Raw genomic sequence first — 121,896 nt, 5'->3', positions numbered from 1 at the left:
TGGATTATGTTGATGACCCTACAAGGCAGGGCCACCTAACATGCTGGTTTTACCTTGTCCACCCCAGTGACTTTCATATCTGACTCATTTTAACTAATCAGCCCAAGGCATCCATTGGTCTTCATGTAAAGCTCCTCTTCTGCGGAGGCTGAAATTTAGACATATTATTCTAAAAGCACAATCTGTCCCAGAAATATTTTTGCTTATTACCTTCCATGCAGGTGGAGCATGGGAAAGGCAATACTGCCTACTGGATCACTGGGATTCAAATCCTGGCTCTACCATTTACTATATGCTGTTGGGCAAATCATTTAACTTTCCCCATTTACAATAAATGTAGAGTATGGTTGTGTTGGTTAGGTTTTCATTGCTGTGACCAAAATACAAGAACAACTTAGAGGAAGAGAATGCTCTTTTGGATCATCGTTTCAGAGGTTCAGTCCACGATAGGTCTACTCCACTGTTCTGGGCATGAGGCGAGGTGGGACATCGTGATGGAGGGGCATGGCAGAGGAAACACTGCTGTGCCCATGGCAGATAGGAAGTAGAGAGAGGAGAGGGGAAGGGGCTCTAGGGATGATAAACCATTCCAGGATGTCCATTCAAACTAAGATAGATTGATTAGGTGGCAGCTCTCACAATCTAATCATTTCTTCCCTGAATGTTCCTGTACTAACCCAGAAGTTTTTGTGGCACACCTCCTATCCAAACCATAACAATGCTAGAATTTGACTCTACAAATTTAGAAAGTTAAGTGAGAAATTGTATGTGGAATTTGCTTATTTGGAACTAGCAAGTTACACGATACAAATTAAATAAACGTTAGCTACTATAGGAGGGTGCCTCATGACAAGCCTTCTGTGCTACAGTGTTCTGTTTGAGAGATTTTTTATTATTGTGAGGATTTCTCACTTTAATGACTCATTTGATTATGTAGAGTTAAGACAAACAGGTCCCTGCTACTCCAAGGACAGATGTCTCCATCCCCCAGATCAATATAGATCATTTCTCTAAATAGCTCTAGCTATAGGAAATGTTGCAGAAGGGTAGATCAATTTATATATGAATTCCAGAGACTTTGAGAAGGGAAGAGACCAAGAGGTCAAGCCCTTGACTTAAATGGAATAAGCCAATCCCCCCAAAACCAAAGCCACCAAATGTTCTATCTGATATGTGGATGTTGTGCCAACATAATAAGGATCAGGGAGGAAAGAACAGAAATTCATTGGATTCGACAAAGGGGAATGAAGCAAAGAGAGGAGGGATGGGAATAGGTCAGACAGTAGAATGAATGGGACCTAACTCTCCTATATTCATATTTGAATACGCGACCAGTGCAACTCCATATCATGTACAACCACTGAATGGGAAGTTACACCTTTATGTATGGATAATATATTAAGGTACACTCTACTGTCATATATATCTAAATGAACAAATTAAATAAATAAATAAATAAATAAATAAAGATCTAAAGTTAAAGAGACCTTTCAGGGGGTAGTAGGTTGGATCTACAAAAGGCAGGGGATGAGGTTGCTTCTTCAATTACCTTGTAGTTGGACAGAGAGAGAGAGAGAGAGAGAGAGAGAGAGAGAGAGAGAGACAGACAGACACAGGAAGAACACTAGTGGCTTTGACCCCAGAACCATGTCAGCTGAATATTTTGGGAGAAATGAAAGTAGACAGAGCTTCTAGGTCCTTCTGTTGGCTCATATTTAGGGTGACCATTGGCCCTGGTTTGCTAAAAAACAGTCCTGGATAGTCCTGCTGTCTTGGCCTCCTGTTGGATTTAGCATTTTTCCTGGACAAAAAAGTATTGTGCTCTAGATGACAACTTACATGGTTGACCCCAATGGACCTTGTCCTTGCCAGACCCTGGGAAAGAAGCTGTGTGAACCCTTCTCAATTTGATATGCCACAGAGGCACAGAGGGCTCAAATGCTGCCCTAAACTTGGGAAAATATCAAGAACCCAGGCTTTAACACTGTGTTCTGGGGGGGCCATGCCCCTCCAAGACCAAGAGTTCTCCGTCTTGGGGAAGTGCATATGTACTTTGGCATGGAGGTCACTGGCCTGAGTAGGACACCAGTGGAGGGAGATCACACCTTCTAAGGAACCCTTTAGCTGTGAGCAGTAATCGGTAGAAAATCCCTGGACTTCCCTCTTCACATTTGTGACACCAGTTCTCTAACCTGGAGACCAGGAGACCGTGAGGCCCTTCTCCAAACAAATCCTTTTAGTTGATTGTAAGATTCTCCTGTTTCAAAGAACATACAAGAAACAGGAGCAATGGATCTCTCTTCCCGCTTTTGGAAACAAGGGTATTCCTTGACATTAGGGATTGATAATGAGTTTTTGCCATGATAAAGTGAACTTCAGTTCATGTGGAGGACCAAGGCTTTTACTTTGGGCGATAACTGGGGGACTGTGACTCATACCCACTATACTGCAAATGCAGGTACCCATTTACATTATGATGGTGATTACAATATAATTACATTATTCATAGTATTGCATGAATACTTGATTCACTTCTAGTTTCTCGATTCTCCACTTTCTATCTCCAAGTTCCACTTCTTTCCCTAGAATAATACATCACATATCCCATAGTTCACCCTTGGACTTCCTCTTTAGTCATATCCTGAATGACCCAGTTCTGGTTTCTTGCTTTCTTATCCATCCATTCCTGCAGCCTCCTACATCCTCCACTCACCTCTCCACTGTCTCTGCATCCACTCCTGGGCTTTTAGGTTGTGATGGGACCTCCCACTTTGTGCAGAGGACTTGATCTCCAGTCAGCTTCCCAATTCTACCCAGTCATCCTTCTGATCAGTTCTCTCTCTCAGTCTCCATAGCTCTTAATCCAGCCTTTTAAAATTAAAACATCCACACATCAATGAGCATCGTTCTTCATCTTGTTTCAAGTCTGAGATGGAAACCACCATCTGAGAACTCCCTTATTGTCCTACCTCCACACCTATACTACACACCTGCATTTCCACCCATTCTCCTCTTTCTCTCCGACCATAACTATTTCCTTCCCAAAGGTAAACTAACCTGGACCTCATTCTCTACTACCTTCTCTCCCCCAACCTCCCCCTCTTTGCACTAATTCTCATTAGCTTTTAAATCAGTTCATATTTCTTTCCTCTGGAAAATCAGTCTATTAAGTGCTTGACACTGTGCTATGGCCTTTTGTGTCCTCCTGCCACATTGCCACACTCCTTGAATGACATTGTCTCCACTTCCTTACCTCCTTTTCATGCTTATCTGTGCTTACCTGGCCTTACCACTGCATCCAAGTTGCTCTCTCCTTGTTTACCAACCACTTCCTTAAAATTAAATCAAAAGAACCCTCCTCACTCCTTGTCATAGCCCTTGTTAGAGGAACAGAGTGCACAGAAATAAAAGCTCCTAATTGAAATGTTCTCCTTGCTGGTGGTAGGAATGCTACCCTCTCCTGGTTTTCCTCTTGGATTTCTAGCCACTCCCTTTCTTCCTCTTTTGCCAATACCTTAAGTGTTGAGATTGCTCTTACTCCACATCTTGTATAGTTAGCTCTTCCCAGGATTTCATTGAACATCTGTACGCTGACCACTTCCATGAATACATCTCCATGGAAAGACTCTGGACGTCAGACCTCTCCAGTGAACTCCTTTGACTTCAGTGTTCCATGGACCATGGACACTCCAAAGTCAGAGTCATCATTGTTATTTATTAAATAACTATTCTTCATCCCGAGTCTTTGGCCTCTATGAGTGGCGTTAATGTATACCAAATATTCAACTCTCCTTACCCCAGACCCCAAACCTCCTTCCCCTTTACCATCTACATCCAATGATTATGTCCCATCATTTTTATCCTATCAATATGTTCCCAGACTACTGTGATGGCTTACACTTGTCTGGGTGACTGCAACTGGCTCTTAAGTCACGACTTTCACTCTTGCCCCTCCCCTGTCCTTCAATTCAGTACATGAGGTCACTCATCATTTCCCTGTAAGTTCTCAAGTCATTCAAAGAAGGAGGGCACCTAGGATGCATCAGATTAATTCTTAAAAATGTACTGGACTGCCCTTCCCTCATCCTTCCTACCCACATCATACTCCTATCCACATCATACCCAGAGTCATGTTATTAGAGTGTGAGAATAATTATGACACTTCCTTACTTAAAACTCATTCAGAATGCCCCACTGTTTTAAAGATAAGTTCATGCATTTCAGCATGACTCATGAGGCCCTTCATGATCTTGGCTCCTGGTAAAGGCATGAACGGTGTCCCTTCAAAACTGAAGGCCAGGCCTCAGTACCTCAGATTGTGACCTTATTTGGAGATATAGTCTTTACAGAGGTGATCAGTTTCAAATGAAGTTATTAGGGTAAGTATCCAACATGGTGGCCCAGTCTCCATGGTGGCCCATGGAACACTGAAGTCAAATCCAACATGACTGTTGTCCTTAAAAACAGGGAAATTGGGGGCAAGAGACAGACACACACGAAGGGAAGAAGATGTGAAGATACAGGGAGCATGCTATGTGAACATGCAGACAGTCATCTACCAACCAAAGAGAGGGGCCTGGAGTATAGCCTTCCCTCCCTGCCCTCGTTAGGGATCAACCTTATTGATAACACGTTGATTTCAAACTCTCAACATCTAGAACCATGAGATAATAATTTCCTGTTGCTTAAGCCCCTGGTTTGTTTGACTTTCTCATGTAGCCCTAGAAAGCATAGCTCCCAGCATTTTTCTCTCTTTCTTCCTACAGGTCCACCCCAGCACTCCTGCTCCTCTCTCTAGTCCAACTATCTTGACTATGCTAAATCCTTTTCTCTCCAGGCATGTGCACAGGCTGGCCCTTCTGCGCGGAATGTTCTTTTCCTTGGCTGTTTGGTGCCTCAACTCCTCTGTCATCAATATCTTGGTTTAGTGGTCTTCTGCAGGGAGGTCTTTGATTTGATTGCCTTCCCTCCCTGCCAAGACCAGATGTCTTTCTGGCAGCACATAACACCCACTTTTCAGACTGTGTATTATTTCCTGTTTACTTGTCTCTGTCCAGTAGGTGACACATTTTTGAAAACAGGAATTAAGTAGTAGAAATGCATTTTTGCTTGTTCAGTATCCAGCCTCCCTCATGGTAATAGCACTTCAATTTCCCTTATAGAAACCTCACCTTCCCTACTGTTTGTCTATGAGATTCAAATGATCCTCCATAGCTCACTGCAGGGAATCCACAGCCAGTGAATGATTTTGCAGTTCCTTCTCATGGCCACAGAGCTGGGGTCAGGGACAGTTGTGACCTGCCCAGACCACTGAGAGCCAGTGTGAGGTATCTGCTAAAACACAGGAATGAGAAACTCACCCATGTTGAAATTCCTGAACTTGGGAATGCTGGCCACCTCTTTGCTTGTACATGGGATGAGTCCACCAGAAAGCAAGACCAATGCAAGAGAAGGCAGAACCGTGGTATAATGAAAAATCAATCCTCATCTAAACTTGTATCTGAGACCCCCCCTAGACCAGAGCTTATTAGTTATCATAGTTCTTCCTACCTCCTTATATATTCACCAATAAGAAAATGATGGACATAAATAAATTTAGGAAAGAAAAGCAGGTCTCCTAGGGAGGTGTCACTCAGGGAGGCTATATGTATCTTATAGGTTATCTTATGCCCAATTTGTTTTATGTTGTGTTTAGTTTGCTCAGTTGCTAAACGGATAAAGATCTTGGGTTGGCTAAGGTGTATGGGAATTTTAATGGGCATATTCACATAGCTTGACAATCTGTTTTGCAAAAGTAGTAGTATGACCTGAAGGCCATATTGCTTTTACACTCTCTGAAGCTTTTCTTTTAAGGGATGGAGGCTCACCATGGATACCTAATTTCTCCCTGCCCATAGCAAGTGCCGCTTCTGTCCAGAAAAGCTTGTCATGATGACTGAAGAAAGAGGTAGAATAAAATAAAAAAAAAAATGTTTTCTCCATCTTCCCTTATTTACAAAGGGTTTCTGTATCTGGCCATCAAGACAAATCCTAAAATTCTGACAGTTGTTTTAAGTTATGGGAGATACAGACCTCCAAGTGATAGACTACTGCCCTTGGACCATGGAGAAAAAGAAAAGAAACTTTGCATGGAAGATAGGTTTTAACCTAAAAGGCTTTCTTTCCCTTCTGGAAAAATGAAGACCCTTTTTTATCATAGCTAAAAGGTTTCTAGTTTGAGGATCGGGAGATTCACATTGTCTTTGCTTCTGTGAAATGCAATCATGCAATAAGTGCAGGCATGGTGTGCAGTGCTTAATATCCGGGCTTTGGAGGAGGGCAAATCAAAAATCTGACTGTTGTCTCCCGCCATGTTTTAAATTATGTAACCTTACACAATTTGCTTAGCCTCTCTGAGCCTCAGTTTTTTTTTCATATGCAAAATGAGAATAATAATGGTACCACTTCATCAGGCTGTTGTGAAGATAAAAGGAAACGATGCTTGTAAAGGGCATAGCACAGTTCCAGGGTCAAGAAAAAAAAAAAAAGAAAGGTTGACATCTCTTTAAAATAAACATTTTATTTAAAAATATATGCTTTTATTTTTTTTTTCTTTTTAAAAAAAGAACACATGCCAACTTTGGTACTTTAGCCATTGCTTCTTTGCTCTTCCCAGTAATCCACATTTCTTTCTGAATACACCACCGCACAGGGGTTTGCAGACAACACATGCTTGCTCCTTTGTTCTTTACAAAGTGCCTCCTTGTATTTCATTGAGGGAGAATTTTAAGACCCAGCAATCGATTGCTGTAGTTCCTCACCACAAGACCACTGGAACTGAGCTCTGGGGAGCAGTGTGGGTCTTGTTCCTTTGGAAAACATTTAAATAGCTTCTAGGATCCCCGTATCTATACCCACTTTCCATAAATACCTGGGAACAGTTCAGTTGTCTATAGAAAACACCATCTTCCCAGTATCCATGAAGGGAGCATGTGGTTAAAATAAACACAAGAGAATTCTAGGGGTTTGTTTGCCTTAATCCACAGGGATTATCACTGAATCCTATAACTGGAAGGGAATTTACTCACATATTGTTGGATCCAAAGAATCTTAGCACAATATCCCTGGCTGATAACAACAAAAGTTTTTACAAACCCCTCCCTGGCTTGAAATTGCCACCCCCGCCCCCCAGACAGTCTCAGCCTAGCCAGGGCCATTGAATCACAACCAACCAACTCAGCGCTATTGGACTATCTTGTCCCAGCACCTGGACTCTGTTAATAACATCTAATAAAGCATCAGCAATATCAGCATCTGAGCCACCCCGCTGGTTTATAATTCGATTTATGGGGAAAACTAAGACCCTAGATTCTTTCTACTCCAAGTTGTCTCACATCTGCTGGCAAGCCATGCAAAATGAAAACCCTTTTCATCCTAGCTGAAAGGTTTCTAGTTTGAGGATTGGGAGATTCCCAGTGTCCTTGCTTATAGCAAAGGCAACTCCTTACTCATTCAACGTTTGAACAAACTGTGCTGAATCAATCCAGTATTGGATACCTTATGCTTCGCATTCAGTAGGCATTAAATCATTATCCAATGGATGAGTAAATTTGATGTGGGAGTTTTCAGCCAGACTGCTCTAGAAGATTGAAGTTATAATAAATAATTCTTTAAAAGAACTATCTTGAATGCTTGGCTAGGTGTTATTCTTTTTTTTTTTTTTTTTCTCAGATTGGAAATCACTGTTTTTGAATGGTGTAAGACTCTCACTTTACAGACCTTTGACAATTCAGGTGAAGGCTGTCTTGCTTTCCACCAGTACAGGTGCAATCACTGGGTTGTTAAAAATGGCTTCTCATTTATGAGTTTGCGATGCAGTTTTCATAATGCAATATCTTAGCTGAACTAAGAGGTTCATGGATCAGTAAGTTGGGCTCTTTTTTCTTCCCTCCTTCCTTTTTTTTTTTACTTCTCCCTTTATTTTTTCCTTCTTTCCTCCTTCCTTTCTCCTTCCTTCTTCCTCCCTGTTCATTCTCTCCTTTCTCCTCTTCCTTTCCCCCTCTGTCTCTTTCCCTCTCAGTTTCATTTTAAGAGGCAGCGTCATTCCTAAATGCGAATAGGCTTACTGAGAGAGCTTGCACAAATACATTTTTTGATTCCATTAGGTAAGTATGAATCAAGTGGATTGTGACCAGATTGGGAATGGCTACAAAGGTCTGCATCTCTGCATCACCATGGTAGGTCCAGGATTCTTAAATACACATGGTCATCTTCAGCTTTAAAAGCATTAAGACACAAGAATATGGTCACTTCTCTGTATTTCTTTTTTTAGTCATGCCCAATTTGCCACCACAAAAGAGGACACACCCAAGAATTTAAAATAAAAATCCCCAATAAGAGACAGATGAATTAACATGAATTATCTGATTGAATGCAGCCTTCTTCATCGCTTCCCACACAAGCATCTCCAGTTTTCTCCCCCCAATTCCCTGACACAGGGTGAATATGGCATGTGCAGACTGTGGGAGGCGGTTAGGTTAGACCAGTTATCTAGGGGTCTGCTCTTTTAACTGTGATAGTTTGTGGTAGCAAATAGGAGCCATTTTATCTTTTGTCTACCGTGAATCTTGTATTTCAGTCTTGAGGAATATGCGAAAACACAACCCAAGGTAAAGGCACAGTCTAGCCAGGTACAGAGGTCTCCTAATCAGATCTCATCCCTCAGCTAGAAATTCCCAAAGAAAAAGAATCATTAACACTCAGACCAGGTCTTCAAGTCGGGATACCATGTGAGTTTGTTTTCCAAAAGGAAAGAAAGGGGGAAAATAACATACAAAAGTGGACTGAGCAGCAAGCTTCATCAAGACTCAAATAAAACATCATCATCTGAGGAATAAACCAATGTGTGGAATGTGTCAATAAGGTCTCTTTCTCATAGCTTCTTCTTCATTGGGATTTTTTCCCTCTAGATTTTTTGTTGTTGTTGTTCTGATAACTGACATACAAGCAAACTAATAAAATTTACCATGCAGATCTTCTCAAGCACAATGCAGATCAAGGAATGTAAGATGATTTTCATGTTCTTTTTATGGACTCTTCTACAAAAGACTGTTACCATCCGCAGCTGCTAATGGCAAAGCCGTTGTCTTTTCACATCCATATTCGTTGGCAAGAGGAGCTTGTTCATGGTCAGCAAGTGGCTGTGAGTCACTGGGCTGGAGCCCTTAGTCATACACAGAGCGGCAACGTGTAGTCTGGTTAATTAACAGGAACACGTAGTGAGAAAGGCCAGGTATCATTCACAGCAGATTGAGGGTTAAAGGCTTCTGGTATGGAACTCTGTAACACCACTTTCAAGATACATGCACACACACACACACACACACACACACACACGTGTATGCATATATATGTATGTGCATGTGCACACACATATAACAGTCTCAGCCTACAAATGTATAGAGCAAGATGTGTGTGTTGTGTGTGTGTGTGTGTGTATCCTCCACCCCAAACAAGATCTGGCAGCTTTCAGAGTAGCAGTCACCCAAAACACTCTGTGTTCACACAGTTTTTACAAGTTAACAATGGAATGACTTCTAAATCTTTGGTTTAGAAGAAACCAAAATGAGAACTTTTTAACATCACAACATTGATTATGTTCTCTATAAGTGCACAGTGAACAACATTTTTTTTTTTTTTTACAAAAGAAGAAAACAGTGACTTAGTGACTTAAATTAAAAAAAAAAATAAAACAGCAATAGCTACTTTCTACAGCATGCAACATTATAAAATGGTGAACTGGAGCCACTGTGAGCCTTAGAGAGACTGTCCTACAAATTGAGTTTTTTTATTTTTCTTTCTTTCCTTTTTTTTTTTTTTTTTTTTCCCAACTGCCTTCCAAAGCACAAGAGGTAATGAGGAATGCTCATTATCGACCATGGTCTTTTGTTCCTTCCATTGCTTTCAATGTGCAATTGTGCTTTCTTTCAGAAACCCAGACCTGAAACACTCTCTCCTGTAAATATCATCCATACTTATCTTTACAATATAATGATTTCCAATTTTCCCAGAGCAACCCAAATCGAAGATTGCTTGCAAATCACATGAGAGTAAGAGTGAGCTTTGTGACCGATGGGCCAAGTCACCAGTTTCTTCCTAAGGAAATTCTTGGCACTTCCTTTGGCAGCAAACTGTGCAAGAGAATGGGTTCTGCAGGAGAACCTGGACTTTTAACCTTCTAAAACATGGCTTTATTAGGAGTGTGGAGCTTGTGAGAGCGGAGACATCCTCTCCTCCCAATATTGGGCCAAAAAAAAAAAAAAAGAGAGAGAGATCTTCAAAAAGAGGAGTAAGAAAGGGTTGATATCTTGAAAGATAAATGGAGTGGGAGAAAGATAAACTGAGGTGGACCCCCTTTCCCATCATAAGAACCAGGACAAGAGCAACATAACAACAACAACAACCGCAAGTTGGACCTCTATGAGAACAGTCCTGTAATAGCAATCCATGGTATGCATTCCTAGGAGGTGTGAAGAATGCTGTTTTCTGTCTAAATTATCCCTGATAATAGCTTCCTGGGTCTAGAGATACCTTTCTGCCTGCCTATCTCTAGCTTTTGGAACTAAAGGGGTTTATGTAGGAGAATCTGAGAAATCTTCTTCCACGGTCTTCTTGCTTTAAAGTTCTCACCTATTACACAATGCTTATCAGCACCCAGATGGTGGGAATGACTGGGTTACTGGCAGAAAAAAAGAAAAAGGAAAAAACCAAAACAGGTCTAAATGGAATTCTCTGGACTCAGTGCAAGTTAGTTGTTATCAGTGACCACACAGTCCAGGATTGGAACCACTCCAGTGGGGACAGTTTTAGGGTGGAAGGACATTATGTTGATTTTGCTTTCCTGGGAATGGATTGGTTCTGTTCCTCTATTGCCCCAAGGACTCCCTAACTGAAGTTGGACCTTGTTGCTCTTTTGAAAGACAGACAATGGAGATGTAGGAAGCAGCCTCCACCATCCATATATCTTCCAAAATCTTTTGGGGCTGGCTTCCTCGTGCTCTCCAAAGACTTAATACTTTTTAAAAAATAGTAATTCTAATAAATTCATGACAAAAGCTCACAGTATGAGCTTCTGCTCCAATAATGCCTGAGAAAAACTATGGGCTAGAAAAAATATTGGTATTCAAAAAGGCAGTGAAAAAAAATTTTGTTTTGCATCTGTACTCTGAAAATGCACATTTCTGAATGCATTGCTGAAATTATTAAACAGTTACTGAATGTTAGTAAATATAACATATATGTTTTTAAAAAAATGACTCCTGCTTATTCTTATTGTCACCAAAGCTTCCATTGCTTCTTTTGGATTTTTTTTTTCTTCTTCTTCTTCTAGATAAGGGAAGTACTTAAGGGTTGTGTGATAGATATCCCCCATGGAATTCCTACTGGTCTTTCTGAGCGTTGGCATTCTACCACTGCTGTAAGTGAAGGTCCATGGGAGAATTCAAATTGAGATCTGTGACATCCAGGAAATCAATGTTGAAGATGCTGGGGCCGCTGGCGGCAAGGGAGCTAAAGCCTGGTGTGGAGCTGGGTGGAGTGAGGTCCAGCCACTCCATGGTTTCCCACGGAGATTCTGTGAAGCTTAACTGCAGCCCACTGCTGTCCACAGAAGAGGGTGAAAACTGTGTCTGCATCGGGGAGAGGGGGCCTGGCAAGATCTCATGTGCATTGAAGAGGTCTTCTGCAGCCTTTCCGGAGAAGCCATCCATGATCCCATCGAAAGCAGGCTCCTCGTTCCCGATTTTGAGAAGGGCGACGTCGCTCATCTTTCCTAAGGGGCTGTGGGGATTTAATAAGACTTCCAGGTGCTCCTCGCTGTCAGCAGCATAGTGATCAAAGGAGAGCTGTCCTCCTGAAGAGGCTGGTTCACAGGAGGCCGAGGGCTTGGGGAGGACCATAGCAGGACTTCGGGAAGGCCCCGGTATCTTTGGGACTTTTTGAAGACACGAGTGATCCTCTCTGGCATCAGCTGGCATTTCTGTTGGCGAAACACAATGCAAATTGTTATTCAGCACGGCATACAATGTGATAGGTGATGCCTACTTCTCTGATCCTCGTTCCCCTCCTTTTACCATTCTCCAACAGTTTTGAGGGGTCCACCCCTCTCCACAGGCCCAGCCTCTTGACCACCCCTCTTCATCTGCTTTGATGCCTCTAAACCCTGATCCCAAGCCTTTGGGCCACTTCTGTGTCTCTAGTTCGCTGTCACTGCAGGATCTGTTCATCCTAGTCTCTCAGTTCCTTGTCTTCCCCTCAGTGATGCCTGGGTCCCCCAACTGTTACACACACCTTGGGTCTTGCTCCCGCTTCCAAACAATGCATCCCTCTGAAAGTTCTATTTGAAGCAAAATTTCCCACTCTCTGTCCCTCCTGCCTCAACTCTTCCCCTCACTTATTGAGTACCCCGGGACAAAAATTGTGTTGAGTGACTCCAATCTGCTGACCACCATTTAATCACTGTCCATCAGCTCTACATGCATCACACCCTCCATATTATCTGATCTATCATGATAGTTACTTTGGTCCAATACCCTCAACCTCCTCTCTTCTGACTTTTTAACCATACTAACCTAGCATACTAACGTTAAGACTGGATTAGCCTTACCACTGGCTTTCCCTGAATCGCCTGGATGTTTGAATAGAAAAAAAAAAAAAATGACACAACGAAGCCGATTAGTTTTATTTTGAATTCACAGTCTTAAGCCCACCATTAGCATTTACATGGCCTAACACTCTGCCCATGTCTCTCTAGTAAACCCAACTCATTCATGATTAACTGGAGACTGTTCATTCCTTGCCTGTCCCATACGACTCCTTCTGCACCCACATTCTTGGGTGACCTTTCCACCTACTTCATTTAAAAAAGGGGCATCTGGGGGCTGGAGGTGTAGCTCGATGGTAAAGTGTTTGCCTAGCATGGTGACATCCTAGGTTCCATCCCCAGCACCACAAAAAAAAGTGTACTGATCACAAAGGGGAGGGGGGCTTCTGATATGAACTCTCTCTCATCTTTCCATCGTAAGACTTACATGCATATACACACCAGCACACACACATCTCTCTCATCTTCTTTCTTGTTCCAATAGGAAATATCTGTTCACTTGCTATCCATCCCATAGAGGAAGAGACTTTGTCTAGTGTAGAACTGACCCTTAGCGTGGTGCCTAGCCACTCCTTCTCTGCATACTCTCGGAGCTTTCATGCAATTGCTTCAGGGTTCAGCTCTGAACTTCTCTTTACACCTACACATAATCTCTTTTGGTCTTCCTATTCATTTTTGTGTTTTTAAATGCGAGGTGCGTGCTTCATAATGTTTTTAAATCAACAAATGAACGAGTTGAAAGGAGGCAAAAAGAACAGGATGATCCATTTTTTTATTGTTAACCTGAATAACATTTAAGCATGAATGGGCCATCCAGGGGAAGATTACTAATTGAATTTCACTTTCAGTAGGTAGCACACAACTTTCATTATCTGCTTGGTTCTTTTTCTCTTGTCATTAAGAAGACAGGGACATTGAGATCAGAACAGTAGAAAGAAATTATACAGCAAGAGAAAACATTTAGGGAAAACAAAGATGGGGTTGAAAAGTGAAAACTTAAAACGATGACTGCAAAGTGTTCCTTGGATGAAGGCAGAGAGGAATCATCCGCTAAACTTCTTTTATCTGCTCCAAAAGGGCACCCAAAGCTCAGAGGAAATGACTCTCTACCTGCAGCCCACCTGGTGCACCTGATGCAGTGTGCATTTGACCTTGGTCCTGGGCATTCTTTCTCTAGAGTTTAACATAGGTGCAGAGGACCTTGATGGACAGGACACAAGGCAGTCTTACCTCCACTCTCAATGAGGACATCCAGGAGTTCATCCATCTGTTGACTCCGAGTCATTTGCTGTTGCAAATTAACCAAAGGAGAACGGGGCAATTAGAAGGCGTTTACTTATGCAGAAAGGGGTGGCACTATAGCTTTTCAAACTAGATTTGGCAAAATATTTTTTTTAAATAGTAATAAAATACAAATAACATATTATTTATAACCTAGAACATTTTAAGCGTACCATTCAATGACATTAAGTACATTCACATTTTTGGCCGAGCGGGGAGCAACCATCACCATCATTCATCTCTGAGAACTCTTTATCTTACAAATCTAAAACTCTGTACTCATTAAGGAATAACTTCCCAGCTTGCCTCTCCCCTAGTCCCTAGCAACCAACCATTCTACCTTCTTACTCCATGGATTTGACTATTCTAGGTTCCTTATAGAAGTAAAATCATATTGTATTTCTTCTTTGTGACTGGCTTATTTCACTAAGCATACAGTCCTCAAGCCTCATCTATGTTGGGGCATGTGTTAGAATTTCCTTTCATTTAAAAATTTTTATTCCTGGTATATGGCATTGAACTTAGGGATATTTAACCACTGAGCCACATACTTGGCCTTTTTTTTTTAATTTTAAGACAGGGTCTCTCTAAGTTGCTCAGGGCCTTGCTAAGTTGCTGAGGCTGGCTTTGAACTTGTGATCCTCCTGCCTTCGTCTCCTGAGTCACTGAGATTACAGGTGTGTGCCATGGCACCTGGCTCTTTTAGTTTTTGAAAACTGAATAATATTCCATTATTTAGATCTACTACATTTTGTTTATTCATTCACCTGTAGATGAACACTTGGATTGTTTCCACCTTCTGGCTATAGTATATAATACTGTTAAGATCATGGGTAGAGTGGTGAAAGGTTTTTGAACTGTTCGATTAACTCTCAGTGTAAATTTTAGGCAGGTGATCTACAGGATGAAATAAGCCATTACAATAAGAAAAGGAGAAAACAGGCAGAATGACTTCCAACACAGAATATGCATTTTAGAATAAGTTTGGTTGTTTTAGCCATTTCCATCCTAGGAGCAGGGTCATCTTAAATACAGAAAAAAAATACCTTTTCTCACTCTGAAGTGAGAATCTCTCTTATTTGACCCGCGTGGAACCTGGCCCACATTTCCTCAGTTCGTCTTTGCAAAAGCTTGAGCAACTGGTAGAACCTTGTAGAGTTCACCTTCTCCCCTCTGCTCATCTGAGTTGTTAAGTGCAGTCCTAAAAGTCCACCCTGCCTGACCTTTTGCTTTTCTATCGAAATCGTGAAGGATCAGCTCATGTTTCAAAATTCAGGGGAATGAAGTGGAGATATAGCCAAGGGCAGCAAAGCATCCCTCTCTCCCCTGGGAGTTCAAAGCCAATATACATGGGCATCAATAATCAATACAGATGGGAACACTGCTCCAAGACTGAGTCATTTTCTAGTCGGGACGGCACCACATGCTACAAGTTCTGGCAGGTAATGTAAACGAGCCAAAAATAGAAGAAAGAGAGGAAGAATACAGAGCACAGCTGTGGCTCAGAGAAACCCCGGGTACTTTGCTTTAGGTCATTGTTGTTTGGCAATGAAGTGGATCCCATGTTGGCAGATCCCCTAGTTTTTCAGAACTGTGAGAAAGCCTTCCTGATCTTTAGCACATCTCTCCCAGAGGAAACTTACGGACAACTGGCCTTGCTCTGGGATACCAGTCAGTGGGCCGCAACCGAGGCCAGGTTCTTTTCTGGACTGAGCATCTCCACGCTCAGACCCTCAGTATCCTTAGGGGATTGGCTCAGGACCTTTACTGGATACCCCAATCCCCAGACACCCAAGTCCCTTGTATAAAATCATGTAGTATTTGTATAGAACCTACATATATCCTCCTGTAAACTTAAAATCATCTTTAAGTTACTTATATTATCTGAGCCATGTAAATACCATGTAAATAGTTGTTTAGGGAGTTGTGTACAAGTCTGTACATGTCTCTACAGATGCGGGCATCACAGGCCTAAGGTTACACACAGGCATCACGTCTAAGGAAAGAGATGCAGGATCTATGAAGTGGCTAGCGCAAGGTGTACATCACTTGATTTACTTGGAGTCTATATAGTGCTTGGCATGTGGCCAATTCGAGATTGTTTTTGTTGTTGTTGAACTTTCAGAAATTTTTTTTTTCCCAAAGCAGTTTAATCCACAGCTGACTGAATCCATGACATAGAGGGCTGACTATATGTTTTTCTTTTCTTTTTTTAAATTTTTTTTTGTTTGTTTGTTTTGTTTAGTACCAGGGATTGAACCCAGGGGCACTGAACCACTGATTCACATCCCCCAGTCATTTTTTTATATTTTATTTTGAGACAGGGTCTCCCTAAGTTGCTGAGAGCCTTGCAAAATTGCTGCCACTGGCTTTGAAATGGTGAGCCTCCTGCCTCAGCCTCCCCAGCCACTGGGATTTCAGGCATACATCACCGCACCAGGCCTGTTCTTCTTTTTCTTACTTTTGAAACGTTCCTAACACCAGTGAAAGTAGAGAACACAAGGGACCTCCCTACATTCATCATTCAGCTTTAACAACCATCAATATTTTGCCCGGACTGTTGGATTTTAAAGCTCGGAAGAATCTTAGAAAGTGTTGCCTTGACAACTGTTCTCACGTCTTGAGAACCTATCATGTGCCCAAACAATATGGTAAGTGTCAGATTATGTAGAATCCTTACAAAATAAATATGGGCCCTCTTTATAGAAGTTGAGTATGTGCCCATCCTTCGTGGCAGTAGCAGGTGGCAGAGTTGGCGCTGAGGCCAGGAATCCTGGATGCCAGCCCAGCCTCTTCTTTCTGCCTCTCTCAGCGTCTAAGGCTGCTCCTTGACTTATGATGGGACGACATCCAGATAAGCCCACTGTCAACCGACAATACCATGAGTCAAAAATGCATTTAATACACGTAACCTGCCAGGCCTATTGGCTTAGCAACACAGCACGCTGGACCATGAGTTGCTTTCCATCATAACTGTGGGGCTTCCTAGGAACTGAGGCTCGCTGCTGCTGCCCAGCCTCGAGAGAGGATTGTATCACATCATCAGCCTGAGACAGGATCCAAACTCAAAGTACAGTTTTGAGTGCAGTGGACAGTGTATTGCTTCATATACCATCATCAAGTCAAAACATCCTAAGTTGAACCATCCTGAATTGGAACCATCTGTACATGCATATAATACCATCTACTCTTAGTGTGCACTTTGTTCATCCTGTTGGGGAGGCCCTCAGCACATTCCACGTCAGAATTTACAGACCGCATCAACTTTAACAATACACGACAAAGGGCCATTGAGTCCATCTGACCTTCCATAAGAGACAAACCATGTGATTACCTGCTTGACCGCATCTTCATAGGAAGGAGGCTGTGTTATCTCGGAAACCGCTGGACTGGACTTAGGAAAAGTTGGGGCTGCGATCGAAAACTTGGGCCCCGCCTTATCAGAAGGGTGTAAACCAGCCATCTGTGTGTCGCAAAATACAGAGAAAGGCATTCAATGCGTGGATGAGAAGTGGCACTGTTTCTATTCTAGAATCTACAAACTACTTAAAAATAAAAATAGGGCTGGGGATGTGGCTCAGTGGTAAAAGCACTTGCCTAGCATGTGTGAGGCCCTGAGTTCAATCCCCAGCATGCCCCCCACCCCCCAAAAAAATTTAAAAAAATAAATCTAAGACAACAACAACCACAACAGTAACTAGCCAGAGATTACATAATAATAACTAATTCTAATTTATCAACAACAGTATATATTCCTGGGAATTTATTGCTGATGGCATTATAAAGTGGAAACCCTAAATCTTTATCTCCCCCTCGAAAGTGCACCCTTTCTCTTAGGAGAAAACAAGAAAAAAAAAAAAAAAAAAAAAGAAAAGAAAAGGAAATCAGAGTCTAATCCAATACAAAGGAATTCACCAACCCAGGAATTTCCAGAGTAATTCATTCCCCAGGTCATTTCATTCCAAGTGTGTATTTGCTCCATTAAGACATTGCTGGAGTCTCTGAACCAGGTTTGTTTATTATAAGTATGTTCTCCTGAGGGGTACCTGGCCCGTGTCAGGGTCCCCCTCCCTTCTCTGATCTGTGGCATGTGGCTCCTTTGTGTCATGACTAGCTTATTTTTGTTTCCCTCTTGCTGCCTGATTGCACCTTGGAACACCCCATATCCTGGACCCTTCACACCCCTGGTTTCTTCTGCCAGATGATGCTCATCATTTCTGCCTTTTGCCACAGAGATATGGCACTGTGATCTCACCTCTCTGGTTCTTTCCATGAATCCCTGTACCTTGTCTTTCCTCCAGCATTCTCTCCCCATACCCCTCAATCTTCAGCTTCACAGAAACTGGTTTGTTGCCCAAACTGCTTTGCAAACACACCATGCCATTTTCGTCACTGTGATTTCTGGAATGACTCCCAGCAATGATCCCCTAGGAGATACTCATATTTGTACATCCATTTCAAGGCATTTCAGGTGGACCCGTTTCTCTCTGAAATGAAATTTTCTTCTGCCTTGGAACCTCTCATCACTTGTGTTGGAGGACAGGGGAGGGAGGCACAGAAGAGAGAAGAGGTGATGCACATTTCAGGTCTGAACCTTTCCCAGGTACTTACCTTTGGCTGTACACCTGGGCTTTGGGGGCAAGGGTTGCTCCCAGCACCATGACTGTTATCTGCTGGGGCTCCAGAGAAAGGCGGGTGGAGGCTGGAAGGCTGGGGAGAGAAGCTTGGAGGATGGCCATCGTGTGCCCCTGAGTTCTGCAGAAAGGAAGACGTACCGGCTCAACGTCAGAGGTGTGCTCTCCTATTGCTTTTGCTGACACTTCTGCTCCCTGCCCGGTGCTCCTTGGAGTCTTATCTTTACAGGAATTCCTAAATCCCATTAGCAGACCAACGTGCCTAGAATCTACCTTTGCACTTTTCACATATTGCTCATGAATTTCCAGTGCCTCTCACAAATTCCAGCGTAGGATCTCCACCTCTAATGTGGATATGTGTTCAATTTGCAATTTGCTTCTGGTGCTATTTACTTCTCTGAAAGCTTAAATTCTTATATAGAACAGGAACAACACATCGGTATAGTGGACCTCACTATTTTATTCCTTTATGTCCTTTTCTTCCTTCCCTCGCTATTTTAATGCTACATTTCCGGTCAAGTCTGACCCATTCATAAAAACTTCCTAGACCTTTCTAACCTTTTATGACCAATCTTCACCGTCCCTCCCCCCACCAACTTTCTGCAACATTTAATGTTATAGTCACAGTCATCAATATTGTTAACCTTTTATCAGGAAATTGTTAATATCTTCAAAGAGTCTTTGTAAACCATAAATCACTGTACAAATATTAGTTCTTCTTCATAGCATCAACATCATCCAAATTGAAAACTAGAGCTATGTCTAGTTTTATGGCCCAGAGCTATGTCTCCAGAGCTATTTTTGTTTAACCATTGTTGCCTAGGACATTATGCATTCCATAAATATTTATTAGCAGTGATGATAATCCATTTTAGACCCAATGGCCCCCAGAGCACTCCTCAGGAATGAGTATCACTCATTTGAATGTGTTGTTTTGGTGAACTTGTACCGATGTATTGCCATTATCTTTAGCCACACCTCATATTACCAAGGTAGCAATATTGCAATATTTAGTGTGAAAAGGACATGAACTTTAGAACCAACTAATCCTGGTTCATGTGATGCTGGGAAATAGGTCTAATCTCCCTGAGCTTCCTTTTCCTCAATGATGACTAAAGAATTACTTACATGCATGCCTCTTAATACTTAGCACTTGGCACGTATCACATTAGTGGTTTCTTCCTTTCCTAATTCCAGAACATTTTCATAATATAATTTGCTTTCTCAAACTCATACAAACTTTCTCAATCATTCTTCATTTTCCTGGACAAAAATGAAAGTCTTTGCTGATCATGTCGGTCTAGTCTTTGAATTACTCCTTGAAGTCTACAACTCTTCTATCTCCTAATTTCTGAACATTCCACACATATTCCCATCTCAGGACCCATGTTCTTTTTATTCCTCTTTTACCTTCAGTGACTTCACCCAAAATATTCACGATGTTTTCCTCCTTTAACTCTTTCACGGTTTTCCTCAGATGTCTCTGGCCCTTTGATTCAAGGTTACAAAGTTTCAAACTTCTCACACAAACACAATACTCTCTCTGTTCTTGCTCTATCAATCAGATGTATCATCTTCTGATATATTATATAATTTACTTTTTTTTAAAAAAAAAATGGCTTATTGTCTGTCTTCCCATGAGTCTAGAGATTATTTGGCCAGTTCAGCATTAACCTCCAGTGGCTAGATTAGAGGATGGCACATCTTAGGTGCTGGGTAAATAGTTCTACTATATAGACTATTACATGGAAAGAAGAATAGGGTCTGGTAACTTCCTCTTCAACTTGCTTGATGAAATGATCTGGGTTATCATAAGAGTGATTCCAAGCAGTCCTGAGAGCAGTGGTCAGCAAACTACAGCTATAAATTAAATTGTGCTTACTGCCTGGTTTTGCAAATAAAATTTTATTGGAGCCGTATGCATTCATTTACAAGATATCTATGGCTGCTTATGTGATGAAAGGGCAAAACTGATTAGTTGTGACATGCAAAGCCCCAAATATTTACCATCTAGTACATTCTTTTAATTAATTAATTAGGTACAAGGGGTTGATTTCAGAAGCACTTTACCACTAAGTTGTATGCCCAGTCTTTTCTAATGTTTTATTTTGAGACAGGTTTTGCTAAATTGTGGAGACCCACCTCCAACTTGTGATCCTCCTGCCTCGAGTCTCCCAATTCGCCGGCATTGCAGGTTTGAGCCAGGGATGCCTCACTCCACCTGGCAGGTTATATAACAAGTGTGCCAGCCCTGTCTTAGAGGGTAAGTGGACCTGGTCTACTGTGGGGGCTTGTGGATTGCTTCTTTAGTAGTTGGAAATTTGCCTTCCAACTTCCTGAAAGAGGGATACACTGGGTGTGCGGCAAGGTGTTCTTACCTGTGTGGTGCACACCTGGCTGATGGGTGAGGAGACCCTGTGCCCTTCTCCCTGCGCCCCGGAAGATGCGGGTAGGAAGTAATGGTTGTTGGGCGATGGGGGCAGACTGATGTGCTGCGGGCTTTTCAGAGCTCCCAGGGGCGAATGCTGCGGAGAGCACTGGGGACTGAGAAACGTGGAAGAAAGTACATTGGTTTGACCTGAGGACTCCACACAGTGAGCGTTTCCAAGGGGCAGGAGTGGAGCCGCTTCGCAAGCGGGGGGTTGACTCTCGGAGCTGTTTTGTCCTTTCACAGACACTTGTTGGGATGCAAAAGGACAGCTGGTGACCGCATCTTCCTGCTTGATGGGGGCAGCTAAGAAAGGCAGGGGCTTCTTCTCGGAACAGTTATTGCTTTTCTGCTTCTGAAGCTGCATCCTCAGCTCTTCCACCTGCCTTTGCTCTTGCTGCAGTTTCCAGGTCAGTTCATTGATCACCTTCTGCTTCTCCACCAGCATCTTGTCCTTCTCGGAGTCCAGCCCGTCCAGCTCGGAAGGACCCGAGCCCCCGTTCAGGCTGCTCATGAGACTTTCCTCCGTGCAGACGTGCACTGGGGACGGGTGCAGACCAAAGGACGGAGAGGCGTCGGTGAAGGTGTCCGGCAGGGACCCGGCCACCGACAGGTCAGACGAGGCGGGGGAGATTGGGGGGCTGGAGCTGGTGCTGCCGAAGCGGTAGAAGCCATTGGATAAGGCACTGGTGGAAGGGGACGACTGGTAATTGGGCAGCGCGTTGGGTGTCACGGGAAAAGTGACAGTCGTGATGTCGCTGAAGTTGGGTACAGAGTTGCCGGAACAGTCCTGGAAGGGTCGAAGCCGGTCCATAAGAGCCGTTTTGGTGCCCGACACTGGCAAACCCCGTATCCGAAGCTGTTGTCTTAATTCAGAGACCTAAAGAAACCAGGACGCTGTTAGTGTGCTGTCTAATGACAATATTTTTAAAATGTCTCTTTATTATTAAATTAGTTTTAAAATGTCATACATGAAATTTTATAACGTCCACTCTTCTTTTTTCCCCCCTGCTTCTTCTCAATATCCTCTCCCACCCTTGATATAAATTGGTTTTGCACAATTTGAATGATTCCTTTTGACTCTTATCATATATACAGGTGCTCCTCAGTTTATGATGGGGGTGATGTCCTAATAATTCCATGGTAAACTGAAAACATCGGAAGTCAAAATGCATCCAAGGCACCTAACCTACAGAACATCTCAGCTTAGGGACAGAGGGTCAGTTCATTCCGTTATTTCAGGGGAGACTCAGAGGTATGGTTGCTATTGTCACCCAGCATCTTCAGAAAGGATCAGACAGCATATTGCTAGCCAGGGAGAAGAGTTCCCAATTTGAAGTGCAATGCATACTGAACATGTGCTCTTTACTCAACATTATAAAGTAAAAGAATCATAAGTTGAGCTATTTTAAGTTGGGGACCATCTGAACCAAGTGTTCATGGCCTGAGAGTCATAGAGATGTGGATCTTAAATGAATGGTAAAAGTCACCTCATCTGCTGACCTTCTACCTCCATTTTGGTCCCTGTTCCCATTTTATAGATGAGCAAAGCTGTAGCTGCCTAGTGTAGACAGAGCCCTCACATGATGATCCCTAAGCACAGTTGAATTTACAGGACTTCTGGATTTCTGGGTCAGGCCTCTTCTCACCATATCTTCTTCCTCAAACTTAAGCATGCACTTGAACAACTGAGGGTGTGTGATAACACATACTCCACCTTGGAGTTCTGGTTCAATAAATCTGGGTGATGACTAAGATTTTGCATTTTTAACAAATTTCCAAGGGATGTTGATACTTCAGGTCCCCGGACCAGACTTTGAGAGTCTCAGTTCTACATTAACATTTTTGTCTTAATTTTAATGATGAATGTTTGACAGTTGTATGTTGAGGGAGGGTGGGAGGGATGGAGAAAGAGAGAGAGAGAGAGAGAGAGAGAGAGAGAGAGAGAGAGAGAGGATGAATATCAGTCCAAATCCTTACCCTTACCCTAGCTCTGCAGTCCTCTGTGCCTCATTCATGACATGGAAATGGTAATACTTGCCTTATATATTTCTGTGAGGGGCAAATGGCTTGAATTTTGTAAAGCTCTTGGAATAGTTCCTAGTAAAGACTTATGCAATGTAAGGACTTAATATTTTTTCCATATATGTGTGTGTGTGTGTGTGTGTGTGTGTGTGTACTAGGGATTTAACCAGGGGCCCTCAACCACAGAGCCACATTGCAAGCCCCACCTTTTTGTATTTTACTTAGAGATAGGGTCTCACTGAGTTGCTTAGGGCCTCAATAAGTTGCTGAGGCTGGCTTTGAAGTTGAGATCCTCCTGTCTCAGCCTCCCAAGCCCCTAGGAATACAGGCATGCATCACCATGCCCAGCCTTTTCCATATTTTTTTATTAGTGCATAATGGTACATAATGGTGGTGGCTTACTATCATTGTAATATTCATTCATAAGTAACTTGTTGATCCCTGCATTTTTTATAATGTTCATAAACTGGAATCGATAAAATGTACACAAATATGGGAACTGGTTGAATAAATGACGGTGCATGCAAATGATGGAGTACTACAAAGCCATTAAGATTTGGTGCTATACCTGGGCACATCTGTAATCCCAAGAGCTCAAAAGGCTGAGGCAGGAGGAACACAAGTAGAAGTCCAGCTTCAGCAACTTAGGGGTCCCTAAGCAACTTAGTGAGACCTTGCCTCAAAATAAAAAATAAAAAGTGTTAGGGATATAGCTCAGTGGTAAAGCACCTCTGGGTTCAATCTCTGGTGCCTCCTGCAATAAAAAGGTTGATGCTATAAGGTGTTTGTTGCCCTTGGATGATGAATATTTACTTATGGTATATTATTAAGTGAAAGAAAGTTTGAATTAATTCTATTTTTAAATATATATAAGTATAAATACATATAAAATATATAAATAATGTGCATATATATTTAAACCTTTTTGCATGTGAAAATATCTAGATAAATATATACTAAAATGTCAACAATGGGCTTCCTTATCTGCATTTTCTAAATACTCCACACAAGCATATTGCTTTTGTGATTAAAAAAGAAAATGCATTAAGTAGGTAAGTTTCAATAATTTTTCAAAAAAGAATATATAGAGAAATATTCTTTTGAGATTTTGTAGGGAAAGATCTTTTGGGCATAAATTTAGAGGAAGAAATCATAAGAATATTGACAACCAAAATTTAAAACTTCTATAAGTCATAAGAATCATAAACAAAATGAATATGGATCCAAATAGCAATCCTGGAAAAAAATGATTGCAGCACAAATAATAAAGTGCTTTAAAAAACTCCAATGTATTAACTGTGCTTACCAATAAGAAATAAAAAAAGGATGATACCCAGTACAAAAATCAACAAGATAAATGATCCAGTTCTTCATAAACACAAATAAAATTTAGATAATGACCAATAATGTATGTGTATCATCATTAGTAACGCAAAAAATGAAAGTAAAATAAATATGTACCTATGTTGGTATTCATCAAATTGACAAAGAAATGAGTAATAACCCTTTGTGTTAGTGAGGTAGTAGCGAAAATAAAAATGTTTAAAAAAAAGATCTTTATTATTTTTCTATTTAAAACATGGTCCTGGGGCTGGGGTTGTGGCTCAGCTGTAGAGCGCTCGCCTAGCACAAGCGAGGCCCTGGGTTTGATCCTCAGCACCACATAAAAATAAGTAAAGGTATTGTGTCCAACTACAGCTAAAAAATAAATATTAAAAATAAAATAAAATAAAACATGGTCCTGATCATCAGTGCAAGTAATATGTGGGATCTAGATAGAAATACAGAATCTCTAGCTCCTCCCCAGACTTACTGAATCAGAATTTGCATTTTATCAAGTGCCTGGGTGATTCATGTATACATTAATGTTTGAGTAGTGCCGCTTTAACATGCTGCTTCTGGGAATAAACTGGAACAAATGTTCAGGACAGAAATTTGGTAATATGCCTCAAGAACTTTTAAAAATATTAATATATTTTTCATTCCAGAATTTCAGTTCTCTATAGTTAGCCTGGAGAAATAAAGCAATTAATAGATATATGTACATAGGCCCCTGAAATCATTTTTCGAATAACAAAAATTTTGGCAGTTAGTTAAATGTCCTATAGTGGAATGTTAACAAGGTGGTGAAATGATATGTAGCTATTAAAAATAAAACTTTTATTGACTACTAAAAGTTATGAAAAATGTTCATGATGTGTTAAAAAAAGAAAGCATGTCAGAAATTTATGTACACATAATTATTTAAAAATAGTTATTGTAAAACAAAATATGTTCACAGGCATCATAAATTTAGAGGGAAATATAATCTGTTGTGCTTTCTGAGAGTCTTGTCTAATAAAATAGTATTTACTTTTCTATATACTATCATATTTCACTGTGAATGTATGTTGTTTTATAATCAGTTAAAAGTTACCCAAAAAAAGATGGAATCTACTTACACTAGCAATGAATATTCTATTTCCCCATGTCTTGCTGGTAATGTCTTATCTACTTTTTTCCCCTTTGGATTTGCTGGTTTAAAAAAAATGCAAGATGGTAACACATTATTGTTTTAATTTTGAATTACTTAAAATTAATGAGTTCTACGTTTATTTTTAGGATCTGTTCTGGCACTGAATAATTTAAGCAACATTATTAAATAATGCAGCTCGTATTCTAAAATAAAATGAACACTTGCTGAGTTCAATTTACTTTAAGTTTAAGATTATTATGCTCTGTGGGCTTGTTTGGGACGAAGACCTGCACCCACCTCTTTGCTACATTCCCTGGAGTTTTAATCATTGATCACTTTTTAAACCATTTATTATGGAAAAATTCAAACATACACAGAAGTTGATAGACAAGTATAATGAACTTCATGTACTTCCCAACCAACACCAGCAATTATCAACCAACTTCTTCCCAGTCTTATTTCTCTAATACCCTAATCTATTTCTTTCCCTACCTTCCCTAGATGATTTTTGAAGCAAATCATTTAATTCCATGTGTAAATATTTTGGTAACTATCTTGAAAAGATAAGCAGTCTTTTAAAACAACAAAAACAAAACAAAACAAAAAAACAACCTAGCAGTAATAGCATTATCATACCTTGAATATTGAACAATTGTTTCCTAATGTCCATCAACCATTTCCCCAGTTTTCCGACTTCCCAGTTCCACCCCCTGGGCTCTTGTTCTCACTCTCGGTTCCTCTCACTCTCCAGTTTTTAAGAAAGGGAATGCAAAACCCCATTTACTATGATATAACCATGAATAACTCTTATATGAGAAATCAAACTCATTTCAGTACTCTTACCATTTTATGTAGCCAGACTTGAATATTTTTTGAAAATATTGCCTTCGTTGTTTTATTTTCTAGTTACGTTGTGGGGAGGGAGGTCCCCTTCATAAATCCCTCTTATTTCTTCCTAACTCCAAATGTGCATTATCAGCTCTTTTTTTTTTTTTTTTTTGTACTGGGATTGAACCCAAGGGCACTTAACCACTAAGCTACATCCCCAGTTCTTTTCATTTTTAAAATTTTGAGACTAGTCTCAAATAGGTTGCCTCACTAAATTGTGGAGGCTGGCTTTGAACCTGTGAGCCTCCTGCCTCTGCCTCCCGAGCCACTGGGATTGTGGGCATGCCTTACAATGCTTGGCTAAGCAGCTCCTTTATCCTTGCCTTTCCTCCCTTTCCAGTGTCCTTCCTTCCTTCCCACTCTTTCCCTTTTATTTTCCCTCAATCTCATTCAATTTTCTAGTTTCAACTCTCCCATGTCGCATATGACCCTGAGCTGTCTGTGCCTATCCCTGACAACACAGCTGGATACCCTTCTATTGACAGAAACTGGCCAGATCTCCCGTCTCAGTTGGCCTGCTCTTAACTGCCACTCAGCATTCCCAAACTGAATGAACTTGCTTCTGTCCCTTCGAGTCAGTTTCTCCTTTTAATCTCCCTGTTTCGGCCATTGATGTAACTGGGGTTGCTCTCCCAGGACTTGGGGAACACCTCTCCCATGCACACGAGAGGTCAAGTCCAGTCAAGGCCTCTGACCCACCCACCCCCACCTCTCCTCTTCTACTCTCATCTCTCATGATAATGGCGAAGTCCTTGAAATCAGTCACCAATGTTCAAGCCCCAGTTTTGTACTTTATGAGCGGGTCAACTTGCCTTTCATTTAACCTTTTAAGATTTTTGATTTTCATTTTTTTTTTTTTTTTTTAGATTGGGATGATGAAACTGATCCTGCAGGTTACAGATCTATATAAAATGGTTGATTTATGGTTTGTAGTAAAAAAAAAACTGGAAGCCACCATGCTATCATGACTGTCTCCTTCACTACTCCTTATGATTGTAATTGTTGCCAGTCAATGATTCTGAGCATGCGTACACAGAAGGATTCTCTTTCAGAGACTTTGCTCTGACTGATGGCATCATTGTATCAGGATTATTTCCTCTGGGACTAAGCCCTGTTTAGTCCTACCTGATCCAGGTTCTCATCCAGATAGCCTAGTTGAAAATAATGATTTTCATCGTGGTAAAATAAACGTCATATAGTTCCCCCTGCACCATTTTTGAGTGTACAGTCCAGTGGCATTGAGTACATTCCACGCTGTTGGACAAGCATCACCACCACCTGTCTCCAGAGCCTTTTATCATCTCAACTTGACACTCTGTACCCATTATATCACCCCTTTCCAGGTCTCTTCCTGGGCCCATCTCCTCATAACTTTTATTCTCCCTTCTGTCTCTGTGCATTTGCCATTCCAGCTACCTCCTAGAAGTAGACTCATAGATTCGTTTGTGTCTGGCTTATTTCATTTAACAGGTTTTTTCAACGTAAGATTGCCTCCTTTAGTCGCTATGAATTTATGATTTGGAGAGTGGAAGGTAGGTGAGCCACCACTCCAGAGAGCATTATCATAAGCCCAGCCTCTTCTGCGAGGTGTATGGATGCCAAATTGAAACAAACTCAATGAAACGGAAGCATTTAAAGTCCAAGTGGAAGAAACAGAGGAGACTTTGATATGGGGTCTCAGGATACTTCTTATGCACTGGTGTTTTGACACTTCAATTCAATTCAATTGAATTTCCTTCAATTGAAATGATTCCAATCTTACCTTCTCCTTCCACAAGAATATGATGCCTGAGAACTGAGGATAGAAATGAGGGTGATATAAGGACCGAAAAAAGAGGAAGGGCCAAGATATTGGTACAATGAAATCTATGGGGACCTTTAGAAATGTAGGGGTTTTCTTTGGAGAAAAATTATAAAATGGTTTGCAGAGAGTAATAGGTAGGCAAGATGAAAACCAGGTAAAGAGGAGTAGTCACTGAAAATGGGATGAGGAGTTGAATTGCATTTACACATGGGAGAAGTTCCATTCATCTTTTTTGGTCCTGCTGTGAATACTGGACAGATGGATGAATATGCCAACCCTGAGGACTGCTTTGAAATGCACCGGGTTCAACTTGAAGTTCACTGACCCTTTAATGAACCCAGATCCATGTAGCCTGTGATGGGGAGTAAATTTCTCATGCATGTGTTATTTAATAAGGTGTGGCTTCAGAGCAGATGTCCCCAGATTTGAGAATTTCATAGAACAGGACACTGTTTTTAATTATATTACTGACATTAGGTTACGAACATTCCATCTTACTCAATAAGGACCAAGGTTCTTATTTCATGGTATCCTCATTTAATAAAAGAGCACAGGTACAACCCTACCCACAACCCTCAACTTCTGTCCACTACTATCATTGTTTTCCAATTTCAAAACATTGTGAGAGAATATATACTTTGGATGAATATTGCTCAGATATGTAGTAGGCACCCAAATAATTACTTGGTTCTTATTTTTCTCATTTCATCAGAGATTTTTTTTTTTTAAAAAGTTCGTCATGGAATTGGCCACAGTTTAGAGCATTCTGAATGCTTCATGTAAGTCGCACAATGACACTGGGCTAAACTCTATCATATATATGAGTCCATTTATAATAACTCATTTATGCAAATGAGGAATCTAAGATGCTGAAACACATGAAGACCAGCTCAGATTGTGCCACCTGGAAAGCCGAGCTGGGGGCCTGGAGCTCTGTGCTTTGTGGGGGTGTCTGATCACCCGGGTGGACATCCTGTCATTCTCTGGAGCCTCTCCCTTGTACTTCTCCACTTTATATTCTCTTAGCCCAGAAATCCGTTGGCAAAGATGATAATGAATGATATATTGCTGTTTGTTAAATAAATAAATGGAAAGAAAGGAAGTGGGGGGGGCGAGAAAAGAAGTAAGGGGGAGAGAAATAGAAGGAAATCATGTCCAATCCTATACCTTTAAATCGTCCAGGTTAGGTGGGAGTGGGCCTGGCTTGAAAGAAGAGACACCAGTTTGTCCAGAAAAACTGTTTTTGACGGGGGACAGAGGGGTATTGCTCAGTGGTGCTGAAGAGGAGTTTGGATTTCGGACCATCTGTTCGTTGGGCTCTCTAAAAAAGAAACAAAGAGGCACTTAAAATACAATCAAATACATATGGGGTAACGTGTATTTGGATCACACCGTAGTAGGTCGCACGGATCAGGCATGTAATAAACCAGCCGAAGAGAAACAGCAGCACAGGCTAGATGGCAAGTGGCAAAAGACCCCTCAAGCTTGATTTTTGGGGAGACAGGAGGGAGGGGTGGAGACTTCAGCATATGGGAGAGTGCATGTCCATCCATGACGTAGTTGATGCTCTCTTCTGGGGAGTCCTGAGCATGCAGCATTTCGTAGGATTGCCAGTGTGACCTGAGAGTGACCAGAAACAGGGGAGAGAACACACATTCCAACTTCATAAGTGAGGATATTGACCGGTCCAAAGGTGACCTAGTCATGTGATCACAAAGCCCCGTGGGCTCAGGAGTCAATCTTTGAGACTCTCACTGAGCGATTCAGCTCTGTTGCTTCCCAGTGTGAAAGTAGAAGGGCATTGGAATTGTGAGTGATGCCAACTCTACATTCTTAGCTGTTTCACAATTCACTTTGGAAATGCCCACAGCTTCCTTTTTCTCCAAAGAACATTGATTTGCTTGTTTTATCCCAGCCATCCGATCCTGAAAGTTGTGCATGGTGTCTAAATACAGTCATATTTCAAACATATCAGAAAAAAATAGATTCTTATTAGAAAAAAAAACACATATATATCTGGATGAATATTCAGACATACCAGACAGGGACATTGATGTAATCCAGGATGTGAAGAATTCCAAAGTGCTGGCCCCATGTGCCTCAGACAGAGAGAAGCCATTCCCTACCTCTGTCCCCAGCCTCCATTCCCAGCTTGCCTGACTTACTTGAGTTGCGCTTGGTGCATCCCAGGGTAGTTGAATCTGTGTTGTTGTTGCTGCTGCTGCTGCTGCTGCTGCTGTTGCTGCTGGCTGAGAATCTGGAGCTGCAGGAACAGCTGTTGTTGCTGGAGCAGCCGAGCATAGGCTGAGTCCATGGGTGGTGGGGACTTCTCTGCCTTCTGGTCAGGGGGAATGTACTGGTGATATTTAAGCTTCTTCACCTTGGGCTTGGGATCCTTGGGCTTTTTGTGGCGATTCTTACTGTCACCCAAGGACTTGGACTGTAAAGGGTATGAAGAAATGGCATGTGCTTTAGGTGACGAAAAAGAATGACTTGGCTGTGAGGGGGTTTTAACCTAATGGATATTATCAAATCCTGGAAATATAACATGGCAAATGCATGATGCACAAAGAATTCCTACAACATCAATGGTTTGGAGGAACCAATCTGCTGCAAATACAACCTCCTGAAGTATCACTCCTGAAGACTGGGAACCTTAAACCTTAGAAGTGGCTTCAGGAGTGTTTTTCCTCCCTGGAGTAGGGTAGGAGGTCAGGCTGAGTTTCAACGAGTACATTCTTCCTATCCTAAAATCAACGGATAACCTGACATTCCGATACTGGGCTTACTCCTAAGGCAGTTCTTTCATCTATATGCACACAATTGCCTTCCATCTAGTAAGTAATAAATTGACTTATTAATGACATAAACTTAGAGGAAGTTAAGATTTGCTTTTTGTAAATCCAGTATGTGGTTCTCTGCTGCTTTGGGCCCAGAGTAAAACAGAACTGCCCATTTACCCTCCACCCTCACCCCGCTCAAATGCTGATATGTGGTCAGGAAATGGCACCTCTGAAATAATGACTCTTTATTTATGATGGGAAGGGTGAGCCACCCACTGGAACCCTTCCCAGAAGTGACCCGTTGTAGAGCATGACTTGGACACAGTAAAGGAAGATTAGGGTACAGCCTTGGCTGTGAAATTTTTGAACATGGTACCCATACTTAAGTCAACTACGTCTCAGTTCCATTACCTGCAAGTTGGGGAAAGTATTCTCCTATCTTCTATCTCAGTGATCAATACAAAGACTATAACCGATAATGTTGAAGTGATAAGAGATGCTCAATGAACAGGGTGATTCTGTTCATCGTCGGCTTCTAAAATCAAAAGGCCTCATATATTAGGAAGCAATAGATTCCTACTGTTATCAGTTAAAAATAAATTCTCACTTCCTGACTTTACTACAGGAGGTTGAAATGGAGAACATGGATATATCATGACCAAAGATTTTTAAAGATGTGGAGAAAAACTGGAGGGGAAAGTGTGGTACCATCAGTGTCCAGAAGAGGGGGCTCCTGAATAGCTGGCAGGTATATTTGGACTTGGCAGCCTCCCCTTTTCAACCGCAAAATACACATCTGAATGTGACCTTATCCAAGGGGGCCTACAATGTGCTTTTCTCTGACTCAGCTCATCCTACCACCAAAGGCTCTTTTGTTTTCTCAAAGAGTGTTCTTCCCCGAGACTAATGAATAACAAGCGCAAGTATTTTTGTGTGCATGGTGGCTTATTTCTTCCTGCTCATTAATCTATTAGTGTTCCAATGAATTAATCAGTCTGCTGTGCTGGAGAGTTTCTACAGGGGTTCCTGCAATCAGTTCTGCCCTGTCTTGCTCCAAATCAGCTGCCAGTCCCATCATCTCCCAGAGCTTGCCTTGGGGAGGATGGGAGTAGCAGCCCTGAGTCTTGAAGCTAAGTTAGGGGGTCAAGGAGGATTTTTTAGTTTGTTTTTGTTTTTCGATTTTTTTTCTTCCCCTGCGTTGTCTAAGCACGGGGACTGTGAACATTCCAGAAGATATTGAAATGATCATTTTTTTTTTTTCTGAATAGCGTGGGGACAAAGATGACTGAACTTATGGAAATGCATAGTTTCTTTCTCTTTTTTTGAGCTTTGGGGACATTAAAGTTGTATCTGTTTGTTTTTCTCTTTTCAGCTACACAGAAGGAGAACACATTAATCTTTCTAAAAATGGATCAGAAGTGGATCCACTTCAGTGCTTAAAGACCCAGGCATAGATGTGTGAACTGGATTAGTGTATACATGAGAGGTCGCGGTGTGGCTTTGGCTAGAAAGTGCATGGTGTTCTAAAACCGTACCGATTCAAACACACACACACACACACACACACACACCTGGGCTTTGCCAAATAACATACCAGAAGCCCGCAATGTGCTGATCTTGCTCTGCAAGGTGAAGCCCAAACTCAGTAATCTGCCAAGGGAAATTTCACCAAGCTGCCTAAGTCTCTCCTCTCTAACACCTGACAGGCTTCCTTTTCTTGCAATTTTCTGCCACCTGACACTCTGGCTCATCCTTTCAGGCTGGCTCAATCCCTGGATCACTTAGGAAGCCTTTCCTAACTTGCAGTGAGGTGCCCTGTCTGCACTCCTCATGTGGCATTTCGAGGTTGCGTGAGGATGGTCACATCGGGGTATTTCCTGCCAAGGGGGTGAGGCAGACTGAAATCCAACCCCCGGTCTCCTTCCTAGACCACTGGCCTTGAGGGAGCCACCTGTGGCTGCTTGGGGAAGGAGAACCTTTTTTTTTTTTTTTTTTTTTTTTTTCAATATAAAGGAAACAAACACACCACCATCATAACCACGTTAGTACATTCAGAATATTATGCAACCATCACATCTATCTAGTTCCATTACCCATAAGACAGTCATCCCTCATTCCTTCTTCCCTTATCCACCAACGACCCAGAATGTGCTTAGATCTTGAGAGATCTGATTATTCTGAGTATTTAAAGTAAGTGGAATCATATAAATGGCTTCTTGCTGTACTGGCATAATATTTTTCCAAGGGTCATTCATTTTGCAGCAGGTATCATTATATTTTTCCTTTTCAAGGGTGTCTAATAGACAGTCTTATGGATAGACCATATTTTATGAATTCATTCATCAACTGATGGAAATTTGGGTTGGTTCCAACTTGTAACTGTTGTAAATGATACTAATATTAATACTCATGTACAAGTTTTTGTTTGAACACCTGCTTTCAAATCTTAACCTAACAGGGATAAATCTTTAACAACTGGGATGCATAGGTATGGATCAACTGGAAGGGATGGTGGCTCATATATAAGTAACTTGCCCTCCTGAACCAGCTGGATATCGGTATTAATACCATACTTCACTGAAAGATCTGGTCTTTCTTTTGGGATCCTATCATAATTTCTTGGAACAGTGAGGCTGAAGACTTTGCTAATTTGAATTATGCAAAATTTAAATATGCTGATAGAGACATTAATAACATGTCTCTTTATCTATAGCATTAGAAATCATGTGAATCATCTCCCTCTCCTTCCTCTGCAAGAATTCATCAGTTTTCACATAATGTCAAGGCTGTTGAGCTGAGTGACTTGTAAACTGGGTTTGTGCTATTGTGGTTTGGTGGGGGAGCTTTACTAGAAAATTAAAATGCCTACCATCCTGTGAGAGCATAAAGCTGTTATTTTATCATTGACTTGTGCCTCAATTTATAACCTCCCACACTTTTTCTTCTCAATCCCCAAAGAGCCATTTCAGCATTCGTTAGGCGGTGGCACTAGGACTGAGAAAACATGCTCCCAAATCAAGTAAAAGTTATTGGGTATAAAATATTACGAAGGGGCTAACTGGTTGTAACTCAGTGATAGAGTGCTTGCCTAACGTGCAGAGGCGTGGCACCATTAAAAAAAAAAAAAAAGAAGAAAAGAAAAAGAAAGAAAGAAAGAAAGAAAACCAATGACTACCAGGCAGCTAAGGAGAGAGTACTCTGTGAACTATTAGCTATAATGCTGAGAAAATTAAATACGAAAAATATATCAAATGACTACAGCTATTTGATTACAGTGAACGTGACCCCTTGTCCCTTACGTTTATTTCCGTAGGGAATTGAATGATATAGCTCTTACATTATGCAAAATCTTGTACAATATTCAACTGCCCTCAGCCTGTTTTAGGGAACTTGCAAACCCCATGTGTTTTAATCAGCCAGATCTATCTCCGGGGTGAGCTCATGAAATCTTTTAAGTCAGACATATATTAGCGGAGCTATGGTCCCCAAGAAATGCAACCGCACTGATTCCCCCCACTGCAGAAAAAGTCCATGCTGTGCTGCACGGAAAATAACATCTGGGTTCATGGGCTCTGGTGGCCTGTTTCTCAGCTCCCCATTTGTGACATTTCTAGTGGACTGGACCACCATGGGGCCATGTGATTCTCCTTATGTCATCAGACCTGAATTGGAAAGTTCTTCTCAGAGCTGGCTGTGGGCACCTGGGGCTCAGGCAGAGGAGTGGGGGCTGCCCTGTACCTACCTTTACAGCAGCATGCACAGGGATGGGGGCACTGAGGGGGCCAAGACCCTGCTTCCCTGCGTCTGGCTGATTGCTGGACTGTGAGGCGGAGTCATTTTTGTCATTTTCTGAGCCAGAAGCAAGATCCTGAAATCGAAATTTTAGCATGATTAGGACATAGGAATAAATGTTGGGTTACAGTCGAGTCATTCGAATAACGTCAGGTTACTCCCTCCAGGAAGATGACACCAAGTTTGTTGCCGGATGGAGGGTGTTTTTGAGAGAGAAAAGAGGCATCTTTAATAATGACCACAAAAGACAGGTATAGGACTGGCCTTTCTATAGGTACAGGTATGGGACTGGCCTTTCTGTGACAATGTCTACCTTGTTGAACTTAATAATGAGGTTGAAAAAGAAATGAAGAGAGCAGAGTAGGTGTAGGAATTTGGGGAGAAACATAGAACAACAAAATGGAGAGAGAGGGTGTTAGCAGTTGGAGGGAAAATTGTGTGTGGGTGGTGGGTGTAGGTGGGTGGGTGTGAGCACATACAGGTTTGTGTGTGTGTAAGCAAGCATGAATGCATGTTTGCACATGTATATGTACATGTACATACATTTATGAGTTATGTGTAGGTGTGTCTGAGTGTGTATGTATGTGTATGGATGAATTTATGCATCTGTATTTGTGTGTGTCAGGTGTATACGTACGTGCATATACATGTACACACATGAATTTATATATATATATGTATATATATATATATATATATATATATATATATATATATATATATGCTTGTGTGGATATAAGCATACGTGTGTATATGCATATGCTCATTTATATGTGTCTGTGTGTAGGAGTAAGTGTAAGTACATGTCTGGGCATGTTTATGTGTGTATATGTGTGTGCATAAACAGACATGTGCATGTATAGATGTATCAGGTATATGAGTGTATGTATACATGTATGTCTCTGTATATTATATGTGTATATATGTGTATTTGAATGTGTGTCTCTGTGTCTATACATGCAGATATGTGTTATCTGTGTGTGTGTGTGTGTGTGTGTGTGTGTGTGTGTATGATCATGCAAACCTTTACGAGAAGCATATTTCTGTCTGCTGAGGATTCCAAAAAAGGAATAATTATCTTCTCTTTCTCTCCCACATTCCTATGCTGTGACTCTGACACACAGGGGCAGGGGCTGCTGGTAATCTCCCGCTGGAGGGTCAGAAATGAGCTTCTCAGTTCTTCTCTGAGCCCTGGTACCTATCCTAGGCCCATGAAATTCTTTTCTCTCAGCGCCTCTGTGTCCTCATCTGTCAAACATGGCTTCCGAGAAAAATAATATAAAATGATTTTTGCATTTTTCCGGGCATTGTCCAGGTCTTGTTCCCCTCTCCTAGCATTAAGCAGAAAAAAAAAAAAAAAAAAAACTTGCCTTCTCCTCAAATCATTCTTAAATCAGAAGCTGAGGAATTTACTGTCAGAATAATACGTACAAATGGTCTGATATACCGTTTGATGTTATCAAAGAAGTCTGGTTGCAAAGACCAGCAGGGGAAGAAAAAAATGCTTTGAGTATAAACTCTTACACAAGAAACGCACAAATATTTCAGATCTGCTTCTTATGCCTCCTTTTCCCCTCCCAGTCCAAATTTGCTTCTTGGCTGCTTTGCATTTGCTCTGATGGAATGACAGTCACCAGTGACCAGTGAGGTTTAGGTAAACAGAGCCCCGGATATTGATTATTAATACTGTCACTGATATCTGTATATGGTACCTGGCAGTGGGAAAAATATTTCAAATACAGGTTGAATAGTTGTAATATAAAATTGCAAAATCTGAAATGGCAAGATGATGCTACAAATGGAAGATTCCATACCATGAAACTTTACGAACAGAATTGTTAGAGTTGGCATGTGGGGCCGGAAGCACTTTGGCACCTTGTGTCCACACTAGTATTTCTCCTTCATGAGGATGTGTAGAATCCCCACAGGTCTCCTTTTAGGAGCTCCATGAATACCTTCCTGTTGGGCTGAGGAAAACTCTCTGCAAGCCTGCATGTGGCTTCTAGAGGTGGATTCTCCAAGGGGTGGTGGCACTTGGTGGTGATTCTGGAGACCACGTGATTTCTCCATCTCAGGGAGACTTAGCTCCTCCTCTGTGAGAATTGGCATGATGTCACCCAGTGGAAGGGAACTGGGATCTCAAATGAGATAACTTTTGTATAGAGCACAGCGCTGTTTCTGGCCCAGAGTATGCTCCAGGCTGCTATTTATACTCATCATGGGAAATGGGCTTTCACATTGATAATGAATAAGGAATTTTTTTTTTTTTTACAATTTTATAAATTGTAATCCTCATGATATACATTAGACTTCTGAAGTTGTTCATCTTACATATTTATGACTTGGTACCCTTTGGCCGCTATACCCTCCTGTCTCACTGTTTGAATGATGAACACTTATAATGAGTGTTTTCAAAATACATCCTTTACTCTGAGGATCTGTGGATGTGTCCAGAGAGAGACGCGAGGACTGTGCTTGGGTCGGGACTGGAGACTGACTTTGAGGTGGCTGGTGGTTAGATACCTGTTCACATAGAAGCAACAGGGACCTCCCTGCTTTGTGGACAGCTGGTACTTTCCTTTTCACCCTTCTCATAAGCCCTATAATGACCGTAAGAGAAGGCTGCAAACTTTGAAATCAGTCTTGTTCTGGCACCAGGAGAGTGTCTGCCAATCACTTAACCTCACTCAAGCCTCAGTTATGGTGCCCATAAAAATGGAGATAAAAGGTATCTATCTACTCAACAAAGTAGATGATGCTCAGAAGTCATCCAGAGGGTATAGTTCTAGAGAGTCTCTCCAGTGTTTTTTTTTTTTGGGGGGGACCTTTTGTCACAACACACAGATACCTGGGCTGAAGAGAGTGAGAAGAGATAGCAACATGTCACATGATCCAGGGAGAGCGCTCCAGAGTCTCTAAGCAAAATCAGAAGCAAGCACAGTGGATTTTAAGACTATGAAGACATGATGAAATGGAGATCATTTTTATTTTTACCTGAATTGTTCCCAGAGGGCCTGCCAAAGGGGCTTCCGTGGCTTTAGCATCTGGCGGGGATCCTGCTGAGCTCTGGGGGTCTTCGCTTCGAGTCTGATCTGGAGAGAGCCCATCGCCGCTGCTGTCTTCTTCAAAGGCAAAGGCGTCTGCTGATTTGGAGAAACTCACCTGGTTTCCTGAGGGAGGAAAACCCAAGATCTGAGTCAGAGGCTTAGGAGCATCCGAGGGCTGTTGTGGAAATGCTTCTATGTGTCATCCCTACAAGAAGCACACACACACATACACCTCTCCCTGGATTTATTTAAAGTTCTGGCAAGAGTGAAGATGTATTTTTAGATTATTAGGTTTCCTAAGTGAGGACTTGTGTTCATAAAAGTGATCTGTTTGGCAGGCAAGAACGAGTGATGGATTAAAGGCTTATCATCCGTTGTTAAATTTTATTTCCAATTTTATGCATTTCTTCACATTTCCTATGGGAAATAGAAAAATCTCCGTCCAACCACCGAGATGGCTAACATCTTTTTGGAGCTGAATCAGGGAAGATACAGAGAAGCAAAGGGGAAGAGTGTATGCATCAAGACCAAAGGGGAAGGTGGTAGGAGAATGACCTGTCATAGGTTTCACAGTGACAGCAGGAACTGAGATGACAGCATGCCATGTGCATCATCTTCAAATACAAAAACAGGGCACGCAGCAAAAACAATGTTTAGCAAACTTTGCTAATAAGGATATGCTAGGCTCACTACTAAGTTTAAATTCCCAAATGTCAGAATTAGCTAATGTCACTGAAGTGTCCCAAAGAGCCATTCGACCAAAGCAAAATTGTTTATAAGAGCCATAAATATGTCTCAGAAACTTCAGTTCTGATTCTTATTTTTCTTTATTATTCAAATTTTCCTTTTATGCCTCATTTCTTTGTATCTATTTTGCCGATCCCACATGCAGACCCTCTTCCTCAGTTCCCCGCATGGTCTTTCTAGGGCAGCAGATAAGTTGTCGTGGGAGGTAGGTTATCAGACCAGATGGGCCCATAATGACATCCTTCTAATGTCCCTTCCATTTGGCGTGGCCAACTTTCCTCTGGTTTATTATCCAACTGTACAGTACACAGTGTGCTGAAGCCACATAGCTCTCCTGACCCGATTCCAAGCACTGCTCTTCGAAAGGAATTTAGGTATTATCAGGAAGTTTTCCAGCCTCCTATAATCACACTCACAAGAACTTTTGACTCTTGCTCGGGGGAGATAAGAGAAGGGAGCTCTCACTGCAGTGATTGGAAAGGCAACGAGAAGCTGGAAGTAATGGAACAAATGTGGCTTTGGGCTTGTCATCGCTGCCACTGCTGGCATCTGTCATGGACCCTGGTGTGGACATCCAGTGTCAAATCAGGAAAGAGGCCAGGCAAGGACAAGGCAAGTGGAAACTCCACTCACTGTCCCCACGGGTAGCATACTAACCTGAGGGGGCTTGCACACCCGTGTTTCTGCTCCATGAGTTGTTTTTAAAAAGTCCTCATTGCTGTGCTACCGTTACCAAAGTAATGATGTCCATTATAAAACTTAACTCAGACGATAATGCCTAATGGGTGCCATCTGCCTTCTGTTCATAATTGGTTCTCTCTTCTGGATTTAACTGGATGCATGTGACAAGGTGTTTACCCACACATTTAAAAAATATTTCATGAAGGCGGGACTGGGTAAAATATTTTATTTATGGACTGGGGAGGTAGCCCAGTGGTGGAGTGCTTGCCTGGCATGTATGGGAAGCTGGGGTCAATCCCCAGCACTGCAAAGAAAAAAAGATGTTCTGAAACTTCCTCTCCCTTCCACACTCTACAGTGTTTCTTGGAGATCTTTCCATGGGAGAACATAGAGATCTTCCTCAATTTTTAAGAAATAGCCACAGTATTCCATTGTATGGATAGAAACTTTTAAACGTATCCTTGCACTTTATTTAACTAGAAAAGATTGAAATACAAGAGTCCAGAGAAATAATAGGAAACTTCTCTTTACCTAAGATCTGAAATCAATGTTCACATTTTCCCCTAATTGGGTCAGGAACCTGTTTATATTCTAGCAGGGAGGTTTCACTAGGTATTCAACAAATGCCACTTTTTCTTTGAGATCAGGGAGGTCTTCCTGCTCTTAGCAAAATTTCGACTCTGCAAATAGCCTCTGTATGTCCTTTTCATGCAATATGAATGACTCTATATGTCATTTTTCCTTTCTCGAAGAGATGTTTTGCCTGAGATCTCCTAAGGAAGGTCATTCCAGTTCTTCCAGGAGCATCTGCCCATTGTCAGCTCAATCCATACCTTTCTTGGCAAACTATGCTTTCATTCGAATTTAAGGCCCAATTTATTTGTGGAAGTAAAGGTTTTGTCCCTGTTAAAAAGGATCACACTTATTATTGAGGGCCAAGTAGGCAGGGGAGACAGTGGGGAGGTGTTAAGTGTTTCCCAACCCAGAAATTAGGGACTTTCATGGAGATATACTTATATAACTTGAGCCAACACTATTCACAGTCAGAGAATCCTGCACATGACCTTGTTAGCCCCTGAGGAAAGCCAGTCTTCTCTGAACAAGAGGAGCTCCCCTCTGAAATCTGCATTTTCTTACATCTCCCTCCTACTTCCTGTACTCTAAATGGAATGGGGTTTCTCTGTGTGGTCTGATGCTTCATGTGACAAAGACTCCCACCCAACTCCAGGCAGAGTGCGTACAAATTAGGGGGAATAAACCAAATTGCAAAGTTGTCCCATATTCTAATAAGTGGGTAGGAGTGTTCAAAGAAAGGGAAAGAAAGCGAATGGTTCCTCCTCTTCTCTTCTGATGACCTCACTTTCAGGTGGAGAGAAAGCAAGTGGTAAAGATAGCAGGTCTCGCTGGGAGTGGTGGTGTACACCTGTGATTCCAGGGACTTGTGAGGCTGAGGCGGGAAGATGGCAAGTGGAGGCCAGCCTCAGCAACTTTGCAAAACTCTCAGCAACTTAGTGAGATCTTGTCTCAAAAAAAAAAAAAAAAAATTAGAAGGTCTGAGGATGTGGCTCAGCGGTAGAGTGGCCCTGGATTCAATCCCTAGTAACAGGGGAAATAAAAAGAAAAAGAAAAAGAAATGCAGGTGGTCTCAGTAAGGCCCTCTTAGTGGTTCAAGAAGTCAGAGCAGGGGCCCATTTTCTCATCTCTGCTTTTCAGATAAAGTCATTGCATGGCTCATTCCACTCAGCTATTAAGAGACTGAACTAAGACTGAAGTTCCAGCCTTTGGACTCTCAGAGACACCCTGCAGAGGGGGTGGCAAAATCAATTACCCTCCCTGCCAGCCATCAGGTGGGGCCATCTGTTGTTTAGGGAACACTGTCAATCTACTCTGTTGGTTGAGGGTCAGGGAGGGCAGGAGTCACATAGAGAATGACCAACATCTGCACACATCATGTACTGAGGACACCCCTATAGTTCCATAAAATCTTGTAGTACAGGAATTTTTGAGATTTGAGGAACTGAATGTGACATTTGATTGTGAGAAACAAAAGAGATTCTGGGAAGGGAGATCAGGATGAGTTTTATTTTCACCGTGTCAGGAAAGAGTTAAAAGAATTGTGGAAGCCCTGTGGTTGCCCCCAGTATATCCACATGGTTAAATAAGTTTCTAACAATCATGCGGTCACTGACACCCTTCCACTCTGACATCTGTCTGTTGGTGACCACAGATTGAGGCACTAGAATGATGTGCCAAAGCCTTGCGGTAGAGTAATTGGAATAAAGGAATCTGTGAAGTTGGCTCTCCATATCCACAGATCCTGCATCTGAGGCTTAAAAATCAACTGCAGATTGAAAAAAAAATATTCAGAAAAAAAAGTTGTGTCTGTACTGAACACATACAGACTTTCTCCCCTTGACGTTGCTCCCTAAGCAAGACAGTACAATAACTTTTTATACAGCATTCACATGGAAGTAGGTATGATAAGTAATTTAGAGATGGTTTAAGGTATAAGGGAGGATGCCAGATGCCCCAGTCTGCCTTTTTATCTAAGGGACCCTGGGAGGTCCTGGAACTAATGCTGTGCTGATACTGAGGGATGATTGCCATCAGTTCTATTTTCCCCAGGACTAAGGGTGGGGGGAGGCTTCCTCAATTCTTTCATTCGTTTCCACACCTCACACTTTAAGAAGAGTAGAGATAAGCTGAAACACAATCAGATAAGCTAAGGTGAAGGGAAGAGAAGGAAAGCCAGGAGACACGGGGCTATCTGTGTATCTCCATGGGAAATAATCGGAGGATCTGTCAAGGACCAGATTGCCAGGGAAGTGTTAGTGGTGGTTAGACAGAGTTAGATAGCCATGGGGACTGTCCACGGAGTCTCCTGGAGGAGGTGAGATGGAATGGAGACCGCAATGACAGTCAGATGTGGCAGGACAACAGAAAAGGAGAAGTGGAGGGGGGGCATTTGATGATGATGGGGAGAAAGGAAAAGAAACTGTTAGAGTGTCCAGCAGGAGAGCTGGAGTGGAGAGGGTGAGGAAGAATTTTTTTGTTTTTTCCCCAGCCAGGGGAGAGAATTATTTTACTTCACTAAGCATTTAAAAAGGCTTCCTTGTTTAAGTCAAGGTGACCAGGAAGACATGAATCAAATGTAAGGTCGTTGTTTAAAGCCAAATGGGTGAGTTGTGCAAGCCCCAAACATGATGCTTATGTTATCTAAAAAGCATGATGTGCCAGGTCAGAGTATACCAACAGACACATTGAGCACCACTTACGGCTGTCCCACCATGAGGGCACCTGCCAATCGCCACTCCTCCAGGACAAGTGATCTGGATTGCCACTGCCAGGGCAGAAGACAGGAAAAGGGCAGGGAGCCCACATAGCTACTCAGCTCAGTTCCTGTTGATAACAAGAATGGCAGAGGCAGAGAAGCCACTGAGAGCAAACAGCAGTGGCTTCCTTTCATTCAATGTATGTGATTTTCAGTGTGGTCTATAACAACATCTTGATTCTGGAATCAGAGGCTCATGTCCCCGCCCCCCACCCCCCACCCCTGAGTTCTACCACATTAGTGGGAATGTAGCTATTGGCAACCCATTTAACCTTTCTGAGCCTCAGTTTCCCTATCTCTAAAATGGGAACAATCATAATAGCTACTACCTCCCGGGGTTTCAAGGAGATGACACATGTAAAGCATTAAGCACAGTCTCTGGCGAGTAAGTGCCCAATAATTTCTAGCTGCTATTATTGTTCTTATTGTTTTTGTTAGAAGCATCTGCTGGTCTCCAGTTTAACATTATCAAAAATAAAATGACCACCCGGGAGGCAGTTTATTCTGTGGTCAATTTTGCAAAGTTCAGCACAACTCCAGATGCAGAAAAACGGGTTTGTCCTGAGAGGTTCATTCTGGGAAAGTAAAAGCAGAGATTCTCCAAAGTAGGAGGAGGAGGAGTGTGGCTGGAAAGACCGCCTATGGCTCACTCTCCTTCCTGGTTCAAGCCAGGCTCATGCAAAGAGGGACAAAGGTCAGCTTATCAGACTGCCTCTGGAACAACCAAAGTCTATCTGCAGTTGTGACCCTGGGCCTCTGCTCCAATCTCCCACGGTGGGGAGACTGGCTGGGAGCTGTTGGAGAGCAGAGCGCTGGCTATTGTCCCTGCAGACACATCAGGCAGTGTGATGACAAGGACCTGCTTTGGGAAGCCCTGACATCATCCTCTGGCTATGCCCATAGAGCTGGCTCTGGGCACTGGCCCCTTGGGGACCTGGGACTGGCGACTCTGGTCTCTGAGCTTTTTCCCTCTCCCTCTTGAAGTGATTAGATGAATGAGTCAGTTGTACTTTCCTCTGCATAAACATTAAAAAAAAAAAATTCTAAGATTAAAGTGAGATAACTGGAGGCCTAGTTACCTTTCTGCTGGGAACCTCCACCAAGGGCTGCAAAGTGTAAAGCGACCCATGTGGAGCTATTTTAATTTGTGGATGGACCACCTCCTTACATCCTTTCTTAAGACGGTGAAGCAGACTCTTCCTAAGGGAGAGCATTCACGCCTGAAAGCAGCTACTGTTTAAATGTGGCTCTTGCCTAAAGATGCTTGAATAGACCTAGCAGTTTGTCGATTGAAACTTTTATTCTCTTGAAATCCAGCCCCTACTTGGGCACGCCCTGTCCACTCCTCAATGATGCAGGGATGACTTCAACAAGAAGGAGGTCTTTCCCTGCCCTGGACAACACCAGCAGGGTCAAGGAGCCGTCTCCCTCTCCCAGTGCTTATCCTTTCCTCCCTGCTACTCCCTCACGCCCCCAAACTACCCGCTCTCTGGTTCTCCAATCCCATCCCCATTTTCCCAGAACTCTTCCTCAGAAAAGCGTTTGTCCTATACGCCTTAGTGCGTTTCTTTCCCCCAAGGATCATTTGTACTTTGGAAGTGATTCCTCGTTGTGAAATGATAGATGCTGTTCATGAGAAAGTTATGCCAAAGCAAACTTTTTCCTTCTTATGCCAAAGCAAACAACCCTACCATCTGGCTCAGGGCCGTGGTTATTGTATATTTGCCTTTAACATGAATGATCAGAAGGTCAAGACTTCCAGACTCTGAAGAGAAACTGGATTATTGGTGAAGAGGAGGGCTCGGTTATGCAGTCCCAAGCCTGCGGGGGCCCAGGTGAGCATAGAGTAATACAGAGTCCCTCAGAAATGAGGGAGAAATGAGTGATCTCTACACCAGCTCTGGTGGGTCAGACAGGTTGCTTTCTATATTAAAGGTGTATATGGCGATTAAAATAACTACTGCTTCCTTGTCAATGGGGCTACATGTTCTGAATCAGTGGTTAATTGTGCTCAAAAGTAACTGAAAACCTGGCTCCGGGTGGAAACCTGATCCAGTCCAAGGGTAAGATAAGAACACGTTGAGAGGAGATGCTTGTCTACTGGAGCTGAAAATGAGAACCCACCCATCATTTGAAGAGTTAGGAAATCCAATTTCTGTTTCAGAGGATTCATCACTGATGGATAGAAATGCATTGATTTATGGGTATTGATTTTATATCCTGCTACTTTGCTGAAATCATTAATTAATTCTAAAAGTTTTCTGGTGGAGTTTTTTGGGTCCTCGAAGTCTAGAATCATGTCATTAGCAAATAATGATAGTTTGAGTTCTTCTTTTCCTATTAGTATCCCTTTAATTTCTTTTGTCTGTCTAGTTGCTCTGGCTAGAGGTTCAAGGACTATGATCATTAGAAGTGGTGAAAGAGGGCATCCCTGTCTTGTTCCAGTTTTTAGAGGAAATGCTTCCAATTTTTTTTTTCCATTTAGATTGATGTTGGCCTTGAGTTTAGCATAGATAGCTTTTACAATGTTGAGGTATGTTCCTACTATCCCTAGTTTTTCTAGTGTTTTGAACATGAAAGGGAGCTGTATTTTGTCAAGTGCTTTCTCTGCATTAATTGACATGATAATATGATTCTTACCTTTAAGTCTATTGATGTGATAAATTATATTTATTCATTTCCGTATGTTGAACCAACCTTGCATCCCTAGAATGAACCTCACTTGATCATGGTGAAAACTACCCCATTCAAAATAGCCTCAAAAAACCAAAAAAAACCAGAAAAACTTGGGAATCAACTTAACAAAAAAGGTAAAAGACCTCTACAATGAAAACTATAGAACACTAAAGAAATAAATGGGAAGATCTCCCATGCTCTTAGATAGGCAAAATTAATATTGCCCAAATGGCCATCCTACCCAAAGTGCTATACAGATTCAACGCGATTCCAATTAATATATCCCATCATCATTCTTTATAGAAACAGAAAAAGTAATCATGAAATTCATTTGGAAAAATAAGAGATCCAAAATAGCCAAAGCAATCCTTAACAAAAAAAAGTGAAGCAGGAGGCAGCACAATATCAGACCCTTAAACTATACTACAAAGCTAAAATAACAAAAACAGCATAGTATTGGCACCAAAATAGACATGTAGACCAAAGGTACAGAATAGAAGACACACAGACAAACCCACATAAATGCAGTTGTTTCATACCAGACAAAGGAGCCAAAAACATACATTGGAGAAAAGATAGCCTCTTCAGCAAATGGTGCTGGGAGAACTAGAAATCCATCTGTAGCAAAATGAAACTAAACCCCTATTTCTCACCATGCACAAAACTCAACTCAAAGTGGATCAAGGACCTAAGAATTAGACCAGAGACTCTGTGTCTAATAGAGGAAAAAGTAGGCCCAAATCTTCATCATATCAGATTAGGCTCCGACTTCCTTAATAAAATTCCTAAAGCACAAGAAATAAAATCAAGAATTTAATAAATGGGATAGACTCAAACTAAAAAGCTTCTTCTCAGCAAAAGAAACAATCAAAGTGGTGAAGAAAGGGATCAATTTTTGGGAGCATATTTTTGCCACATGCACATCAGATAGAGTACTAATCTCCAGGATATCTAAAGAACTCAAAAAACTTAACACCCCCAAAAAACAAACAACTCGATCAGTAAATGGGCTAAGGAGCTGAACAGACACGTCTTAGAAGAAGATATACACTCGATCAACAAATATATGAAATAATGTTCAACATCTCTAGTAATTAGAGAAATGCAAATCAAAACTACTCTAAGATTTCATCTCATGCTAGTCAGAATGGCAGTTTTCAAGAATATAGACAACACTAAGTGTTGATAAGGATGTGGGGGAGAAGGTACACTCATACATTGCTGGTGGGACTGCAAGTTGGTGCACCAATCTGGAAAGCAATATGGAGATTCCTTACAAAATTGGAATGGAACCACTATTTGACCCAATTATCCTACTCTTTGCTCTACACCCAAAGGACTTAAAATCAGCATACTACAGTAATGCAACCACATCAATGTTTATAGCAGCTCAATTCACAATAGCTAAACTGTGGAATCACCCTAGATGCCCTTCAATAGATGAACAGATAAAGAAACTGTGATATATATATATATATATATATATATATATATATATATATATATATATATATATATACCTAATGGAATATTACTCAGCATTAAAATAGAATAAAATTATGGCATTTGCAGGTAAATGGGTGAAGTTGGAGAATATCATGCTAAGAGAAGCAAGCCAATCCCCCAAACCCAAAGGCTAAATATTCTCTCTGATAAGTGGATGCTGATCCATAATGCGGGGGGGGGGGGAGAAGGGAAGGTAAGACAAAAACTTTGATTGAGCAAAGGGGAGTGAGGGTAGGGGAAAGGGTATGGGGGGGCAGGGAAGATGGTGGAATGAGATGACATCATTACCCTAGGTACTTGATGTCTGCACACATTGTATGACACTACAACATGTACAACTAGAGAAATGAAAAGTTGTGCTGCAATTGTGTACAATGAATCAAAATGCATTCTGTTCTCATATATACCTAATTAAAATAATTAAATAAATTAATTTTATAAAAGAGCTCGGAAATCCAACTGGAATCTGTTTCATTCAAGCCAGACGTCAGTCATCTGGACGATATACAACTTCTTTGGGAGCTAAGGCATGTTTATGTCAGGGGAAGAAATCACTCTGATGACTAGTGAAAGAATTAACAAATCAGGAGCAGCCCCCTGGGGTCTCACAATGGAGGGATATTTAGGTAATGATAACCACTAGCAAGCTGAAAAAGGCCATGCTGAACTCCAGTGTGTAATTTCTGTTCTCAGAAATCATCACTCCCATGTAACATCATGTCCTCTGCATTCAGTGTTCCAACCTGATAAGTGTTTTTTTTTTTTTTTTTTTTTTTTTTTGCAAAAGGGAGACAGACAATTAGGCATGTAATCTCAGAGGCGGCTATGTGGAAGCTCAAGCCCTGTGCTGCAGCACAGGATGCTGTTCCAGAATGAAGCCTCCAGGTGGAATCTCTACGCCTCTACTGTCTCAGACAATAAACTCACAGGCTGGAAGTGGGATCAACAGCTGGCACGCTGAGGGAGAGGAAAATGTGGTGCAGAAAAGTTGGGAGAGAAGAGGCTTAGGTGTGGTTATTCCACTAAATGCAAGAGGAGTGACATCTGGAATGAGAAGAAAAAAAATCACAAAGTGGATAGGGAAAGTTCTCGGTCAGAAACGGCCCTCCCTGAGTTGGGAGAGGTTCTAGATTATTCTCATAGAGTTGGAGAATGGTTGGTCTTTCATGGTGTTTGGAGGAAGGGAGACAATGACTGAGTGGTCCTCTCAGAGCTTGGCAGCAACACAGAAACACAGCTGCAGAGAGAGCTGGACAATGTAAACACAACTGGGACAGCACGTGGATAGAGGAGGGGAAATACACAGAGGCCAGGACAGTGGTACACGGTAGAACCGCAACTCAGAGTCACCACCTCACCACGGAGGAGAGATGATCATGAGTGACAGGTGGAAAAGTGGGCTGGTTCATCCTTGCTCCTGGAAATCCACTCCAACTCCCATCTCTACAGCTGGCCTCTAAGCATTCCTCTCTGTCTTACTGACCTTCCCATTAAGTGATCACATGCCCGCGGAACTCATGCACATTGGAAGAATCGCCACTAAAGAGAGGATGTTGCATTGAGAGACAGGTGCACAATTCCCTAGAATAAGAGTCTGCTGCTGGATTTTTCTTGCAGCCTAATATATAGTCTCTTCCACTTTCTGTAACCCTTTCTTCTGTTGTTCTACACAGATCTCCTGCTCCTTCCTTAAATACTGGAAACCCTTCCATTCTTCTCGGTTGCTTTATTACTCTTCTTTAAAATTACATTTCCCCTGGTTGGGGAATTAGAAAAATGTTTGTATTTATTCCCTTAAATGAGGAGCTTTTGAAGTTTGAACCTCCCTCTGATTTTTAAGATACAATTTAAGCTGCTTTAAAAAAATATTTATTTTTTTAGTTTTATTTAGATGCCATACCTTTATTTTATTTATTTTTAGGTGGTGCTGAGGGTCGAACCCAGGGTCTTGCACATGCTAGGCGAATGCTCTACCGCTGAGGCACAATCCCAGCCCCTTAAGCGGCTTTTATCATATAACCAGGGCTTGACTTCTCTGTTTATCTATTCCTCTCCTTTTGGCATACACAAATCATTATAATAAAAGCTAAAGAAAAGTTATTAAAAAATACTCATAAGAAAGGTACAGGGCCCCTATGGTGTTAAAAACAACAGATTGTTGAAATAATATCTAAAATTTCCAGCCTGCAGAAAAATATGAAAAAATTATATGAAAAAAATTATAAATTCTTTTGTGACACTACACATAGAAGGTCCTTGGTGTATGTTGGTTTCACTCATGACTTTTCAGCTTGATAAAGATGCAAAAGCAATAGGCATCCAGAAGAAACTTGACTTTGAATTTTGAGGTTTTGTCTTTTCCCAGGCTAGTGACAGACATGGGATACTCTGTCATGAAGGTGGGCAGCACAGCTTTCATCAGTCACACCATCTCCAGGGGAAACGACTGGTACCCTACAGTGGGTGTTGCTAAGCTAGGATGCTCCATAGCTTATGCCTTTCCGACTTAAGATAGCTTTGATTTTGGATGGGTTTGTTGGGACATGACCCTCTCACCAGTGAAGGAAAATCTGCAGAGCTTTGGCATTTAAATCTGAGAAATAGAAAAGCAACCTAGAGTAATATTATTTATGAATATTGTGACAAACAGTGTTGGCTATTTGTCAAAATTTATGCTCCCCCTTCCGTAGTATAGAGCTATTCCGTAGTACAGAGCTATTTCTCAGCCATGTGTACTGTTCTCACAGTGGAATGTGAGCAGAAGTGATGTGCTCATTTCCAGGAAGAGTAAGTAAGTTCGTGAGGGGGCTTCTCCATCTTTCTTCCCCGCCCCTCCTTTACTGGCAAGAATCAGAGGATGGGGAGGCTCTAGGGCAGGAAAACTGTGGCCTGTGGGCCTGCTGCCTGTTTTTGTAAATGGAGTCTTACTGGAACCCAGCCATGCCCATTTGTTTACTTATTGCTATGGCTACTTTCACACTACAACCGCAGAGCTGAGCAGTTGTGACAGACGCGGCCTAAAGCATTTACTATCTGGTCTTCAAGAGAGCCTATTCTCTGCACATGATGGAAGGAATCTTCCACAGAGGACTTGCCATGGAGAAGGACCTTTCTTAGGAACAAGAAATAAACTTCTCTTGTTAAGAAGTTTTTTGGTTTGTTTTGCAGCTAGTGAGATTCCAACTAATGATGACATAGATGGGAAATCCCAAATAAAACACTAGCAAATTCTAAAAACAAAATTCATGAAAAATTGTTTCCAGAAATTTCAGGACAGTTGGAAAGGTGGCAAATCCACATGGTTAGGTTAAAGAAGAAATCCACACCATCATCTTTTCATATGTTTTGAAAGCATTTAAGATCCTCGATATTCATCTTATAAACTATTCTTACTAGAATAGGAATAGAAAAATACTTCCAAAGAATATACAACCTATACCAAAAGCTAATATCACATATAGAAGTGAAGGAATATGAATATTCCCTTTTTTTAAAAAATGAAAATATGCTATCATCAGTATAACTTAACAAAAAATTATATAGCACGATATATTGCTTCTGATGCACTGTAAACATACCTATAATAACAGTATCCTGCTATGTAACATATTCATAATTATTAAATTGTATTATATATATTAACATATTATTTATTGCATATATAAATTATATGTCCTTTATATGTCACATGCTTAATCTTATAATTAAGTTGGACATTTATATATGATGTAGATATTATGGATTTAATAAAATATAGTATTTGATTCATATAGCATGTTACACTATATAATATATGTAATTTATATAAAATTTACATAGCTTGCAAATACAAATATATGGTATAAAGGATTAATAAATATATGAAAATTATATATAACATGTCATAAATATTTCATACACACTTTTAAAAATGATGTTAATTATATAGCATGCTAGTATTATGATGTTGCTTTTCAAGTACCAGTCAAGGCACCAATACAGAAAAAAAACAAAGAAGCAGGAAATAAATTTATGTTATTTGTAGATACATGTTTGTGAACCTAAACAATGTGATTAATTGAGAAACTATTAGAACTATTGAGAAAATCTTATAGATGCTCAGTTAAAAAATAAATGTGCAAAATTAATAGGTTTTCCATATGTTAACAATAATCCATGTGACTTCACTTAAAACAAGAACAAGCTTTGCTAAGAGGAATTTTTAAAAAATTGAATAAGTGGAGAGGGATGCTATAATTCTGCCTTGGAAGAATTAGAATGTTTTAAATATATGAGTTCATCATAAATTAGCCTATAAATTCATTGCAATCCCAAGAAAAATTCTAACAGGATTGAAGTTGGCGTATGAAAAAGAGATTACAATTTGTACCTAAAATACAATTCTGAGCTTGATGTGGTGGTACACACTTGTAATTTCAAACCTTGAGGGTCTCAAGCTCAAAGCCAGCCTCAGCAACTTAACAAGGCTCTAAGCAACTCAGGGAGATCCTCAATCTAAATAAAATACAAAAAGGGCTGGGGATGTGGCTCAGTAGTTAATTGCCCCTGAGTTCAATCCCATGTAACAAAGAAGGAAAAAATAAATAAACCACTCTAACAATATCCAAGGAACATTAGGAAACTTAGAGCACTGTAAGGAAGATTTCAAAAATAGATATCAAGATGAATTGTCAAATACATTATAAAATTGTGGGAAAAATAAAATTAGACTATTAAATTCAACTAAGCACTTTAAATAAAATTTCAGATGCATTCAGGATTTAAATGTAAAACTGAAGTACTTTGAGGAGATAATCATGGTGAATAAACTATATGCGAGCTATGAAACTATACTCTTTTTCTTTGTAGTTTCTAGAATAGATTTAACTATACAAAAATCTAAAATCGCCATAGGTTAAACCACTGTACACAAAATCAAAAGGCAAAGGACAGACTGGTGAAAAGATGAACAGTGCCTGTGACAGATGGGGAGGACTCCCCCCTATATAAATAGCACACACAAAGCAGTAAGGAGAAATACGCCCAGCAGGAAGAAGAAAGGAAAAGCCACAAATCAGCAATGACATACAACCGCATGGAAAAATAGAGTCTCCCTGTAAACCAAAGAATGCAGATTTAATTAAGATCTGTTGCCTATCATACAAAAAATAAAAAAATAAATAAACTCACAAACTTGCAATAGAATGTTTTAAGAAATGATAAGAGATTGCCCGAGGAAGACTTTTCTCCGGCTCTGACATCCATCCTATCAGGGTAATGATGGAGAGAGAGCACTTGAGCACTCGAGGCCAAGTTCAAAGGCAGAAGATATTTAGTGTGGAGGGAGAGGGTGAGGAATAGAGAAAATCACAATGGGATATGTAAGTGGGCACCGAGAGAGGAGTCAATTCACTTTCCCAGAGTTGATATTTTCTTTTTGGTTGTTTTTAGTTACACGTGAGGGTAGAATCCATTTGACATAATAATAAAAAGCATGAAATATATCCTGTTCTAATTCAAACCCCAATACCTCTCCTTCCCCTTCCCTTTCTCCACCCCCTGCTCCCTTCCCTCTATTGATCTTTCGGCCATTTATCCACAGTTAAATATTTTTAAATGAATACAGATTCCAAATGTATCCATTTATGTGGCCTCTGAATGCATGAGAAAGAGTGAAATTTCAGAATACGCATAAACGTGATGATAAGCTTCATAACAAACTTAGTTTTTGATTAAAAATGCCCTTATACAGACCTGGAGGCAAGATATTGAAACAAATATATATATATATATATATATATATATATATATATATATATATATATATATATATATTACTAAATAACAGGTATCGGGAGTTCTCACAGCTGTTTGTGGGCCTGACTGGAAGAAAGTCAGTCTACCCATATGACTCTTTAGCCCCCCTTTCTCCTTCTACCACTGTTTCCCCAGGTTTCACCTCATGTCCCCCACATGAATTCATCACTCGAAGGATTTTGGGGTCCACTTGGTGCCAATTGTTTAAGAGGTCTACAAAATGATTTTACTCAGTTTATGACAGCATTAATGTGTATGTCTCCTCCTTGAATATTGGAACTTTGACCCCATGGAGCACAGCATATTCACATGCACTGTGTAAAGTGAACCTCATTCCCAGGAGCCTGGTAAGGTTATCTCCATCTTGGTCACTTGGGTAAGCCCTGGCAACATAACAGCCAAACTGGGCTTGAAATCCAGCTGTTCTGGTTCAGGGCTAGTGCTCTCTCTACTAGACTGGTCCACCCCCTCTTTAAAAAAGGGAGTTAAAGAGGGCTGTGACCATGGCTCCTAAGCATGGGACCAGGCAGGGGACCTGTTTTGAAGAATACATCCAGTTAGGTTGTCAACCTGTCTGAGTAGAGCAAAGGTGGCCTGTGTTGACCTGACCTTGGAGTGTTTGTGGCTGAATTCCTTCCCCACCCCTAAGAAGAAATGCTCAGGGGCGTATGTTGGGCGTATGTTGGCATGGCTTTTGTCCAGTGAAAGACCACTACCCACAAAGTCCCTAGCATGTTGAGCTTTAATTGCCTTTGAGCATCCAGGGGCAGGCGTGCGATTTGTTCAAACTACCTTTTATGGCTTCTTTCACAGCAGAATCTACGGGGAGTATGTTCTTCTCCACCAGCTCCAGTGGCCCTGGTCGGAGAGCAATCTTTTCATTGAGATCATCGGCGAGGCGGGCTCTTTTCAACTTCATCTGAACAGTTGGAATGGACCTCTCTGCAGTGGAGGCTGAAGGGTTGAAATGAAAGCGATCACTTTTAGAATCTGATGTCCTTTTTTTTTTTTTGGCTAGTGGTTACAAAACATTGTGTCACACTTTGCTCTACTATCCTAATAATTTCTCAATGTAATCATCATCACTTCACAGGGATTAGCACCAAAGACCAGACACTTCCAAATAAAGGCAAATAGTGAGGCACATAGAAAAGTTAGAGAAACTTGCTTCGTGAGGATTTTGTGGAAAGAATATGCAATTTGGCAATTTCTTAAGAAGCAGTCCATGGTGTCTATGTGGCCTGCCTGACCCTATGGCTACAGGATTTGGATAGTGAATAGCACAGGCTGAACCTGCAGTAAATTTGATCTCTGGTGACAGTTTGTAGTAGTAGTAGAAATATGACTTCTTAGGGGCTTTAGTCTTCTCAATGCTATGATACTGACTTGACAGTCAAATGTCCAGTTTGGTCATAACAGAAAAAAATTTTCCTGTGAAACCATGATTTAATCAGAGGGGTGTTAAAGAATTGAATTTATCCAACATGCAGTTTCTCATCATTTGTAGGTTAAGAAAGGTCATGTAACAGATCCCTAAATCCACCCCTACATGGAAGACATCAGATTTCCTCTTTAGGGTGGATGCTGACTCATTTCTGTGGAAGAACTTTGAAGGATAACCCAGACAACCTATTGCTTTAATGGGGGAAATGTAAGTCCAGATTCAATAAGAGTTTGCAGCTTTGCTCTCAACTTTGCAAATTTAGAAGATGAGATCAAGCCTCCAAGTTCCATTATTCTACCATTATTACCCTACTAATCTAAACTTTGTGTCGCTGACTGATCTAGAATTCTCCATACAGGAGAGGTCTGGGAAGGTCTAATCAGTTGCAATAGATCAGGTTTGTCTAGAAGCTGCATATACGATAAAGGGAACATCTGTACTACAAACCAAAGAATGAGGATGCTAAACCTCACTTCTCCCCAGACCACCCCTTGCGAGACTTCCTGGTTCAGCATATTCTGATCCATTCTGCATACACACCCAGTACTAATTTTCAACAAGTCTTGTCTTCTTGTATCCTTCTACAAAAGATGATCCTCTCCATCTGGGTCTCTCAAACTGGTTTTCCAAGTCTGCTACATACTGAATCTCCTCTCTTCCTGACCATTGCTATCCATTCCAAACCTACCACCCCAATGAGCTTTGGCCCTTTTGTACACTCCCATGTCTCACAAAATCACCTCTGTACCTTTGCTTACTTTCTCTCCCCAACCTGAAATTCTTCTATTCTACTCCTCACCATGAGCTTCTCTTTTAGGTCCATGATCAAAGCCTAACTAATTTCTCCTGTTCTCATTTTTATAATTTTTTTTCTGTACCTAATTTTTTCCTGTTCTTTGCTTTATTGCCTCTAGAAATTATGGGCACTGGCCCCTCATCTTATATTGCTGCTTCTGAATTTAGATAATAAAAGTACTGGAGGACCGAACCCATATTTCATCTAACTAATCTTTGGTACTCCAGGACGCTAATTCCCAATTTCTGTTGGGGAGAAGAGAGAATTCCATGAGAATTCCACCTGTGGCATATGACATAAACCAGGGATTACTCACAGTCTGATATTTTAACTCAAAACCATAATAATGCAGGGAATAACTCTTGTGTGCTTATGTGTGTGCTGGGGATTGAACTCAGGACCTTGCATATGCTAAGCAAGGCTTCTAGTGCTAAGCTACACCCCTAGCCTCAGAAATAACATATCTTGTGCCTTTTTGTTATAGCATCACTACCTACTCATTATCATAAAGGTAAATAATGCCCAAAAAAGCATTTCAAAGAAGTGGCCTCAGAAACACCTCACTCAGAGTTAATGACTTTTAATACTTGGGTGTTTTTCTTAGTTAGTTATATTTATTGTTAGGTTTATATTTTTTTACTCAGACTTTGACTTTAAATGCAGTTTACTTATTTTTTCTTTCCAGAATTTAGCTATAAATACAATTTTGTTTTCTGCTTCTTTGGCTAAACATCTTGTAAGCCTTTTCTCATTAAGTGGTTATTCTTTGAAACCCTTGCTTGGAGTTGGCTATGTGGAATTCATTCATACCACACAGATGATCCACAATTTGTTTGGCTAATTTCCTATTGTTGGACTTTCACTGTTTTGCCATCTAAAGTAATTCCATGATAACATCACTGTATATAAATCTTTGTAGGTCTGATCTTTTTCTTTAAATAAAATACTAGACATTGTATCATAAGGACAAAGGGTAGATACATTTTTCAAGGACTTTGATACACCTTCTAGAAATGTCGATCTCATGATACGCCCACCATCCGTGTGTAAAGAATGCACGTATTTCCCATACCCTTGCTACATATAATGTTGATTTTTATTTGCTAACTTTATCATTGAAAATTCTATTATCTCCATTGAAATGGCATTTCTTGGATTATTTGTGCAGCTGCAGTTTTTTGATGACACACAAAATGTTGTCACTGCAAAGAGGAAAGAATTTTGTCACCTCCACCTGAGAGACCTTGGTATCCTTTGAATGCCTCCTCAGGACCAAAACCCTGCAACCCACAGATCCCTTCCCTTGAGTTCTACATTGTCTTCTCTCTTTCCTACTCTGAAAAGTGTTCTACATCTTATAATATCCCACCTGGTCGACGGTTGGAAAATGGTCAGGCTTGGGAAGCCAGAATGATTCAGACATGATGCTGATTGAAGAACCAAGATTCACAACTTTCACAATATTTCAAGACTAGCATACCATCTTGTAAGCAAATCTGCATTCTAGAGAAAGAGGGCTGGTGCCACGGGCATGCTGTTCCCTCAGTGGGCAATGCTTTTCCTCTTTGCTAACTGGGTCCAGCCTTCACATGCCAACTCATTTCCTTGCTCCTCCCCAGAATCCATTCTAGTTCCGACGACCCTATTATTCTCTTCTGTGCATCCACAACACTGTGCATTTTCTCTCTTTTCATGCTGGACTGTGAAAGCGGAGTCTTATGTCTGCTTTCTCTACTATCTTCTGAGAGCCCTTGAAGGGCAGGAACCTGTGCCTAATTCATCTCTGTACCCAGAAGGTCTGGCAGACAAGCCGGTACCTAGTAGACATCCAATACTTTTGCCTATGGAATAAATATTTGATAGCTAAACTGTCAAAGTGAGAGGAAGGCTCTTTGAACCTGGGCACCAGTGGTCTGGGGGATTTCCATCCCAGGGAAGACAATCCATGGAGCAAGAGTCAAATTCTCTCTTCCTTTATCCAGGTGTCAGAGTATGGGGGGGGCAATTATTGGGTTGCCCTGATTCACCTTTCCCAACATAATGATGGCAACTTCAGGTGGAACTGGTCTGCATTGATCAACACTGTTTTTTTTTTTTTTTTTTTTTGTGTGTGTGTGTGTGTGTGTGTTGCTGAGGATTGAACGCAGGGCTTTGTGCATGCAAGGCAAGCACTCTACCAACTGAGCTATATTCCCAACCCCTAGTACTGGTATTCTAAGACTATTTTTCCCTGTGTACCCAGCAGAGGAGAATCAAACAGTTACCTAGCAGATACAGAAGCAACTAGAGAGCTTCATTCATTTTCCCAAATGAACAGTGATTCAGATGAATAAAAACTGGCAACACATATTAGATAGTTCCTACGTGCTATATGATTTGTCCAGGCCGTTAGAGTTAGAAAGTGACACGGCTTAGATTGGAAACTAAGTATGAAATCTTCCTAACCCATATATATGGCTTTCCCACTTGATTTTTCTACATGGCTTAGAATAACAAAGTTACTAATTGAAACCTCTTTGTATACCTCTCTGTAAGGAAGTTGCAGGTAGCAACTGCATAAGACAAAGAACTCTGGAAGCATGGCCCACCATTCAGTGGCCGTCTCTTAAGTTTGATTTCACGCAGCCTTACCTTGGAGTATGTGCATAGTAACCAAGTCGGCACGGTTGGATCTGTTTCTGCCCTTGCGTTTCAAGGAATCTTCAGTCTGTAGAACATGAACATGGAGAATCACTTAGTTTTAATTCTTGAAAAGCTCAAAGAGTAAAAGTACTTTTTAATGACAAATGGAAAAATGCAAATATCCCTGGTCTCCCATGTTTGGATGGAAAAAAATACTTCCAAAGTCCCCTCCAGGAATTTTACCATAGGGAAATAATAGAGAGGTCAAAAGCTTAGGCCCATGTCAGGGATAGATAGGTTACACATTAATAAAATATTTATATAACCATTGATGATATCAAGCTGCCTCTATTATAATCCATCCTGTTCTATTGCCTGTTGAAATGGTCACAAAATTAACTAAGGTCAGCGATAAAACATTGTGTAAATCCATCTGCGATCATGACAACCTATGGCCTTTTTGCAAGTTTTTTGGTGACTTAGCTCTTGAAACATGGAGAAATGTAGATTCAGACTTTGGAAGGCATTTAGGGACAGCTAATTTGCTGCTTCCCCTTGTCTTCTGGATGGTAAAGCTGTCTGTCCGGGGATGACACAGGCTGTGGTAAGACCCATGAGGATCCCAAGCCTCTGATCCCTAGGCTCTTATCTTACTATATTGGGATCTCCTCTTGGGCCCCTGAGAAGGGCCTGGGGGTTTCTGCAGTTCTGATAAAAGACAGTCTGGTGTTCTTTGTTATTCTCCAGGTAGTGGGAATCACAGCCACTCATGAGCATCTTTGAAGAATTGTTGAAGAGTCCTGTTCTTCCTGTGTGTCCACTGATAAGTCACAAGGCTAAAACTCTTAGGCAGAAAGACAGACACCCCCTCAGCCTTCCCTTCTCACTTAAAGTGCTGATGATTGCTAAATAGTATTTGTATCATTGATAAATTCAGGTTGCAGAGATTTATTATGAAGGTATGACAGAATATGTCAATTTTTCTCCCTTCAAATGCAAAAGTAGCTTTAAGTAGCTGCAGATAAATTCTGTATTTTCAGACTTTGATTTAAATCCGATCATTGAATTGGATTTGAGAAAAATCTGTTGCTAAGAAAGGACCGTAATAGAAGGTAAGAAAGTTTGCAAATCAACCTTACTTCCCTTTCTAAAGTCTTCTTGACCTCTGATGCATCCTTGCTGTGATCCTTTTCAACATTAGAAAGATTGAGGACATCTTTATAACAAAATAGCAGTTGCAAAACTCCTAGTTGATCTCATTTCCACAGTCACAGGACAAAGATTTCATATAGTGTCGGGGCAGGAAACTGGCCAACTGATGGAGTTCTTTGTAGAAATTCTACATGCTTTAGCCCAAACTTTGGCCTTTAGAGATCTATAACCTGTGGTTTAAGTTCAAGAAAGACAGTTTGCAAAAAATTACCTTGTCACTATCCAAATTTTTTCTTGGCTCATGGAATTCAGTTGGACTTTTCAGTGCTGAAACAGAAAGATAAAGATATGAGCAAAGGCTGGCCTCGGGGTTCTGGTCAGTGTCACAGGGTTTGCTGGTGTGCTTGCTGAGCTAGGCAGAGTCTGGAAGTGGTCGCCATTATTAGGCCACAAGCAAGAGAAATGCCTGGAGGACAGCCGCTGCCCGGAAGCCACAGGAGACAGAGGAAGGTGGAATTCAGGCCTAAGTCAGGAAGAGCAGCAGAGGCAGAATGTGCAACAGGAAGAGGAGTGGAGGCAGGACATTCCAAGCTCCTGAAGAGACAGAGGCACCGGAAGTAACCTTGGTTTAAGGGAAGAGGTAGACAGATTAACTAATACCTTCTCTGACTTTGTTCTGCCCTTGAATTCAAAAGAGTGAGTTGACAAGTTGTGATCTGGGAGGGTGTGGTGTGTATTGTCGGAAGAGACTGTACTTTGGACCAAGTGACTGGTTGGTCACGGACATGCAATCAAAGCATTGGGTGTGAAGCAGAAGGGACCTTGGAGATAGAGAAGTCCATCTCCAACCCTGCATGGTTTGGGGAAAATGAGGTCCACAGATATGGATTGACTTGCTCAGGTCACAAAGTTAGGGCTTAGGGCCTAAGTCCTCTGATAACCCTAATCTTTTACAGGGTGTGAAAATTCACACTATTACCCAACCAGTAGATATGAGTGCTAGTTAGTCATATGAAAACACATGGTAGTTGTAAACCACCAGGACCAAGTGCCACCTTCACTCTGTCCTCTGCCTCCTCCCCATTTCTCTTTTGTGATGATTCAGTAAACCCTTTGAATGCAGCAGAGTCCTAGAACAACCCTCTGCAAAATTCTGCATTTTGTATTGGTTTTTTTGGGTCCCCTGGAGCAATCTCATTGGGAGCTACGATCACTTTTCATTATAAATGATGAGGTTGCTCAGAGGGTAGGGCATTGCATTGATGTTTTTTGCACTTTAAGTATGGGTGAATTGATGATTCCCATGATTCAGAGTTCTCTGATCACTCTAATGGATGTCCACTCGGGCCATGAAGTATGCTTCTAAATCTTGGCCAGAATAAAAATTAGGTTTCTGGCCAAATTAGCACTTGGGGTCATAAGTGTGTGTATGCATGTGTGTGCATGTGTGTGTATGTGTATGTGTGGGTGGGTGGGTGTCTGCATGCATATATGCCTCTTTCAGCCCTTAAGACCATGCTAAATCTGCACATGACTTCGGCAAGTCTTGTTGGATATTAAGCAGATGTCATTATGGTCATGGTGGGCATCATAACAGTGGATGAACATATTATTATTCTCTATTTGGAACACTGTTTAGGAAGTTAGTGTCATACTGTCCATCAGTCTTCTTGCTTCACTCCAATATTGACAATGTTGAGCAGAAAGACATGTAAAATATTTCCAGCTGGCTGGAGTGTGCCCAGTCGAATTGACAGGCACTCTTCTCACTTGGACCAGAGATTAAGCAAAAAAACCCAATATTTTGTTTGAACATCATATCTTTCACTGACCTGGAAACTGATTTTCCAGCTGTTGTTTTCACTCTTAAATTGGACTTCTCGGCCACACCTGCCGCTATGTAAATGATCCTGTGTCCACATTTCTTCCCAGTTAGTGACTTTGAGAAGTAAATGTGCAACTCTACTCTGTGGCTTGTGGCATTTTTCTTTGGGTCTGGGGTTGGGCTCCGACCTTAGTAAGAAGGCTCACTTTTTTTGGCATTTAACAACAGGTGGAGTTTGTAGCGAGGGTGTCTGAAGAGTGAGTCTCTTTTCCCTCAAAGCAACCAGATCACAGAAAGTCTCCTTGAGGTCCAGTGGGGCACCTGTGAGCCTATGCAACCTGCATCAGTTGGTCTTCACCTCTGTCCTATCACCTGGTGTCATTTAATGAGGTATTACCTATTGGCGAGGTTTAATTACTTTCAAGTGGTCTTAGAATTGATCTTTATGAAGTGGTCAAAAAGAACAAAGCATCCTTTCCCTAAAGAAATTCCCCCCCCTCCCCAAAAGAACAGTATGAACTTATCTTGACATGTCTCTTACATTCCAAGCACAATTGTTTCTAATTGAGCTTGGGACGTAGGAGGAATTTATCTGGTTCTCTTATCCGCTTGGCTCTTCAATTCTCATTAGTGGAGCTTATTAATTTTTTTCTAAGAAACACTGTATTTCCTGTATCTTAGCTTTGTAGAGCTAAAACGCGTTACTTCTTTGATGCTAATAACTCCCCTGTGAAATGATTCACAGGGTCCAGTTTTCTGATGTCAGGAGCACAAAGTTCTTCTAGAATCTTCCATAGGATGGGAAGCTGTGTCCATTTAGCAAGGTCTTGGGAAGAATACAAAAGAGATACTTACATTGCTTTTACCAAATGTTCTTCTCCTCACAGCTGGGGGGTGGGGTTCAGCCCTTAAACTTAAGAGGGGTACTGGGCCCCATGGAAAATTCCCCTACAATGGCCCCAGGGTTGAGTTTTGCCTTCTCTGTGACTCCAGAAAATGTGGGCTTTAGCCATCTCCCCTGCGGGCCCACAAAAATCATAATGCATCCCCCCTCCACCCTGGTTGATTTTTTTTTTTTTTTTTTTGGAAAATACACAAAGGACCACTTCTGCTGCCAACCCCGAGAGTATCAAATGGCAAAATTTTGTATTTAAAGGACATTGACATTTAAGATGGAAAAGGAATTTGGATTCCTAAATTAAAAAAATAAGTCCATGTGATTTCGAATTAAAATATGGTTATAAATCCAGTCAGCCACACATCTGACTCGTTCCCCCTGGAGGAAGATTAATCGCTTCTCACAGGGGAATTCATGTTCTCGCCTTAGAGTTTGGTTGCCGGCTATTCCTATTTCGGTCCCTGAAGCTCCAGCTAATTTGGGTCAGCTGTGTGTATAAACATTTGCTTACTTAGAACTCAAAAAAACGATCCGGAGATAAGAACAAGCCTCTTGCAGTCCTCTTTGTACCAGTCAAACCTCTCGCTTCCAGCAAGATTCCAGACAATGGAGAAAATAGGCCTCCAAGAACTCATGGAAGGCAGAGGCCTGACTCGTCTGAACTGGGCAGGGTGTGGTGTTGGACTGCAACTTTGGCACCACAGGGAGTGTTGTGGCAGAGCTGGACTTCTCTCAAGGGGACCTCTCACTACCAGGCTCAGGGAGAACTCAGCTCCATGGGTACAAAGGATAAGAACCCAGGGACAGAATCAAAGAGCCGGGACGAACAACTAAAGCCATGTTTCCCAAAGTGTGGCTCCTGGGTTACATCCTCAGCATCAACTTGGAACCTGCTAGAAAGTCCAATTCTTGAGCCCCATGTCAGAACTACAGCATCAGAGATGGGGGAGGATGGGACCTAGGGATCTGTTGATTTGTTCCTCCAGGTGATTTTAATGCACAGGTTTAAGAAACATTGCTATGGAGTTTGTAAGGCCAGTGGGTCCTGACCTAGGATCCTTGGGAATCTGAGTTCAAAAAAGGAGCAATAGATGGCTAGGATCGATTTTTAGTATTTCAAAAGGTTGAAGGAAAAGGGTATGTCTATCCGGAGAAAGGATGCTCGACTAACAAAACTGTCACTTTTCATTGCCACTGCCTGGAATCATAGAAATATAGCTTGGAAATGGTTATTCTCATCAAAAAGCATTGAATGATAAATGTATATGCTGTTAACGAATAAAAGCAAACATATGGATTAATAATTAATGTATGTGGGGTTTTTGAGGAAAGACACAACTATTTCGTACATAATACCTATGGCAGTTTAGGTGTATAATTAAAGAAGTTCTGGGTGCCATCAAATTTGGGAACTCTCTATTTGATCTCTGTCCTTTTCTTATCTATTCTTGGTATAACCGTGAACTAGTCCAATTAGCTTCCTGTGCTATTTCCCACTTATAAAACGAACTAAGTAATGCTTATTTGCTCTCTGCTTTCCTTTTAAAGACAGACTGGATCATGAGTACTTTCTTTTTTAGCAATTTGGATATATGCTATACATAAGTGATAACACTTTGGAAATTATATTCTCTTTTTAGGTTGGTGATAAATTGCTTATTCAGTACATAAATTATACTCTTAGGGGTCTGGAAACAATGCATTTTTCTAATGTAGCTTTGTAATATTTAAGACCTGGCTTGTACAGTTGTGGAATTTGATGCAACATGTGTGAATACTTTGGAATTTTTCCGAAAAAGAATACAAAGACGAATTCAAAATGTGTCTGCAACGACTGGCTTTGTAGTTTCTAGGGATCATGGAATAGAGAGATGGGGGTGGGAGGTGGGATTATTGACCCCAAATGGGATTGCCATGAAAATCCAGGGCACCTTTCCTGTCTCTGAAGTTGAGGTGTTAGAAAGAAGGGAAGAGGCAGACAGATTAATCCCCTCGTGCCGTGTTCTGCTCAGACAGCCAACAGTGTGTGGTAGGGTGCTGTGGGGAGAAGCCAAGTCAAATGAATGCACTGAGAAAAGGAAGAGAGACTTTGTCCAGTCCACTTCTCAAAACTATGGTGAAGCTGCATGGGGCGCGGGTGCAGGGATTGCCCCGGTCATTCTTCTTGCTACCAGGAAGGTCACAGAATTCGGGGATTTACCAAGGCTTTGCAGTAAGTATGTGGCTGCTGTAGCTTGGATTAGTCTGCAAAAAAAATAAAGGCAGCACCATTCATAGACAGCTCATTGTATCTTGAAATTCATTGACATTGATCAGATCATGGAATCAAGCTGCCCAGATGATTCATTCATGTCAGGGACAGCTTTCTCTGACACTCTGGGAACAGATAGCACCCTGTCTGGGATGTACGTCCTCTCTGACATCTGTTTTACTTCCCTTACTCTCATCTTCTGTTTTCAAGCTTTTCTTCCTGTCTCCCTTGGGTTCAACCCCATTAGACTCTCTTAGGTTGCAGAGAAGGAGAGGAAAATGTATGGTATTTTCTTTCTTTCAATCCTCCTATGACCACTCTCCCGTATGGACATAAAGTTGTACACAATTGTTACTGGGGACAATTAAATAGGAGTGCTTGGGGCCCCTTCTAGACACAGAAATGTGTCTGATTCCTCTGGGTGAGTGTTCCCCAGAGCCTTTCACATAGCAGATGGCTATTAAATATTTCCTGAATTGCTCTGTGGCCATTTTATAGAGTGTAATCATGGGGGCTGGTTGACCTTCCACACTAAGGCTTTGGAGCAGATTGGAATGAAATGTGTCCTTGAGAATTCTACCTAGTAGAATGGTGCCCAGGGTAAAGAATTGTAGGGAAGAAAATAGGCACCATAGAACTCTAAGGGGAGAGAAGTTAGCTTTGTCCTAGAACCATGAGAAGGTACAGGGCTTTGAGGCCCTCTTGCAGCCTGAAACCTGGTAGGGAGGGACAGTGAAGTCATTTCCTTTGAGTTCTAATAACCATGGGAAATTAGGAAATTCAAAAATCTCCATTTTGAAATTCAGAGGTGAGGTTTTGGAAAGAAATCCAAATGATAAATCTTTAAAGTAATATTTCTAAGTTCACTTTGAGAAGGTATTTCCCCAAGATATCATGACTATTTTAAAAACAGCACAGCTGGTATTACAAACGTGAGAGCAATCTGCGGATATGGCTGAGACCCACACTTCTGACCCAAGAATCCTATTCTTACTGCTCAAAGTTGTTCAAGGGGTTCTACAGTGACCTTAGAACCCTGTCCCTCTTGACTTTTAGTCAAGAGATGATGCCTTTAAGTTCATTCAAAGCACTTGAAGAGGGGAAATCCTAAACTCATAACTCATACCAACAAGAACAAAGTGAATACTTAAGAGAAGTAATAGGGGATTATAAAACATGATTTGTGGCTGGGGGCTGGGGGACTGCTTTTTTAACTGATCAGCAACCTTAAAATCTGCAGGATGCATAGCTAGGAAGAGGGAAAGAGGAGAATTTCAACCCTGCTGGACCAGTTGCACCAATCAACTAGGAAATATATGTGGTTTAGCTCTGTAGAGTCAGTGGGAGAGAAACCTTAAAATTTAATCAGCATCTCCGAGTGCAACTCAAGTGAGATCTGCCACAGAACTAAGTCAGTGGAGTTTTTCACTGGATGTTGGTCATAGCAAAGCACAGATAATCCTGCAGGACCTGACACCATTTCATTAAAATCATGGACTTATCCTTGGCATATGCACACCTTGTTTTTAATTTGTCAAATTCCAACTGAATTTTTTTTTTAATGGCAAAAATGCAAGTAAGTGCTTTTAAGGGTCAAGTGATTCCTTCTGAACTTTGAGAAAATGGGCTTACATGGGGATTGGGAGACCCAGATTCCGGCCTTTTCTCTGATGCATTACAAGGGGGCTGCATTTTTTGTTTGTTTTTTGCAAAGGACAAGCTCTGAAGACTTAACCTGATGTAAAATGTGAGACCAATTCTACCCAAGGATGGCCAGCGTTTCTGCTGACCAGCTAAAAAGCACTGCTGTATGTTAGAGGTCTAAGAATAGTCAATTCACTTGGCTCTTCGTTTTGGATTTAGGAAATTTATGATAAGTTTTAAAAATTTAAGGGAGGATTGGAATTATTTCAAATTTCATGAGCAAAGTGAGATCTTATGAAAAATCTTATTTTGCATGCATTTAAATTCTCATAAATTAAAAACTACAGAAAATGGGATCACATTGGACCTGCCTTTGAGACAGCTGGAAAATTCTCTTGGGCATCCTTAACCTCAATTTCACGAACATTAAAGACAAATAAGGATTTGACTAGGTTAGTGTTTTTCAACTTCTATTCTGAACAGAACCAGCAATCCTGTGGGGATTCTCATGGGGCTTCTGGAAGGAATAAAAAGAGGCCCAGGAAAGGAGGCAGGGGCCCCAACACTGTCTCAGCCATTATGCATGTATACACACACACACACACACACACACACACACATATGTGCATATGTGTATATATTTTTTTAATAGATAAAAAATTAAAAATCTTAGACAAAAGATTTTTGAGGACCATTAGTTTTTCTTCTATTCTTTCTCCTTTGTTTCAAAAAAATCATATAATAGAATAAAGATATAAAAATAGCCCTCTGTGGAACTCAATGAGCTCCACATTGAATTACACTTGTGTATTCCTTGTCATCGTAACTCCTAACATCCTGAACTTCTCTGGAGGATCACGTTGCTCAGGATCATTGTCCCTCTGGTACCTGCTTCAGGACCCCGTACCTCGCCTGGTTTGTACTAAAATTTGTGGCCTTAGATTGAAGTGAAACGACCCTGAGACTCTGTCGCTCTTTCCTTCCCCTGATTGCTTGCATTTACCCATGAACTCCACGGCTCTGCCTTGCGTGCGCATGGCACGTTTAATCTCAGATCGGACTGAAGAAGCTACCCATGGGCAAGTGGAGAGCCTCATCTGACTTGAGCTTGCTGAGTAGAACTAAGTAAAAAAGGTCGGCTCAGGCAGAGCCTGCCATGTGCACCAGACCTGGCTTGCACACTTTTCCAGAGCGGAATCCACACCCTCGACCAATCTGAGAGACTCTACAAAGCTGGTTGATCAGAGACTATGGATAACCTTTAGCATTTGGTTGAATTAAATTTTTTAAAAAAATTTTTTGCAGAACTGTTCCCCTCCACCTCAGATATTATCTTCATGATGAAATGGACTATGGACGCAAAATTTCTGTTATGTAGCATTTTGCTAATGTCTATACTCTTTGATTATGGAAATCCTGGAGAACAGAATTTGCATCGACATTGGACTCAACTGCACAAACAGATGCTTGATTTCCACAACTGACTTGAGAAGTGTTATTTAAAAATACATTGTAGGGTTAATTCCTGTTAATCTTGGTTGTTTCTATGGATTCCCAGATTTTACCTCAAAACCAAAACAACACAACAACAACAAACTCAATGTTTATTCTCATCCCAGCAAGACCCAGGCTCGGAGTATTCCAGCACATGGATTGAACTTTTTTAAACAATTTGTGAACAACTTAGCTGTTTCATTCGCCTCTCCAGAAAGGAACATCAGTGAGGACAGAGATTATCAGCTTTGAGTGAAACTGTATTTACCTGACCAGAGGTCTGTCTGCAGGTCCTTGGTTTCCCTCTGTCTTTAGCACCTCCACAAGAGGGTTGACCAAGAAGAAATAGCACATGGACTTGCTTTCTTTGGTTACTTTTTGCTGCTGTAACTGTTGCTGAAACAGCCTTGAAATCACAGGGGAGCTGTTTCCAGCAGACCACTAAAAATGTGGCTCTGTTGTAAGGTCACTGACTGTTGAATTTTTAGTGCCACTCTGGCTCTGCAGCACAGAGTAAACTTCAAATTTGTAGCCTATAGGTCACAAGGCTTCACTATCACTAACCATAGGACAATCTTTCAAGGGCAAATTTGTTCCTTACTAAATGCTGAAGAGTCATGTTAGTATTATAGAGGGACCTGAATTTCTCCAAGTGTTATGAATTTTAATCTTTAAATTGTATTGGGGAGGAAGTTAGTATGATCAGAGCACTTTGAAGGTGATTCTATTCATCCGTGACTGGAATCCTGTGATTCCACTCATCTGGAGCATTCTTCCCCCAGTTTCCATATTTAACCGAGGATTAGCTTTAGTAGCTAGATTGGTACAACATTTCAAATGTATGCTAATCTTTCTTCTTTGATCCAGAATATGGCCAATAATTCTATATTAATCAATCAATATTAATTAATAATTAAGGAATTCGATGGTCCTTTGAGCTAGACCGGCATTGCTACTCAGTCTTCCAGAAAGGAAAATAATTGACCATACCCAATTAATGGTGGACTCAAATATTCCAGAACTAAAACCATAAAAATAAGTAAGATCTGTGGGTACTCACGCGGTATGAGGCCTTGGTTAGCCAGCTGCTCCTGGGTCCTTCTCTGTTGAAGTCGTAACTGTAAAACTTAGAAAAGGAAGTGCTAGTTTGTGAGTTGGGCTAAAGATATTTCCAATCCACTTTATACTTTAATCATACTTTCTTAGCCTGTGTCATTTTTATTTCTAGAACAGTTCGGAAAAGTATCGTGCAGTACATTTTCGTTTCTGTCATACACGCAGAGAAAGAAGACTGAGAGGAGATGAGTGGTGGCAAGGTTTCACAGGCAGCTGGGAACAATCTAGGATTGGAACACTCTTTTAATTTATTTTTTATTGGTACATTGGGATTATACATAACAGTGGGGTTCGTTACGCCATATTTATACATGCAAGTAATTTGATCAAATTTGTACCCTATCGGTCACAAGGCTTCACTATCACTAACCACAGGACAATCTTTCAAGGGTAAATTTGATCAGTCTCATTCCCCAGGATCTTCCCTCCTCCCTCCCTGGCTCCTCTTGTTCTATTCTTCTGATCTCCCTTCTATTTGATTATTCATGATAGTTATGGATATCATGCTCATGGTGTCATTTGGTAGACTTTTGTTTAAAAGTGAATTTTTCTTTAAAAGTGAATATTATCTTTCCAGCACGGTACATCCCCTCTCTCTGAGTGACGAGTGGCATCAAATTCCACTTGAATGGCAGCCTGTGATTTCGAAAGGGGAGACAGGGTGAAAAAAATCACAGGCTCCGGCGTCTCGCCTGGGCTCAAGTCTGTCCTCTATCCACTGAACTGGTGTGTAGCCCTGGACATGTTCCTTAACCTCTTTGACCCTCAGTTTTCTCATCAGTAAATGAGGAAAAGCAATGCCTACTTTGCAGGGCTGCCATAACATTTGATAAAACAAAGGTATGCACGTTGCTTAGCAGAGTGCCTGGCATTGATAATGCCATAACTGATAGTATTATGAGAACCTGGGATTCTCTGTGGAATTCAAAACAGGACTATCGGAGTTATTTGCTTAGAAAAATTAAAATGATCCAAACTCTATATTCAATAGTGTATATAAAGTGTATATAGAATCTATTTGTACTGTAGATATATAACATGTATCTCTATATTGCATAGTATCTCTACAGTACAAATAGATTGTATATATCACATACATGCCTACAGATAGAAAGCATTAAATAGCATCGAATCATTCAATTGTAAGTGTGGTATTTCCAATTATCTCCTTTCTTCACTCAAACACATTCCCTGTCTTTCAAACACATTTTATCTTTGGACATTCCACCTCTATCTCATGGATATTCTATTTTCTCAAGGAGATGCTTAGTTTGCCATCTTGGTTCCTGGGTTTAAGGTGCTCAGCATAAGGGAGCAAGAAGCAAAGGTTTGCAAAGAAGAGGAGATCAGTTTAGTCAGACTACTGTGGAAAGGGAAAACACGGAGCTGCTTTTGCAAAGGGGAAGTTGGAATGGAGGAAGGGGGAAAAAGAGAAAAGACTATGTGAGCCAAGTTTTAAGTTGACTTAGGCTTTCAGAATGAGATTTCAAAGCAAATCTAGTCAAAAGGTAAAATGAAAGCTAGTTAGTAGAGAAGGACATTTTAAAAAAGAGTGAGTTTTGAACTGGAGTCTTTATCAACCTCCTACTGGGACTGACCACTCCTCTAGGAATTGCTTTGAATGAAATACAGTGGCTAGACTGTGCTTTGTTAAGTAAGTAAGCCCCGTAAGGCTCCATGTTAGGGCAGGATCACAGAGAAAACGGAATTATTTAAACTTCTGAGCCAATGAAACTGATATGACAGGTTTATTGTTTAAGTTTCCCATTGGACCAACCCTCCCACAAATAAAAATTGTAGACTATGAACAAACTACAAAGAATACTACTCAAGGATTCCAAATAATAAACAAAATCAGGCCAATTACAGAGGGGAACCAAGACTTGGAGAATTGACTTGAGTGGACGCCTGAGTTTCTTATTTTTTGGGAACTTTGCCCTGAGGGTGATCTGTCGTCATGAAGCATTCAAACACTAAACAAAACTGCAAATCTTTCTGGTCAAGAAAAAAATCAGAGAAAAATGGCCAGATACCCATGCCAGAGAGTGACAGGGAAATCAAGCAAGGGAGAGAGCTAGAGAGATAAAGGGGTCCTCAGACTGTTTTGGAAGCCCACAAGTTCAGATTGATTTCTTAATAAAGATTTCATGGAATAGGCTCATAGGAGCACAGCAAAGAATGAAACTTAGAGTTGATATTTGAGCCTCTGTACACATAGAATCTACCTGAACTAATGGTCTCTTAAAACAAACAAATGAAAAAAAAATCAGTATTCTCCAGAGGATTATAATAAAATTCCAGATGATATAAGACTCACCACGATATCCAGGATAAAATCCAAAATTATTCTGTACACAAAGAACCAGGCCATTGTGGCCCATTCTGAATGAAAAAGGCAAAACAACAACAACCACCAAAAATCAAAAACCAAAAATGACAACTCCGGATCAGATTAAAACCTTGCTATGACTTAGCTGTTGGAGTTATTAGAAAGGACTTCCACGTAGTTATTTTCAACTATGGTCAATAAAATAACAGACAATTTTCTTGAAATGAATAAAAAGAAAAATCCTAGAAGCAAAATAAAACACATAAAAAAGAAAATGGAAATGTTAAGGATTAATATCTTTATTAATTTAATTAATAAGTAGAATATCTAAAATAAAAATATATACTGAAATGACTTAATAGATTGGTGAATATCAAAGGACTGGGTGAATATAGGCAAGGTTTTGTCAAATTGAAGAGGAAAGGGGGAAAAAGATGGGAGACACGGACAGACTTTCAAGGACCTGTGTAATAATATAAAAAGGTTCAATGTTGGGTAATTAAAGTCCTAGAAGAAGAACAGAGAAGAAATAGAAGCCCCAAACTCCCCACCTTTGGTGAAAGAAATAAATTTGCAGACTCAAAGAAAAAAATCAATAAACTTTAAACTAGACATATTCACAGAAAACCACTTAGATATATAATAATCCAATGGTAGAATCTTGAAACCAACACTTCACACAAAAGGAATGTTGCTTTGAAAAATCACAGGCTTCACATCAGATTCTCAGGAAGTCAGAAGAGGAAAACAAAATAAACAAACAAAAACCCCAAACAGAAAAATCTTTATGAAGATAAAATAAACATGCATTCAGGTAAAGGAAAATGAAATAATCTGTTGCCAACTGACTTCACTATGAGAAATGCTTAAGGAAATTCTTTGGGTTAAGGAGAGATGATAATAGAAGGAAACCTGGATAGTCAGAGGTAAAGAATAGCTGGTAACGACCTGGATAAAGATGGAAGAGTTATCTTTTTTCCTAATTCGATTTAAAAATATGACTGTTAAAGCAAAAAAAAAAAAAAAATAACATCATCTTGTGGTATCTTCAAGGCACACAGATGTTTATAGAGGCTTTGAAATGGTTTGGATCTTGAATGTCTCCAGAAAGACCCTGTGTTAAAGGCTTGGTCCTCAGCTGATGGCACTGTTGGGAAGTGGCAGAACTTTCAAAAGATGGAGTCTAGTGAAAGGAAGTTAGATCATTGGAGACAGACCCTTGAAGGGGATATTGGGACCTTGTTGCTCAGCTGCCAAGAGGGGAGCAGACACCTCTGCCACATGCTTCTGCCATGACATGCTTTCTTACCACATACCCAAAGCCATAGGGAAGATGGACTGAAATCCCAGAAACTCTGAGCCAAAAATAAATCTTTCCTTCTTATAAGTTGATTACCTCAGGTATTTTGTTATAGAGACAGGAAGCTGCAAAATTTCTATACTTTACATGCAGTGTTATAACATTAACTACAAAGCTGTAATGACATATATTGTAATCCCTAGAGCATCTTTAAAAAAAGCAAAAAGAACTGTATTTTTTTAAAAAAAATCAACAAATTAAAATGGAATGCTAAAAATATTAAAATAATCCAAAAGAAGGCAAGAAAGGGGGGATATAAGAACAAAAAGTAGGGGGATATACAGAAAGCAAATCATAAAATGGTGGATTTAAATCCCACTACATTAGTAATTATATTTTAATAGTGAAACACTCAAAAGACAGAGATTACCAGAAGGGATCTTTAGAAAACAATATTCAATTATATATTGTCTACAAAGGACAAATTTTATATATAAAGATACAAAAATAAAAGTAATTAGGAAAAAAAGAGGGGATCTCATGAAAATAGGAGAGAGAACTATAGAGTAGAGGAAGGGGATTAGGGGAAGTACTAGGGAATAAAATTGACCTAATTATGTCATGTGCATGTACAAACATACCACAATAAATCCCACTATTATGCATAATTATAATGTATCTTTAAAATTTTTTAAAAAGTAAATAGAAAGAAAAAAAGATGTGCCAAACAGTAAGCATAAGAAATTTGGACTGACTCAATCAATATCAGATGAAATAGACCTAAATTCAGAGTATTTTCAAATATGAAGTATGAATCTAGTAAGAAAGCTCTAAAATAAAAGTTGACAAAATTAAAGGAATGTATGTACAACTTTAAAGTCATAGTAGGAGATTTTGAGACTTTTCAACATTTGATAGAGCTAGATTAAAAAAGTCACTAATGGCACCGAGAATTTGAACAATATGAACCATCTTTTCTTTATTGATTTATCTCAGTTTAGTTCTAGAGCACTACCCCAAACAAATGCAGAATAAACACTTTTCAAGTTCATGTATGTTTACAAAAAGTATATTTACTAAGATGGATGAGTAAGGCAAGTTTTAATAACTTAAAAAGGATTAAATTCATGTAGAGTATGTTTGTTCTTTGATCTCATTGGAATTAATCAGCAGCCAAAAGCAATATGTAATTAAGAAAAATATTTGGCAATTCGCTTCTAAATAATTCATAGGTCAAAGAAAAATTCACAGGGGACATTAAGAATACTTGAACAGGACGATCATGAATAGGTAAAACATTACATTTTATGGGATCCAGCTAATGCCACAGTTACAGGGAAACTTAGAATTTTATATGGTTATATTGGAAAAAGAAAGAGGGTTGACAATCAACGACCTAAGATTTTTACCTTCAGAAGACAAAAGGAAGTATGCTCAAAGTAAATATAAGTTGAAAAAAAAGAGTGGAAATCTTCAAAATAGAAAACAAACACACAAACAAATGAACAAAGTGAAAAGTGGGCTCTCTGTAGAGACAAACAAAATTGACTAACTTGATTGATGAAGAAAAAAAGAGAGAGACTGAAATTTGCTTATATTAGAAATAAAAAAATGTGTTACAAATATATACTCTAGATATTAAAAGGATAAAAAGAGAATATCATTAACAAATTCTGCGTATACTCCAACAACAAAAGCAACAACAACAACAAAAAAAAACCAAGGCCTAGATTTTTTTTTTAGAGAGAGAGAGAGAGAGAGAGAGAGAGAGAGAATTTTTTATTTTTTTTTAGTTTTTGGTGGATACATTATCTTTTATTTTATTTTTATGTGGTGCTGAGGATCGAACCCAGCGCCCCACGCATGCCAGGCAAGCGCGTTACTGCTTGAGCCACATCCCCAGCCCTTAGATGAAAAATTACTGGTGAATTTTATCAAAATATTGTGACAAAAATAAGTTCTTGTCCAAATTCCCCATTAGATAATCTCCACATTCTACACATCACACCAATCCTAAATAAGAATCTTCAATTATTCTGTTTTTAATATCATGGCTCTTAACCCAACAAAGAAAAGTTATTTATCGAAATCTCCCACTGTTAGAATAGGCCAATTTCAAGACGGCTTAGATTCTCTGGACATTAAGCTATTTTCACTTGGACTGAACTGGATGAAGGCAGTATAAATTGAAACAAGAGAGAAAGATCTGAAAAACATTGGAAGCAATTGGTGAGAAGAGGGAAGAGAAAAATATATATTACCTGTCAAAGGGGTTGTTAGTCTGGGATTTGGGGATATACATGAGGAAATTCAAGAACTCCTTGTTGTATGAAAATATGTCTGCATATATATACATTGTTTTCCCCTTGGGAATGGGCCCACAGCATCCATTGGATTTCCAGAGAGATAGTCAAGACCTCTTTGCAACACTAATCCAGAAGTCTGAACATCGGAGGATTCTGAGAACATGCATTGGAGTTAAGTTACAAAGAAGTTATAACTTAGAGGAAGTCTGAAAAAATAATGAGCTTGATTTTAGACAATCTGAAATTTTTGGGGTCCTGAAAAATGACCAAGCCTGATAGGTAATTGAGATTTGAGGCTGGAGAAATGTTGAGAGGTCAGGGTTGGGACATTGATTTTGGCTAGCACCTTTAAGTAGATGACTGTGAAAACTTTTTAGCAAAATTCCTAGAGGAGGAGGGATATATCATCAGAGGGAAGTGAAGATAAAAAGAAAATAGAGATAAAATGATATTATAAACAGAGAAAAATGGTATAAAAGATGGACTGGTGGAGAGAAAAATTTATTCTGTGTCTCTAAAATGGAGAAATTATTTTACATTGAAAATCATTCCTCCTCCTTCTCCTCCTCCTCATCCCCCACTCCTCCTCCTCATCTTTTCTGGTTAATCATTTGCAGATTTTTCAGTTATAAAGATTGAAGGCATTCATTCATTACATCCACTAAATCATTCAATGAATACTCGATTGACTACTATATGAAAGGCATTGCTTTCTAAAGGCACACAGTAGTAAATAGGACAGATACAATTCTCATGGCCAGAACACACTAGTTGCGGAGATAAACTCAATTTTTCCTGAATACAAACTTTGTTTTTATTTTTTTAGTTGTCGATGGACCTTATTTATTTATTTATTTATATGTGGTGGTGAGAATCGAATCTAGTGCCTCACACATGCTATGCAAGCACTCTACCACTGAGCCACGACCCCAGCCCCTGAATACAAACTTTCTTAGTCCTTTTTATTCTACTTTTTTTTTTTGCCTTCTTTCAGTACCATCCTTCTTTTAGAATATTTTTTTTTTCCCCTCCAAACACTTGTCTTTAAGAGCTCTGCTATTTCTCTGGAGCTGTAAAATTTTGCTTGCATATGTGTGAATGTGTATTTCTGTAGTGTGGTTTATGATATCTATCCGATTTTAGGATTGCTCTGAGCAGTGGGCCTCAGTAGCTCCCCTCTTTGGTATCCGAGGTCTTTTGACATCCATGCACCATTTCCCACATGAACTCTCTTCACCAGTTCAGGCTGTCTCCTCCTGAGCCAAATGCCATCATAGGTTACACACATCCTTTGCCTTTGATTACGTTAGTCCTGTATTTGGAATTACATACAAGGCTTGAGACTATGCTCCTAAGTTACTCCAAATAGTTGGTAAATTATAACTCCATTTATTAAATAATTTTCCTTTTCATCTTTTTTTTTTATTTACCAAAGTTCTCATGTAAGCCGTATAATATGTTGGTAAGTGCTAAATTCTAATTTGAACTAATTTATACTTTCTACAGTTTTCTATTCTTAAAGTAGCAAAGATACTAAATGCTTCCAATTTCTAGATGGAAAACCAAAATAGACGAACTCTAGATAAGGCAGAGGGGTTGGAGGGGAAATAGGGTAATAAATGATGGTGGAATGTGTTGATTATTACTATCCAAAGTACATATATAAAGACATGAATTGATGTGAATATGCTATGTATACAACCAGAGATATGAAAAACTGTGTTCTATATAGTTAATAAGAATTGTAATGCATCCTGCTATCATATATAAATAAAAAAAATTTATATTAAAAAAACCAAACACATGCCTAATACCTATAAATAAGAGAAATGATAGTTTAAAAATCTGGTTGTGTGTGGTGGTGCATACCTGTAATCCCAGCAGCTCGGGAGGCCGAGGCAGGAGAATAGAGAATTTAAAGCCAGCCTTAGTAACAGCAAGGTGCTAAGCAACTCAGGGAGACCTTGTCTCTAAATAAAATATAAAATTAGTCTGGGGATGTGGTTCAGTGGTTGAGTGTCCCTGAGTTCAATCCTTGGTATCCCCTCCACCCCGAAACAAACAAACAAACAAAATCTGTACCCACATTGGAAAAGAAGGGGATTCCTCAGTGGATTGAAACTGCAAGTAACTTATGAGACACACAAGCATGTATGGGGTTGGGTTGGAAAACTACATCAAGACAGGCAAGTGAGTCATTGAAAGTTATACCATGGTTCTTCCATGCTAGAATCAGGAGGGCAGGTCTGGCTTTTTTAACAGGGTCCTTAGCTGGGGGTACAAAGTAGGAGGTACCCCAACTAACAACCTTACTCAGGTTCTGTACCTTTTCACATTGGGTAGGGCAGTGGTTACAGGGGATGGGAGGATAATAACACATCTGACATCTTTGGAGACACAGAGGTTGGCCCTAGATTGTTGATCATACCCCAGAGAGTGAAGAATCCTTCATTGTCTGAAACTAGTTATGGGGTCATCCTGTCCCTCCCTTACAATCCCACAAATCATCTAAACACAAATCTCAGTGGTTGCTTTTCCTCTGCAGGCTGTGCTCAACTGTGCATCAGGCTGTCCCCCAGAGATCCCCCAGGGCACAATGCAAGGGTGCAGAGGAGAAAAAGTCAGCATTAGGAAAGAAAGACTCCAAACTATCAAAAAAACCACCAAAAGAGAGAACTCCAGGTGACACCATGAACCAAGGGAAGAGCACTTTCTCAGGACAGAGAATTTTCATCAACAGAAAAAGAATAACTAGCCACCTCTCACCCATAACATGGCTCCTGTCAATAAAACATGTGGTGTCAAGGATGTGGAGAAATTGGAACTCTTATGTGTTTGTTGGTGGTAATGTAAAATAGTGTACCTAATGTGGAAAAAAATCATGGTAATTTCTCAAAAAATAAACATAAAGTTGACATATAATCCAGCAATGCCACTGAGACATATATTCTCAAAAGAATTGAGGACAGGGACTTTTTAAAGAAAATTTGTTGTTTTTAAGATATACATGCAATAGGGTGTATTTTGACATATTATACATACATGGGGTGCAACCCATTTCAATTTTGATCCCATTCTTGTGGGTTGCACATGATGTGGAGTTACACTGGTTGGTTGTTGGGTACTCATATATGACATAGGAAAGTTATGTCCAATTCATTCTGCTATTTTTCCTATTCCCATCTCCCCTTCCTTCCCTTCTTTCCCCTTTGTCTAATCCAGTGAACTTCTCTACTTCCCCTCCCTACTCTCCCTTGTTATGGGTTAGCATCTACATATCAGAGAGAACATTTGGCCTTTGGTTTTTGGGGGACTGGGTTATTTCACTTAGCATGATATTCTCCAAGTTCCGTCCATTTACCAGCAAATGTGAAGGCAGGGACTTTTAATTCATGTCGATGACAGAATTTTTTTTTTTTACAAATGGCCAAAAAGTGGAAGCAATGAGATGAATGGGTCAAGGAATGGAGAGAAGAATGAATGGGTTGGTATATGGCCACAGTGGAACATTCTCCAGTCTCACAAAGGGGGGAAGTTCTGACACATGATACAGTGCGGATAAACCTTGAAGATATTGTGCTAAGTGAAACGAACCAGTCACAAAAAGTCAAGGACTGTGTGCTTCCACTTACAGGTGGTATCTAGAGTCTTCATATACGTACGGACAGAACGGAGAATGTTGGTGGCCCAAGGCTAGGGACAGGGGCATGGGGAGCTATTATTTAATGGTACAGAGTTTCAGTTTTACAAGATAAAGAGAATTCTAGATCTGGGTGGTGGTGATGGTTGTACTGAACTACAATCTGAACATACTTAATGCCACTGAGCCATACACTTAATATGGTTAAGATGGTGAATTTCATGTTTTGCCTATTTCACCATAATTTTAAGGAAATTAAAAATTTTAAAAATTTAAAAAATTTTTAAAATTTAATAAGCTGAAGCTCAATATAAAATCAATTCAAATGAATGGCTGAGTATCAGAGTGAATATATTGAAAGATGAATCAGTAAACTGGGAGACTGAGCTGATCTTATCCCTTGGAAGATGGCTCAAAAGGGCAGAGGGGTAGAAAGCAAAAACAATAGGTACTCAATGCAGAGACAATACAAAAATACAGAAAACCTTCCAGGAATAAAAGTGCTTATCATTGTGATGTGCATGATTGCTTCCCCCATCCCTAATTCCTATGCTGAAATCCTAACCCCCAAGGTGATAATATTGGGGGTTGGGCCTGTTGGGAGGTGATGAGGTCAAGATGGTGGGGCCCTCATGAAGAAGACTGAGAGACTGAGAGAGCTGCCACCTTCAGAGGAGGCAGTAAGGATTCATCTCTGTGAAAGGCGCCCTCCCCAGAAACTGAATCTGCCTGCACCTTTATCTTGGATGCTGCAGCCTCTAAAACTGTGAGTAATGAGTTTTTGTGTTTTCTTTCTTTCTTTTTTCTTTTTCTTTCTGGTGCTGAGGATTGAACCCAGGGCCTTGTGCATGGGAGGCAAGCACTCTACCAACTGAGCTATATCTCCAGCCCCAGTTTTTTTGTGTTTTCTAAATACCCAGTTTGTGGTAGTTTGTTATAGCAGCCCAAACAGACTAAGGCATTATTTCCAAGCTAGAGATTTCTTGTTATTTGATTCATGAAGCTTAGGTCCTTTTTAAAAAAGGTTTATATGAGATAAACTTTGTAACCTTTCTAAGTTTGTCTTCTATTACCTGATTTTTTATTATAATATATCACAGATGATATTTCCATGCCATATTTATATTCTTTCCAAAATATACACAATGATAACTACCCGGTATTTCTTCTTCTTTCCTTCTTCCTTCCTTTGACACCATCTCTCTCTCTCTCTCTCTCTCTCTCTCTCTCTCTCTCTCTCTCTCAGAACAGTGCACACTGTTCCCTAAGTCATTGAACCAAGTGGCTATTATTGGATACTTAGTTAGGTTCCAAACTTTTACCATTATAAACAGCAAGGGGCGTTCTTTGTGGTTAAAATTTTGGCCACATCTTTGCTATCACTTTAAGATACTTCTAGATGTGAGCCTGGAAGTGGGATGATTGGATTACAGGAAACGCCAACTTTGAAGCTTTAGTTACGTATGACAAGTGGCTCTCCGGTGAGGGCGTTGTGATTTTCTTTCCACTGTCAACGTGCGGCTGGGCTGCCCATTTCCCTTGGCCTTCCTGCCCTTCTCACAAGGGATCCACTGTCATCTACTTCTCTACTGAAGCCCAGGGCCTGGCTGCCAGTCCAATGTGCCAAGTCAAAAGGGGGTGACCAGAGACCCACATCCAGGAGGAGATTAGCAAGTGGAATTTGTCCCTGGATGGCTTTTTCTCCAGGTCTGGCAAAGCTCCCAGGCTAGAGGTCAAGCTTGAATGACTCCAAGCCTCCCTGTGGCTGCTTCCTGCTCTACACGGGGAACACTGACGCTTCAGGCAGAAACTTTGCCACCCCACCAGCCTTGACTCCCAGTTGGGATGGCCAGAAGAATGCAAAAATATTTTGCATTGCGCCCAGCGCTCAGCGAAGCCACCTTTCCTCTGGGCACAGCTATTGCCTGGCCTCCTTCCTGGATGCCTTTTTATGCTCCCTCCCTCCTCTCAGCTTGTGGAGACCGTTGGTGTCCTGGCAAACCTCCACTGATTCAGTGTGGCTAAAAATATTCTGAGGAGAGGGTTACTTTCTGGCCCCTGCCTTCTCCCTACTCCCAGTTCTGACCACCTACAAACAACAGGTATTCATGGCACTCATTTCTTGTTTTCAGACCATATCATTATTTTTAGGAGAGGAGGGGAGGTGAGTTTGGGGTGTTTATTTTTTCCCCATGTTATCCCAGGGCTTCATCAACAGCAAAGCTCTGTCTTATGATTCTGACATTTGGGTGTCAGTCCTTCTCAGCTTCCAGAACCCAAGAGCCTTGCTTCATGTACGTACGGACAGAACGGAGAATGTTGGTGGCCCAAGGCTAGGGACAGGGGCATGGGGAGCTATTATTTAATGGTACAGAGTTTCAGTTTTACAAAATAAAAAGAATTCTGGAGCTGGATGGTGGTGATGGTTGTACTGAACTACGATCTGAACATACTTAATGCATCTGAACCATACACTTAATGCAGTTAAGATGGTGAATTTCATGTTTTTTGAATTCTTACGGCCGTCCACATCAAAATTGGGAGTTGTAAGTGTGTGCTCCTGAGCTTCTTTACTTTGAAGCCTGGGGCTCTCTATTCTGATTTCCACATTTGTCCTGCTCTTCTTATCTATTGCCCTACTTATATTTAAATTATCCCAGACTACTGACATATTTTCATGTCCATTGGGAATGATCTTATATTACCTCCATTGAACACACGTTTTTTGGGTTTTTTTTGTTTGTTTGTTTTGTTTTGTTTTTGACAACTCTATCTTATCTTTTCTTTTCTCCCAAAAGAACTTTGGGAACAGACTAGCAAGTTCTACCACCACTCCAAGAACCTGCCTTCTCAAAAAAGGGAAATCCTTTAATATTCTACTATCAACAAATAGATGTAAACCTGACTCAGAGGAGAAGCCTCCTATGGAATAATTATTAAAATATCTACAGCAGCATGTTGGCCAAGTATAGTGGAGCTGCTTGGAGCTGGTGGGAACTAGAACTAGAAACTAGAATCACACTTCAAGAATGGGAGTTAAAATATCTCTGCAAACTCCTGGGCATTGTAACCACAGAGATGTCACTTGCCTGTGCCCAGGAGAGGAAGCCTGGAGAGTAAGGACCAGGCACAGTTGAATAGGTCTCCTGAGGGTTTCAGGTTGGAAAGGAGGGTAATATCAGGATTGAGGGACACTGACATTTATGACACAGACAGTCACCTCTGCCACGTGCCAGTGCTGGTGCTGAACCCTTTCTTGTTTCCAAAAGGGAAGTAGCTTGATGCAGCAAAGGCAAGGGACTGGCAAACAGAGGATCACCTTTGACCCACCGAGCTGCATGACCTCAGGTAAGTCACTATGCCTCTCCTCTGCATTCAGCAATAATCAGATGAACGATAAGTAATAGTTACCAGTTTCATAGGATTATTGGGATGGAATGAATGAGTTAACCTCTTTCTCAGCTATGTCAGGTTATCAAAATACCTTTTATATTTTGTTTCAATAATGGTTGCTTCAGGAGAAAGCCCTTTAGTTTCTGGTGGCGGACTCCAAAGATGAAAAGGGAGCTTCAGATTGCAAGGGGGAACACTTAACATGTGCCTTTACAAAATCCCGCTGCTTTAATCATTGATCTTGCCCAGGGGATGCTGGCTCCTGGGAATAGGATATACCATTTACGGAAAGAGGGGACTTAAAACACAGGGGACCCCGGCACATAAAGTAAGGCAAGAACGGCAGAAAATGGAGTGCATAGAAGACACTGACTCAGAAACTTGTCATAAAGCAGTTCTTTTGTCTTGCTGGTCACTTCTTTCTTCTCCCTGTCTCTCTGGTGCTGATAATTTCTGATAAGAAAGTTGAAGGGGACTGATTATTGCTGAGCATGGAGAAGTGTCACTCTTGGGTATAAAAGTTTTTATGTAATTCATCTCACTGAAATGCGTAGGAGTATGTATTATGATCCCCCACATGAGCCCCCAAGGGCCAGAGGACATAAATAGCTCCGGGGACATAAATATCTCCAAGGGAATGATTAAAGAGGCAAACAGATTTCTAGTATATGACTCTGAACTCTGAAGTTCTGTCTCCTGGGTGCAAGTTCCAGATGGATCTAGTTGGATAAGAAAATAATAACTCGCTCTATTAGGCTTCACGTTTCAATGCATCTCCCACAGTGGTGGTAGTGCTGGGGCTCTTTAAAAGGAGAATCCAGTGCCCCTAGAACAGGATGCATGTTGATGCCACCTGCCCCCTAGGTAATGCAACATAAAAGACCCAGCTCAGCATCACCGCCCATAATGTCTCCATGGCAACATTCATGTAGCGTGCCTTTCTCTTTCCAGAGCCAACAGGCAGCTGCTGAGTGTTTTACCAACACAGGTGATGGCCCTGGCCGAGAGTCTCCAATTAGAAGGAGGCTCCTGAGTGATCCCGGGCTCTGACGGCATCACACTGAGTCGTTGCCATGGTTTTGGTGAGAAGTGTTGCTTTTCTAAGGATTGGCAAAACACTTTCTGTTTCCAACCCCAGGCTCTCGCTCATTCCTGACAGAGTGGAAAATGTGCCTCCCTGGCTGAAATGTTCCTCTTGAGTCCAGCCCAAAGATGACATTTTTAGGAAAGTTTGAGAAGAATCCTGTGGCTGTTACTGAGTCACGGATAGAGTGGAAATGGATCTTTTCTATTTAAAGAGTTTTGTGCTACTGTTTGAAAATGTCACATTGCTAGGGAACGATGGAAAAGGAAAACTTTCCATTCGCTCTCAACAAAGAGAGATCATTACTGCATGCAAACCGGTGGAGCTGAGAAGTCCTGCTACCTGTCTGTCAGAAGAAATAGGAGGCTGTTGGAATTTCAGTTTAAAAATATTGGTCTGAGTAAGCCTGGTGCTCTTGAAAGCACTTGCTCATCTGGGGTACAAGGCATGCAATGCTGGAACCCATGCTGTGTTACTTGAGACAGATCCCTGCCTCGCCGGATCTGTTTCAGTGTACATCAAAGGAAGAAACTAGATTAAAGTAGATCAGATCAGGATTTCCCCAATTTATCCGATATAAGAATCACCTGGGGCCCTAATTAAAAACCCCACAAGTCAAAGAGATTAGATTAGATGAGATTAGGTCAGATCAGATCAGGATTTTCTCCAATTTGCCTGATACAAGAATCACCTGATTAAATAAAGCCCCTTTCTGGATACTGAAGTTTTGTAGTTCTGGGGTTGAATGGAAAGACACTTTAACAAACATTCCAGAAAATTCTGAGGAAAAGGCAGATTTAGAAATAGAAATAAGAAAATGTGTTATGTGCAAAAATGGGAACTTTCTTTCTTTTTTTTTTTTTTTTTGGCAGTGCGGAGATGGAACCCAGGCCCTCACACAAGCTAAGCAAGTGTTATACTGAACCACACCCCGAGCCTGAGACCATGTTTTAACACTATTAGTTTTTCACTTACAATACATCATTACTTTTTGAATGGGTGTACGTAGGTAGTCTTTTTTTTTTATAATTACTTAATATTCAATTTTGTTCCAATATTTATTTAACACAAATCCCTTTTATTATAGATTTTGTATAATAATGATTATACAAAAATCAGTAATGATATGCCATTTGGTACTCATACTAGAAACAATTTTGGTAATTTGATAAGTAATGATAGTGTCTCTATTATAATAGAGATTTTAATAAAGTATTATAATGAGACACTATCATTTTGTTGATTTGTTGACTATTACTTTTTTATTTTATTTTGCAAATTGGCTCTTACATTCTTTGGCAAGGTTTCCATTGGGAATAATTTTTTTATATAGATTTGGGAAAGCTATTTATATTTGAAGCACATTACATACAGTCATCTATGTTGTAAATTTCCCAGTCAGTTTGTCTTCCGACTTTATTTGTGATGATTTTTGGCATTTAACACTTCTATATGGGACCCTTTAAGAAGTCTTTTATGATTCCTAGATTTGGTGTAGACTTAGAGAAATCTTGTCCATCTCCAGATTATATATTACTTGTGTTTTCATATTTTTATGATTCGGTTTTTGCATTAACTTTCAATTGCACCTGGAATTAATTTTAGTAGACTGAGTTGTGAAAGGTTCTAATTATTTTTTGAAATTGTTCATTAATTATTTTAGTATCACTCATTTCTATATCAATTGTATCTTAAATATCATGTAAAATATAAAATATGTGCTTCTATAACCTTGAACCTGTTTCTACTCTTTCTTTCCATTCTGACCTCAATGTTTTATTTTGTTTGGTGGTAGGATGGGTTCATACCTGACTTAAATGTATATACTTTATGGGGTGTGGCGGTCTTATTTGGGATAGTCTGAAATACCCTCCTGCTCCTCAGTTATACAATACAACTTTAAATTTCCAAAAAACAAAGTTTTAGGGTGACTTCCGAGCAATCATAAGATTTCAAGAGACCGAAAAGCAGCAAGTAGCTCTTAGTTACCCCAGCAACAGAAACAAGAAAGGGAGGAAGGGAAGAAAGAGGGAAACAGGAAGAAAGGTAGAGAAAAAGGAATGTATGAAAATTCACCAGGACAAAATGAAGCTGAATGCTACATCCATGATTAAAATGGAGTGAAGGGGCCAAGGAAAAGAAAGGAAAACTCTTGAGGTCACAAACGCTCGCTCCAGGAATGATCTCACAGAACCAATCCACAAAGACAGCTTGTCCCCACTTCAAGACCATTTTGACTTAGCGACTGAGGATGGAACGGCCAATGGCGGTCTCATTGAGACTAGCTTGACATAGCGCTGGCCCCACTGGTCAGTCGGAGCTCACCACACCCCCAAGCTCACAAGTGCCAATGAACTTTCCTTCAAAATAACCTTCCCAGCCAGGCACAGTGGCTCACCCCTGTCATCCCAGTGACTCTGGAGGCTGACGAAGGAGGATCGCGAGTTCAAAGCCAACCTCAACAACGGCAAGGCACTAAGCAACTCTGTGAGACCCTGTCTCTCAATAAAATACAAACTAAGGCTGGGGATGTGGCTCAGGAGTCGAGTGCCCTGAGTTCAATCCCCCGTACCAAAAACAAAACAAAACAAAAAACCAAAAACAAAACAAAAATACCTTCCCAGATTGCTCTGTACTAATATTGTTTCTGGACATACCAGGGGCCACCCGGCCTGTGTATGTATGTGTGACCTCCAGGAAAACCCTCTTCTTGGTTTTTTTTTTTTTTTTTTTCCCAAACAATGGTTCTGTTATTGGGGATTCATCTGTTTGTTTGTCTTTAACAAAAGGAAGAAACAATACCTACTTTTAACATGAAAGATTTGCTATACAAATTTCAGAATGAGTTGGATATTTGATGAACTATTTAGACAATTTAGAGGCAGCAAGTTGGAGACGTATGCAATCCATTCTGATCTCATAAGCAGGCTTGCTCCCCGTCTATGCCTTAGTTTGCTGTACAGGCAAATCTGGGACAGCTAACAGAAACCCAGAAGTCTCTCCCTGTTGTCAGTGGTAGAGACAGCTGCCTCTTCTCCACCAGGAGTAGGAGTCAAGTATTTTCAGCAATACCGTTATTCCCAAACAATAATACTAAGTGTGCCAGTTATTTTCCAATTTTTTGGCAGTTATTATTTGTTCATTTTTTTTATCCAGTGTTTTACAGGGCCCATAAAGTTTTCTCATTCAAATAATCAGAAAGAAGTTGGCAGCATCTGTGTTAAGTTCGATTTCATCTCTCCAAAGAATCCATCTTTGCTAAGAGCATCATCCTTACCCATCCTTCTCCCATGTTGCCATGGATACTCTGCTTCCTTAACACCATCGTATTACTCAGATGGGATTGATTTTCTTTTTGCCTGCTCTTCTCTCAACCTGGTCTTTCTCTCCCCAAATCCTTCTTGTGTCTGTACTGATGGTCCTCAGCCTTGCTTCACGTACTTGTGAAGCCTACTTGCCACAACCTCTGCAGCCCTGAAAATGGTCCTCAAGGAATACCAGAATGACAAAACATATTTTTTCTGACTTATAAATTCATTTGTGTTTAAATTTTACCAAGGTCATAAAATAATTTATATTTATCATTTATTTAAAAAGTCATCTCATGGGCGAAGAAAAAAAAAATTACAGTTAAAAAGTAGGAGCCTGGTCTGGTGTCATGTCTGTAATTCCAGTGGGTCAGGAGTCTGAGGCAGGAGGATCATGAGTTCAAAGCCAGCCTCAACAATGGTCAGGTGCTAGGCAACTCAGTGAGACCCTGTCTCTAAATAAAATACAAAATAGGGCTGGGGATGTGGCTCAGTGTTCAAGTGCCCCTGAGCTCAATCCCCAGTATCAAAAAAAAAAAAAAAAAAAAAAATAGGGTAATTGGAAAGACAGTAGAATGAATCAGACTTCACATCACGTACAACCACATGAATGGCAAGTTATACTCCATGTATGTGCAATATATCAAAATATATTCTACTGTTACATATAACTAAAAAGAAAAAATAAAAATTTAAAAAGTAGGCTAATTGAAAAATAGCAGCGATATACTTGCTGTACTGATCATCTATCCATCATCCACAAAACCGCCTTCTTCTGTTTCTTCTAAATGTTCCATGAATTCTAGCCCCTCTAGGAATGGCTCTTCCTTGACTATGTGGGAAGATGAAAATAACTCCCCTGATTTTATGGAGTAAACCCACGTGTCTTCTTCCAAAATAATAGTCCAAGAAATTCGTCTTTCTGGGATCCACCCTCTTTACCCAGGAAGAGAAGGACTAGTTTAGAATTAGGGGTTTTCGTACCTTATTTTAAAGCAGTCAAAATACATTTTTTTAAACAAAAATCTTATGTGAAAAAAACATAGCCCAGTGATGGGGGCATTAATAGCAGAACTTCTCATGAAGCGTCAGAACTCTGTGGAGCAGAGTTTGAAAATCTTCATGTTGGATGGCCCCTAAATGCTTTCCAACTTAAGTGTGCCATTTTTATGATTTGGTTCCAAACATCTCAAACCCCCTGAGAGACACTGCTTAGGAATAGGAGTGATTTTGTCCAGGGGGGTAGATTACTGCTTTTCCCACGTTCTCCATATACAATGAACCCTATGTCTAAATGTAAATCCCATTTATAATTTAAGTATTGGGTATTAGATGCCCATTTATAAGTCAGAAAAATTCTAGAATTTTGTAGAAAATCAAAGCAATACATATAGATGTGTGTGTGTATAATGTGTATATATATGTACACATGTACATGTATATATATTTTTACATGTATACAAAATATATATATATTTTAAAATACAATATATATTTAAAATAAGCTGCATATATTTCAATTTCTGCTTTGCCCATAGGCAAAATACCTACAGGTACTGATTAAAAAGTGCTGTCTGCCCTGATGCATCAGCAAGAGGTACTTGAACAGTCACACAAAAGTTAGGAGAATAGGCCCAGTTCCTCTACTATGTAGCTTCGAGACCTTGGTCAAGACATTTCACCTTTCCATCTTCAGTTCCCTCTCCCATAGAATGAGAGAGATGGGCTGATGATCTCAAAGGCTCCTTGGAGGGCTAACATTTCATGACACTTGGCTTCAATTTTGACCAGGGTCTGTTTTTATGAGTCTCCAAATCCAGAGCTCTGAGATTTAATCTTCAGCATTTCTCCCAGGAGATTACAGTATTTCTTGTAATAGTTCTTAGTATTATATTCAAAAGTACAAGCAAGGACTGTCAGATGGTGATGTAGCACCCCACCAAGGTTCTAAAGGGCACAGGCACAAAATGCAGGCTCCCAAGGTGACCTTGAGGGGAAGGTGAGCTACAACAGCGCTTTCTTTTATGGATGGCACAGAAATTTTTAGGATGGTGATTGTGACTTCACACACCCACCAGTCTCTCAAAATATTGAACAATTCCTTGTTATTTGGAAGGCAACTCTAGATGCTGAGGTTGATACAAAGGGGAAGAGAAGGCACCAATCCTTGAGTTCAATAAAGTGTTAGGTTACAGGTCACTAAGGAAATCTACCACAGCAGAACTGTGCCTTAAAACTTTCAAGTGAGAACCTCAAGGACAACATGATACAGGACATTCTTAACCAATGCATAAAGACTCGAATTTGGAATCAAGCCCTTGGCCAGGGTCGGCTTACTGAGCATATGAGCTGTGTTGTCCCAGAGCCTCATTTTTTAAAAAATTATATATGACAATATATAATTTAAATGTAAATTTTTAAAATTTATATATGATAGCAGAATGCATTACAATTCTTATGACATATATAGAGCACATTTTTTTATATCTCTGGTTGTAAACATAGTATATTCACACCAATTTGTGTCTTCAGACATGTACTTTGGATAGAAATGATCATCATATTCCACCATCATTAATTACCCCATGCCCTCTCCCTTCCCCTCCAACCCCTCTGTCCTATCTAGAGTTTCTCTATTCCTCCCATGCTCTCCCCCTCCCTTTCCCACTATGAATCAGCCTCCTAATATCAAAGAAAACATTCGGCATTTGTTTTTTGGGAATTGTCTTCACTTAGCATTACCTTCTCTAACTCCATCTATTTACCTGCAAAAGCCATGATTTTATTCTCTTTTTTTTTTAAGAAGGACTCATTGCTGGGCTTAATACTGTGCAAATGGCATCTTAAAATTCTTAATCATTTTTGAAAAAAGGACCCTGCATTGCCATTTTACCGTGGGCCCTGAAAATATGTAGAGTCCGCCAGGTGGTTGGTTCGTGCGAGGAAAGCGTTCCTGTTGTAAAGTAGTAAGAGATGACACTGGGAAAAGAGATGGGGATTCAAATACAGAGGGCCACTGAAGTGTTTGCACTTTGTAGGAAGAGGGCACTGTTGGGCTTTTTTGATCCAGAGAGTCATATGGTGACGTTAACATGTTAGGGTGACTGTTTGGATGCTAATATGATAGAAGAGACAAGGCTGGTTTGGAGACTTTAATTGTGATCCACAGATACATCCATAAAGTCCACTTGGGAATGGAGATGAGGGGGCAGATTTGAGAAACAAGAAGAAACAAAGAGTTACTAGGTCTTGATCAGTTGAGGAAAGATGGAGAGGAAGAGAAGACAGAAAGTGGAAAGGGGACGAATTCACATGACAATCTCTTTGATCAGACTTTAACACACACACACACACACAATAAAGCACTATTACTATCATCATTGGTAGCAAAGTTGGTAGGACTTCTGGGAGCCTTGGAAATAGTGCTCTCATCCAGCAACTTGGCAAGGGGGTGGGATTGCTGACTTCATTGGTTCATTCATTCTATCTATTTGGTACTCATTGATCCTCTACTGCATTTCCAAATACTTTTAGTTAGGAGGGATATGACCGTGATTGAAGCTGCCAAGAGCTCTTCATGCATAACATTTATGGTCTTGGGAGGGAGAAAGATGTTAAAGGATCACAATTTGGGGAGCGTCCTGAATGGGGAGCTTCATGTCATTTGGGAATTAGAGAAGACTCTTCTGGTTTTTTCCCCCCTCCCATGGAACTTAAACAACAAATGAATGAATAAAAAACTTAATTTGGTGCTGGAGTTTAGTTGGGTGGTGGAAGAGCATTTGCCTAGCACATGTGAGGCACTGGGTTCTATCCTCAGCACCACCTAAAAATAAATAAATAAAATAAAGGTACTGTGTCCATCTACAACTAAAAAAAAATCTTTTTTTTTTTTAAGCACTTAATTTGCTTTCTTCCAGTTCCACTTAGCAAAGCTCAAGTGTGTGGGTGGCGGGGTGGGGTGGGGAGAGAAATGATAACAAAGTCACTGGCAGAGTGCAGGAAAAAAGTAAAGAAAAGAAGCAAGAGAGCCCTCCCTGTTATTCTCTCCTGAAATGGTTTCCCATTGGGTTTGCTAGGATAAACCCTTCTCCTTCACTGTCCGTGTGGTTTTGGTGTAACTTAGAGGGTCCCACTGGAATCCTCCTTGCCAATTAGTTTTTGTTCTGAGGATGGACAATCACCCAACCAGATGGGTTTCCCCTGGGAGTTTTAGAAATGGGAGAAAGACAATTCATAACAGCTAAGCTATGGAACCAACCTAGGTGCCCTTCAACAGATGAATGGCTAAAGAAAATGTGGTACATATTCACAATGGATTATTATTCAGCCATAAAGATGAATGAAATGATGGCATTTGTTGGTAAATGGCTGGAACTGGAGGCTATCATGCTAAGTGAAATAAGCCAATCCTCAAACACCAAAGTCTGAAGGTTCTGATATGTGGATGCTGACTCACAATGGGTGGTGGTGGGGTGTGTGTGTGTGTGTGTGTGTGTGTGTGTATTTTACCATATTAGATGGGGTGGGGATGGGGGTATAAAATGGGGAATGGGAATGGAAAAGACAATAGAATGAACCGGACATAACTTTCCCATATTCACATATGAATATATGACCATTGGAACCCCACATCATGTGCAGCCACAAAAATGGGAGATTATACTCCATGTATGTGTGATATGTCAAAGTACACTCTACTGTCATGTATAAACTAAAAAGGATGAATAAAAAATTAAAAAAGAAGTGGTGGGGGGAGAGAGAGAGAGTGAGAATTGAGAGAGCACATTCCATAATTATTGGAGGTGCCCATTACAACCATGTGAACTGAGGAACTGAGAGAGAAGATGAGACATAGAATAGAACAGAGAGCAGGGAGTCTCCTGAATGTCTTCACATCCCCAATTCCAGCTTATTTCCATCCAAGTCCAACCATAATCCTGTGGCCGAGTTCCATGAGACACCCCAGTATCTTTATAGTACGCATTCCTTTGTGCTTAAGCCTGTTGAAGATTTCTATTACTCGATTCTCTATTATTTGCAAACAAAGAGGATCCCCAGGATTAGGGTTGAAGGAAGGCATCTGGTGGTGGCAGAAAGTTATCCACATGATCAAGAAAAGCTTTGAGATCTACTTTGAAAAACTGTTCCACCAGGTGTGTGGAACTTGAGTTTGTCAAGTGCCAAAATGAACATCTGGCATGACACACTGGGCATTGGCACACTGAGGAACCTGGATTCAGCAGGTCACAGGAAACAACTTGGATGGCCACTTCTGTTGTATCCACAAGTCTTGGACAACAGGGTGTTAGCCTGTTGAAAACTCTCCCCTTGGAAAGGACAGTTGTACCTGTTCATTATTTAGTCCCTGAAATTTCCTCTGTTTTTGGTCAATCCTACCCTGGATCAAGCTAGATGCACCTTCACGCATAACTCCTGACCTTAACAATATAGCTATCAAGTGCACTGTCAGGCAAAGACCTTGGAGAAAGCCATTGGCTGATAGATGGAAAATAACAGGCATGACCACCACTGGAGGTTCCAGGTTCCTTCCAGAGCTGAAAGTGGATGTTTCAAGACACACATCATAGATAACATCTCTTCTCTTCTCACCCTGTTGGTGGTCAGTTTACCAAATTCTTTCCTCTGTCTGGCATGTCTGTCTCCTGGACAAAGTCCACTGTTCACAGCTCCAGCCTAGATCACTTGTGGGTCTCACATGCTTTTCCTTAGGGCACAGAGGCATCAAATCGCCTGGTAAAGAGAAGGTGGTTATGGCTGGTACAAAGTTGAGAAGATGGGAAATGACAGATCAGGTTACCCCTGGTTACCTGAGCAGTTCTTGCTATTTTTCCCAACAAGGCTCAAAACCGGGGATTATTTTTGTGCATAGTGCTCATCCCTGAATATACTCTCTTCCTTGCCTTCTGATTTCAGAGACCAACAATGACTGTTCCCTGGTTGTAGGTTGCCTTATGTGGTGTTTTTATGGCCAACCTGTCATTCTTACCAAGATGGACATATCCTTGACTGGCCATCCATGTGAGATTGCTAGGAGTACCCAGAGAGGAGGAGGTAAACAGGATGTAGACTTCGGTGGACTCAGGAGCAAGGGCAGACAGAGGATGCAAGTCTGGCCTGAGTGGCCCCCACAGGGAAGCACACGTGCAGGCAGAGACGGAGACCAAGTACACGCTGTTCTTTTCTCCATGCATAGGTATGTCCTGACTCTGCTTCCTTCAAAGAGATTAGAAGACGTGAAATCATGGCCAGTTTCTACACTGGGCATTGGGAGGGTCAAAAAAAAAACGAGGAAAATCCTGAAAGAGTTTGGACTCAGAATTATCTGACAGTTATTTCAATGATCTAGCCTCACGCACTGGCTCAAGTTCTTTTAGAAAGATGTCTGTTCACACAAACACTGTGAAGCTATTCTTTCCCTAAGCACCACACTCTCAGTTTGTCAAAACATTTGAAGAAGACTAATTCATGCCTCAAAAGGAATTCTCTCTCTCACTCAAAAAGCTGCCAGGTTTGTGAGCTTAAGGCTTTCTTGTTAAAATATCTCAAGACACCAGAAGAAGGCGGACTGAGAAGCTTCAGTGGAGATGCCTTGGGGCTTAGATAGCGCGAAGGGGGCAGAATTCACAATTTGCAGGTTTGGGACGGGACAGTCAGTCGACTCAGTCAGTCAGTTTAGGTGCCTGTTCAAAACAGCACAGTATAGGAGTCAAAAAACAGGGATTCCAGAGTAGACTATGTATCTATACATGTTATCCAGCTAGTCCATTTGCTGGTCGTGAACTCTCCTGATAGTTCTTTAACAGCTGGGCGCTACAGTTTCTTCACCTATGAATCAGGGGATGTCAAGACAGTATCTCCTTGTGGGACTATTGTGCAGATTCCTTGGTTAGCATATGTTACATGCTCAGAGTTGTGCCCAGAAAAGAGTGAGCACCCAGGAATACTTGGGGGTGCTTCTTTGGGACTGCAGTGAACCTCATCAAATCTGTCTCTGTATTGGGGAGGGGGCAGGCAAGCAAGCAGCAGGTCCCACCATTATCAGAACTATCCAAGGAGGATAGTTATTCAACTGCAGGGGATTTTTTTTTTTTCTTCCATCAGAAACAGGTCCCTGCGGTACAGAACAGAAACTTGGCAACTGACATAAACAATTTCAAACAATAATTTCAGAAGACAAATTGCTCCATTTGGGCACCAAGATTCCTCTCAGAGGCTTTCCCCGCTTGTTTATGTATTCTGTGGCGTTGAGCCATGAGTGAATTAAGCAGACAGCACACACACGCCCCGGGACACGATGACAGGAAGGGCCTGCCGAGGGCGGAGAGGGGGGACCTGCCTGTTTGACCTGTTTTCCTTGAAAGCTGTTGCTGGGGGGACGTCCTTGGGCAAAAGGGACTGTGATTTGTGTCTCTTTGTGTTTATTCATTTATGGAGGGATCACAAGATCTGGTGCCAGGAGATCTGAGTTCGAGTGCTGCGCCATCATGTTCTCTGTGTGTGAATTTGGTCAGGGCATTAACCTCTCTGGCCCCATTTCCCCACCCCTGACATGAAGGCACCATTATTTCCACCTTATAGGCTCATTACCATGATTAAACCAAGAGTTCTTCAGTACCGACAAATCACCACACAAATGTTAGTGAAAATACCCACTGAGTGGCCAAGTGAAAATTGATAAGAGCGAATTAGACTTTGGATCAAAAAGTATGGCTTGGGAGAGAAAAAAAAAATTCTCTTTAAGAGCAGATTCTCCATTCCATGTGGCTGTCGTCCTTGGATCTAGATTCAAGAACTTTTAAAATCCCAACCGATGCCTGTGGTATTTTCTTACCAGCATTTGAGCATATATTGTCTTTTCCGAGGATAAAATAAGTGCATGTTCATTATAGAAAAATCTGGAAAATAAATGATCATTTTAAGATGGATTCTGAAATGGTACTTAAAGTCCTCAGGGAAGAGCAAGATCGGCTATCATTTTTGCCTTCCTTTACTGATTCACTTGGAGACGTGCCTATTAAAGAGTCTCTACAAATTCTCAAGAATGGGGATTGTATTATATAGGCTATTTTGAAAACTTGTTCTTATATTTTAAACATGTTCTTTTTTTCATCTCATTTTTCTTTGAGAGCACCATATTTAATGTGTATATTATATCCGATTTTCAATGAAGTTAAACATCTTCCTCTGGTTGGACTATTCAAATTTGACCCTCCATTTTTCGGCAGCGTAACTAACATAGCAGAACAGCACCCTCAACATCAATCTTGAACCCCCTCATACTGCACATCTATATTATATGCACATATAATACATGTACATATGGACATGCACACATGGATAAATACAAGTATGTTAACAAGTATAATTACAAGTGTATTTCTATTTTCATATAGAAATAGATTTAGTCTATATTATGATATATCATTGTGCTCTTTTTAATCTAGAAAAGCAATCTTGGACACAAGGTTTTGAGGCAACTAAACATAACACTGAAGAACATTTTCTGTCTCTAGGACCTTCTGTTGTGTCAGGTTCTAATCTGTGTGTCAAGAATACAATCCTCTGTAGAGGCTCACATTTTCTCTGCTAAACCAAAGAATCCTTTTTATCCTATGCCTCATTCTGATCTCCTCTCCTATCCATTACTGAATTTCCACCTTTCCTTCCAACCAACTCTTTTAATCTGGAGGCCATCAGGGATGGCTACCGCATGAGGCACGAGAGAGAGGCAGGCTTTCAGCAGAGAGAAGCAGGGTTCACGCCAGGCCTCCGCCTGTCTCACAGCACTGTCTGTGTTTCTCTTGGGCTGTCCACGTCTCTGGGGAAACTTGTGGTTATAAACTTGGTTCTAGAAGCCCTGGTTCTAAATCTACGGGATATCCTTGGACCAATTTCTTCATGTCCCGGTCTCATCTCCTCATTTGCACAACCAGCTTTCTAAGATCACAGAGTTGGTAGGAAAACACACACACACACACACACACACACACACACACACACACGTGAACTGATGTGCTTTATTTTTGATGAAGGAGGGGTAGTTTAATACACCCTAGAAATGCAAATTGTCACCATTTAGCAGGCTGCCTATTCCCAAAATGTTCTCTCTGGAAAGCTCTTCTCTGGTTTTATTTTTTAAAACAAAACAGAACTTTTCAATTTTAAGAGAAAAGGCTGAGGGCTTCCAGTAGTAGCTGAAATATACCCATAAGCCTTTGCTAATCCTCACAGCCAGTGGTAACCTGGCCGGACCCCAGACAAGGGATCTTTACGTCTGTATGTTCGGAAACATAAAGACCAGATCTAGAATAAAAAACCTTCTTGGCCGGGCCTTATGGTGCACACTTGTAATCTCAGCAACTCAGGAGGCTGAGACAGGAGGATCGAAAGTTCAAAGTCAGCCTTAGCAACTTAGTGAGGCCCTAAGCAACTTAGAGAGATGCTGTTTCAAAACAAGAAATCAAAAGGACTGGGGATGTGGCTCAGTGGTTAAGCCCCTTTGGATTCAATTCCCAATAGCAAACAACAGCAACAAAAAAAATATCCTTCTCTGGAGCAAGACAATAATAAGAATGCTTTCTTCAAGAATTTGTCGAAAAGGAAACAGTAAATGATGATCTGCATATAAAGCACTTTATAGAATTCAATATATATTCTATGATGACAATAATTATCTTCGATATTATATCTTCTGGGGAAAGAAGAAATAAGATGGACAGGCAGTAAATCTTCAGAGAAACACGAGAAGTCGGTTATGGTGAATTTAGAATCAATATGATATTTTATAATGACAAATTATTTTAAAACATTGTAAATAATGTATCAAAGCACAGTCACATAAACATTGATGTATATAATTAATATAGAATCACTGTTTATGTGTGAATGAAACAGCCACCACTCATTGGGTACAGAAGCATATCCCTTACCCTGTCAAGCACTTTGTACATGGGTCTTTTTGAAATCTTCCAAAATTTCTGTTGGTGGGGGTCATTTTTGCTCCCATATTTAGAAATGGAGTCGTAGGGTTTCAAAAGCTTAAGACACACCCTCAAATTCATAGAAAGAGTAAGGGTAGAACCAGAATTTTAATCTGAGTCAGCCAGACTGCATGGCCTTCACCACAATATACAGATTCAAACTCTCCAACAACAGTAGCATCCCCTTATCCACAGGGAATGCACTCCAAGACCCTGTGGATGGATGCCTGAATCCTCCGCGTAACCTGCTTTTTCCTCTCTGTATGGTAAAGTTTAACTTATAAATTAGGCATGCTAAGAAATTAACAACGATCGCTAAGAATAAAATAGAATAATAATATCAATATTCTATAAGAGAGCTGTTTAAGACTTATGGATGATTCTTTCTGTAGCTTTCTATTTAATAGTTTCAGACCAGGGTTGGTTATGGTAACGGAGATTGCAGAAAGAGGAAACTCGGACCAGCAGAGACTACAGCAAATTAGTATCAGAGGTTGTGGGTTTTTAGTCTCATGGCTGGGGAGCAAGCGTGGTTGGCTGTAGCCTGTGAACATGCTCTGGGACTAATGGGAATTTGAGAAGCCTCCCAGGTACTCAGCCAACTCCTCCTTCAGCTCCTTCTCAGATGTGGTATATCCCTCACCCCCACAGTGCTCCAGGACTTAAAAATAAACAGGTAACACTCTCTGCCAATTGACTTATTACCGACCACCTAGGAGACACTGAATAAATAAACAAAATAAACAATAGAAAAACAAGATTAAAAAGATTATGTTGGTGTGTTTGTGGTGTGTTTTGATTCCCAATTCATTGGGTTTAAAATATTTCAACTTTGAAAATAATTTTATTTCCTACCTTTTGCTGCCTTACAATCAAGAGATGAATCTGATATTTAGAACTTATTGACATTTCTGTGTGTGTGTGTGTGTGTGTGTGTGTGTGTGTGTGTTGTGGGAAGGTCTTATACTTAAAATTTATATTCTAGCATTTATGTCACCTAATTTTCTGTGTCCAGTTGGAAGTATAAAATATACAATTGAATTAGCTTTAGTATTTGCATATTCTGAATTTTTACTTAAATTTTTATCTACCTAATTAAAAACTTCCAGAAATGGGTTATTTCTCATCACTGTTACGATATGAATCTCTCCTTGTATTTTAGGCATATTTAAAAATAAAATAAGAATGCATTCTCATTTTGAAAGATCCAAATGGAGAAGATAAGGTCTTTCCCTGTCCATACCCCTAGGTATCATTCTGGGCAGTTTGACATATATGCTCTAGTTATTATTTTTAATGTACAAAATTGTAAAAAAATGAAAATACATTCCCCAAATGTTTCATAATCTGCTTTAAAAAAATTAACTTTGTGTCTTGGGAGATCTTGCCATGTCAGTTCATATAGAATTTTATCATTTCTTTCTCTTTTTTTGTTTTGCACTATATTTTATTGAATTTCCTAATATGAATGTATCATAATTTGATTAGGTGAATGTTTACATTGTTTCCATCTTTTTAGGTCAGACATTATAAATATTGATGCAATGAAAGTACTTATGCATATGTGCATTTACTTAGATTGGATACCTTGAAGTATCTTCATTGATAATTAGGTTCAGGTAAAAGTCAAAGGTCCAATTGTTTCCTAAGACTTCACAGATTCAGATGCTTACCAGCAGAATACCTGTGCCCGTGTCTTCACATCCATACCAATATTTCAAATTTTAGCTCATCCAAGATGTGAAAAAAAATAGCCTCTGGTCTTTGAATTTGCATTTTCTTGAATGTGAGAGAATTGAACACACTTCACATGCTTATTGATCATTTTCTTTCCTTGAATTGTTTTTCTCTTGGGTGTTTGCTTTGAACCTTATTGCTTATAGAAGACCTTTAAATAATTTTGGCTTTCATAAACTTGAAAGAATTTTCTTTGAATCTACTATTTAACTTTTCAATTTGTTTTGCTGACTTTTTTAGGTAAAGCTTACATTTTTTAAGTGGCCAACATATCCATTTTTGTTTTTACTCTGGCTTTAAAGACATTCATGGGAAGGCTCATTCACTCCAAGATTATAAAATTATTCTCCTCTGTTTTCTTCTAATATGTTATAGATTTCCTTGGCCACCTAATCATATGAAATTTATCTTATTATTTATTATAAAATATTTGAATTGATTTATTTCCAAATGGATAGTCAATTTTCCCAACAAAATTCATTATATATTTTATTGTGAATTCAATAACCATGATTATCAAGGTTAAATCTATATATCTCTCTATACAAAATATATGTATTTGTATAGTGTATATATATATATATATGTGTGTGTGTGTGTGTGTGTATACACTCAGTTATGGCTCATTGATAATATTTTTCAATTTTACTCAGATTACTCACTAGTAGATATTATATAACTACATTTGGTAACTTATAGAAAATCTTTTCTCATTGTTTTGGGGTTTCAAAATTTTCTTGTATAATTTTTCTTCTCAAATAAGCTGGATTTAACAGTCAAGTTATACATTAAAAATCCTGGAGGCTGGGTGCAGTGGTGCATGCCTGTAATCTCAGGGCTCAGAGGATGAGGCAGGAGGATAACAAGTTCAAAGCCAGTTTCAGCAACTTATTGAGGCCTGAAGCAACTTAATGAGACCCTGTCTTTAAATAAAATATTAAAAAGGGCTGTTGATGTGGCTCAGTGGTTAAGCTTACCTGTATTCAATCCCCAGTACCAAAAACAAAACAAAACAAACAAAAACAAAAACAAACAAACAACCCTCCAACAAAATCCTGAAATTAGGAGAGGAGAGATAGCATGTATAATTTAAAAATTAATTAGTACCAGGCACAAGTAGCTTGATAAATCATTATTTAAGAAACCAATGATATAACAACAATTGGTTCTATGTCTGGAGTTATAATCCAGAAGTACCTCTACTAAAAACATATGGCCAGGTGTGATGTGCATGTGAAGGAGTGGTGAGGAGAGAGGGGAAGGTTTTAGGTTATAATAGAAATAGTCAGGTTTGTTCAGTGGGACAAACAGATTCCTATCAGGTCTCCAAGTCATTTGACATCTTTGAGTCTCATCTTTTTTACCTATAAAATGGGGATAATCATACCTGTTCCATAGCATTTTTGTGAGGATTAAATGAGATAATAGAAGAGACCCAAGATCACAGGTTTAACAACCCCTAGTTCTCTTTTCTTTGGATGAGGTATCTATTATATTTAGTAACAGGTGATCCCCAAATAGCAGATCACTTGGAAGTTTCCAAATGAACTGTTGCTCATTTCTCTTTTCAATCTCTACTGAAAAGGTATGAAAAGCTCATTGAATACCAGTCACCACTGGAAAAGTAAGCAAGGTGACTGAATTAGTTCTACTACAGGGACAAGTATTCCTCACCTACAGAAATAGGTCTAGGGTTAAGCTTGGGGCTTTGTAGCTCTTAACAGAAATGTTAGCTACCACCGTGAACCATTATTCCCTCACTTCAGTATATAATGAGTATTTTATGAAACCATCCAAAGGAAGAAAAAAAATTCCTTTTTTCTTTTTTTGCATAGAGGGCTCAGGTGTTTTTATTTTTGAATTTTTAATTCTTTACTGGTGCATTATAATTATACATAATAGCAGGAATCAGTATGCTATATTTGTCCACTAATATAATTTGATCAATCCCATTCCCCAGTACCTGTCTTTTCCCTCTTCATAGTGTTTTGCATGAAAATTTTCATAGTAGTATACTATAAAATTATAACCAGCTTAGTTTTCCAATACAAGAGGGAAAGGTTAAGTAAATTACTATACAGCCGCTTATTGAAATATCATAGAGTCTTAAAGGAAGAATTATGCTGCTATAGAGTAGCCTGAAAAATTTTTTATGATATTAAAAATTCTTGGGGCTGGGGTTGTGGCTCAGTAGTAGAGCACTTGCCTAGCATGTGTAAGGCACTGCATATAAACAAATAAATGAATAAAGGCCCATAAAAATTTCAAAAAAATTCTCATGTTTTAAAATTCATATGATAAAAGGCTGAATATAAGCCTCTGCATACACTTTGATTATAACCTTATAAAAAACTATGCATTTGATCCAGGACTAGGAAGGAATATGAGTAATAAAGAAATTTATAAAGTATTAAAAAAATCATTATTCAATTAATGTTGAACAACATTTTGTGCTTTTAACCTTTTGGGGGAGCTTGCGTGCCCTGTCTGGAGCTTGAGTATCAAAAAATCCCACTTGGAACTTTACCTCAGACTGAAAACCCAGTGTCACCAACCACGAGGAAGACAAGGTTGACCAGCTTTTCTATAGAGAGAGTTTCCGGAAATAGAAAAGGCAGAATAGGTTATGGGGTATTTTCTGGTCATTGTACCTCATCTGTGCAATATTCCCTGGGGCTACTTGACTCTATTTTAGCAGAAACAATTTTTGCCTCTGTGCCACTTCAAGAGCAACAAGAAAGAAATGTAGATCGAGGGATGGGAAACTTATGTGTTCATTCAAACTTGGGTGCTGATCAAGACGTACCAAGTATTCAAGGGTCTATGTATGCATTCATCACTGCTACACATACTAAGTGAGAGCCAAGTTCCTTTACATGACAAGACCCAATACATACATTCTACAATATTATAGTGGCTTAGCTCCCTTTAAATTCTACTGCTTCTCTAGTGATCTAAGGTGGTCGGATATGGCAAACATCAATCAGAGTGAATCAACTGATAAGTATTCTAATAAGGGAATGAGAGAATTTATCTTTCCTCACCAGAGGGAGAAGAGAAAGATATTATTCCCCCTTCAAAATTTCCAGAGGGCATTTTGCTTTGCTCTGGGGGCGGGGGGTGGTGGTGGTAAAAAACACACAAATCAGCCCTATTTACTGTAAATTCTGGCAATCAATGATATAACTTGTTTTAACAAAATTTGGAGGTTTCTCTACACTTTATCTGAAAATAAAGATCCAAATCTGGTTAAGAGGAGCCTGATTTATTAGCTATTCTGGTGTGTGTGTGGGGGAAGCACTACCTACTTAGTAAAATTGAAAATCTAAGTCCTAAAATGATAAAGTTGCAAAACTATTTAGCTAACGGTTGTTGTTATTGTGGTTAACCCTATTGATGTCCATTGAAATCTTTAAGCTATTCCATGCTTCTCTCTTATGTAAGTCACATGCCACCAGGTCAAATAATCCATTTCCAGGGTGATTAGGATTTCTTTCTGTAAAAGAAACCCTTCATAAACCTACAGAGATCTTTCCCTCATGGAGTCATGGGGCCACCAAGACCTTGAATTATTTTGTGGGTATGGGAATGGAAATCCAGTGAGTTGTACTAACTTTTGCAAGCTCATGGAATCTGAGAGTGGGTCCCATGAGCTTCCACTGTGGCTGTGTCTGCAGGACACAAGAATGGCATAGGAAGACGTACCTGAGAAATGTACCTGCTGGCTTTTGCTTCTGTTGTGGTTTATATATCGGAGTCCCCAAAGTTCATGTGTGAAACAATGCAAGAAAGTTTAGAGGTGAAATGATTGAGTTATGAGAGCCTTAACCTAATCAGTGCATTAATCCCCTGACAGGGATTAACTGGGTGGTAACTGTAGGCAGGTAGGATGCGACTGGAGGAGTGGGTCCCTGGGGGTGTGCCTTTGGGTTTCTTTCTATTTTGTTCCTCTTGAAAGGAGATCTCTCTGTTTCCTGGTGCAATGTCTTGAGCCCCTTTCCTCCACCACACTTCTGTCATGATGTTCTGCCTAAAGGAGTTGACTATCTGTGGATCTAGACCTCCAAAACCCATCATCCCCCAAATAAACTTTTCCTCCTCTAATTGTTCCTGTCAGTTCTATTTGTCACAGCTGTAAAAAATCTGGTTTAAAATACCTTTTCTATCTGGAGATGCAAGGTGCCTGTTCACCATGCAGTAGGTGACTAGTGAAGTCTGGCTGGTTTAGCGCCAGCAATCTCCTGTTCAGGTTTGAATTTTTTGAGGCACATAACATTCCAAATCCTGGAGAAGAGCACTTTTGCTTCTGCCATATACTGTTCTGTTCTTCTTCAATTTAATCCAATTAGGTTAGAGCCATCAATCTGGCTCAATCCAATTTGACAAAGTCTGACTGACTTTCTATCATGGACTGTAGCAGATAAAAGATGAATGTCATTCTTCTTGGTCTTCAAGAAGATACACTTTCTTTTTTGTAAGGAACTAAGGTTCACAGAATTGGATTAATCATAACCTCTGGTCCGTGGTGTACCCCATCATCATTGGCCCATAAATGACCTCCTGTCTAATTAGTTGGCTTCATGAAAAAATAATAAACTCGAGTACTGGCAAACCTAAGAATAGCACCCATCACTTGCTTCTTACCTGTGGGCTACACCTGTCTCCTCGTCTATACTCTCCTACTTTGCTATTGCTCTACATTTTGCATTTACATTCACTCATCCCTCTTAGGATGTAACTACTGCTTAGAATTGTGTATTGATACTCACTACTGTCCTTTCCCCCCTAGTTTTAACAACCATTTGTATGCCTAAAATCATACACATATTATTTACTCTGTTTCTGAGTAATCTTTGGAGAAAGAATAAGATATTTTACTGGACACTTTTTTTTTTTCAGTGCTGGTTTTCAAACCCAGGTCTGCATGCATGCTAAGCACATGCTGGACCACTGAGCTACTCCTCATTCCTTAACAGATGTTTAATGGTGCCTTCTCTGTCCAAGCACAAGTTCTAGGGGCTGGAGAATAAAAGCAGTGAATGACAAAGAAGTAAAAAATATTTCTACCCTCGTGGACAAATGATAAACAAATAAACAAGCAGACTGCTCAATAGTGATAAGTGCTGTGGATAAAAATAGGGCAGGGAAAGTGGGGGGTGGGAGCTCGTGCTGCAGTAACCACGATGTGAGGCAAGAGCCCGGGCTCCATGAATAAATTTTATATGATAAGACTTGAGGATGGTCTCAAGGAGATGATTTGAGCCAGACCTTGAATGTTTCTTCAGCTTAAAAAAAATTTTTTAAATCCCCATTTATGAATTAAAATATAATTCATCTTTTTAGGTCCAGCTAATTATATTCTCATAGGGTAATGCTTTTTATCAACCTTATGCTGTTTAAAGCCTTGCAAAAATAGTTGGGGTCGTTCACTTGGAAAAATAGGAAATCTTAGGGCTGTTCACAGCTTCAGAGATGAATCAGTGAAAAATCCTCTATTTGGTAGATGACAAAAATGAGATCTGAAGCCATCGATTAATTAGATATATTTACATGCTTATTGCATATATCATATATATTAGATATTATGGAAAAGGAATGCTTCTAGGTTAAATTATTTGTTCTAGGTTATAAAACTAACTAAAAGGTGAAGGTAATTCCAGGGCCTGGGCTTCTTTTAGCTCATGGTCAAATTTTTTCAATAGTGTATATTTTGTTAAAAATTGGAGATCAACATCACGGTCTAACTGCCTCAATTCACAAGAGAAAACTCAGTTGCAGAGCAAGGATCTAGCGTAAAGTAGGACTCGGTGGACCTTTTAAGTTACCTGAGGCTTTGAGAATAGGGAAAGGACAGAGCAGGTGATGCCAGATCTGCTGAGAAGTTCCTTGCTTTCTCTAGAAGGACAAATCTACCAACTATGGGCACTGGAGGCCTGTCTCTGGCATTGTTGGGGTAGAAGAACACAGAGCCACGGTGCCCCCGGCTATTTGGCTGAGTTACCCCCTGCAGCTCGCCTGCTTGCTTTGCCTGTTCCTTGGCTTCGTTTATTGAGCCCAGTTTCCATTTCTGGAGCCCCTACTGCCTGAGCACCAGCTGCCCGCTGAGCTTATCGTCCTCCTTGACAGAAAGCCAAAAGCTCCTGTGGTTGTCCCCACTCCATATGCTGGTTCTACCCCACAGGGCCCATGGCTCCTTCTCCTGGTACCCCTTCTCTGTTCTGAGTCTTCTTGCCGAATATACAAATTTTGCAATTCCAGGGAATGTTCAATACTACAAGTTTTGCAATTCTAGGGAATGTTCGGAGACCCAGAATCTTAAGAGGTTTGTGGAATATAGGATAAGACAACAGAGAGTATCAAAGAGCACTTAGATTGCAGGTAGGGTTTCCAAAAGGAATACTGAATGCCCAGTGAGATTTGGATTTCAGGTATAAGTATGTCCCAAATATTGCTACATAACTGAGTATTTGTCTTCAATTCAATCCAGACTGGGCATTCTGTATTTTTACTTGCTAATTCTGACAATCCTAAATTTCTAGGGGATAGGACAAGAGAATAGGAGGTGGCAGAATTTGTCTTTGGGCACAAGGAAGACAAGAGGAAAAGAAACATTTATCAATGAATCTCTTCTCTATTTTTGTTTGGTGTGTGTGTGTGTGTGTGTGTGTGTGTGTGTGTGTGTGTATACATGCCCTTGCGTTTCATAGGACACAAGGACTGATATTAAAGAAAACCATTCACAGTCATACTGACTACAGACTTTGAAAAAATGACAGCCAGTGAGAAGATTAAAACATGCAAAATGTGGTCAGTTTAAAAGCAAATCTAATTTTTACATTTAGGTAAACCGCCTATTATTTTTGCCCAGCTACAATACAACCCAATCACAATTTCACTTTTTTCCAGACTGTCTTTATACATCTCCCGAGAACTCTACAATGATCCCAGAGGGGTCTGAGAAATCACCTATTTAACTTGGACATCTGCGGGTTAAGTAACCACAACCCAGAGAGAGAAAGTCATCAACAGAGCATCTCACTGCCCCTTAATATTAACAACAAAATACTATTTTGTGAGGGCTCACTAAGCAACCTATCCGCATTATCACATTTAATTCGCACAACCATATAATCATCCTCATTATTCAGATGACGCAAGTTAAAGCATAGAAAATTATGCAATTTACCCAAAGTTCAAGGTCATACGGCTAGTAGCTGAGGCGACTGCCAAAACCCCCGATAGTCTGGCCCAAGATTCACACACTCAACCATGACACCCTCGCAAATAAGACGAGTTTGTATTACTAAACTTGATTGCAAATGTAAAACTTTCCAAGTTCACTGAGCCTGTGGTATGATTTTATACTAGATCACAAGGTCGCTAGAATGTAATTTTTGGAAAGTTGATAGGATGCTGTTGCTATCCCTATCAATTTCAAAATGAAAGAAATTATCTGCTTACTTATGAACAAGCCCTTATCACAGAGAATCCATGGCTATAAATCAGAAATCAATTTCATTGCACTTAGTTTTGAGACATTTTTTTCTAATATACGTAATACTCTAGAGCTACGATTGAAGCAAATATTTGTAGTATTGATAGAAACTTTTATGAATTTACAGTTTGAATTGCTCGAGAAAGAAAAGCAGGAGAAGAAAGACAGAAGGAGAAATCAAAATGAAGAGGAGTCCCCTTATTTACTATTAGCCACTAAGTGAGCAAGTTCTTTTAGATAATAGGCCTTCTTATTAGCGATCTCAGTGGCTGATACAGCTATTGTTCTAACTATATCCAGAAAGAACCGTCATCCTCATCTTCAGTGTTATATTTTCTAAGTCTCCCATGCTGCTTGTTTTCTCTTTTCTTTTAAGAGTTTCAGCACTTGTGACTAGATGACCCAGCCCCTTTGCCCATTTCCAGACGCCAGTCTCCCTGTTTATCAAAGATGGAGGATTAAGCTCAGCCGCTTCTGCTTCTATATCATGTTTTCCAAGAATTACCCTTCCTTATGACACAAAGGCCTGTACAAACTTAAAAAAAAAAAAAAAAGTGAGGCTGAAATTCTCTGAAGCTCCAAAATCAGGGTCTATGGGATTGACCTGGGATATCCCAAGACTTCACAAATCCACTGCAATGGGAATTGGGGGCAGTGCAAATTTAGTCTTTCCTCTCTTCTGCACTTCAGCTGAAAGAAGGACTTCTTTGGGAGTTCTGTTTTGCATGTCTACTATCAAGAACATCACCAAATCCTTTTAGAGAGAAACCAGCCCCCCCCCCCCCCTTAACTGCCTTAAACCGGCACAGGAGTGTTTGAAATGAACGCAGCTTCGTACAAAACAAATCTATATCCTCTCTTCTTCAGAAAGGTGGCAGTGTTGCCTTGCAGTTTTGAACAAATTTCTAAGCAGTGGTGAGGTTTCTCTGGCTGATTGACAAACCAAGGGCCTCACCTCAACATGGAAAGGAAAGGAAGGATTTAATCCACTGTTGGCCCTTTGTGACTGGTGGCTGGCAGACTAGCCCTGGGGCTTCAGGGGCACTGTGGCTTGTGGCCACCTAAGCTCTTGAATTTACAACTTGCTTCAATAGTGTCCATCCTCAGATAACCTCCAGCGGAACCCACAGATGTCTAAAAAACAGGGAGCAGCGAGGGAAGTTACTGATGGAATAATTCTTACCTCCCAGCATTCACTTTTCTTATTTTTGAACCATCCATCCCCAATGAAACAATTGACTGGCCCTCTTCAGAGGGACAAGGGAAATGTAGCTTAGCAAATGATGCAGCATCTTGCTGACACCTGTCACATCCAATGTTCACATCAGAACTCTCAGAAAAGCAATCCATCTTGGAAGTAGGTGTTTTGCATAGCTCGTTACCACTATTATAAAACCAATAATATACCCAGAGCTACTGAAGAGCTTAAACGGCCAAGTGATGTCCCGTCTAAATGTGGGAACCCACACAATGGTATCTTCAGTGGACACCTGCACCAATCCTTCATAAAGAGTAAATAAAGTTCCCATCTCTCCCTTCGACTCACCTGTCCTCAGAGTCCTTTGAGAAGTTTCTCTGTACGCCACTAACACAGAAATTTTGGGGAAAATTCTTCATTTATAAATATCAGATGGTTTGGGAAAAAATATTTGTGGCACTGGACTTTTTTTTTTTTTCCCCTACAGTGATGTCATTTTAAATTCTTGGTGTGCTCCAAATTTGCTATTTTTACTTCCCCCAAGTGACTTTTTTTGGGAAATACATTTGTTTGGATAAGCTACATTTTTAAGTGACCCCTGTACCTAATACACAACATCAGGTTCATCTTCTCAGCCATTATTAACTGATATTACGCAGTTCCCAAACTTGAAATCCCTTATTTGTTCATTTCAAAGTTGTTCCTTTTGGATTTTACCCCTCCGAAATTTCTATTCACAGATATGCAGACAAAATAATAAGAAAATAATAAGAGGATTGGCCTATTCACAAACAAAACCCACACTCAACAACTCAAAGCATTTGAAACTTAAAAGACATTCAAGGCCCCCAAAGTCAAGTAAAATTCTTTGCTTCCAAAAATGTGCTTGGGGGTGGGGGGGGGGACAGAGTTGTCACCACGATAGGCTTTAGGCATTTATTGGAAAGCAGTTCTAGAATTAAGAATTGCAGAAGAGGAAAAGTTTGAGAAGGAATGCTAAGTGCCTTCGCCCTACCTGATCTGAACTTGCTTCTAATCAGCAAAGAATGCTCAGACCCCAGAAGTGTCATGTTGAATCTCTCAGCAAGCCGCTGGTCCCTGTGCCAGGCGCCCCCTGTTTTCCACCAGGAACAGGCTCCCGGGAGCCCAGCTGACCGCAGCTAACAACTCAGAATTCATCCAACTCTCTGTGAGCTCCCCTGGGTAGGAGTACGTACAGTGGCAGCCAGTGTCCCCAGGAAACTGGCGCCTCCCCCCTTCGCTGTGCGGGGCTAATTAACTCTTAGCCGGCAGGACCCTCCTCCTCCTCCTCCTCCTCCTCTGAGGTTGGCCAAGAGCTGCGGCATCCCAGCGTTCCTGGCTGATGTCATAGGCTGCCAGCGATTGCGGAGTATCACCACCACGCCTTTATGAAGGTCCCAAGTTTGTTATCTGATACTCTTTACTACTGACAGGCGCTCAGCCAATCAGGAGCGATGAGCGGGGCCTGGGGACCTGGAGCCGCCAGGGGTGTCTCGGCAGCTGGGTCTTAACTCTTTGCAGTGGGCTGAGCGGCCGTCCTGGTGCGGAGAGCAGGAGGCAGGGCCCGGGGGTCGTGAATCTCGGCCAGGGGACAGAGCTAAGGAGCTGAAGCCCCTAGGACAGAAAGAGGGGCTGCGACACCACGGGGGCTTGCAGGTGGTGCGCAGTGCTGCTGCGCTAGGAGCTTCCCTGGCCCGGGGATGGCGCGCCCCGCCTGGGCTTTCCCCGGGCTTCTCCGGTTTTCTGTCTGCGCGGAGGGACGCGCGGCTGGGATCTCCTGCCAGCCGCCTGTAAAGGCTGGGGGGAAGGATGCGAGCGCACACGGGGACAGTCACACTGGGCGCGTTGGAAATAAGCTGGACAGAAGCAAAGTTTGCAGCGGACTAGAGTGCCTGCTTTCTTCTCCGTTGGAGGGGCTCAGAGCGCAGGAAAAGACCGTCCATCATACAATTCGCTGCTCCAATATCAGATCTGGATACATTTCCACGGAGAAAATGAAACATTTCTATCTTTTTTTTTTTTTTTTAAATGCTTTCTTTGGGGACATATCTAACTCAGTGAGTCTGGAGATCCTGTGGGGGACCCAGTGCTCCCCAACCCTTCTCAGGACCGGGGAAGATATATGCCCTATTGGATTCAACAGGGTAGACTCAAGGAGGGAGGGGCTCCGGCTAGGCTTAGTTTGGAAAGGCTCCAAGGCTTTTCCAGAGAGCGAGTCTCTCCGTTAGGTAAAAAATCCATTGAGCATCACACACGGAGTTATGGAGCATCTAGAATGGTCCAAGTGGTATATACTCAGCAATAATAAAACAAAGATCCTGCTCTCAAGAATCAGACTTAGTGGTGGCATACAGAAATAAAAACAGTGTGTTTTTTTTATATAATTAGTTTTTAATTCATTTGCCACCTCATAAGCACGTGGTCCCTCAGGTATGACCTATTCACTTATTCCAAACATGCTTACCTATGTCTCAGATCTCTGAATCCTTGAAAAGAACAGTCAGTGATAGATGGAGACCTAATATGACAATAACTCATGAGGACAATCTCTTATTCCCTAAGTCTGGCCTTTGTCTCCCCCACTTCTTTTGTTGAAGACACATTCAGATGGTTAGACCTTTCATTCACTCTTTGGATCTGACCAGGTCGTTGGTATAAAAATAAGGTTTTCTGGAATAGGAAGTTTTCTTCTGGATGTGTCAGAGAGGAGATGGAGGTGTCCCACCCAAGTTCCTCCCGGGAAGAGTGTCCTGGGTGGTGAGGCCAATTCACAAGCTGACGAGGTGTGTGGAAGCATCACAGTGATCATGCAACATTCCTACACGAATAATATGACTTCCCTATTTCTGTTGTAACGTTTCCATGAATTTAGTGGCTTAAGACAACACAAATTTATTGTCTTGCAGTTCTGCAGGTCAGACATCGGAAATGGGTCTCACTGGGTTGAGATCAAGGTGTTGGCAGCTGCATTACTTCCTTGAGGCTCTAGGGGACAATCCATTTTCTTTTCCTTTCCAGCTTCTAGAGGCCACCCACATTCTTTGGCGGGTAGCCCTTTTTTTTTTTTCCATCTTCAAAGCCAGTAATGTTGTGTCAAGTCCTGATCACATTTTAACATTCACTCCTGCCCCCAAATTCTGCACCCCTCCTCCACATTAACTTTACTATAAGGATAAATGCTATTGTAAGGTCAGCTGATTATCGACCTTCATTTCCTTCTACGACTTTAATTCTACCTTTAACATGTAATGTAGCATAATCACAGATGCCTGGAATTAGGATATGTGAACATGGGGCAGGTACCTTCTTCTGTATGAGACTTATTTTTCTTCTCAGCATCTCCCTGTCCTCAGTCAAACCCTGGCCTCCCGGTGTCCAATGAGAAGAGGTAAAGCAGAGGGAGGTTTGGGAATGGAGGTGCCCAGAAGCCTAGGAGAAAGTTTTGAGAGGTGTGTCTCCCAGGGTGAGTACTCTGGAGAAAAGAGTTAAGTAAGGATAAAGAATATTGTAAAATTGTCTCGAGGAGAGAAAACTATTTTGAGCAACATAAAAAAGAAAGAAAAGGGGGAAAAAAAATCTAAACAGATTTTTATCCTGAACGCTTTGGGGGCCGAGCAGAGATAATGGCAACTTGGCAGAGAATTATTTTTTTCAGTGAAAGTTGGAATGAAGTTAGCTGAAGCCAACATTGAATGTAAGGGTCTACATGACCTAGAAGAGCTGAGGGGAGGAAGCTGTTTTCTGTCTGTTGGGCTGCACGGGACTGGGCGGGGGATTGGGGAGGGAGGGAGAGAGCGAGCCTGTGGGCATATGTATGTCTGTAGAGGGGAGTAGTTTCTTTTCTCTCTTCTTTTTTTTTTTTTTTTTTGGGTGGGGTGGGGTTGGGGCAGTGTTTGAGAAATACTGGTAACCACAGTCCTCTTCAATTTTCCCATCAGAGTGTGGAGTTGCTGACATCTGTCCTCTGGGATTTTTTTTTTCCCCAATAGCTTGGGATATCGATGGATATAAATATGCTCATATAGAAGCTCATCCTTTGCCCTCTTTAGTCAAGCATTTTTAAGATTACTTTTTAATTTTATTTTTTTATTTTTTTTGGTAGAATTTGGAAAGGTTGTTCCCCAAGAGAACAGAGTTCTCAAACTGCTGCACTTCGGGCATAGCACATGCTAATGCAGCCAGGCTCTGTCCTGCAATTGGACCACCTCAGAAGTATTTCTCCCAGGCTTGCCATCGTGACCTTTCTCTTCTGGGGACTAGAGGGAGCCTTTGCTGGGGCAGTCATGAGCCTCCACTGTGTGAAGGATCTTCCTTTGCATCGGGGTGCCCTGTACTCTGGAGTGAGTTATCTAACACGTGGCATTTTTTTTTTTTTTTTTTTTTTGGTCTATAAAATGGAGATAGAATTATTTCCCAGAAGGGGTTGGGAGGTTTCAATGGCATCATCCATTTGGAATGCCCAGAATAATTCTTCCTGGGGTGTCGTAGGCCCCCTCTCTTAATTTTCCTTTTCTCAATCATTCATGAAGATTCCAGGCAAGCCTATGTCCTTCCCCTTTGTTTGTGCCTTTTCTTTTTCTTCACTTTTAGTCATTTAAGGCTGCATAACAAATGACTGGCATTTCAGTCAAGGTACCACGTCCTTTACCCATAAAATGTTAAAGGAGCTGAAAAACTCCTATCACTTAGTGATTCCATAGCCCTCATGAATTTAGGGGGAAACAGAAAGAAAACTACTGTGTGGCCAGTCGTATAAAAACAAAGCACTACAATGGTGCACAGGGTGTCAAGTTTGATAATGACAAGGGATTACACTACCAGGCTATTTACTATACTTTTATTGTTGTTTTAGTATGTCTTCCTTCTCCTTATAAGAAAACGTTCACCATGAAGCAAAACTGCAGTATTATACCAGCTGTCGTCTTGTACATCTCATGCTTAGTGCACCTTCGGTTTGCATCAAAAGGCCATACTGAGTAATCTCCCTACACCATCCAGGTTTCTTTAAGTACCTGCTCCAATGTTTTCACAATGATAAAGATTGACTAATAACACATTCATCAGAGCCTATCCCATTTTTAGGAGGTACATGAGTGTATCACATATTTAGCAGCTTAGAACAACACACACATTTGTCATCTCCCAGTGGGTGAGGTCAGGAGTCCAGCCATCGCTAATCTGGGTTCTCTGCTCAGTGTCATCAAAGAAAGACTGTCATCAAAGTGCTGACTGGGGTTGGTGTGCCATGAGAGGCTCAGCGTCGTCCTCTGAGCTCAGGGTGTAGGTAGAATTCAGTTCCTGGAAGCTCTAGAACTTACAGCCAGAGAAAGTCTTTCTCTTAGGAAAACCAAAGACCCCCTTTTAAACAGTAGACTCTGCCGCAGTCCGGCTGCAGCAAAATAACCAGGGGGTGACGAGCAACTTGTGTACATTGATACAGCAGGAGTGGGAGCCGTTTATTGTAGGACAGGAGGGGTATATATACATTCCACTCAGCTTATCTTAATTAACATAAACTCCATACAGCAGTCAACCAATAAGGAATCTCCACACTAAATGGCTCGCTGGCATTACTTCACAAACCACTCCCTCTCGCAAAATGCCAGGCGCCATCTTGACTTGTTTACAGACTCTAACAAGACCCACCCATAATCATCTCCTTTTAAAAGAGTAATTCAACGTCATATTTATTAGGAACTTTAATATTATCTGCAAAACCCCTTCATCCCAGCCAAATCATGTAACCTGATCAGAATAGTGCCGTCTGTCACATTTGCCAGTCCCATTTTGATGGGAAGGGGACTGATCCCCAGGGAATATATAGCACATTGAGGGTGTATTCATTTAGAATTCTGACTTCCGTGGCTGTGGTCCTCAGCCTGCAATCGAAATGGGGAGTGATTCTATCTGTAGTCCAAAGCACAGCTCCAGAAAGGTGGGTTGAACTCTGACCTCTTACAGACCTCCTTTCCTAAGCACAGCATGAAGTCAGCTGCTGGGTCACAGACAGGGCACAAGGTGGTGACTGGAGGGATGGCACACCTGTGATGGCCTGAGGACCTCCAGTTCCCTCACTGGGGATGTCCTTTCTTAGCCCAGTCCTCTCATCCCACCTAAGATCGCCACCGTTGGCATGGGTCTGATGGTCTTCCTGTCCTCAGGGCCTATTCCTGGGATCATCTGTCTATTTTCTTCTGTTTCTTTCACGTGTTTGGTGGATAAGCAATCCCAGGGGAGCATTTTTCCCTCTGTCATCTGCTCACTGAAAATGTGATTTAGGGATCTGTGGAAGTCACTTGGGCAAGTGCCCTGAAGGCACAGAAGGTAGGGACAGGTTTGCAAACTCCAACGAGTTGTGTGGGCCAGGGATAAGAGAAAATGTAAGGGCATGCAGCAATATGGATAGCAGATGGCTTGTCCAAATGCGACAGTCATGACCCAGCTCTGGGTAACCGTAGCTACACAGGAGGGAAGACAGACCCTCGTTGCTGTACACTCCAACTGTTCAAAGAAACTGGAAATCCAGATTGTAATGTTGAACAAAATTGATTTTGAAATGTGAACAACAACAAAATGTTTTAATATATATTGGTCAACTCAGGAGTGACTGTACTGTAGGACTTGAGCCTTATAAGATTTGAGAACCTTTTAAAAATAAGTGCAAAATTATTCCCAAGTGACTATTTACCTAGAATGATAAATAAAATCGCAACTAACAGCAGAATGGAAGATTGAGTTCCTTAATCCTAAGATCCTTCAGTCATTGAGGCAGAAATGGTCCTGTAGAAATGCTTCCTAATTGCATCCTGCCTTCTTCCCGTGTTTATCTGGAACTCTCCAAAACTCCCAGCTACTCCCAGCCCCCTACAGGGCCCATGCAAGGTGGGGAGGAATCCTGGAGCTTAAATTTCATTAACTTCATAGTAAACCTGAGAGGAGGGCGGGCAATGGAACACAAAGACACGTTCCCCAAGTCTTCCAGGGAGTGAGATTCACATGGCACCCCTTTCTGACCCCCTCCTATGAAATTTGTCCTCTGATCTCTGAGGGACTCTATTTAGACCCCCATTAGGCAAGATGAAATATGTACTATCATATTACCTATTTAAGAGATGCATCCTCTGCTATCTACTTATTTCAATTTCAGAAATATTTATTAAGCAGGGACTGTGTTCTAGCACTCGAGAGACATAAAGATGAAGTAGATGTGTCCCAGGACCTCTGGGGGCTAAGAGGGCAGGGGGAGGTCAACCACAAAAATTCCAACACACCAGAAATCCGTTGTTATTACATAGTACAAGTAAATGTCAGAAAATCTCAGATGGAACTCATGTTCGTCACACTATTAATATAACCTGCTTTCTTTCAGGAAAAGTGAATCTAAAAGGACTTTTGCCCAATTTAAACAAAAGACTTAAATTTAAACAAATGTAAAAACAAAAGTGGTTTCTGTTGAAATTCTCTATCACAAACCCCTCTTCCCCTGCCTGCTAGAAATACCTTTTGCCCTTTCTTCTTGCAATCCCCCATCCTAGCCTCTACTCAAGGCAAGGGAACGCAATTTGATAATTCAGATTTAAAGCCATTGTGTCGGAGTACATTTATGAGAGGTCAAGGTCACGAGGTTGAAAAGTTATACCCCCATATGTGGCCTCTTCTTTCTCTTTCTGGGTCCTTGCTATTAGGAGCACAGAGCAGAAATTAGCTGTGAGCTCTCTGGCAGCCTTTGAAGCAATCCTACCCTTGTTTCCAACTCCATTCTTGCTATTAGGTTTTGAGACATAGATACTGTTTAAGCTGGTGTGCACTGGATTCATGCAAGGTAACATCTTGGGGTCCAGAATAGGTCTAAGAGGACTGTCGCACCATGTGACTTGCTTGCCTTAGAGGGTATGGAAGATGGAGAAGCATATTGCACAGAAACCATCTCATCATTGCCACTCAGTATTGGATAGGTTGTGATTTGCATGGTACACATTCTTTAGCTCCGTTTATCATTATTATTTTTTCTGTACTTTAAGAATCACCTAGTTGCCAATGGACAGTGATGAGTGTTTGTTTTTCTTGATTCTCTTGAGAATTGAATAGTGTTGATTTTTTCCCCTTCTTTTCAAAAAAGGTTTATGACCATCTAAAATTTCTCTTTTGTACTCTAGCCACATATATCCAAATGCTTTCCCCTACTTGAACTCCCCAAAACCTCTTCTAAAACCACAGATATGAACCAAACTTACTGCTTCCTCTCGCCTCCTTCTTTCCCTGCAATACCTGTCTTGGAATTTCCTGCCCTTTCCATTGAGGCCGAAAGATCCACCTCATTCCTGGATTGGGAGATGGCCCACAATCCGTATGCCTGCATTCTTCCCATCGCCAACCCATCATTATGCCCTATCCATTCTCCTCCCTAAAACCTCCTGAGTATATCCCTTTATTTATCCTTGATGCTTCTTACTTTAAACCCTTGTTGGACTTTTCCTAGTTCATGACAAGTTTCCCTTGAGTGATCTGCTTCTTCCTACTCATTTTCTCAGCTCTAATCCGTCTTCCATCTTATCATCCAAGTGATCTTTCTAATTCATCAGCCACTTCACTTGGCTTCCTGCCTTTGGCTCCCTAGTGCCAAAGGATAATGTCTATGCTCCTATGTCTGACTTAAAAGCTCCCTGTCATTCCCCCCGCCCGCCACCCCCCATCAACTTCTCCTATTTTATTTCCTAGTCCCCACTTTTTTTTTTACATACTAGCAATAACAAATAGTTTAAAAACGCAGTCTCCCTCTATTTTTTTTTTCTTTCCCTAATGTGTTTCTTTAGCCTGGAACATCTTTCTTCCCCTCATCTAGAGACAGTCCATGTATGTATCAAAAAACCATCTCAGACTCTAGTGCAGGAGTTCTCCCTTGACAATGGTTTCTGTTGAAATTCTCTATCACAAACCCCTCTTTCCCTGTCTTGGAAATTCCAAGACAGGCAGAGTTAATTATACTCTTCTTGCTTTGCTACTTTCTTATCTTTCATGTATTTGTGTCATTGCATCTGTCAAATAGTATAATCAATTATTCTAAAAAAAAAAAAAAAGCCCACAAAGTCCTCTTTCAATTGCTTAGACTGGCTTGTAGTTCCCTCTTGCTTCTGCCTCCCAAGAAGCTGGGACTACAACTGGGGACCACCATGACCTACCATATCAATTACTTTTCAACCCTGCAATCACTCCTCCACAAGTGTGTGGGCTACTGGTTGACAGGAATATTGTTTCCACTTATGTCTGTAACACATGATTTTTTCCTTTTACTCCTATTTTGTTAATTTTCTGCATTACTCTCCTCATAGTCAACTGTTCTTTGGCATATTTGTATTTTAATGATTGCACATAGAATCTTGTTTCTTGTCTTTTATCATTCCCCCACCCCCCGCAGATATAAACGTGAGGCTTACAACGGCTGTGACTTCTCTCTTGAATATACAAAATCATTTTATATCGTGAATTTCCAAAAGCAGTTAGTTACCCACCTGGGGTGGTGATATGATGCTGGGTGTGGGGACCCTTTTATTCCGATGCATCTATTCAACATCTATACAACATTCTTTCCTTTCCAGAGATGATGAAACCACCCGGTTCATAAAGTACTTGGCTTTCCCTTATTCATTTTGTATGGGTGTGTGCAACGGGTCACATTCTGTTTCCCAACCCCTCCCATGGCTCACTTTGCCTGCCGTCTCCCCGGCTCCCCCAGAAAACAGAATGGAGGGCCATAAATCCCTGACCTGCCCCGGGTGACCTTACAAATCATATGTGCCTCATCTCATTAACCCAGATGCCTGTTATGGCTAAGGAATGGAGAGGCAGCCCCAGCTTGCAGGCCAGTGGAGAGGAGGAGGTGTGGGGGAGGAGGGCCTGCAAGCCCTGGCCAGCCAATCTCAGTCCCTCCAGGGTGCAGGGAGTCTCTTTTCAGCCTCACTCCACTGTTTCCAGGGGTGTGAATCCAGGGGCAGAGATTTTAGCTCCTCTCTCTGGGAAGGGTATTTCGTGTCCGGAAAACAACACGGCCCATTAGCTAAAAGTGACATCTGACTATTCAAAAATGACTACATTCCAAACGAGAATGTCCAAAAAGGAAAATTCCAAGTACTGTTAAAAACAGCCATGATAACAGTAAAGAAAATTCGGGGTGGGAGGCTTGTTTATCAAGCCAACCTTCAGAAGCTGGTCTCAGGAACCCCGTATTGGGTTGAGGAAACTTTTTAAAAAGTCACTTAATTCAGCATATGGTCAAGAGAGGCTCAGAGGCTCTGATGCTTGTGTCCCAAATGAATTTGTATGAGCATGATTTGAAGGGATAGGCCAGTTTTATAGACGTCTCCTCAGGCACCCCTCCGACTTAGACCCACAGAGGGCTCAGGAGCTGGTCCAGTTGGTCCTAAGTATCTGTCTGTCTTATGACTGAGCTATTTTCATGCATTTAACTCCCAATAGCATATGTGCTTTCCTTTTTACTTTGTAAAGTCCTTTTTGTGTATAGTTTTCCTTTGTGATCCTCCTTGTAGTCCTGTGAGGGATTTTAGATGCTTTTTTGACCGCTGAACCAATTAACATTGGAGGGAAGGTATTTGATAACATCCAAAGTGGCCACTCTGGTCAGAGGCAGAGCTAAGATGGGGTCTTGGAAGCCTCAAGACTTCCGGGTGACTCTTCTTTTCACCAGTTTGTGTGGCCTCTGATTTGACAGGTGACTTAGACGCCTGCTCCAGTTTCCCCCTCAATGGATAGCCACGTGCCTGCTGGATACAGGTGTTTCTCTTAATTCCCTGGGTGGTCAGCATTCATGTCAAGGAAAATTTAAACATCTCTAAGTTGCTTCCTGGCTCGGGTAGTCTTTTCTTCAAGTATGTTGCCAACTCCTTTAATTTTTTTTTTTTTTTTCTTTTCTGGAAAATTCTTTATTGCAAACTGACCTTGGTACTGACCCATTCCGTGAAAAAAAAAAAAAACAAAACAGGATTTTGTTACATTATTGTTTAAAAACTAAAGAACAGTAAGTGTGTGTCTAAGGTTTTCAAGACATGAGTCTAGGAAATCTTCCAGTGTGTTTGACAGAAAACTTGTTTCAAATGACCAAAGGAGAATCCCAGAAGATCCAATAAAATTTACATGACTGCACACGGCGTTGGGTTTGAAGGAGGGTTATCGAAACATAGAGCCGGTGGTGGTATAATTCTTCATCTTGTTTATAGGGGCACGATGACACAAAGGTCAATTATGGCAAAAAAAAAAAAAGTGGGTTTTAGAGTCAGTGAGCCAAATGCAGTTGCTTGGCTCCATCTTCTGTTATCTGTGTGAGCTTGGGTAGGTTACTTAATCTCTCTGTTCTTTATGTGTTGGTTTCCTCATCTGGAAGACAAGAATATCTAACTCATAGGTAATGGAGGGAATTCAGCGGATCATTAAAAAGCACCTATAAAGTGCTCTGGACAGGGCCTGGCATATGTTAGATTTCCAAAAAGTGAGAGCCAGAGTGATGATGAGGATGATGGTGGTGGTAATGACAATGATAAGGATACTAGAATGTATATGCATGAAATGACCCATTTACCGGCAAAGCTAAGTGCAGAGAAGCACCTCATATACTGTAAGGTGCTCTCAGATGCTACACGTTAGAGCCTTGACCAGGGCTGCTGCATTTGGGCCTCCTGATTGGCAGGTCCAGGTCAGGTGACCCAGAGTGTCTTCTGAAGATTTCATTGACAATAAAGATAGGGGAGGAGCCAGGCTTAAGTGAGTTTACAATAATTAAAGCACTGACTTTCTGTTCTGAGGAGTTTAGACTTAGAAATTTTGTTTTTTTTTTTTTTTTTTGTCTTGTTTGAAAGGACAACCACCAAACTGATATGATTTGGGAGGAACATACAATTTTTATTCTCATCTTACAGATAGGAAGACATTTTCAGAGAGAGAGTACTGTCCTTACACCAAGGCAAGTAGGGACCCCCATCCCAGATGCCACATCTCAGGGACAACCCTGTGTTTTGAAGTGCTTCCCTTGAAAATTTCTAAGACTTGTAGTTGCCTGGAATCTGTGGAGGCCGGAGGTAGTTCTTGGGCCAGGTGCTCTGAGCCCAGTGAGACAGGATGGGCCTTGCTGTCTGGTGTGTTTCTGCCCTTTCAGGGTCTCTCCAGCTGTCTATCTTGTGAAGAGGTCAACCAGATGCCAAGACAAGCTCTAGAACTTGACCAGTGGGTTTCCTAGGCTCTCCTGACCAGGCTTGGTTTGGGGAGGCAGCCTGGGGCACTGGTAACTGCTTCTGACTGATGTGTTACTTCTTTTGTGGGATCACACAAGACAGGGCCACCAGGATCATGCTGACATGCTGATTTTTCAGTAACTCAAACTGTTGAATATAGATAGGAACCCTGTACCGATGATTTGTCCCAAAGCTCTGTATGCTTGCTTAGAGAGGGAGAACCATTTGACCAAGTTCATCTAGCTGGTAAATGACAGAGCTGGAGTTTGACTTTGGATATCTTCCAAATACCTACATATTTATTTTCTTTCTTTATATTACAGTATTATAGGTGTCCACCATAGCATCTGGCTTTTTTCTTTATTTTTAAAGATGCTAGGAGGTAGCTGGAATTTTTTTTTCTTTTTTTAGATGCTAGGAGGTAGCCAGGCACCATGGTGCATGCTTGTAATCCCAGCTACTTGGGAGGTTGAGACAGGAGAATCTCAACTTCAAAGTCAGCCTCAGCAACAGTGAGGTGCTAAGCAACTCCGTGAAACCCTCTCTTTAAAAAAGTATAAATAGGGCCAGGGATGTGGCTCAGTGGTCCAGTGGTCCAGTACTGGAGTTCAGTCTCCAGTACAAAAAAAAAAAAAAAAGCTAGGGAGGTATGATCCTTTTATGTAAATTGGGTAAATATGATCTTTTTAAAAACAATAATGTATTAAGTCTTTTATGATCAGGGTGATCAAACGAACTTTCCACAATTTTCTTTGGTCTGTGACCCTGTTCCATGCTAGGTTTACCTTACATGAGAATATGAAGTTAATAGTCTACACAGGCTTATTTATGGGATATTGGAACATCCCAGGAATAAATTAGTGACTTGGGATTGGTATTATGATACCAGCCATTAAGCTGCTCATCACCGGTGTAGCCTCATTCTTGAAGAGTCATTGATGGTATTTAAAAATAATCTCAGGACTCTTCAGTTGGCAAGGGCACCAGAGAGGGGGGATGCAACGAGATGCATTTCTGATGCCTGACAAAAGGAGAAAGATAGAGGGAGGGAGAGAGAGAAGAGAAAAAAGAGAAACAATTCTACAAATATTCATGACTGTGGAATTTTAGAAAATACTGATGTTATTTGTTTATTAAAGATTATAACTCACTTCAACAGCACACAGAATAAAACCCCTTAACCGGATAATAAGCACAGCCTGTTCTTTATGATAATGCCAACAATAAAATTAGAAGACTTTGTTATTTATTGGGTCAACTGGACGAATCATTTTTTTTTTCTACATGCCAGTCTTAGGAAATTCTTTCATTTTTCTCTCTTCTTCTTACAAACAAAGACAGCAGAGAGCTGATAAATTTATCTTAATGGACTTTCACTGCAAAATCAACCCCAGTTGGCACTGACACAGAGGTTCCTGGATTTGCAGCGGGGAACAGCCTATATACATTCCTAATTTCCATTCCAGTTTCCTTTAGCTCATAGAAGTGGCAGGATTTGGCTTCCATTTTTTTTTTTTAATGCATATCCTAGATCCATTTATTTCTCTTGGAGGTTCAGCCACCATGCTAGCCCACACCCATCCGCATGCATTTCTTATTTGGATGGCGTAAGTCACCTTCTGACTTGTGATCTCCTCTGTCCAAAGCCCATTCCCCAAACAGCAGCCAGAATGATCTTCTGAGCAGGGATCCATTCCAAGTTGTGTTCCCTCGCTTAGACTCTTCTGTGGCTTCCCAGGGCTCCTAGAGTAAAACCACACACTCACCGTGGCTCTTCTGGCTCTCTTCTGACAGCTTCTGTTGTCCCTTTGGGCTCTTTCTTTTCTTCCTCTGTGCTCTTGGGAGTGGTTGGGGAGGACTGACCATTATGACCCATGTTAACTGGCTTGGCTGCCCTTGGACTTCCAGTTGTGTCCAATTAGTGGGGAGCTCTGGCCAGGACTGGAGGGAGGCAGAAAGTAAGGCATTGTTTCAGGGCATCATTTCCAAGGCCTCCCCACCCCAGGCACATCCTCCATCATTCACCCCTCCCCTAGGACCCCATCCCATCCCACTGACCACTCCTTTTTTCTTTTTTTCATTGCTAGGGTTATTTGGGTGTCCTTCTGTCCCAGCATTGCAAATATTGTGCTTATGTTTTGTGGTGTCCCTCTCCCATCCACATCTTTGGAAATATTACTTTTATTAAAATTACCTCCATTTGCCCATTTTTTTGGGCACCCTCTGCTTCTTGCTGGCCTTCAAGTCCCCCCCCCCCCGCAGTATGGCACCTGCACCTCACTCTAAGCTTGGCTTGTTTGCAGTCTTCTATCCACAGTGGCTTCTTCTCCTTCCACAGACCCACTGTGACCATTTGCTGGAAAGACTTCCCCCAGATCTTTTCATGCCTAGACTCCATTCATCTACGAAGCCCAGTCAGCAGCCCACACCTCCCAAACACTTCCTGTCCACTTCTCTGTTTTATTTCCTCCGAGTCCCTTACCGTGAACTGCGATTCTCTGATTTCATCACCTGCCTGGCTATTTGTTTTTCCAGCTCTGCTACCGGAAGATGAGCAGGAGCCTTGTCTTTCTTGTGCACCTTGGTCATCGCAGTGTCTAGAACTGGGTCTAGCATGCAGCAGGTGCTCAAAAAATAATAAAATGGTTGCTCCGTGCTGTTGAATGCATCCAGTCCCACCATCCCATTTTACAGGGGAGAAAGCTGAGACCGGTGGATAGGGGACTGATTCTCCCTGGTGCTCACTGTGAGGACTTGAATCAGATTTTTTTTTTTGTGACCCAGGGCAGCACTTCCCACTCTGTGAGTTTCTATCTTGTGTCCTCTCTTTTCTGCAAAAAGAGGTCTCCTTTACTTTGTCTTTACTGAATACGCTTTTATTATAATGAATAATTTCATCTGTAACATGGATTATTTTAAACTTGCATCTCTTCCTATTCTTTCTTCTTGTTTCTCTGTCTTCTTCTTCTTACTATCATGTGTATACACTTATAGCTACAAGAATACACTATCTTGTATATTCTCATAGCTATAAGCCATTGACTACTGCTTAATTTTCATTGTTAGAAAGGAAATGAAGGAAATCAAGACCTGGGGAAATCTTTGAGGAAGTCAGGAGGGCATCTGTACCCAAAATAGTAGTGGTCATCATCGTTTACATTACTCCACTGTGAATACTCACTCCCGGTGACACATGGCAGGAGGTTCTTTGCACACAATCCTCATTTATTCCTGGTGGCAGTCCTGTGAGTATGTGTCATGTTCCTACTGCAAGGGAAAAGCACTGGCATTCAGGAAGGTTAGGAGATTGCCGAAGGCTACGGAGAAAGTGACCTTGATTTCAACCCAGGTGTCCATTGTCCTAAACCCATACACTACCTTCCTTTTAAACTGTATTGTGGCTCTTGGTCAATAAGGGCAGGAAACTGCAAGTTATCCAGCTCTCAAAGAGAGGGGAAAGAACTTAGAAGACAGATTCCAATTAGGAGTCTAGCTGAAGTTTGAACAATTGGATATGGATGGAGGATGGGAACTCAAGGAAGAGAGCACAAAAGAACCAGTTTAAGGCTCAGGTACATAAGCTAGGTCTTGAGTCCAATTCATAGGCTTTGTGTTACTATAATGAAGTACCTGAAGCAGACTAACTTTATAGAAAGAAGAGGTTTACTTAGCTCAGAGTTGCAGAGATTCAAGGGCCTAGTACCAGCACTGACTTGGCCCTGGGGAGAACGTCATTGACAACAGAAATAGTAGGACCGTGTGTGAGAGCAATGGATCACATTGTCCAACAGGAAATCTTAGAAAGACTAAAGACCTCCCATTAGGATCCGCCTCTTAAAGTCCCATCAGCTTGTACCTCACCTCACTGAAGACCAACCTTCCAGCACACGAACTTAGGGGACAAACAATATATAGTACATAGAAAGCCCCTAAAGTTGGAGGTTGGGGACCACGTCTCATCATGAAGACAGTGCTTTCTGGACCTCTGAAGTTCTGGTTCCTTTCCTGTGTCTTTAAGAGTCTTCTTTGTGGCTGGGGTGCAGAGGCACATACCTGTGATCCCAGCAGCTCTGGAGGCCGAGGCAG

At 40.9% G+C, this 121,896-nt stretch overlaps 1 protein-coding gene across 2 annotated transcripts; it reads right to left on the bottom strand.

Annotated features, from left to right (window-relative positions):
* Positions 1–11,444: 11,444 nt before the first annotated feature.
* Myocd (myocardin) lies at positions 11,445–67,762 on the bottom strand. Of its 2 annotated transcripts, XM_076870471.1 has the most exons (13): positions 67,701–67,762; positions 58,800–58,855; positions 57,386–57,461; positions 53,307–53,468; positions 37,725–37,900; positions 34,681–34,806; positions 30,321–30,595; positions 29,323–29,476; positions 20,934–21,863; positions 18,533–18,676; positions 17,256–17,384; positions 13,871–13,928; positions 11,445–12,016 (listed from the first exon to the last, which is right to left on the bottom strand). In XM_076870471.1, the coding sequence occupies exons 3-13, from the start codon at positions 57,399–57,401 to the stop codon at positions 11,445–11,447; spliced, it is 2,742 nt and encodes a 913-aa protein (XP_076726586.1). In that variant the 5' UTR covers positions 57,402–57,461; positions 58,800–58,855; positions 67,701–67,762. The 2 variants fall into 2 exon arrangements, with proteins under 2 accessions (XP_076726586.1, XP_076726587.1); XM_076870472.1 differs by lacking the exons at positions 18,533–18,676; positions 67,701–67,762.
* Positions 67,763–121,896: the final 54,134 nt, after the last annotated feature.

This window comes from Callospermophilus lateralis, chromosome 11 (genome assembly GCF_048772815.1).
Source record: "Callospermophilus lateralis isolate mCalLat2 chromosome 11, mCalLat2.hap1, whole genome shotgun sequence".
NCBI lineage: Eukaryota > Metazoa > Chordata > Mammalia > Rodentia > Sciuridae > Callospermophilus > Callospermophilus lateralis.
Note: the sequence above shows the minus strand (reverse complement) of the source record. Positions and strands in the feature narration are given on the sequence as shown.

What these genes read in the sequence shown, in the direction of transcription:
- Myocd (XM_076870471.1), bottom strand. An exon ending in TGTGAAAGAAGCCATAAAAG is followed by an intron (nt 37,901 to 53,306) that starts GTAGTTTGAACA and finishes TTCCTCCCTCAG; the next exon opens with GAAACCAGGTGAGTTTCTCC. An exon ending in ATGAAGATGCGGTCAAGCAG is followed by an intron (nt 13,929 to 17,255) that starts GTAATCACATGG and finishes AATTTGCAACAG; the next exon opens with CAAATGACTCGGAGTCAACA.